The sequence below is a fragment of the Arvicanthis niloticus genome, chromosome 20 (assembly GCF_011762505.2).
Source record: "Arvicanthis niloticus isolate mArvNil1 chromosome 20, mArvNil1.pat.X, whole genome shotgun sequence".
NCBI lineage: Eukaryota > Metazoa > Chordata > Mammalia > Rodentia > Muridae > Arvicanthis > Arvicanthis niloticus.
The window spans coordinates 48,785,003-48,925,555 of record NC_047677.1 but is presented as its reverse complement, the minus strand read 5'-3'; the positions used below and the strand labels follow the sequence as shown (position 1 = coordinate 48,925,555).

Below are 140,553 nucleotides of genomic sequence, written 5' to 3'. Positions count from 1 at the left end.
CAATTTCCCAGTGTTCTTATTCCTTTATCATTAATTTCAGAAAAGAAAGAGGGTCTAGAATGTCTTTGCTCTCCACTCTTGCATGTTACGAATCATAGATGTGGAGAGGAAGGGCAGTGAACAGAAACGGAGGGTATGTGCAGCAAACTGAGTGACCAGATTTCCCTTAACTCTTGGGGTGGTGGTTTGTGGTGTGTGTGTGCATGTGTGTCTGCATGTGTGTGTTTGCCTCTACAATCCATAGCTTCATGATCCTTCAGTTACAGATTGGTTGGTGTATCCAGTTTAGTGGCTTCAAACAGGAATGATAAGCAAGTCTAGTGGATCTTAGTGAGATCTGGATGCGACTGTTGGGATCTAGATGTGACTGTTGGGAGAGTGATCACCGAGCACATCCATAGACAGCCACTGGGGAAAACGTTTTGAGGGAGAACAGTGGGAATGTTGAACTGTCAGAGTGAAGGACATCTATGGGACAATGAAATGAGTCTGTGCAGAAAACCTCAGTGCCCTGGAGTTTCATCAAATTACCTTTGTAATTACTCTATACTCACGCCAGACTACATGCCTCAATTTGGTGGATAAGCAACCATAAATAATGGTAAATATTGAAATTCAGCAACCAACAATCCTTTTTATCTTAAGTCAAGTGGGTGAATGCTGGAGTTTTGAGCCTTGGCACAGGGCTCAGCTTCCCTGTTAGCACCTGAGCATGTACAAGCATCAGCTGTTTGAATTATGAACTTCAGCTTCTAAAACAGGGATCGTAAATTTTGTGTCTCTCATGTCTTATTATGTAGCTTTAAAAGTATCTTTTCAATATTCTATTTAAGCTTTATGACAATCTTTAAAATATGCATTTTATTCACTTAAGATTATTTTTAGTGTATAGGACAGGTGTTTTGCCTACATGCATGTCTGTGCATTATGCGCTAGCAATGTCCATGGAAGTTACAAAATGGAGTTGGAGCCTTCAGAATTGGAGATATGGATGGCCGTGAGCTGCCATGTGGGTGGTGGGAATTGAACCTGGCTTCTCTGGAAGAACAGCCAGTGCTCTTAACCACTGAGCCATCTCTTCAGTCCCTTTTGTCCTAAACATCTGTGGAACTGTTTCATAAAGCTATCTTATAAGATCTTGGGGGTGGAAATAAACAAGAGGTGGAAATTAATTATTTTAGTGGTCTTAAGAAAGAGAAGGTTCGCCCCTTTTGGGAAAAATGACAACTGTTTTTGCATTTGCATAGGCATGAGCATAGGGGAAGGCAGTTGGAGGTGTAACAGCAGATTCTGTGCTGCTTGTACACCGAGAGCTGAAAGAGAGTAGCCACTGTTTCCTAAGGAACACATTTTTCATGACTTGTCTATTGACCCTAATCTCTTTGTCCCTACCATCCTCATGGTCCAGAAGCCCGGCACCTAGGAAGAAAGAAGAGAGAACTCCATGATTGTGTTTCTTGATGGTCAGTGAATTTACCTACACATCTAAGAGTTCATATAAACAGGAATTTCTAGGGATATGGGTTAACTGTGAAGAAACAGTTTATAATGTTGACTAGGTCATGTGAACCGAAGTGAGGGGGGTGCTTTCACTGCCTCATCCAGCTTCCTCTTCTCACACAGCAGTCCTGGGCTAGCTCTCAGAAACACGACTGTCTTTCCCTCCCCATCAGAGAAATCTTCGCTGTCCCAACTGTCACTGTCCCTGACTATCAGAGCCTTTGGTTCAGTTGCCTATGGAGGCTCTCTTCACAGCAAGATTTAGACCTTCCCCTGAACCACCAGGTCTAATGCCCAAAGGATCTGCGGATCCTAAGGCTTGGTGTCTTTGCTGTTGCCAAGAGGAGTCACAGGACCATGCACACCCACACCCTACTAATCTGGATCTCTGACAGAAGTGTAGCTCATGGAATAACATTCTCTAACAAGTTCTGGAAGTACACTGGGAGCCAGACACATGCAAAGAACCCATGTGCGAGCTAAGCGCTTTGTCATTCTTGCCACCAGATACTCACTCTGTTCTGAAGCGTATCTGCAGACCCGCGCCTCTGTGGAAGCGTCAGACAAATGTTTCTGTTAGCTATTTGAGAGAGGTATTCTTTCTGATGCAACTTTCTGTACTATAAACCTAGCCCCCAAGCCAGTTGTCCTGACAGGAGTCTAGCATGTCCATTTGGCCCTGTCATGCTATCCTGTTTTCTCTCTGAGGGTTCACAGCTACTGAGAAGAAATCTGGGGCACACAGAATGGATATTGAGGAGGATCCTGTGGAGAGGGATCATAATTCTATGAGCCCTGTCCCATCCCTCTTACAGGCACCAGTCCCATGCTGCCACTCAGCCCTGGGGCTTTTTCTACATCACTAGATAGATGCTTACTTCTGCCAGAATCTTGTTTTCCCACATTTTCATTCCTTTGGAATGGAGATGGATTTTGTCTTAAAGTATTCTTATTTTTCTTGCTAATGCTGATATTGCTATCAGCGCTTAGAGTTTTAGAGTTTCACACTGTGAGCAGAGTCATAGACAGGAAAAGATCTCTGAGTACCCTGGCAAAGTCTGTAGTTATCTTGTAAGTAGAGATGGACTCAAGCCTCATCTTGTCTTCCCTCCCTGTGAGACTTTTCTGGGGAGTTGAGTTGCCATGGTTACTCACCATTGTGTCTACGACGTGTCCATCTTGCTATCAGAATAGCCAGAATAGCAATGGCCAATACAGTCAGGATGACAGCCAAAGCTATTTCTGAAACAAAAGAAAAGAAAAATCCTTAGACTTTGAGCTGTGTGTTCGATGGGACAATCGATGGGACATCGGTGTGATGCTGCCATCACACCGTTCATTCTGTCTCCTTTCTTCCTCAGCTCAACTGATTTTATTGTTTTTAGGTGGTCACGACCCAAACTGGCTTTGAGCGCACTATGTAACTAAGGCTGGTGTCGATTCCTGATTCTGCCTCTGCCTTCCATGCACAGGATTACAAGCTGCACAGCCAAGCCCAGCATTTGGATTTTTCTTTCTCACATCTCTGTCTTTCCTGTCCCAGCTCAGTTTTAGCTCTGATGCCTGTTTTTTTGTTTTGTACTAAGAACCACTATGGCTGCTATAACCTTGCTTTAAAGTGGGCAATCTGAGAGGTATACTTTTATCTGGAACCCCTGCCCTCTGGCAGTAGAGGGTTGGAGAGATCAGTGATCTGGCAAAGCTGTCCTCTGAGGTGTGAGAAAAAAATATTGTAACTTCTATATGTTTGTGTATACTCTAACCTTTCATGAATACATTTCCTATTTTGCTTAAAACATAAATATTAGTATATTCTTGCATTTATAACATTTACAGGTATACATATATATGTCAGGCATACTAATTTCTTTTTCATGGATGAGCAATCCAAAGTTTTGGAGGTGCTGGAAAGATGCTGTCTGAGGTAGTGATATTTAATGTGAGCCATGAGAGGACAGGTGTTTCTCATCAGCGAGGAAAATCTTGGGGTCACCACCCATCGAGCCTCATGATAAGATGGATATTTGTGAACTTTGTCACAGGGACTGAGAGGATAATACACACTAGGATTGTCTGTATGTTTATATGATTGATTTGTAGTTGATATTTAAGGTAGGGCAGAAAAGCCAATGAAGGGGAGATATAATCGTAGCAGCTACAAACCTGTGACAGTGGAAATGCTGGAGAATATCAAACTCTGAATGACCAAGGAAATACAGTATTCCACGATCAGGGCTACTTTTAAAAAGCACTAGAGGTATCCACATCACACTGTGAGCACACACCTCCAATCAGCAGGTAGAACATGTGTCTTCTGGGGCTTTATAGATGCTTGGCAACGTGAGGAAATTCTGCTGCCAAATCCACCTTCAGAGATTTGCTGGGACTGTACCTCTGAAGTCAACAGCCTGTCTCCACCATGAGAGCCAGAAACTCTGGTCAAAGTGATAAAAGCTTAGATGGTGAGCTCAGAGGAAGTCTCTGAAAGCAGAGGTCCCTTTGCTCATGTCCAAAACACTCTGTGAGGGGGGCATTTGGAAGATGTGGCCATCCCGGGTATGGGGCAAAGGGGATGAAGTTGTTATCTCTCAGCATTGAGGCAGACAGAGTGAACAATGTTATGGGAAGGAAAGTGGGGAAGGAGCTGTGGCAGGGAAGCCAAGGAGAAGATCGCTCTAGAGCTGAGGTGACCATGGGCAATCTTCCCCTAGCTTCCCAGAGGAATCAGTCAAAGTGAGAGAAAGGATAGTAGATTAGAAAGGAAACCATGTAGGAGAGCAAGCCAGCTTTGTTAATGCCCTCAAGACTCGGCTCTTGAGAGTTTAGGTATCAAGAAAATGCCAGAGAGAAAGTTGGATCTTACCGAGGTCTGCCATCTTCCAGTTATTGTGTCCAGTAAGTTCCACGTCATCTGGACTCTTTTGTCAGAGAGAGCTCAAGATAAAACAAGCGTTGAAAGGCCACCACCCCTGAGCTATGAGACCCTGAGTATCAGGGAGATCCTCGTAGACAAAGGTGCAGAAGGCCTCCCAGAAATTGTGTGGCTTAGGTTGATTGGATCTATGGGGGATATGGCCTATGAAGGTTCTAGAATCTGTGTAGTAACAAAGATTCAGAACACCCAGAAGGCTAGGGAAGTTCCTAGAGGTGAGGGCTCCAAGAGACCAGATGTAAGAACACGTTGGAGGATCTTGAACTCACATATGAGATTCACACTATTGGCCTTGACAATACTTTCTAATAGCCTGGACTCTTAGCTCAGGAGATATGTCCAATTCATGTTGAGAATCTTTAGCAGAGTTGGTATTTTATGACTCATTGTTAAAAAGGTGAACAATTCCTATATTTAAAGATAAGAGTCTTCAAATGAAGATGACTAGGGAGGTGACAGTATTAAGTCAGGTGACAGAGTCCAGAAGTGCAGGTGTTGAATCAGAGAGGTGTGTGGTGCTGCAGACTAAGCACCACATGGGGTTTCACACCCATGTATCGGTAACAAAGGAATAAACACCAAAGCACCTCTTGCTGAAATCTGTTAGCCATATGGCTATGAAGTGAGCAGTTTGCAAGCATACAAGCAGCCCCCAGTAATCTTCATACCCCCAACAACCTTCATCCTCCCAGTAACTCTCATACCTTCCCAGTAACCCTTATACTCCTGGGTAACCTTTATCCCCTAGTAGCCTTCACTGCCTCCGCCCCCAGTAATCTTCATACCCCAGGTAACCCTCATACCCCAAGTAACATTCAATCCCACCTCACCCAATAACCCTCATAGTTTCCCCTGTCCAATAATCTTTCAAGACGGATACAGACGTTGGAAGTTACCCTACCAACACATGGCTTGATGTGTACAAAGCCACGTTTTCCTTCAGAGTTGAAGGCTTACTGTCTGAAGATGTGTTTCCTGGAGTAACCAGCCAACCCTGGAAGAGAAAGGATGCCTTTTAGTGTCAGATATCCCACCTTCAGGACTGTGCAGTACTACTTTGTTTATTAAGTTAACCTTGATAGTTACAATCCTTACTCCATTTTTATGGTGTAAGTTCATGAGATAGTTTTAAAGAACGTTTTACCCACCCCAATACTTTGTATTTTGAATTGGAAAATACCCTGAGGGTCAACATTTGAAAAATTGTAAAATAAATAAGCAGTAATTAACAAAAGAACATTTTATATCTATAAATTTAAATCTATAAAATTTCAATAGTAATTTAAAAACTTTGTTAAAACTTGGCATGGATCCACTACAACGTTATTAGGACCTTATATGAATAATGTATGTCTATGTGTATGTGTGTGAGGCGTGAGTGTGGTGGAGGCCATGTGAAGGCACTTATCATTCTTGGTCTTGTTTCCTTTGAGTCAGGTTCTTTCCTGAGTTCAGGTTTTTAGGGTAGGCTGTCAACCAGAGAGCCTCAGCGATCCTTCAGTCCCTGCTGAGGTTACAAGTGCATAGACCCATATCTGACTTGTTCTGTAGGTACTGGGTTGAAACTCCATGCTTGCATAGCAGATCCTCTTACAAGCTAAGTCACCTCTCCAGCCCCTCAACTATAAAACCTTGACTGCAATAATAGCACACCATAATAGAATAAGGTTGCATAATGTTTTACAAAACAGATTGCTACCTCAGATTTGTTTCCAAGTTTCAACTTTCTCTTGTATGTTTTTAAGGTCTTTTGTCAGTGTGATCAAGAGCTTACAAAAAGGGAGACCCTATGCCATCACAACAGGAAGACTGGCATAGTGAGGGCACTTCTGATACCGGGGAACAGATAAGAAAGGTGAGGGTATCCAGTACCAGGGAGGCAGACCGATCCTCTGGAGCCAGTGACTTGTCTTCCTAGTACTCCCACAGAAGCTATTCTTCATGGGGCCTCAGACTTCATAGATGTTCCCAACCCCACGAGGACCCTATGGTTAAGGCCAGCGTCTTCTAGCAGCTGCTGGGCACCCCAGAGGCTCTTGATGAGGAAGCCAACTGCGGTGGTCCATACAACTGATGCTTTTGACATGAAAGGCCTCATAGATCTGTCAGAGTTGGTGGTGCTTAGAATGAATTTCCCCTCTCTCTTTCCTCCTTGGAGCTGCCCTAACTAAAGTTGTCATGCTCTGAACAGAGTCAGACCTTCCATGAGTGAAAAGACTGAGTCAATTAAAAAACAAACAAAAACCACCCCAAACTGTTGATCCATGGGAAGCGCAGCATCATATTATTCCACAGGTGAATTCTCCAAACATTTAATGAAGAACCAAAAGCCTTCCTCCTCAATTATTTGAATAACTGAAGAAGTGGAAAGGCTTCCATGCTCACTTTAACAGAATCCTTATTTTGATACCAAAGCCAAACAAGGACACTGAGAGCAAATGACACACAGGCACAGAGGTGCAGAAGACAAGTCAACACCATCAAACCCAGTTCAACAAGTCAGGGGCGAGTCATACAGCATGAGTAATGAGGGCTTGTCCCAGGGATGCAGGATATCTCTACACACATATCAGAATAGGCGATACAAAGTGCAAGGAAATCAAACCACAGACTCAATAGTTTTGGAAAACATGTTTTCAAATTTAGACATTCTTCCACAATTCAAGTTCCTAATAAATCTCATATGGAGAGAAGATACTTCAGTATAACAGAGAATACTCATGCCATTTCTACACCTGTCATGGCATTCAAGGGAAAAACAAATGAAAACCTGGCCCTATGAGATACTATAAGAAATGAAGAACCTTGGGGTGTGATTATGGCAGTCATTTCTGGAACATGAGACTGAAATAGGGTCCTCTTTAGCATGTGCGCGCGCGCGCGCGCACACACACACACACACACACACACACACACACACACACACGAGTGTGAGTGTGTGTGTGTAGGTATGATTGTATGTATGTATGTATGTATGTATGTATGTATGTATGTATGTGTTTTAGGGTTTTATTGCTGTGAAGAGACACCATGATCAAGGCAACTCTTATAAAAGAAAACACTTAATTGGGGTTGGCTCATAATTCCAGAGGTTCAGTTCATTATCATCTATGCGGGAGCATGGCAGCCTACAGGCAGACGTGGTGCTGGAGAAGGAGCTTAGTGTTCTACATCTTGATCTATAGGAAACCAGGGTGAAACTGGAATTCTACACCTGGCAGAGCTTAAGCATAGGAGACCTCAAAACAAAACCACCCAAAACTGTTTGGTTGTTGGGTGGGTGGGATTGAATGTTACTGGGGGTATGAGGGTTACCTGGGGTATGAAGATTACTGGGGAGGGGTCACACTCATCTAGATTTTTATATAGGTTCTGAAGATCAAGCTGAGGTCATGCTTGTATCGCCAGCACTTTCCTGACTGAGTGATCTTACCAGCCTCAGCTTGATCAGTTGTTATTCTGTCCATATCACATGCAACTGCATGATAGTAAGTTAGTGGAATACTGAAATGAATTTGAAGGCAAACAATCTTCCTACTAGAACCTTGTAGAACAAGTCTGTGATCTTAGCTACTTCAAAGGGTAAGATGGGAAGATCACAAGTTCAAAGTTATCTGCAAAACAGTGAGTCCTGTCTTAAAGTAAAGAGAGATCTGGGCCTGTAGCTCAGTGGGAATCAATGCCCAGCATGCATGCAGCCTTAGGTTTAACCCTTAGTACTTTAATCTGCCCAGTGTCATCTCGATCTTTAAAGGGGCCAACACTTTGCCATGGTGCAGTTGGTGAGAGATCCAGATGGGAAAAGAACTTAAACTCTTCCCATGTACAACATTAATCTTCAGGGCTGTGAGAAGTCTAGTTCCCTCCCTGAGCATCCATGACAATTCTAGATCTGACCTCAGCCTGTGGTGCTAACAGATATAACACCAGGTAAGTTGAGGCAAATACTGAAGGAAGTGGAGCCTTGACTCCAGCTGAAGCCTGCAGAGATGAACACATCTCCCAAGGCAGCATACCAAGTCAGAGAACTGCTTCCAGTCCAGATCAAGCTCTGCCTGGTTCTCTATACTCCACACTTCTGAGACTCTGGCTCTTAGAACTTCAAATGAACCCTGGCAGGACCCCACCTTATTCTTCCCAGGATGCTCAGCCTCTGCTTTGAGTGTCTCCCTTAAGGACTGGGTTTTTGAAGACAACAGAGACCCTCATCTGTGCTTCTGGGGAGCCACTGAAATCAGCAACAGTTCAGGGTGTAAGTGTTTCTGCTTGGATGGGAGGGTATCCTGGGACTTGGAAGCCCAGGGACAACACAGTTTTGCAGGAAAAGGTATCCCAGTAGAAGGGCATCCTGAGACAAGGAGACCAGGAACCATATAGCTCTGAGAGGAAGCTTCCTCAGCAGAGGCATTGAAGCTCCCAGGGGAGGGTTTCCCCAGCTGAGCTCCGGAGTCTCAGCCCTGCTCCTTCTCTTCTTTTCATTGCTTCCTTTCTCCTTGACTTCAGTTCTGATGAGAGGGACAAATCTCATAAAAGAGATTTATTGGAGGGTCCAGGGTTTGGAGGGACAAATCTAGGGATGGCTGTCCTCTGTTCCTGGGAACAAAGAACTGAACAAACAGTAAGGCTCATATAAGATTTCTGAGGGGGCAGAGTGCCTCAGGGCAGAGATTTCCAGGTTGAGGATTGGTGGGATTTCAAGTCCTGAGCTTGCTGGGGGGTCGGGTGGGGAGAACTTAGGGATTGGTGGAGTTTTGTGGGAGAGCTTGGGGCAAGTTTGGTTATAACTCTTAGGATATAAATTGGATGTTGCAAGTTTCTGGCTTTGCAGCTAGGGGTCAGTAATCCCAGTATAATCCTGTAATTACAACTGGCTAAAAGTCTAGTTAGAAATCTTTTGTATTTGTTGTTTGAGAAGATTAGATAGGAAGTTGATAAGTCAGGGTATAATTAGCAGGGTTAAGAAAAGGAGGAGAAGGGTGGTATCTAATTCTATACAGGACTGTGAATGATCTATGGAGCTGTTTTTATGATTTTTTTTTGAGATTTGCTTGGAGTGTTAGATCTTATCTTTTATTATACTCAATTGGGTAACACGAGGGCAACATTTCTCCCCAAGAAAGAGACAAAGAACACCTCTATCTGTTGTTAGTAAATCTAGCTGATATGCAGAGGTTAAGGTCTGAAAAAAAGATGGTGGGATCGATATCATCTAAAGAAGTGTGTTATTAGGGACATAGGGACCTTTGAGGAACTTTGGACCACTTCATTGTACCATATCTATAGACCTAGGGGTTGAGAGTGTGGAATGTGTACCCTCTGTAGTTTGATTGTACATAATGTGTAACTGTGGTAAATGCTAGTCAGGGTTACCAATGACCCTAGTCTCCCATCTGGGATAACTTGGATCCTTAATTAGAATATAAAAGATTTTTTGATCATTTGTTTATACAGTGATGGAAGTTGCCATCAATGAAAATTGAGGATGCTAATTTCACCCAGAGACAAGTTCACAGAGGCCCAGAAGGGCTTTAGGAAGCTGTGAGGCTTATTAGGCAGCTCCTAGGGAACAGGAAGGGACCTAGTAGAGGGAAAGAAGCAAGTGCTTTAGTAACTAGAGTTGCCCACAAGAGTAAGGTAAGCTCCAGGAGCCAGGAAAAACACTCTCTTTACTGAGTGGGCAAAGAGAGACAAATGGTTAGAGCAGGTTGGTTAGAGAAGCTGCTGGAAAGGCAGACTCTAGAATTTGGAACCAAATATGATAGGTAGCAGGAGCCAGCAGAAGCAAATGATCTATATATGCTTTAAAAGAGTCAAGTCAGTAACTTGAGTCAGTTTGTAATGTTGAGAAATGGACATAGCTGAGAGGTAAGTGTAGAATTCTGTACAAATGCTACCTGAAGAGAGAGAGAACTTTGGAAGGGGCAAACTTTGTTTGGAGACTCTTGTATGTTAGGAGTGGGATAGGTGGTAAGGAGATAAGACAGTGATGGGTGACCCAAAGGTTAACTTCTGAAGTTCAGATGCAGCCAGAGCTGGCAGACAAGGTGCCCATCCTTGTATAGTGTTGCTTAATATTTTTGGGCATAAAGGGAGGTTCTAGCTGTTGACCCAAGACTCCAAGAGCCTATCCCTCCATTTCAGCGACATGAAGAATCAAGGTAAGTCTGAAAGGTGTACAGCTGGAGCCTGGAGGAGGTCCTGTTGAAGTCTATGAAAGGGCTTGGTAATGGGCACAAGTAGGAGTTCATGTGAGGAGCCATGGGCCGCCTCATATAAGAGTGAGAAGAGAGAAAGAGGGAATCTAAGAGTCTAAGAAAAAAAACCATCCCTAGGAATTATATGGTTTTGTCCTTATTGTGGAGGCTTTGGGTGACGGAATTAGATGTTTTCTGTCTAGGGTAATGGCCTTGTAAGACTTATATCTAGTCTAAGATAAGTAAGCTGAGGGTTGGAGAACTGGATCTTAGACAGTGGCTGGGAAGGCTAATTTGCAGACATGGATTATGAAGGTCATTCATGTATTGGATTTAGGAAGTGACAAATAAACTAGGTCAGAGATTGGAACCTGACCAAATAAATATGGGCTTTCCCAGAATCCCCAGTGTAGGACAATCCTAGTGAGTTGGGTAGAAATGTGCCTGTCTGGATCAGTCCAGGTAAAGGCAAAGATGTTTTCTCACTAGGGGTCCAGAGGAATAGAAAAGGTACCCTTGAGGTCTTGGACAGAGAGATGGGAGGTCTCTGAGGGGTGACGAAGAGGAGATGGTTAGATACTAAGGGGTGAAAGGAAATTACTGCTGAATTTGCAAGCCAGAGATCCTGAACCAAGTGATAGGTTCCATTGTTTTTTGTTTTTTTAAACTTAGCATAGAATATTAAAGAGGGATGAAGCGGGATGCAGAAGACTCCTTCCTAATATGTCAGAGACAAGAGGCTTTTAAGTCCCCTGCAACTTTGGAGGGGAAGTGGGTATTGAGCTTGGGTTATATATTTGGTAAGGTTTATAATTGAATGATTAGTGGGGGTATGATGTTTGTCTACAGAGGGTTTGGGGATATCCTATACCTGAGGATCTACACGAGGTAAGGGAAAAGGTGTGCCAGAGTGTGTGGTTTGAAAGAGGAGAGGAACAACTGGCAAGCCTTGGGCGGAGCGGATGTGGGGAGCAAAAGAAAAGAAGCTCCCATTTTGGCTAGGAGGTCCCTTCCCAGCAAGGGGATGGGACAAGTTGATTCACTAGGAAGGAACTGGTGGGGGACACTCCTAAATCTGTAGCTAAGTGGTAGGGTTTGGTGACCCCAGTAAGGTTTCCCTTCCTGCAACAATAGGAAAATGAAAAGAGATGTAGATCCCAGAATTCTGTCAGGACTAAAATCGTGGCTCTGGTGTCCAGAAGGAAGGAGATTTAATGTCCCGATACTGTGATAACTACCCAAGGCTCCCCATCAGAGGTGGCAGTGGTCAGGCCAAGGGAGCCCTGGCCCCCTCAATTGTCCATGGCCAGACTAAGGAGACTGGCTGAAAGACGAACAGGGCTTGCTGTACCCATGCCACGAGGGCTCAGTGTCCTCTTAGGGCACCTTAGTCTAGGTGGATTCTAAGATTTGGACAGGCCTGAGCTCAGTGACTCTCTTGACCAGGGATGTAGAGGTTCTTGGGCTTTGGGAGTCCAGAGAGCCTGGAATTTTGCTTTGGCCCCCTGAGAGGCCTTAGCTGTCATTGGGTATTATTGTTTTGAAGCTTTTTCAGCTCTTCCATGGTAAACCTTGCAGGCCATGGATACAATTTCCACCCGAGGAATCAGGGTGTCCTTTCTAAGACATTCAAGTTTGGTCCTAATATTAGGGGTACTCTGGGAAAAGAAGTATACCATAGGAGTTGTTTTCTACCCTGGGTCTTGGGATCCAGATTAGTATATTGTGGGAGGGCATTGGTAACGGCAGTCTAGGAATTGGGACAGATTTTCATACTTATCTTGGATGAGCTTTTGGAATTTTTAATAATTTACAGCCTTAAGGGCAGCTTTGTGAAGACTGGCCAGGAGGCAAGTTATAAATTAATTTCTAGCTAGGATGCCCCCTGGGGTATTGTGATTCCATTTAGGGTCCTGGTCTAGGACCACCTCAGCCCTGACTGGGAGGGCAGCCTGTTGCTGAGGGAAAAAGAGAAGCCAGGGAGGCTGAAGAAGGGATGGTACTCTGGGTTGTGGCTTGTTAGTGTGACTGAAAATAATGGAAGAATTGCCTGGTTTGTGCCTTACAACTAGTTTTTTTTTTTTTTTTTTTTCCTTGATTGGTTTATGCTATGTGGTCACATTTTAATCAGGATGGGAGTGAGGTTATGTGGCAAAGTCCATCCTTTCAAACCCTAGCAAAGACAGCTGTCAGTCATGTGGCTGCCTCCATCCTGATGGAGGGATAGTGGCTGAGATGGCAACAAGCCACATGTTTTCTATGTATAGATTTAACTGTCTACCCGATGTCACAAGTGTCAAGCTAACCCTTTTGTTAGAGACCTTGTAGCATGTTAATCATATACCTTAGCAAGTTTAGGGAAGGAAACCACAACCTAAAGAGCAGATGAGCAGCAGTAATCCCTGTTCTCATTAGTCTGCCCCTTTATTTTTTCTCTTCTTCCTCTATTCCATAGTCAGGTGACTCACCCGATATGGAACAGAGATTTTGGACGAAAACTTCAAACAAGCATGCTTGGATCTAGAGGAAGGGGAGCCATATCTAACTGCAGAGCCAGATTTTAATTGAAGTGGGACAGCATAAAACAGTCTAATGCCACACATACCTAAAGACACCTGCATTCCTGTAAAACAGAAATCCAGTGAGATGAGAACACAGAAGGCTTGGAGACAGGGGGATTGTGAGGTCTGACTATAGACAGTGCATGCTGCAGCTGGCCCACCTCCTTTGCTTTCTCCCATTCCTGGGAAGTTGGGCTTCTGGCTCCCATTTTGCAACAAACTTACAGAGCCATGGATAGTAAGTTAGAGGACAGGGCATTTACATTCAGTGAGGGTTGGGGAGAGACACACAGGGTTTGGAAAAAAGAGAAACAGGGAATGGGGAATCTCTTTCTATATCCCTGATTGCTTGTGGTATTTGGAAACATCTTAATATTGGATCAAGGATGCTATCAGGTGGCCATTTGTATTGATTATCTAAGGGATATTGAGGGCAATTTTGATTGGAGAGGCAAATAAATTTAGGGCCCTTCAGGTTGGGTTTCAGGTGTACAGGTTGGAGGTTTCTAAAATACATCCCAAAGGAATGAAAGGGTAGGAAATATACCATTCCCATGGATGAGAAAGGGGAAGTGGAATGTCCCTGCAGCCTGTAGTCATGGGCATCCCACGATGCAAGGAAGACAAATTGAGGACCAAGCCTTTAAGCGGGTCATCACCACAACTCAGTGGGGTCAGCTTAGCTTAGCTAAGTCTTGGTGCCTGGTACCAGGACTTTTGTAGAAGCCAGAGGTGAGGACAAGAACCAAGCTCTTATAGAGGGTCTTGTCCATAGTAAACATTTTGGAATGGAGTCTCAAAAGCCATGAGGGCCTAGAGAAGTTGTGAAATTTAGTTACTTCTGAAGTGTGAGTGGTAAAATAGGGCAGGAAGGGTTGCAATGGCCTAGTAGGGTCCTACTACTACTCTAAGGGAGGAGGAATGGAGTCAGGACCAGAAGTCACAGTAGCCCATCAAGGCCTAAGGAAACTGCATCTGGAATTACAAGGGCCTAGAGAAATGTGGGATAGGCAGCTCTGAAGGAAAGGTGAGCAAAGGGCAGGTAGGGGGCGCCATGGCCCAGGAGACCTAAGGGAACTCCAGAATAGCAGCACCAATTGTAGGGGAACGGGGTGAAGAGATGAAGAGGGCCAGCTGTAGCTTTAAAGACCATTGCTGGAGGTCCCTTCACCTCTAAGAGTACTAGAGGGGTGTCAGACACCCAACAGTCACGTCCTAGGACTCAGGAAACATTTACGCTGACCAGAAGGGGAAGCTTACCTAATTGTCACTGGTGGATGGGGTGTCAAGTGAGCAGTGACCCAGAAGGTGAGACTGCTGCAGGCCAACTGGAGATGGGGGACAGCATCCTAGTGCGGCTCAGACCCCAGAACTAGGGGGAGCACAGGCACCAGGAGAGCCTATCCGAGTCACCACACTAAAATGTGTTTCTGCTCGGATGGGAGGGTATCCTGGGTCTTGGGAGCTCAAGAACCTTACAGCTCTGCTGGAAACGGCATCCCAGTAGAGAGGCATCCTGAGACAGGAGAGTGCAGGAAACACACAGATCTATGGGACAGTGTCCCAAGGGAAGGGCATCCCGAGACATGGGAGCCCAGGAACCACACACCTCTAAGAGGAAGCCTCCTCAGCAGAGGCATTGCAGCTCCCAGGGGAGAATCTCCCCAGCTGAGCTGAGGAGATGAGGAGCTGAGGAGCTGAGGAGCCTCAGCCCTAGCTCCTTCTCTTCCCTTCTTCTCTTCATTGCTTCTTTTCTTCTTGGCTTCTTCTGAGGTGAGTGGAGGGTCCAAGGTGTGGAGGGATGAATGGCTACCTTCTGCTCCTGGGAGAGGACAGCAGCAAAGTGGACAAAAGGGCAGTGCTTATCCAGGATTTCTGAGGGGGCAGAGCTTCCCTGGGCAGAGATTTCCAGAGTGAGGATTGGAGGGATTTTAAGTCTCGAGCTTTTGGGGGGAGCTCAAGAATTGGTGGGTTTTCCTGTTCAAGGATTGGTGTTTGTTTGTGGGAAGCTCAGGGATTGGTGTTTTCCCCCCACTTCCTTTCCCCTGCATCGGACACCATGGGTTAGGGTGGGAAGTCCTTTGCCCCTTTTGCCGGCTTTTGCTGAGGCGCCATCTCTGTGGGGCGGCTGGGGGAGGGGCTGCCATGGCGGACAGCTTCCTAGGAGGCGGTATTTCACAAAGGCTGTAGGCTGAGGCAGGAAAGAAGGAGTTGCCACCGTGGACAGCTCTGAGGATAGGCTTCTACTGAGGCGGGACAGGAGCTGCGCCACCATAGCCAGCCCCAGTGACGGCGGCGGGCCGAGGAGACGGCGCGGCGCCGCCGTTTTAACGGGAGCCGCCATTTTGGACAGCTCCTGTGCCGCGGTTTACCTTGGCGGCGCAGGCTGGGCGGCCACGGCGAGGCCTGCCGCCGCTTCGAGGGCTTTTGTGGCGCAGCAGCTTTGGCGGGACTGCGCGCTGCTCAGGGACGACACGGGGCGGGGAGCGAGCTGGACACGCCGCTTGTGGCAGCACTGCAGCACGACTAACCTCTTTCCTTCGCTTGTTAAAATTTTCCTAACTGAAGTGCTGAGTGCACGGTCCAATCAGGAGGCCGACTTCCGCACGTCATCAGTTACCAGGGAAAGCTGCTCCCGCAGGCGTCCACAGAGCCACAGACGTACAGACTCCACGGTCCAATCAGGAGGCCGATTTCCGGACGTCATCAGTTACCAGGGAAAGCTGCTCCCGCAGGCGTCCACAGCGCCACAGAGGTACAGACTCCACGGTCCAATCAGGAGGCCGAGTTCCGCACGTCATCAGTTACCAGGGAAAGCTGCTCCTGGAGGCGTCCACAGAGCCACAGACGTACAGACTCCACGGTCCAATCAGGAGGCCGAGTACCTGACGTCATCAGTTACCAGGTAAGTCTGCTCCTGGAGGAGTCCACAGAGCCACAGACATCTCCAGCTCTAGGATGTGAGACAGTGGCGACTTCGCCTAAAGTGGGTGCACTTCAATCACTTTTGACGTCTACACCATTGAGCTGAAGTGCAGTGAGCGCCAGGCTAAAGGTGCCGGGCTTCACAGTCATCTTTCTTCACCTCCTTTGCTCTCACACAGCTTCAAACACACAGTTGTCCCCACAGCTTTATGTAGGAAAGGTGACTATTCCCCTAGTGCTTAAAAAAAAAAAAAAAAAAAAAAAAAAAAAAAAAACCAGAAAAAGAAAAAGAAAAATCCCTCACTTAGTTATCAAGGGTGTGCCTTTCTGAAATGTAAATTATTTCCCAAGACTTCTACATCAAAGCCACGAGCAAAAACATCTTAACCAAACTTTATTGACAATCACATGTCCAAATTCTTTCTAAGGGTGGTGGTAATTACTAAGGCTCTTTCTGAGGGGGGAGGTTGAATCATTAATCTGCTCCAGCAGCAATGGTTGGAAAAGACCAATCATCAATAATGATTATTGTAAGTACCAATGACACTGCCCAGTGAGGGGCTGGAAACCCCCTTAGAATTTTCATGTAACACATAGATCAGGAGGGATGTGGTGACCTCGAAGGCAGCATGCAGAGTGGGGCTCCATGACAGCATGAAGCCCTCAGGACTCCAGTCCTCCAGGTTCCTTCCCTCTGAGGCACACCCATCATGACTGTGCTAACCGGTGGGCTGCTTTCCATGGGTCTTAAAGCTGTTCTGACAATCCCTGAAGTCTCATCTCTCACTCTCTCACTGCTGCCCTCATGCCCTGTGGTCTGTTGTTCATGAACTCAGTTAGCATGAGGTGTTACCTCAGCTGAGAGGTGCCCCCCTCCCATGACGTTTCTGCCATGATACTGAAGGGAGGACTGCCTGGCTCTCCTGGGAATAGGGGCGATTTCCCAGAGTTCCTCAATCTCTTCATTAATTACACCATTGTCAATGTCCGGCCTGGGCTGGGGTGTGTGTCCCTCTGTTTCATGAGTTGTGATGACATCAGAGGGGACTGGGTCAAGTGTGTGTCTGTTCATTTTGGCCAGCTGAAGAGGAATTCTGGGACTCAGACATATTGTTACCAGAGGAGAAGATAAGCCCCATTCCCACAGCATGGTTTTGGAACAATGTAAATCTGAGTGCCATTTCTATAACTGGATGCAGTGCAATGTCTTTTCAGACACATCTGCAACCTGGAGGAGTTTGTGTGCTTTGACAGTGACATGGGTGAATACCTCAGGGTGGCTGAGCTGGGGTGGCTGGAAGCCATGTACAGGAACAGCTGGAAGGAATTCCTGGAACAACCAGGCTGTGGTAAATGCACACTGCAGACAGAGCTATGGGGTCATGGAGAGCTTCACTGTGCAGTTGAGAGGTGAGACAGGAAGTGGGTGAGGGTGGGAGGATGGAAGGAAGGTGAGGCGGGTTCTGTGAGGGAGCACTAAGAGGGATTGTGTGTGTGTCCACCTGTGTGGCTGTCTGTGCTTGTGAGTGTGTGTGTGTGTGTGTGTGTGTGTGTGAGAGAGAGAGAGAGAGAGAGTGTGAGAGAGAGAGAGAGAGAGTGAGTGTGTGTGTGTGTGAGAGAGAGAGAGAGAGAGAGTGTGTGTGAGAGAGAGAGTGTGTGTGTGTGAGAGAGAGAGAGAGAGAGTGTGTGTGTGTGTGTGAGAGAGAGAGAGAGAGAGAGAGTGTGTGTGTGTGTGTGTGTTTGAGAGAGAGAGAGAGAGAGAGAGAGAGAGAGAGAGAGAGAGAGAGAGAGAGTGTGTGTGTGTGTGTGTGAGAGAGAGAGTGTGTGTGTGTGTTCTGGCTGGTTTTGTGTCAACTTGACACAAGCTGAAGTCATCACAGAGAAAGGAGCCTCCCTTGAGGAAATGCCTCCATGAGATCCAGCTGTAAGACATTTTCTCAATTAGTGATCAAGGGTGGGAGGGACCATGGTGGGTGGTGCCATCCCTGGGCTACATAGATGAAGATGTAGAACTCTCAGCTCCTCCTGAACCATACCTGACCAGACTGCCATGCTCCTGCCTTGATGATAATGGACTGAACCTCTGAACTTGTAAGCCAGCCCCAATTAAATGTTGTCCTTATAAGCGTTGCCTTGGTCATGGTGTCTGCTCACAGCAGTAAAACCCTAACTAAGACATTTGGGTTCTTAGCATAAATCCTAGGGAGGAGTGTCCACTTCTGGGGCAGCAGTTAGCACTGGGCTGGAAAGAGTCTGAAGACTCACAAGCTGGCCCTATGCTCCTGAGTGCTATAGCAAAGTGGGGTGGAAATGACCCTGCAAGCAGGGGCCTCTGTGGACTCTGCACAAAATGGGTCATACAATCTCCTTGGCAAATTTCACTGGCTTACTCAAGCCTCTCATTTAAAACCTCAGCCCACAAATAGCTGGCCTGCATCTGTTGTCCGAACACTTACTGTAGCCAGCAGCCACTTCAGTACACCATTAAGTAAAACATACCAAAGCAATGCAGAGTCTGTAGGACTGATGAGTTTGTTCTGGTTGAATTTTATTCTAATTGTGTTTTAATAGCAGCTTACACCCTTCAAAATGCACTATTTTCCAAATTACAGGATACAGTACTAAAATTAGAGGCAGAGAGATGGCTCAGTGGTTAAGAGCACTTCCAAGTCCTGAGTTCAATTCCCAGCAACCTCCTGGTGGCTCACAACCATCTGTAATTGGATCCAGTGCTCTCTTTTGGTGTGTCCGAAGAGAGCAATAGTGTACTCACATACAGAAAACAAACAAACAAATAAATAAATCTTTAAAAAAAGCTCTGTCTGCTCTTCTAGAGGAATGGGGCTTATTCCTAGTACCTACAAGGCAGCTTGCAACCATCTGTCACTCCAGTTCTGGGGATCTGATGCCCTTTTCTGGCCTCCACAGGCATGGCACATACATGGTTCATAGACATACATATAGCAAAACACTCCCATACATGAAACAAATCTTTTTTTTTTTTTAAAAAAAGATACAAATATTTAAAAATGATAAATATAACAGGAAAGTATATCAACTATGTCTCGGTTTCCTGGGCGAATCTACAGCATGTTTGGCAATGGCATGAATCAACTCCGTTTGCTGCAGAGTTCTCAGGAATTATATCAGAGTGTGCCAAGGTCTGATTTCATTCATGAGAACAGGCTATTTGAGTTTCACGTACCTTAACGGCCCTCCTTATCTCTGGGTTCCAGGAGACAATCAAGCAATTGAACTTAAAAGGGGCTCTTGGGGGCCCCTGTTTATAGTGGGTTCATGAGGGAGTGAGACAGAGTGGCCTGTGGAGTGGAGCTGGGGGTGAGTGGAGCTGAGACTCCTGGGCTGGCAGGTGGTGTCAGATCCAACCTGGACTAGAGGACACTTGGGTGGAGGCACTGAGGGATCCCTTCTGCCGCATGACCCCATCTGTGTCTGAAGCAAACTGAATGTCGGTTACTGGCTGAGAACACAAGGGGTAGCATGATTTTTTTCTCCTGTTCTCAGCAGTGTCCAGCGTCACTACCACTCATCATGGTTTTCATTTATTGAAGTTAATTTGGATTTTTTTTTGTTTTTGTTTTTCGAGACAGTTTTTCTCTGTGTAGCCCTGGCTGTCCTGGAACTCACTCTGTAGACCAGGCTGGCCTCGAACTTAGAAATCCACTTGCCTCTGCCTCCCAAGTGCTGGGATTAAAGGTGTGTGCCACCACTGCCCAGCCACTATTAATTTTTTATTATTTTAAATTGTGTGTGTGTGTGTGTGTTGGAGGGGGTATATGTGCATGTGAGAACAGTTGTCTGAGGAGGCCAGAACAATGTCAGATCTCCTGGATCTGGAGTTACAGGCAATTATGAACCTCTTGACTTATGGGCTGGGAATTATCTCAGGTCCTCTGCCAGAACAGCACATGCTGTTGACCACCAAGCCTTCTTTCCATCCCTGTTTCCCTCATTAACAGCCTCGGCAACACAATAAATTCCCCCACCTTCAGCAAGAGAAATACCTCAGCATTTTTCATACATTTGGATTCCCAAGATATGCATGGCATCGACGGAACCATGTTTGTTGGAACAGGATTTTGGTTATTTTCTACTTAAAATGACCACTTCATTTAAGATGTAGCTTAGACTGTTATGGAGTTAGTGTTTGTTTCCTTATCAATATTTGAAAGATCATTCTTGATATTTTAATACAATATACAATAATACAATGCTTTGGTTTCAGAGTCTTGAGGTTTGTTTAATTTTATTCCTTTGAATGTTGTTTTAGCGTCATGTTCAAAGGCATAGTCTGGTGACTGGCACCCATACAGAAGTTATTTATGGTCAGTTCTTCATGAAACATGCACAAATATAGAGTGTAAAAACTTGTGGAACAAAGCTGGACAGTGGTGGCACAGGCCTTTAATCCTAGCCCTTGGGAGACAGAGGCAGGTGGATCTCTGAGTTTGAGGCCAGCCTGGTCTACAGAGTGAGTTCTAAGACAGATAGGGCTACACAGAGAAACTCTTCTGACACCACCACCACCACCACCACCACCAAACCTTACGAAGCAAATTTACAGAGTAATTTTACTTATGTTAAATCTAGGTGTTATAATTGCTATAATTTCACAATAGCAAGGTTTGTCTCTGTTGTTTAATTTTATGGTAATTCAGTTAAGAAAACTGATTTGAGTCTCTGTTGCTGCTGTTCTTGTCTGTGGTGGTCTGAATAAGAACTGCCTGACAGGCTTCATATATTTGAGAGCTTAGTCACCAGCGAGTGGAAGTATTCAAAAGGATTAGAAGGATTAGTGGCTGTGCCATTGCTGGAGGAAGTGTGTCAAAAGCCTGTGCCAGGCCCAGCCCTCCCACCCCACCCCACTCTCTCTTTCTGCCTGCAGATCAGGACATAGCTCTCACTCCGTCTCCAGCACTATGTGCACTACCACGCGTCCCGCCATGATGAAAATGATCTGAACCTCTGAAACTGTAAGCAAGCCTCCAGTTAAGAGTTGCCTTGGTCATGGTGGCTCTTCATAGCAATAGAACAGTGGCTAAGGAACAACTCAGAGAGCAAAGGGTTAACATCATCTCAGGACTCCCAGGTCACACTCCATGACTGAGGAAGCCAGAACAGGAAGACAAGACAGGAACCTAGAGGCAGGAACTGATGCAGAGATCACGAAGGAACACAGTTTACTGGCTTGCTCCCCAAGGCTTGCTTGGTTTTCTTTCTTATATACCCCAGGACCTCCTGTCTAGGGGTGGCTCCACCCACAGTGGTCTGGGTCTTTGCACATCAATCATCAATCAAGAGAATGTTCTTCAGAGTTGCCTTCAGGCCAGTTTGATAGAGGCAATTCCTCCATTGACACTCCTTCTCAGATGATTCTAGCTTGAGTCAACTTGACAAAACCCAACCAGCACATTGTTGGCTTACAGTATGTTAGACATAAAGAAAGAATAACAGTGGGGCTCAGAATCCATTGTATGCTTGCATGAAAATGGACCTGTGCAGCTCTGTATAATTAGTAATAGTGACGATGATGATGACGATGATTATGATAATGAGAGGACCATGATGCACTGGTGTGCAAGCAGGGAGCAAATGTGATATCAGACTCAGAAAACCACGAATTCATTTATCTTAGGAATGATCAAACACATTTATGTCAAAAGAAGGAAGACTATTAACAATTATAACACCATGCACAACACAAATGGTCCGAGAATCTTGTCCAGGATCTGATCCCAGAGGCTCATGGAATCTCAGGTTAAGAGGCCTCCCGGCCAGAGGTCCCTGTACCTGGCCAGGAGGACCTTACAGGTGGCACACTGCAGCACCCACCCATTGAGTTCCCTGTGCACATCACTTAGGGCTGGGCTGTTGGAGAGAGCTCCATGAATTACATTTGAAGTAAGGATAGAGTGATCCCAAGAAAGTGTCCTGGGCAAAGGAAAAGATGTGTGTCTCATCAGTCATGTTATAGAAAGAGAGGTCGTTATCCTCCTGATCCAAGAAGATGGCAGTCTTCAGTGGATGTGTCTCCAGTGGCAGAGGTTCTTCCAAAAAATGTTTTGGGAACTGAAGGCAAGAGCCCTGTATTCGTCTCCCTTCTTTTCCAGGACTCTGAATTTCCTCAAGGAGCCTGTGGGTGATGCATCCTGAGTGTACAGCTCATAAACTCCTAGTGTCCACTCCTCCATGTCCTCGACATCCACCTCCCAGTAGTATCGCCCCAACATGAAGCCTTCCTGGGAGAGCATGATGATGTTGTGGTCTCCTTGTGAGCTGCTGACAGATGGATCTGCTGTCTCCTTACCTCTGTTTTCTTCTGTCTTTGAGTCAGACTTGTCCTGGGTAGGCATTTCATGATTTATCATCACAGGAGCTGGAGGAGGAAGAGAATGAGAGGAGGAAGGGGTGGAGGAAGATGGGAGGTGGAGAAGGAGGAGGGGTGAAGGAGAAGGAGGAGTGAAGGGGGAGGGGCAGAGGAGGAGAAGAGGTGGAGGAAAAGGGGCAGAAGAGGAGGGTCAGAGGAGAAGGAGGGGTGGAGGAGGAGGGGCAAAGGAGGAAGAGGAGCAGAGGAGGAGGAGAGATGGAGGAGGAGGGTCAGAGGAGGAGGAGGAGTGGAGAAGGAGCAGACAAAGCCACCACTGTAATGTTTTATCTCAATAACTGTGTTCAAAGCTAGCGCTGTGTGTAGGAGTCAACCAGACAAACAAAGGCTTAAGGAGACTGGGTGTGGAGAGCTGGCACATCTACACTCTTCGGTGTATTGGGCCGAGTCCTCTCATGGCACAGTCTGAGCTCTACATTTCTGCATCTCATTCTAGCTTGGGTCTTGGGAGAACATGGAGTGAGCCAGGACTTGAAGGGATTATGTAAGAACATTGTTCACCCCAAGTTCTAAATCAGAGTGTTGTTCCTCAATTATGGAAGGGGCAGTCACAAGCTGAGCCTTGGTAATTTCTGTTATCCAAGCTCAGTGGATCCCATGGATAAAAACACCCACTGGGCCAGTGTGTTGAGGTGGGAACACAACAGCATGGCTGAGTCTGGCAGTGGATTCCAGCACAGGCTCGCACAGCAGAATCTCTTCCTCTCTTCCACACTCTCAGCTTGAGCATGTGTCTGCCAGGAAGATCACATAAGACACCACAGAGCTGACTGGGGGAGTGGTGCTCAGTGGCTTGCCTGGTGTGTGCAGGGTTTGACACTCATTTCTAAAACGAGAAACAGAACCCCAGAAGCAACCTCTGAGGCAAATGAGCAAATGCACTCACCCAGCTGGAACAGTTCCTTCCTCCAGTCTGGAAGAGAGCAGAACAAACACCTGCATGCAATGAAGGCAAAGGAGGCGTGCACCCACTGCTCTCTCCCCTCACTTTCTCCTTCCTCTCTCCTTCCTCATTAAGCCCCTCAGACTTTCTAGTGTCCAGAAACTCCCAGCATGTGGGCTGCTCTCTGTGCTGCCTCAGGGCCTGCTCCCTAGAGACTCAAGGCAACAGGTGGAGGTGGGGGAGGATGAGAGTGGGGTTGGGGATGGGGGTGGGGGTGGGAGAGGATAAAGGTGAGGGTGGGCGTGGAAATGAGAGTGAGGATGTATAGGGGAGGGGTCTAGATGAAGGTAAGGGTGGGAGTTGGGATGAGGGTGAAGGTAGGAGTAGGGATGAGAGTGGGGATGAGGGTGAGTATAGGAGAGGGGATGAGTGTGAGTGTAGGAGTGGGACTGGGGATGAGGATGTGTGGGAGGGGGGATGAGAGTGGGGATGGTAAGGGTGGGAGTGGGGGTAGGGGTGAGAGTAAGGATGAGGGTGGGGTTCGGGGTGAGGGTAGGAGTGAGGATGAGGGTGGGGATGGGGTGGGGATGAGTGTGAGGGTGGGGATGAGGGTTGGAGTGGGTGATCAGTTCCTCTTGCTCAGATGTAGCAGCTGCTAGGCCTCCAGGTTTTATTCAGAACTTAGATAGGTCTGTAGCCTTGGGAGGAGGGACAGATAAGGACTTTTTTCCTGTTAGGTAGATCACTGGGGTCTCACTGAACCTTCCTCCACACACACAAAGAAATTAGCTTCTTATATGTAGTGGGGAGAGGACAGGAGTGGAGAGGAGTCCTCTCTCTCCATTCCGCAGTGAAGAGAGTGGCTGACTCCCCAGCTGCCTGAGCTCACGTGTCCATCCTCAGTGCATAGCTTTCTTTTTTGAAACCACAGAAAGGATTTAAAAAAATTTATTTTTAAATTTTATTTTATGTGTGTGAGTTTGCCTGCATGCATCATGTGTACTGTGTGAGTGCAGTGCCAGCAGAGGCCAGAGAGGGCGCCAGGTTCCCTGTGATGGAAGTTACAGGTGGTTAGGAGCCACCATACAAGGACAGTGGGAACTGAACTCAGGTTCTTTGCAAGAGTAGCCACTGGTCTTAGCTGCTGAGGTCTCTCCAGCCTCTGCTGGAACATCTTAAGCAAATCATTGAAAAGTCCCATTAGACATTGCTTCCTGATCTGTCAGAGGTCCCACTAAGTGTGCCCTGCAAGCACTCAGGCTGCCTGGAGTGTCCTGGTTTCTAGTTTATGTTCCTTGGGAACTTTCAACTTCCACAGGGTCAGAGGTGACAGCTGTGCCACCTATGTGTGGCACAATGTCTGATGAATGGAAATTGCACAGATGGGGCCAAGAAAATGACCTAGGGTATTTATGTACTTCATACACACACACACACACACACACAAACACACACACACACACACCCCACTTATAAACACATCGCACACTCACACATCACACACACTTGCATACACATCACACATATACTCACATACACACACCCCCAGTCACACACACACACATCACACATCACATGCACACACATTCACTCACACATGTGTACACACTCATACACATCATGCATATACACACATTCACACACATATTATATAAACAATAACTCTAGTTGCTTTTCCTTTTTCCTTAGCTATAGAAAATAACTGACTGTTTGAATCCCCAGCAAAAATGACCACAACTTGACAGGCGTGGTGGTGTATACCTGAAATCCTAGCATTTGGGAGGTGGAGGCAGGAGGACGAGGAGCTCAGACCCAGCCTCAGCTACAGAGCATGTTGTGTGAGACCCTGTCTCAAAACACTTTCTTCTCGGTTTTTTTTTTTTTTTTTTTTTTTTCAGATTGCAAGTTGACAGCCATTAAAGTGTGCATGTACAGGTTGTGTGTGTTTAAGGGTTACTGTCAACACTCAATGCCCAGGAGTCACTCACCAGGGTAGAGCAAGGCCTTCTTCCAGTCTGCAATAGAACAGACCCAAGACATTTGAGTACTGACTTCTGGCCCCACAAGTCCACCCATCCCCCATTTCCTCTAAGTTTTCTGCACTGGTCACCATTAACCCTTTCAGTCCCTTCATCCCCACCCTCAAAGGCTACTGAGGGGGACTTTGCATCAGGGAATCTGAGGTGCAGGACCCATGGTCTCTTACCTTCTCTGTACAGCGCCTTCCTCCGATCTGAAAACAGAAAACAAACAAGCAAAAAGCCCAACATTGGATACATGACGGAAGTGGGGGCGGGGGTTGGGGAGGAGAAACAAATGTTAAGGAGAGGAAGGAAAAGCTAGACTCACCTAGGTCGGCCTGGAGGTCATCTGAAAGAAAAGGGAGGTGTAAAACCCGTCAAACTGAGTGTCAGCCTGTCCTGAGCCTGGACAGTAGCTAATGAATTAGGCTTGGCGGTCCCTTTGGGGCCATAATAAAGGAGATGAGCATGCGCATAGGGACACTGTAACCGGATAAGGTGCTATGGGGTCACAGAGCAATGTCCCAGCTCCTTGGGAGTTTAAGGCGTTTTAGGGCTTCTCAAACCCAACCCCTTCTTGATTGATTGACGAAAATCTGATACTGGAGAACCTGCAGCATTGTCTGGAGGAGTGTGGGCGTGGGGGCTGAGGGGAGGGGAGGAGTGTGGGCGTGGGGGCTGAGGGGAGGGGAGGAGTGTGGGCGTGGTGGCTGAGGTGAGGGGAGGAGTGTGGGCGTGGGGGCTGAGGGGAAGGGAGGAGTGTGGGCGTGGGGGCTGAGGGGAAGGGAGGAGTGTGGGCGTGGGGGCTGAGGGGAGGGGAGGAGTGTGGGCGTGGTGGCTGAGGGGAGGGGAGGAGTGTGGGCGTGGGAAAAGCATGGGACTGAAGGGCAGGGTGTGAAGGCTGTGGTTTGAGGCCACAACTCAGAGGTCTGATGTGTCCCCCCCACCCCCCACCCCCCCGCCTTTGTTCTCTGTAAGACAGATGCTCCGTGGAACCCCTGCATCCCGTGTTTCCCCAGCTCCCCAATCCCCAGCCTTTCCACAAACCGAGACTGATTCTGCGGTCCCCATTATACCTCTGACCTTCAGTGCAGTTTTCGTCTCCTTCTTCATCTGAAGTATTTCATCATGTTCTTTTGAACATTTCTTCATTTCTCTCCTTTTGACTCGATGTTCTTTCCAGGCAGCGAGGCTGATCCCACCAAGGAGGAGCAATAGTATGGGGAGCGAGCAAGCCAGGGCTAGGCTCCATGGACATGTGGTGGGGAAGAAGGGCTCTGACAGGGTGCATGAGGATAGTCAGAAACTGGCCTGGTGGTCTTTCAGCTCTACTTCCTCCCCTCCCTACCCCCCACTCCGTTAGAGTTCGGTCCTCACCTACCTGGGAGGAGGATGGCCTTCGATTTCTCCTGGTTGTAGATAGGATTTTGGATGGAGCAGATCACGTGGCCTACAGCTCTATCTGTGACCAAAAGAGACGCTTCCACGTGGAAGAGCCCGTCTCTGTCTTGGACCTGTGACTCAGAGGAGGACAGTAGAGTGTCCCCGACGGTGTCTCTCCACTGCACCTTGGGTTTTGGGAACCAGCCACTTGAGGAGCACAACACTCGGATCCCATCATTCTCAAGTCCTGTCATGTGAACAAGAGGGGCAGAGCCTAAACCTGAGGAGAGAGGACAGGAGCTTGAGGCCAGCGGCCTGAGGGAAGACGACCTTCACTATACCTAAGAGGTCAGCTGAGGCTACCCTGGGATGCTGCTTGACCTCAGCTTACTGTCTATGCGTGTGCGTGGACTGGCAGAGGTTAAGGATCGTTCTAGGAAAAGTTAAAACTTGAAAATTGGCCCAATTTTTATTTTCTGTCTTGGTTTACTGAAAGTTAATGCTAGAGGGTGTCAGTGTTACTACCAAATATACTTTCTGGGGTCTTCTAAGATGTGGAAACAGACTCAGAGGGTTGGACAAGTGTAACAGTGAGCAGAGTGCCCATTGTGCAAACATAAGGCCCAGAGTTCACTCTCCTGAAGCCACATAAAAACTGGGTGTGGTGGCCTAAGCTCGGGAACCAGACAGGTGGGTCCCTGGGGTTCACTGACCACTTGGCTTAGCTGAAATAGTGCGAGGCCAGTGAAATTCCTGCCTCAAAAGACGTGGTGGACAGTGACTTGGTGTTGACCTCTGCCTTCTACACATACACAGATATACACATATCTGTGTAAACACACCTGAATGCACACACACATGCACACAGACAGGCACATACACATATATACACACATACCACATCACACACTCACACATACACCAAACGCATATACACACATACACAGACACACACACACCACATGTACACACACTCACATACATACACATGCACACACACAGGTACATACACCTATATGCACACACACAGACACACACGCTGCATACACACACATTCACACACCACATACTCACACATATTGCATACACACCAACCACATATACATACACACCACATACATGTACACACACACACACACACACACCTCTTAGGTTCAGAAATGTAAAGTCTGTGATGTTAAACTCTGACAATAACAGTTACATCATGACCCTGTGCCAAGCTCACCTATGACTCGAAGCTCCCTGGAGACCTCTTGGGAGGTGAAGTTGTCTGTAACCTGACAGTGCTACAGGCCATCGTCAGAGGCCTGGACCTTCTGTATCTGCAAAGCCACACTTCCAGTGTCGATGGCATGTCTCACCATCTGGGTCCTGCCTCGGTACTCGGGCATCTGCACCTCTCCTTGCTCCTGCCCGTTGTGGAACACCAGCACAGCAGGGGTAAGCTGGGCACGGTACCATCGGATGTGCATGCGAGCTGCACTCTGCTCAGGAAACAACTGGCAGGGCAGGATGGCATCAGTTCCCAGCAGGGCTGTGATGGTCTCAGATGGTCCCTTCACAATAAACCAAGACACTTCTGGGGACTAGAGACATATTGTGGAAGCAAGTTAGAGAAATGAGACTTAAAACAAATAAACAACCCTGCACTTTCATATTTAGGAAACTAAACATATTTTTTCCTTTGTATTACTTTAGAAGAAGTATTAAATTTTAACAGATAAAAATTTAATAGTTATATAAAAGTGTATAAGTTTCTCGATCTCTCGCTCTCTGTGTATATCTATATATGTGTGTGTCCTTGGCACTTTTACAACATCAATGCTTGTTCAGAAATATTAGCTTCTTCGGTAATTAGAATCGACTTAAATATACAGCCTGTTTATTGTACAGTTTAGAACATGGACATTCTTCAAATATGACAACATAGCCAAGGTCACAAAAGCAGCAGCAGCAGGAGGGAGACAGGGAGGGAGGGAAAGAGGGAGGGATGGATGGAGATTGGGAGGTAGGGAGACAGGGAGGAAGGGCAGGGACAGCTGTGCTGGGGGACTCTGTGTGAATTTAGAGTTGGTGGCCCTGGCCATGAACCCTAGGGAGAGTGATGTTCTGGGCTAGGAGTGTCACAGTGGCCATTGCTAGAGTGGGGACAGGCTCTTTCCAGTTCTGCATCGCTTCCAATCATGGGATGCCTTTGTGACCTGTTCTCATCTACCTAACACCGGGTGTCAGCATGTACACATGTCAGCAGCTCAGTGTAGAAAGTCTATTTCACTATTTCACAGTGAAGTGGAGAATCATGGTTTCACATGAATGCGATTGTTATGCAGCAGTTTGGGCACTGAGTAACATAGCACTTCATGTTATTACTAGAAATAATCCTGCAATAAACGTCACACAATGCATATACACAGATACACAGATGAATACGTACGACGTACGTACATACATACATACATACACATACACACGGATACAAAAAAGATTTTACACAAAAATTTACAGAACTTTGAATCCGTATCCATGGACATGAACACTTTTGCTACTCGGGCTAGCTGTGCTTGGTGGTAGACAGTTGTCTAGCTTGTACAGTGCCCCGGGTTTCGTCTGAAGTTTTATATTTGCCCCTGTGCCATTCACATGGTCTCCTTTCTGAGTTTTCTCCAGAGTCTGAGAACTTTATCTAAAAGATGCTTTTGTTTTACAAAGGAAGAGAATAAATGATTTATTTAAGGTCACAACCTAAGAATTCTTAATCCAAACTCTTTGTTCTCCTGTGTACAGAGAACTCCCAATGCATACCTTCCTGTCCACACATCCCCAAACCATGAGCTAGCCTCTCCACATTTAAACTTCTTGACATGCAGCTGGCCACAGCAGGGAGAAAACTCACACACTGTGAACATACAAAGGGTATTTCAACACACAGACACTGTGAAATAGTGAAATAGACTTTCTACACTGAGCTGCTGACATGTGTACATGCTGACACCCGGTGTTAGAGGCCAAACTCACCCACACTCAGTGAAGCTTTAGGTAGACATCACAGTTCTGAGTTTTACAAAAATTACCCAAAGGATCAGGGAGGATATTTTCTTGGCCAGTAGATGGCCATGTGATTGCATTTACACAAGAGAAGTCATTCAACACAAGACAGTAAATACAGCACAGAAGGCAGAACACTGACCTCCTGAGACTCCAATAGACACCAGGAGGAGCAGAGGGAGGAGACAATTCACCAGAGGGAAGGCAGGGGAGCCTTTCATCTTCAGAGTGGAAGGTCAAGTCCAGGTTCACCATAGAAAGGCAACAGGTGAAAGTTCTCAGGAAAAAATATTCCCTGTTCAAAGACTTACTGTTATTCACGGGTTTCTAACTGTGTCTTCCACAAAACCCTTAAGACAAAACCCACCAATCCCACCCCTCTCCAGGGCCTTCCATATCTTCTCTTTATCCTGAAGGCCAACAGTTTCCCTGTGGACGTGGGAAGCTGCCAAGTTCCCATTTTCTCTTGCCTTTCTGTGAGTTCATGGTCTCAAGGGGGATCTTAGAGCTGGATTCTCTGAGTCCGGAATAGGACAGTGAAGCCACACAAGGAAGTAGAAACTCCCACACTCAATCTATCTTCATTCTTCTTAATTACTTATTCATTCTTTTATCTGTTTATTTACTTACTTTTTTCCCAATAAAGGGACCATTTCTCACTATATCCTCATGACTTCAATCCTTCTGTAGGCCACATCTCCATCAGAAACCACAAACCCTCACTCACCATCTGGACAGAGCTGTGGGTTCCTGGAAGCCCCAGTGATCCTCAGTGCACCCCTAAACCCTGGCTCTGAAGACCATCCACACCTGTGTTACTGTGGTTGCTGGGGCCAGAGTGTCCAATTTCCATAGATGTTTTTGGTGGCAAGGAGGACACACAGGGCTGTCACCAGGTTCTGCTCCTCATAGAGGAGTCTAGGAGGAAGCTGCAGCCATTTTCAGCTTTCACTTTAAGGCTGGAAGTAATCAAAGCTCAAGGGACTTTGCACTGGGCTGAGCCACAGACTGATAGGAACTTGAAGGTCTCTTTAAGATATTTCCCCCCTTAAGCTGCTTCCCACGGGGCTAGGGAGAGGCACTCAGGTATTGTGGTCAGATCTGAGGGTCACTCACACAGCTAACCAATTCAAACAATAAAGCCAAGAATGCTTCTACCCCTCCTGCCATGATTGATTTCTGGCCATATGTGTAGAGCCTGGGTCACATGGTGTAGTTCAAGGACAACCTGAACTACATAGGACCATGTCTTAAACAAAATAGCAGCAAAATGGGGGCTCTTTCATCTCTTAATAGGCTTGCATTTAAAAAAATGTATTTCATGTGTATGGGTGTTTGGTCTTCATGGGTATCTATGCACCACTTGTGTGCAGTATTCATGGAGGCCAGAAGGGGACATCAGAACCCCTAGAAGGAAAGTTGCAGGCAGGTGTGAGCTGCATTATGGGTGCTGGAAACCAAACCCTGGTCTTCTGCAAGGGCAGCCAGTGCCCCTAACCACTAGGCCATCCCCCACCTCCCCTATTTTGCATCTTCTTGCTCTTCTGTATATTATCACCCCTTTGCAACTGCTGAAAGTCTCATGGTCTTAGTGAATATCTTCCCTGGACCCAAGTTACAGATAGTTTTGGGCTTCCTGATGTGGGAGTTGGGGGCTGGGAACCAAACTCAGGCTAACCACTGAGCCATCCCTCCAGCCAAATCACGATTTTCTTGACTCTTGTAAGTTTTTTCCCCCTATCATTGTGAACAAGAAAATAATTGTTCTGGAATTCACAGACTTTCCCTCTCCTTGCTCATCGGCAAAGAAGAAAGATGGTGAGAGGCCAGATCTTTTAAGTACAGACTTCATTTTAGAAAACCTGACCTAAGTTTGAACTCAGGTAAACTAACAAGCTGGTGTTAGTTTCCAAGTTGTCCCCCAACAAAACCTGAGCCTAGCTCCAGTCTCTAGGCTAATCCCCAACAAGACCAGCATCTCCAGGTTACACCTTCAACAAGACCATTGTCTCCAGGCTATTTCCCCAACAAACCTGCCCCCTCAAGTCCACCCCCTGCCTAATGACCACCAATGCAGAGGGGAGCAGAAGGTAAGTTTATGATATGACTCCCAGCACCAGACAATTATGTTAAAGGCCACAGTAGCTTTCCAATTAGATGCTTGCACACGCACTCCCTACTATAAAGCCTTGCTCCGATAGATATTTGGGACTGCCCCACCACCAAAACCATCCTGTGTGGTGCATTGAGGAGACCTGAGCTAGCTGGAATAGAATAAAGACCCTGTTGTCAGTTGCATCAGATTGGCCCCTGTCTTTTTTTTTTTTTTTTAATCAAACACTTTCTTGACTTCCTTGGCACTATAATGGAAGGGCCCAGCTGACACTGTTCACACTGTGTGCACCCCATCTGGATGAGGCAGATTTAATCAACGTCCATGGAGGATATTTCTAGGCCTGAGTGAATGAGAATCAGAAAGTTGAACCGTGTCTCTGTCTATTCAATTCTTTCTTTAGTGAATTCGAGAACTAACCAGGAGATGACACTGTATCTAAGCATCAGATACATTGTAATAGAGCTTGCAAGTGCTTGGCTAAATGGTTGGGCTATAGACACCCTTGTTTCCCATATGTTAATTTATATAGTCTCAAAAAAAATAAGGACATGGGTTACCATCCAACACACAGTCAGATGAAGAAACGGAGGCACCAAAGAAACCTGTAGCTCACTCCAAAGCAACAGTATCAGAAGATTAACTGAAACTGTAACCATGTAATGGCTCTATTGTCTGCACTGAAGCTCTCTTTTCTAATCTTATTTTGTCTTCAGTTTTGAGACCATCTGAAGGATGGAGAGGGCTGACTCCCTGAGTTTCCTGGGAGGAACCTTCTTGCCTCCAGTTTCCTGAATCCCTTAAATGTCCACCCAATCCATCTTTAAGGACCCTCAGTCCCCTGAAACATCTGGAGCAAGATTCTTAGAGCCATGCAGGCATCCAGGAGGAGGCAGGGCAGGGTGACCCAGTCTGGCTCCCTCTCTAAGGTGGTGATAGGTTCTAAAAAAAACCTTCATGTCTCTAAGAATTTAGACAGTGTGAGTTTGCCTGATGGTCTCCTGGATGATGGGCAAGAGGGAAGGAGTGGGGGAGGGGCACAGCATGGATCCTGAAGGTGGGTGGAGGTCAGGTAGCCCTTTGTCATTCCAGAAGTTGTTAGTGAGAATTCAGAGGCTGAGCCATGCCTGGAAATTTCATTTCTGTCTCCCTTTGCCTCTCCTCTCTCTTTCTCCCTCTCAGTCAGTGAGATAACATGTTCTTCCAAGGAGGGATTAGAAAGACTTTGGGGAGACTAATGACCTCAGAAGATGGCTGTTCAGGTTAGAGCTGCTTCTGGAGAAGGGAAGCGAAGGGTCTTCGTGTGAGTGACAAAGGTCCCTGGTGTTCTTTTGAGAAAGACACTGCAGTTGTCTGAGAGTCACAGCAGACCATTTTGTAGCACACCCTGAATCCCTTAGCCATGTCCTCTAACCCTGACAATCTCCTTGTCCTTGATCCAGGTGTTTCAGTCCTCCCTCTGGACCACCCTGTTTCCCACCCTAAGAAAGATGGCGAATTCCCGCTGAGAGACTTCTTCTCTACCCCTTCCACTTCCATGGGGCTCAGGCGAAAACCTACTGCACTTGTAGCCCCATCCTCCGTTTTCTGCCTAGGAGGATTAAGTCACCGGGTGAGTTTGTAAACACACCTTGGTTAATCCTAAATACTCATCTAATAAAATGATTTATTTGCATACCAGGGCAATGAAAGCTTCACAAGGAATGTGTTTTCATGGTATCCCAGCCCTATCCTCACCCCCCTTCCAAAAGTACACCACCATTGTAACCAAGAAATCATTTGCTGTATATGAGACTAGCCTGTCTGCTGTAAAAACCCATGACCCATCAGCCTGTGCAAACACTGTAAAACTCTGTGATAATTGAATTTCCAAAGGGCTCTTCTGGGACAACCATGATGTAATCTGAAGGTGCCGGGCAGGGTGTCCGGACACACTTCCCACTCTGGATTTATCCCATAGATTCCTCAGGAGTGAATGGCCCCTGGGGTCCACATTGTAGAGTATGATGGGTGCAGACAGCATGCTCTCCTGCTGTGAGATCCCAGCATTAGTGTGAGGGACAGAGTCAGGAAGGTAATCTCAGAGGCTGTGTGGGTGTGTCAGGATGGGATGGAGCAGCCAGGAGGGAAGCCTGGAGACTTCAAAGGGAGAGCAGAGTTAGTGAAGGGTTACACATCTGAGGGAAGAGCAGACATGCAACTGTTTCTGCAGGGAAGATAACTCTGAGGAAGCTCCTGTGGAGCTGAGGTGATAAGCCAGTAGCTGATCCTGAGGAACATTTTAGAGGAGAGGTAAGCATCCTGCTGGGCTTTGGAGGGATGGTTGTGCACCTGTGTTCTAGTTTGCTTTCTATGGCTATGATGAAATGTGGGCAAAACCCAAAAACCACCCCCCAAAAAAACAAAACTGAAAACCAACAAAGAAACAAAGAAACAAATCCCCAAACAAAACAAAACAAACAACAACAACAACAACAACAACAACAACAACAACAACAAACCCCAAACACCAAAACAAAAAACTTGGAGAGGAAGGATTTATTTTACTACTCAGGTGACAGGTGTCTGAAGAGAAACTCAAGGCAGGAACTTGGAGGCAGGAACACAAAGGAATGGGAGGGATGGCTGCTTATTGGCTTGCTCCTATGGCTTGCTCAGCCAGCTTTTTTATACAACCCAGGCCCATATGCCTAGGGATGGCACCGCCCACAGTGGGCCCTCCTATGTCAATCACTAATCAAGGAAATGCTACACGGACTGACTATAGGACAATCTGATGGAGTCATTTTCTCCATCTCCCCTCTTCCCAGATGACCTAAGCTTGGGTCAAAACCAACCAACAAAGGTTAAAGAAATAGAGAGGTGTGTTTGGAGATGATCAGTGTCTTGGATGCTGGATTCCACCTAAATGGTTTTAATGTACTGATGCATTTATTATGCTGTACTTTGAATGAGAACCAGTTTTTTGTTTTGTTTTTCAAGACAGGGTTTCTCTGTGTAGCCCTGGCTGTCCTGGAACTCATTCTGTAGACCAGGCTGGCCTCGAACTCAGAGATCCCCTTGCCTCTGCCTGCTTAATGCTGGATTAATGGCATGCGCCACCACCTAGCCCAGAGTTTTAGAAGGTCTTTACTTCAACTCATCCTCTAAAGGCAAGTGAGCTGTTTCCCCTGTCTCTGCTCCTCTCATTAGAGGTCAGCTTCATCTCCAAGAGATGCATTTCAGTTGATGGCTGTCCCGGAACAAGCTGGCCTCAAACTCACAGAGATCTGCCTGACTAAAGGTTGGTACCACCACACCCAGTCCTTCACTGAAAAAACATTTTTTTTTAATGAAAAAGGGATGGGAAAACCATTTTATTATACAAGCATACTGATGACATAGACTAGCAAAAATACTTTAAATGTAAGAAAGAACAGAGGATTATGTTAAGGGGAAAATGTAGACTAGCCCAATGTATTTGCAATGCCTTCAAATTCTAAATATGCTTGTATCATCTATGAATCAAAAGAAAGAGAAGTATACAATTTACATGGTAAGGCCATCTTCCTTTTGAAGATAATGTTTTAATTATTTGAGATTTTCATACGATTATTTTGATCATACTCACTCCACTCCCCCAACTTCTCCCAGGTCTACCCAACACCCACCCCTTCTCACCCAACATCTCTCTCTTTCCTAGACCCAACTGCTCTTGGGAGTGGGGCCTGCCCTGCAGTATATAAACCAAGGACCACATATTAAAGAACACCGACTCTCCTCCCAGCAGCTATCAACTGCCAATAGATCCTCAGCTAGGGGTGGGGCTTCGTGCCCATCCCCCTTCATGCTGTTTTCTCCCCCACCCCCCTTTTCTTTTACTGAATATTTATTTAACAGGAAGAGACCAAATCCACCGGGTAGTGAAGGAGTGTTCGACTTGGGGAAGAGGTCAGAGGTCTCCAATAGACTCAGAACTGGCCTCAGGGTTACCTCAGCACTGTCCATTCTCTCTCCCTTCCCAGGAGATTGGCCATGGAGGATAGACTGAGACTGACCTTTAGAATCGGTTGACTGGTTGTGTAATGTGCTTATCTTCTGCTCCCTTCGCCTGCTTGGTTAAATCTACATCTACACTTATCTCCCATCAGCCCCCTGGGCATCCTTTTATGTCTAGCTCAGGATTTTTGTTTCTACTTTGGACTCTCACGCTGTGTTCTCTCAGGAGCTCAGAGTCTGTTCTGAGTCACTTCTTGCTTCCACGTTACTTAGGTCCAAGTTCATGTGCATTTGTCTCCTTTATGGTAAGAGTGTGTAGCAGCTGCTCCTCTGTGAAGACAGGCTGTGTGCGCTAGGGACTGTTTGCTGTTGTCTAGAACTTTGTCCTCCTTAACTGGCCATGGCATGGTGCCAAATGTGACTAGAGGGAGTATAAATTTTAGCTAAAAACTGGATACAGACAGATTTTGTAATGTTTCTTCCATCCGAGAAATGAGGGAATGAGCCCAGGAAAGCTTATACGAGATTTAAAGGTGAACATGTATGTGCAGTTAAACTCAGCATGTCTGTTAATTGGGGTTACAGCATCCTTCTTGCATCCTTCCCAAGTTCTTTCTGCATCCTGGCACTGCTGTTTATGTGAATGCCTGTTTCATGGCTCCACTGGCAGACCCCGCTTATAAGGATGTGAAGGATGGGCTTGACAGCAAGAGAAACGCATGGGTTGCAGATAAAAAATAAAAGTAAGACTCCTGTGGAGTTGGCTGCTTTTATTGTTCACATAAACTCCAGTGGGAATCAGAAAAGCAAATTTAGAGAAGAATTATAAGAATGTGGTGGTTTGAATGAGAATGGCCCCCATAGGCTCATGTGGTTGAGTGCTTAGACCCAGCTGGTGGACCCTGGTGAAGGAGGTGTGGCCTTGTGGAAGCCGGTGAGTCACTGAGGTTCGAAGTCCACATGGTTCCAAGTTAGGCTCTCTGCCTCATTCTTTTGGGTCAGATATAAGCTCTCAGCTACCGCTCCAGTGCCATGCCTGCCCGCCTGCTGCCAGATTCCCTCCAGCCATGATGGTTATGGACTCTAGCCCTCTGGAACCATAGGCCCCCCGATCAGATTCCCTCCAGCCATGATGGTTATGGACTCTAGCCCTCTGGAACCATAGGCCCTGATCAGATGCTTTCTTTTATAAAGCTGCCTTGGCCATGGTGTTTCATCACGGCAGTCAGACAGTAACTAAGACAGAGAGTCTGTTTGATGAAGACACTGTAGAAAACCCTGTTTTAGGCATGGGGATATTATGTTCTCTGGAGCACCAGTACATGGCATAGGTAGGTGTGAAATACTGTATGAGGGACTTAAGCATTAGCAGGTTTTCTCGTCTCCTGTCTGTGGTCCCTACATGAACCAGCTGCAGACATGCTCGGAGAGAGACCACATGAGAGGCTTTCTTTGGTCTAATTCTTTTTAAAAGTTATTTTTATTTCATATGTATGGATGTTTGGCCTACCTGTATGTCTGTGTACCAGGTGTGTGTCCGGTGCCCTCAGAGGCTAGCAAAGGGCATCAGATCCCCTAGAACTGGAGTTATAGATGGGTGTGACCTGCCGTATGGGTGCCGGGAACGGAACTCAGGTCCCCTTCAAGAACAGCAAGTGCTTTTAACCCCTTAGTTATTTCTATGACCCCTGGTCTGACCTGTAGTGTGTCAGGTGTTCTGTAACCGTGAATCAAAGTTAGTTCTTTCTCGTGAGGAAAGAGGAAAGAAACCCCCTCTTCCCATCTGCTCTGTGCCACTGGATTGGGCATTTCTAGAAAAACTCATCCTGGTCTCAGATGAGTGACATTTCTCTCCAGGTTGAAGTTCTTACATCCTCATGGTGGGTTTAGAATGTAATGAGATAAAGCTTCTGTGCACAGGCAAGAGATGGTCCCTAGGCTGAGGGACAACAGAAGAGGCAAAGGGAGAGAAGACGCCATCACCGTGAGGGTGGGACTCAGATTATGTGGGTTGGCTCAGGTCAAGGTGTCCTCAGCTGTGAGTGACAGCTCCATCAGGAATGGATTGGGTCCATGAGTAACCTTTGGACAGCAGCAGGTGAAACCACTCCTATGTCAGCCTCATGCTGCTCACTGATGGGAAAGATGGGAGAAAGGATAGGGTGTTCAGGAAGTGGGGTGCTTTGAGCTTGTGGGGTGCTTTTATCCAAGCCTCTCATCAGAGGGAAGCCCTCGCCTGTGGCTTTCGTTGTTCTTGTCATTTTCCCGATTGCCATTGTATTTTTGTTCTGGAAGGTAAGACAGAAGAAGAGGGGGTTACAGACTGTCAAGGATGAGGAGAGAGGAAGGAGTCACAGATAACTGGAGTCAGACAGTGGTGCTCATGGGCTTCTGGCTGGGTGTAGGACTGAGATGGAATACCAGCAAGCTTTGGAGCCCATGACTCCTAGAAAAAAAAATACACAACAGCATTCAGCAGAGAGAAAAGTCACCAAGTGTGGAAAAAATGGCCACACAATTTTCAGTGAAGATAAGTTGATGGGTCGAGGTAATAGAAGAGGCAAGCCACATCTGTGAATATTAAATAATATAAACATTAGATTTCTGCCCTGAGAAGTGCTTTTTAAATTAGGAAATTAGGCTTTGCTATTATAGAAACAGTCAAGAAAGAGCTTGGGGATGGGGTTATCTCTCTGCCCTTGTGATGGAAGGGGAGTCTCTACCTATGCCATGTCTTACTGTCTGACAGGCTTGTCTTCCTCTTCAGGGCAAAAGGAAACATTGTATCAGCAAGCCCTCCACCCCCACCCTCACCCCATCTAAGACCATGGTTGAGTTCACAGTCACCAACATTCTGCCTTAGTCTCCTGTTCTCGTTTTGGTGAGAAGGGTCGTCCATCCAAGACAGCTAAATAAGACACCAGCAGTGGACACAGTATTAGTCACCTGTGCCCACAGCCTGGGGTGAGAGGGTATGGCCTAAGGCCTGGGCCATGCAGGAACACAGGGTAGAACTTGGGAGCTGAGGGACCAACGAGAGCTTCAGGGGGCAGCTCTGTGGTAACTGGAAGATGTGGTGCCCCTGGTTCCAAGGAAGCATGTGACCGTTTGAGTAACTTGCATGCTAATAGAGAGATGAAACCCTGGAGATTGGGGACCAGACAGGATTTAGTTCACTTGACTGAAACATTAGAGGATTGGAGCGTTCCTGCTGGGCAGTGGGGTGGGATAATGGTTGAGAGAATAGGGTCATGGCTGGGTATTGGTAAGTTAGTACAGGAAGCCTGAGGCTGCACAATTCTCCTGGGACTGGAGTCACAGACAGTTGTGAGCTGCAATGTGGGTGCTGGGAATCAAACCTGGGTCCTCTGCAAGTGCAACTGGTGCTCTTAACCCTGGAGCCACCTCTCCAGCTCCCAGCAGTTAGCATGCTCGGAGCAGGTTTCGCTGTGGCATTTTCTTACACAGGTGTCACCGTACTTTCTTGTCACTTGTTATTCATTCCCACTGCCCTTCTTTGTCTCCTCTTCCAACTTGTCTTTTAAAAAATGCATTTATTTTTATTATTTTACTTGTAGGAATGTTTTGCCTGCATGGATGTCTGTCTGTGAACCACAGTATGTTTGCTGCTTGCTAAGGCCAGAAGGAGGTGTCAACCCCCTGACACTGCAGTTACAGATGGTTGTGAGCCACCAGGTATGCACTGGAAACTGAACTCAGATCCTCTGCAAGGGCAGCGAGTACTCAACTCCAGAGCCATCTCTTCTGCTCTCTCCTGACTGCTTTCTGGTTCCTCTGATCCTCCTATGCTGAGGTGTCATGACATCTTGCACTTCCCCACCAGGCTGGATGGGGCTGAGGGAAATGAGCAGAGTTTTGCAAACCCAGATCCTCATATTTCAAACACGGAGATGTCTCTCTGGCTCCCAAGTTACTGTCTCCTAACCCTATTGATGTTACATCTGTAAACTCTAAGATCACTCATCACTGAGCTTTGATGACATGAAAGTAAGGCAGGCCTCATCAGTTGCTGAAGAACGACTGAGTGCCTGTCCATCCTGTTCGCCCACTCACCTTTCGTCCGCCGCCCTTTCACCTTGATCAGGTCGATAGCCATGGCGAGAGGCAGCACCACGGCAGGCAGGGTCACCCATAACAAAGCTATCTTGGAGTCTGAAATGCAAACCCAGTAGGTCCTGAGATGAGGAAACTATCCAGATGACTTTTCTCACAGCCTGACCATTAGCTCAGTCTTCCTGAAAGTCAGGTGCCAAGGGGAGCAGGCAAACTTAGGTCTGCCGCTGCCCCGCCCCATTTCCTTCCAATTATATCACTCCACCACAGAATCAGTGGAGTAACTATCATGGTAAAACATAAAGTCTCCCATGGTATAACTGCTGGGGCTTTGAGGAAAATTAATTTTTCATGCAGAATAAAATCCACATCAAGGGGAAAGAAATTGTTTTGCCCTGGAGATGTTGCTCCAGGGTTAAGAGCACAGGTTGTACTTGCAGAGGACCCAGGTTTGACAAAAACACAAAGTGTCAGAATTGTTTTGACAGCAAGGAGGAGTTTGTAGACAGAGTAAAATAGAACACACACACACACACACACACACACACACACACACACACAGAGAGAGAGAGAGAGAGAGAGAGAGAGAGAGAGAGAGAGAGAGAGAGAGAGAGAGACAAGGAACTCAGAGGAATGCTGTGCGTAGGTTACCTGAAGACAAACTTTGCAAGAGGCAAATATTTATTTTCAAAAGATTTGCTTAAAAAATACCCCACTGTGGAGAAGAAACTAAAACAGGAAGAGGAGAAGAAGAAAAGAGGAAGAAGAGAAAGGAGGAGGAAATTTGGAGGAGGAAGAAGAGGAGGAGAAGGAGGAAGAGGAAAAGCAGGAGAAGGAGGGGGAGGGGAAGGAGGAGTGGGAAGGAAGAGGGAGCAGAAGGGACAGCAGCAACAGGCTGAGTGTGGGGTGCACGCCTGTAACTCCAGCGCCTGTGATGCAGAGGCAGGAGAATGAGAAGTCCGAGGTGAGCCTGAGCACATAAAACCTCTCAAATAAAAGCCTTAGAGCCCAAGCCCTTGGATGCCTGGTTACCAAGGAAGGTACAGAGTCACCAACCTGAGAGAGGAAAACGGGCCGTTTTCTCCTCGCCCAGAGGGAGGCTGATGGAGCAGGTCACATCCACCAGGGCGCCATTTGTGACCAGAAGGAGTGACTCCACCTGAAACAGCTTCTGGGTCCCTTGCCGAAAGGCATCGGAAAATGATGACACCATCCTCCTGTCTCTGTCCCTCCACTGCACGTGGGGCCGTGGGAACCACCCATCGGACGTACATCTCAGCTGGATGCCTCCATCCTTCAGGACCTCCCGGGTGATTCGTGGTGAGGAACCCACCGCTGGGCACAGACACCAAGGAAACAGATGTGTGTGGTGAGCAACTTCCCCAGGGGAGAGAGGTGAGGGCAGCTTACAGAGGACAGAGCTCTGGGCCAATGGCCTCCCTTGGGAGCTGGGACTGGCTACAAGGTTTCTTGTACTGGTTTTCTATTTTTGTTGCAAAGTCTTCTGGAATAGATGAGGAGTTTAAAAATACATTTTCAAATCTAATTTTTTTTTTGTTACCTCAACTCCCTTTTCCCTTTTTACCTTGACAACAAAGTAACTTTGATCAGACATGAGACTCAAGATGGCATGGAAGATGCTGGGTAAGAGGGGCTTCTCAAAGCAGAGGAAGAGCCCTGAAACAGATGGTCCTCTAGGCATGTCATGCTCCTGTCTACTAATTTAGAAGGCTATCTAAGACCTAGGGTGATGTCCTCAACAACATTTGCTGGCGTTGGAGAGATGTTTTTATGGTTGCTTTTTGTCTGCTGCCCTCCAAGTCACCAAGACTGTCAGTCATTACAGATTCTGGGCATGCAGGAGATCTAGCTGTACCTTCAACTTACTACACTTCCTGGAAAGCAAGTATTTCCCAGAATCTTAGTAGCACTGTGAAATAACAAGTTTCCTGTAAATCATGGGGGATATTCTCAGATTGTCACTTTGTGGAGTGCTTGAGAGTCCCACCTTCCTGATTGCCCTGCACTTAGAAGTTTAAAACACAGGAAATGCATGCCTAGTACTGCCTGTCTGGGGGAGAACTCACAGTGATGAAGCCCCAAGGGAGACCTTACTACTATTATTTTGGTAAACGGACATAGTATCAAGCTGCCTTCCGAATTCTTTATGTTTGTACCCATAGATTAGCACAGCCCTCAGACCTCATCAGAGAAGTCTCTCTTGCAGAAAGTGCAGAGATTGAATGGAGGGCTCAGGCACAAATGAGATGTCTATATGGTTGTTCTCCTCCCCCCATGGCTAAGCAACTACCATGGAAGAAGGAAGTGGAACTATTGAAGAGTCAGAGGTTGGGGGATGGGCACTGTACTGAAACCGTGTCTGAATAGGACAGGACCACTGTACCACAGCAGCTGTGGTTGTCTGCACAAGACCTGCACTAGATCAAGCTGGTCATCGTTCTAGCTTGGAAGTGGGAGGGGCTCATGAGCCCACACCTACCTAAGTTGTTGTGGGCAGTTGATGGACTCAGGGGACCGGAGAGTCAGTTCTCTTTAAGGATGTGGTTCCTGCCAGGTTGACTTTGCTCCAGTGGGCCGTTCTACACACATGAGTATGTAGACAGCAGAAATAGGAGTTCATGGGTTATTAATTTTTTAAAAAGAAGACAGGAAGGTGGGTGGTGAATATTATCAAAATAGATGGTTTGAAATTCTCAGCAAATTAGTAAAAAAAAGTATTTATATAAAACCTCAAATCTGTGTACCTGAGGTTGTGCTCTTCAAGTGTTTACAGTGGCTGCTGCATCAAAAGTTCAATATCAACTTGAAAATGAATGAGCACTGAGAATATTTTGGGTGTCAGTGAAATCTCCCAGGAAAGAGCGTTCCACAGTGTTAGGAAGCTGGGGAAGCCAAAAGATCTACCTGGTATCCTTACCCATCACCTGCACATCCACACGGGCCTCCTGGTAGAAACCATCTTTTCCAAAAAGGCACCGGTACTGCCCCTCATCCGAAGTTCTGGCGTTGTGGATCTGCAGGGTCAGTTTTCCCTCGTGGATGGCGTCAGTCACCAGCGAAGTCCTCCCTCTGTATTCCGCCATCTGCTCTCCAGCCTCATGGGCCCCATTCGCATACACGTGGACTGCTGGGTAATAGCGGGATCGGAGCCACCTCACTTCCAAGTTCTGAGCATCCGTTTGAGGTGAGAGGTGACAAGTTAATTCTATGTCCTCCCCAACTCGAACAGGGATGGGCTGGGAAGGTCCGATTACACTAGAGGAAGCTGTTAAACACACCAGACAGGGGATGAGGGATGAGTCAACATGGAGAAGTCACTCTACCAACATGGATATCCTATGAGGTTTGGAACCCGTGAGCATTCCAGGGGAGATATGAGGCTCAGGGTCCCTCCTTGGAGGAAGGTGGCACTATTGGTCTCTGCAGGCAAGTTTAGAGAAGAGCCTTGCCAGTCTGAAGGAAGCATTAATTAAAGGCCAGGATGATACCCACCAATAAGGAAAGTATTTTACTGCTAAAACTCTAGAATAAGATGAATATGCCATCATCACTTCAAAACTGGCTGACTTTACACAATCAGTTTGTGCTACCCACTGATCATGGGCTAAAAATGAATGCCAGGTGGGTGTGTAGCAACAGAAATCGAAAAAGCCTTCCCCTAGCCGGTCCCTGAAGGAGGTTTAAGAGGACGTGTCTTGGCATTTCCTCCCTCTCTCATGGGGATCATGAGGTGTCCCGGGTGCTCTCCGGCTCTGCCCTTATGTGTGGGCGTGCATGAAGGTCCCACTCACCCAGCTCTGTCTGGAGTTTCTCTGGAGAAAAGAAAAAGAAAAATATTTTAAGGAATTTGGTTTAAAGGAAAGAAAAGAAACTTCCCAGAAATAAAGGTAAGCTTCATATTTTATTCAAGAACTCAATTTACTTAAAAAGTATGAAAAGCAGAAAAATAATCCTTCCCATGGACCACCTGGTGATATAGATCTTACTTTTTTAACAACAAAAAGCTGTCAGTTCTATCACCATCAATTCAGTTGGTTTCTGCTGATATGAAGCGATAGTAAAATATATGTATTATTTTTTATAAATGAGTGATAAGTATGGAATATTTGGCCATAAGCAAGTATTACTTAGAATTCCAAACTGGGGCTGTCTGTCGCTGAATTAACATTAACACAACATTTACTTTTAACTCTAATGCATCCTTTGCTTAAATCAGCAGCTCATCCAAACACAGTGTCCTAAAAGTCTCCGTTCAATTTAAGATGTTTAAAGACATAAGTATTCCATAAATAGCAATGTGTACCTAGGCACATTGGTAACATAGTAACAACCCCTGGGAGACTCAGCCAGGGGGATGGCAGTGAGTTTGAGACCAATCTAGAGTATAGGTTGAGTCTGTCTCAAAAGAAGTCTATTTCATATCGATAAGACAGAGAGACAGAGAGACAGAGAGACAGACAGATGGTAATAATTGGCTGTATGGAAAGATAGATGACAGATAAGCAGATAATAGATATTTAGAAGGACAGGTGATTGATATATGGTGATAAGTTATAGATAGATGATTGACCAGTGATAGGTGATTAGATAGATGATGTTGATTGGTAAATAGATGTGTGATAGCCAGATGGTGGATTAGACACCTGAAGATGGATAGTTAAGTGATGGATAATTGATAAATGGTTGATAGATGGGTAAACAACCGATAGATGATTGATAGATTAGATATGTAGGTGACAGGTGACACTAGGTGGTAAATAGTGCTTTATCATTGAGTGTGAGGATTTTCTGGGCTCTTAGGATCATTAAGTGTACTCTCCTTCTCTGCTCTAACTTCTAACAACATAGGACATATATCTGTCACTATTACAGTGTGTGTTTCGATTATAGCTTTTGTTACTACTTATTGACAAGACTATAAATAGCTGTCAAAGAACCCCTTCCATTCTGACTAAGCACAAGATTGGTTCCTGGAAGCAACTCGCACACCATAGGAAAATGTCTCAGTTAAAGGAGTATTTTTATTATATTTCTGTACTGGCTGCTGTGTGTGTCTGTCTGTGTGTGTGTGTGTGTGTGTGTGTGTGTGTGTGTGTGTACTGGCTGGTTTCCTGTGTCAACTTGACACAAGCTGGAGTTATCAGAGAGAAAGGAGCCTCCCTTGAGGAAATGCCTCCATGAGATCCATCTGTAAGGCATTTTCTCAATTAGTGATCAAGGGGAGAGGGCCCCTTGTGGGTGGTGCCATCCCTGGGCTGGTGGTGTTGGGTTCTATAAGAAAGTAAGCTGAGCCAGAGGAAACAATCCAGTAAGTAACATCCCTCCATGGCCTCTGCATCAGCTCCTGCCTCCAAGTTCCTGCCCTGTGTGAGTTCCAGTCCTGACTTCCTTTGGTGATAAACAGCAATGTGGAAGTGTAAGTTGAATAAACCCTTTCCTTCCCAACTTGCTTCTTGGTCATGATGTTTGTGCAGAAATAGAAACCCTGACTAAGACAATTTCCAATGTGTTGAACATCTGTGTGGTAAAATCAACACAGTGGAGTAAAATGTAAAAGTTGAAAATTACTGAAATACCATTGATGTTTATAAATTTTAATATATTATCTAAATACGGTTAAAGAAAAATAAGAGTTGCTGCAGGCAGCCCCCAGAACCCGAGGTCCATGGCAGCTGAGCCAATGTACTGACCTGGCAGAGCAATGGTGGCCTCCTGGGGCTCTCTGAGGTCACGGTTGTAGATGAAGCAGGAAATGGTCTCTACACTGTCATTCCTGACCACCAGTGTGTCCTCCACATAGAACAGACCATCTTCACCCTGCACATGATTCTCAGAGAAACTCATCAACTTTTCTCCCCAGATGTCCTCCCAATAGACTTCAGGCTCAGGGAACCAGCCTCGGGACGTGCACACGAGCTGGACCTCTCCTTCTTCGGGTCCCTCCACATGGATGTTTGGGGAAGATCCTAGAGCTGAGGAGAGAGAACACTTCCTTGAATCCCAGACCTGGGATTGTCCTTCCTAGTGAGGAAGTGAGAGCCCATGGCCTGGGAAACAGACAATGCTACCAGAGTTTCTTCCCACTCAGATGGAGATCTTCTTGTCTATTTGTATCTTTAAACATTAGCACGTGACCATACTTTTCTTCAGACTCAGGTGGTGAAAGGGGGAGGAGAGAAACATGACACTGTTTGTTTTGTGACTCTGGTACTTCGAAGATGTGGAGCAATTTATTCATGATGATGTCTCGGCCCTCGACTTTGCTTCTTAAGTTCTCTGTAGTAGGCACGTTGTCTTCCATATTGGATACTATCAGAACTTCCTTTTCAATGAGACATTTATTATTAACTCAGACATCACATTCATGGGCTATTTTCATTTCTTCTGTGGTTTGTTAGGTTCTGTGTGTAGTTGCAATTTTAGTATGCAGTAAAATGAGAAATTACTGTACCTTTTTTTTTCTAGTGGGAAAATATCTATTTTAGACTAATTTGTATAAACCATAGAGTGCCCTTTTAAAATGTTACAACTGTTTATATCACTGGCTGAGAAAATAGATGAGTAAGCCTTTCACTTGCACCCACAGAAAACACTTGACTTAATTGTCAATGTCCCTGAGTGTGACAGGAGTCAGTGTCCAGCTCCACCTGCAGCTCAGAAATACACAGATTCTCACATACATTTTTGAACCAGTTGAATGTAGCAATGGAAACAACTATAGCCACAAGTATTAAGAGAAAAATGTTCTGTGTGACTGTTTCTCAAAATAAACAAACAAAAGTCCCCTTACATCAGAGCCGATGTGACGTATAACACCCATTGCTGCACTTCTGGAATAACACCCAAGGGAATTTAAGCTCACATTTGTTCACTGAAGAAAGAACCTTTCCCAATGCCCATGCTGTAGGATCGGCCTGGATATCCACTCACTGATGAGTGCATAGCTAAACAATGGTGGTTTGTTAAATTTTATTTTATGTGTGTGGGTGTTTTTTTTTGCATACATCTGCATCATGTGTGTACCTTGTGCCTGTGGAGTCCAAAGATGACACCGAATCCCCTGGAATCAGAGTTACAGATGGTGTGAGCTGCTGTGTGGGTGCCGAGAATCAAACCTGGGTCCTCTGCAGGAGCACACAGAGTCTTAACTGTTGAGCCATCTTTCTAGCACCCACTTTATTCACTCAAAAGACATTAAAATAAGTCATTCATGGGAAATGGCTGAAACTGGAGACCATGGTATTAAGCAGAAGAGGATAGTTGGAGGTGACAAGAGTAAGCATATGTAAATATGGTAAACAACCATGATAAACTTAATGAAAGTATCACGAGACCAATCACTTTGCCCAAGAAAACCATGCTAATGTATTTTTCAAAAGGTGATGGTAACAAAGAAAGAACTGCTTAACCCGAGAGGCCAGTGTCCCCAGAGAATCATGTCCTGGCGAACCAACTGGATTTGCCTGACGCCCCCTTCTGTGTGTAGAGTGGTGGCGGCAGCATGCACAAGACCTCAAACCAGACAAATCCCAGTGTAGAGGGGGAGATGGGCATGAACCCCACCGAAGCTGAGAAGATATTGGTGACTGATAGCTGCTGGGAGTGGGGGATGGGATGGGAGCAGGGAGTCAATTTTCCTTAAGAGGTGCAGCTCCTGGTAGGTTGAGTAAGCTCAGCAGATGGTCACACATTCAAATATGTGGACAGCACAATTCATACTGGATAGAAGGAAGAGAAGAGGAGGGGAAGCCATGACTGTAAGGGTAGAGAAGGAGGAGTTTGGGAGGAGTGGGGGAGGGGGAAGAATATGATCAAAATACATTGTATGAAATTCTCAAAGAATTAATAACAAAGTGAAGAAGAGGGACTGGGGAGATGGCTCAGTGGTTAAGAGCACTGACCACTCTTCTCAAGAACCTGGATTTCATTCCCAGTACTCACATCATAGTTTACAACCATCTGTAACCCCAGTTCCAGGGAATCTGACCGTCTTCTGGCCTCCATGGGCACTGAGCGCATACATGGTGCACAGACATACAGCCAGGCAGAATATCCCCATACACACAATAAAAGCAAATAATTCTTTTTAAAAAAATGAGTAAGAAAAAAGAGAATGCCTTTCTTCGGTGGTTGAAAAGAGATCTTGCAAGAGGTGATACAGTTCCCACAGGTGAGTGGATGACCCCTTGTGCTCCCTTGTGCCCCTGTGCCCCTGGGCAGATACTCACCAGTCACTTGGAGTAGCACGCTTGCCTCTCTCCAGTAGTCCCCCTCCTGGAAGCGGCACCAGTACTGGCCGTCATCGCCTGGCTGGACCTGGTGAATCTTCAGAGCCACACTCCCTTCTTCAGTGCTGTCCTCTGTCCACTCTGCCCGGCCTTCATACTCCTCCATAGGTAGCCCAGTCACCTCAGCTCCATCCCGGTACACAATCACAGGCGTGTCAGGGTCTGAATGGTACCACCTCACCTCCATGTGTGCCACTGTCCTCTTGGGGAGGAGCTGACACCTGAGCAGGGCATCTTCCCCGACTTTGGCCAGGATAGGGAGGGCAGGACCAACCACTCTGAAGTCATCTACAAAATAGTGAAAGAGGAAACAAAGATGCAAGCCAGAAGCCCAGGGTGCTCGCTTTGAGTAGCCAAGGTGCTGGAACTTGTTAACAGAAAGCAGAGGGATTTAATGTCAGTGTTTCAGAGAATTAAAACATGGAAGTGTGTACATTTTCTGGTTAAAACAAGTTGTATGTGTTGTGTACTAAAATTTTAAAATTTGATCGCGACTGTGTATTGCCAGCCTTGCGGTTGGGAGACAAGTCCATAGTTAATGAGCTTTTAAAATCTGGATTTTTTTCTTTAAAATGTTTTATTTTAAATTATGCACGTTTGTGTGGGTACACACATGTGTGTGCAGACCAGAAGAGAGGATCAGGTGCCCTGGAGCTGGCTTACGAGAGGTTGTGAGCCATCAGCAGTAGGTGCTGGGAACTAAACTCGGGTCTCTGGAAGAGCGTTCGGTATTCTTAACAGAGCCACCTCTCCAGCCCTGAGATTTGCAGGCTTAAACCACCCATCTTTAAGATACCCAAAGCGACCACGTCTTTGGGGTTCATTCCCAGATAAGTTAACATGTGGGCTGATGTTTCCTTGGGGTCTTTATCTTGATTCTGGAATTATTTTGAGTTTAGGAAAACAGCTATGGCTCAGGGTCACTCAACCCAGGGAAGGAGCTTTTTTTTTTTTTTTTTTTTTTTTTTTTTTTTTTTTTTTTTCTTTCCTCCTGGAAAAGGCAAGAGTCCAGTAAATAGCAAATGTGGGTTTCACAAAAGTGTCTTATGGTGGGTTAGAGGCAAGGCTTGCCTAGCAAGTTTGAGTATTCTGATCAAATTTTAAGTCATGTTCTTTGATACCTGAAAACCAAAGATATGTTTGATAATTCTGTATGCTGCGATGCCTGAGACTTTCATGGCATGGATACCCCCTCCTCCCCTGCAGTCCCAGCACTGGGGAGGTGAAGGCGGGAAGGAATAGGAGTTCAAGGTCATCTTGGCTACCAGGTGAGTTAGAGGCCAGCTTGAGAGGCCTGGAACCCTGTGTAGGGAGGAGGAGGGAGTGGAAGCTGAGCAGGGAAGAGCACTTGCAGCGAGTCTGAACACGGGGTTCAAGTCCCAGGATCCACACGTGAGAAGGAGAATCAGCTAAGGCAAATTGTTTTCTGACCCTCATACACAAGCTGCAGTGTGCACACCCCCATACATTGTACATGCATTTGCCATTCACACACACACACACACACACACACACACACACACGCACGCACACACGCACACGTAACATTAAAAGCTAATAAAATAAAAGTAGTCATATCAGTACCCAATTCAGATTTAAGATAAAATAAAATAAACACTGCTCAAAAATTCTCTCCAGAACTTTGACAGAGATTTTGTGTCTTCAGCTGGTGGAATTTACACGTGCTGTCTTCCCTCAGAGTTAAGAGTATTGGATGTGAACTGCGCATGCTCCAGCTACGGATTCCGGTGAGCTTTCCAGGTGACTTTCAGTGCTCACTAAAGTTGTTACTTGCACCCAAGAGGTGACCAATTAAGTCAAGAAGCTTTCCGAAGCCTGGTGTGCAAAGTCCAGTGTGGGCCTGCACCCCTTTGAGTTACTGCACTGTTGGGTTGGGTTTGAGACTGTGCATTTTAGATCGGCAGGGCATGGCAGTGAGGGAGGAAGGGACCCTACCTGGGTGCTTTATAGTCAGCAGGACGAAGAGGAAGGAGGCAGCCAAACCAGATAGACTATACCCTGGGAAATCCACCATCCTCCCTGGAGCAAACATAGAAGAAAGTGCAGCTGTGATTACCCACCATTCCCTGCTGTTTCTGCTTTGTTTTTGTTTTGTTAACTTGACACAAGCTAGAGTAATCTGAGAAAAAGGATCCTCAACTGAGGAATTGCCTCTATCAGATTGGCCTATAGGCCAATCTGTGAAGGAATCTTCTTGATTAATGATTGATGGGGGAGGGCCCAGCCCACTGTGGGCGGTGCCATCCCTAGGCGAGTGGGCTTACATGGTATAGAAAAGCAGGCTGAGCAAGTCATAGAGGGCAAGGCTGTAACCCCTTGCTACTCCACGGTCTGCTTCAGTGCCTGCCTCCAGGTTTCTGCCCTGATTTCCCTTCATAAGGGACTGCCAGCTGTAAGATGAAATTAACCCTTCATTTCCCAGATTGCTTTTGGTCTCGGTTTATCACAACAATAACAAGCTAACTGGGACGTCTGATGGCTATGCTATCTTAAACAATCAGCACCAGACCTGTCATCATCAGATCATGGTCTTGCCCCATTCTTTGCAGTTACTGATCACAGCTGACTCCTCCCACTCATATCTGAGCTCTCCCTGTGGGGTTACACTATACATAATGCTCCCCTCAGGTCTCACTTAGTTCAGCTGGTTTCTAACTTGTTTCATAGTCAAAGATGACCTTGAATTTCTTCCTCTACCTTTTGTGAGTCCTGAGACTGAAATTTTATACACCAGGAGTCAGATACTGAAGAGAATGAGGCAGGAGGATGTCTAGTTTGAGGCCAACCTGAGCTGAAGAAAGTGTTTTGTTTGGAAAGAAAAGCAGCCCTGAGCTAAACAGGCAATGATGTTAAAAAGAGAAAAACTCAGCTTGTTGTGGCAGTTCACTATAATCTCAACACCGAGAAGGCTGAGGCAGGAGGATTGCCATGTGTTGTATGTCAGCATTGGCTATAGGGTGGGAGCCTGTCTCAAAACACCATTCTCTGTGCAGTGGAGATCAACAGGAAGTAAGAGCCATTTCCTGAGAGGATGCTGGCTATGTGTAGGCCCTACCTACTTCCTCATCTTAGTGACTCCTCCCTGCCCCCACTCCTGTGGTCATCCTTCATGAGACTCTCTCCAAGCCACTCACCTGTCACTCTCTCCTTTAGGGTGAAATGAAGGCTGTTGGTCTTACCCAGCCACAGGTGTGTCCTTCATTCACATAGTAGGTGTCTAAAGACAGGAAAGCATGGTGACTGAAAAGTGGAAGCGTCTCTGGCTTGGGTGGAGGAAGATTTGAATGTTGTCAACCTGGAGGCAGAGTCAAGTCCCAGAGGGTCACTCTAAAATGAAGCTCCAGTCAGAATAGTAGATTCACCTCCCGCTCATTGCGATATGCTCAAAAGAGAAACTCAGAAGGCCGGTGGACTTTGACTGGGCTCTGTTCTGATTCATGTCACCTTCTGGGCACATTTATAATGTTGTCACTTATCTCTTCAGAACCCCAGCACTCAGGCTGAACCATGCTCCACGCTGTCCAGCAGGTAGGTTACTTGCCATATGCTAGTGACCTACATCATGGCTACTTTGTCTTGCCCTCCAGCTTGGTGAACACCTGTGATTACTCACCTAGGGCCAAGCTCCCTCACAACACGGAGTCTGTGGGTCTTCAGAGCATAACTGTCTATCAGATACTCACCCTTCATCCTACTGAAGTGAAGTCTAGGAGGGGACATTCTCTCTCTCTCAGACCAGAGCATTCTCTCTCCCAGACATCTCAGGCCTAGGTGCCTGTGTGTTTTTGCTTTGTTCTTTCTTTTTTTTACAGGAAAGCAAAGTCTTCACTGAAGAAATTTGATAAGTTTTCTGATGTAGTATGTGGGTACAATGGACATGGCTGGTGATGGAGGGCCTTGGGTACTCCTGTTATGTGCTCTTCTTTCCTCAGCCCTTCCTTGGGCTAAATTCCCCTAAATTCTCTTTCACACTATTAAAGGGATGTCTAGATCCACTTTCAGGAGCTGAGCAGAGCAGTGTTTAACTTATTTGGAAGAATGTTCTTCATTGTAACAGTGTAACGCCAAACCATGCTTGGTTTGAGGTGCGTTTCCCTGATTCCTTCCCTCTCAGGATGATTAGCTAACCCTGCACCATCTAGCTTGAAGCTACTGGTCTTGATGTAGGCAGTGGGTCTAGACAAGGTCCCACAGTACAGGATGGGAGGTTAAATGAAGGAGCAAAGGACTATATATTGAGAAGGATACAATGGCTACTTGTTCCTCAGAATAGAAAGGTTGTTCCCTATCTGTAATGGTTATTTTTTATTAGTTTTGTTTTGTTTGAGACGGAGTTGCTCTGTATAGCCCTGGCTGTCATGGAACTCACTCTGTAGACCAGGCTTGCCTCAAAGTTAGAGATCCACTTGCTACTGCCTTCAGAGTGCTTGGATTAAAGGTGTGCACCACTATCACCTGGCTTTGTAATGGTTAGTTTTAGTTGTCACCGTAACTCAATGTAGAATCTCCTGAGAAGGGATACCCTGTAACTTTAATTTTTTTCAAAGTCTACTTTTAATGATGCTTCTTAAATGCTTTAACCTTCCTTCTAGCCCATCACCCACCAGGGGTAGTGGAAAAAAAAACGAATACAGGGGAAGTGGACCTGTTTAGAAATGGTTCTTTGGAGCAAATCTCATCTTTGTTGTCAGGCACAGGTCAGCAGTGGCAGCTCGATGCACTCAGAAGCACTTAAGGGATACACCAGCAGTTGGTTTGGTAGAGTCAGGATAGCAAACATGAATCAGCAGAGGTGGCACTACGTAGCAGAGACGGCCAGGCCTCAACCTCAGACGAGTCAGCAGGAGGGACCCAGAGGGACACCAGAAGTCCTTGGCTGAGTTTCTCTCAGCAAAGTGAAGATGAGAGACCAACAAGCATTGCATAGCTAACTCTATAAGCAAGCCAAGCTTGGCCTCCACCACTGTCTGTTAAGTTCTATTTATACCCTCCAAACATCATGCGTCCTCCATGGGTCTTGTCTCAGCACATGTGTCTGTCTCAGCTCACATCACTCTGCCAATCAGTCCAAGAGACAAGAAACTGCAGCACATCACCAGAAGTTTTTTGGTGTGTTTCTATCTATGGAGTCCTGACAAATGCAGCTCAACTACACAATGTAAGGCAGACCAATACATGTGTGTTAGCAAAGAATCCTTCATCACGTGTTCTTTCACATGCTTGCTTGTTTCAGAACATCCTTTCACCTATGTCTGTGTCAGTGAAACGTTCCTTCACGTTTGCCCTAGCAAAACACCATCCAACACAACTGACTTTCAAAAAAACAAAAAACAAAAACAGAAACAAAACAAAGAAAAAAACCTTAAGTTTCCATTTCAACTCCCCAGGAAGGATTGCATATGTGGGGTTGGTCTCTGGGGGGAATATCTTAGTCAGGTTAGCAGATGTGGGAAGACTCAGTTCATTTCATGAACTGGGTCCTGAGCTGCATAAGAGTGAAAGGGTAGGGTGAGCTGAGCAGGCATTCAGAAGAGCAGAGCAGCCATGACATCACATGAGCAGAGAAGTCAAGACATCACAGGAGCAGAGTACCCATGATAGCCCAGAGAGCTAAAAGTCTAAAGATAGCAGTAGTTGGGGCATCTCCTTTCCTTCCTCAGTGGGAGCTGATCCTCAGGAACTGTCCACAGTGGTTACACCTTTCCTGCCTCAGCCTACTGGGGCAGGGAAAGGGGAAAAGGGAAGGGAAGAGAAGGGACATAGACAGAGAGAAAGAGAGAGCAAGGAAAAAGGAAAGATGGAGAGGAAGCTGTGGTGTGTGTGTGGTCAGTGATACTTGACACTTCCAGATGTTTAAGTTGCAGACTGGGCAGTTCTTACCTCTGATTAGTCTGTCACCTGAGGGAAGAAGGTAGTGCAGTAGAAGGGCATCCTGAGGCATGGAGGATCAGAAACCAAACAGCTCTGAGGAGGGTCAGCATCCCAGTGGAAGGACAGCCTGAGACACAGAAGCCCAGGAACCACAAATGCAGAGGCATTGCAGTTCCCAGTATCCCCAGCTGGGCTGAGGAGCTCAGGATTCTGAGGGCGGAGCCTTCTCTTTGCTTCTTCTCTTCATTGCTTCTTTTCTTCTTGGCTTTTTCTGATGGGAGTCACACCAGGTGAGAGATCTCATGAATGGGATTTATTGGAGGATCCAGGGTGTGGAGAAAGGAATCCAGGGATGGCTGCCCTCTGCTCTGGGAGTGGACATCAGGGAACTGGACAAAAGTGCAGTGCTTATGTAGGATTTCTGAAGGGGTGGTGCTTTTCAGGGCAAATACTTCCAGAGAGAGGATTGGTGGGATTTCAAGTCCTGAGCTTGGGGTGGGGGTGTGTGTCATGGATTGGTGGGTTTTCCTGTTCAGGGATTGGTTGATTTTTGTGGGAAGCTCAGGGATTGGTGGGTTTTCCTGCCCAGGGATTGGAGGCTTTAAAAAAAAAAAACTTACTCCCACCCCCTTTCCCTGCATCAGATCCATGGGTTAGGGTGGAAAATCCTTCCTGGCTGTAGCCAGCTTTTGCTGAGGTGCCATCTCTGTGGTACTGCTGGGGAGAGTAGGAGACTGGAGAAGTGGTGCTGCTACTGTGGACAGCTCCTGTGGGACAGCTCCTTCTGTGTTTCACCGAGGTTGTAGGCTGAGGCAGGAAAGAAGGTGTCATCACCGTGGACAGCTCCTCACGATGCAGTGGGCTGAGGCAGGAAAGAGACCTCCACTGTGGGCAGCTCCTGAGGATCAGCTCCCACTGAGGCAGGAAAGGAGATGCACCACCATGGACAGCTCCCTTGAGGGCTGCTGGCTGAGGAGATGTTGTGGAGCCGCCACTTTAACGGGATCAGACAGCTCCAGTGAATCATTTTACCGCGGTGGTCTTAGGCTGGGACAGGGAAGGAGAGGCCTGCTGCCGCTTTGAGCATTTTTGTGTTGCTCCGCCCAGGGACAACACGTTGGTTCCATCACATTCCTAAAATCCAAAGAGGTTCTGACAGACTAGATCCTCTGAATGTTTAATTTTTCACTTAAAATTTTAATTTACTTTCAAATTGACTTGATGAGAATTTAGCAGTCTGAATCCCTCACCAATTATTGTTTTCTTAAAGTGATAAAATTGATTTTGCTGCAGATACGAGCAAGGAGCTTCATGTGGATGTGCCCCCAATCCTCTAAACTCTCCAGGATCACAGAGAACTAGACTCCAAACCAATACTGAATTTATGTTCCTACAAATATGAACTCATGCCCAGCTGCTTGTAAGTTTTGGACACACCATCCTGTGAGATAAATCCTCCAGGAGCCCTGGGCTCTTGACTTGCCCAGTCAGGGTCAGTCAGGTTATTTGTCCTCTTCCACTAACTCGGGAACATCTAGCCTGAACCTGGAGCTTCAGGTTGGAATATTGTCTAACAGGAATCAGCCAATCCCCTTTCTAAAAGCTGATCGCTGCTGTCCTGTGGGATGAAGATGCTCTCCCAGAGGAAGAAACCAGGGAAATTCGACCTTCAGTGTTTCAGATGTTCGGGTTCCTACCATGCTGAGAATAAGAGGAGCATCCTAGTGTTGAGTAAAACATTAAAAATCAAGCTTACTGGGTACTAGTCCCAGCATTTGTACCCATCCCATTCTTCTTCAGTCCCTTCTCTTGGTTATTATCTTGACCCACTAGACAGGCCCCATGGCTCCTTCTCTGTGAAATGCAACCCAATGATGAAGTTCCACAAGTGACCAGTAGGTGGTAGATTTGTCAAGACAAGATGCTAGATGCTAGTGTTTCAAGGTGACACAATTTGGATAAGGTCTGAAGAGCTATGCTCCAAAGCTTCACTAATATTATTTTACTCAATCCATCATTTTATCAATTTATTTTTTTTATTTCATAGCAAACTCAGTTTAGAGCCTGGGGGATGGAGGAAGGAGTAAAAAAAAAAATAATCAGCTGCTGTCACCAACTCTGTCAAGTCTCCCAAGGACCCCAGAGGAATCCCAGGACCATGGGTTTGTTGAGGGTTGGGAAGATGGAGCAATGGGGAGAGGCTCCTTCATTAACCTTAAGCTACTGTTATGTTTTCTTACCCGGCACTCTTAAAGCACACCTCAAAAAAACGATCAGTTCTTCTCTCAGAGGTAGCTGAAATGTTGTGAGTAGATAGATAACTCAGGTGTGAATACTCCAATCGTCCAAAGGCTTCGGAGGAGTCAAGAGCACCAGGGAGGTCTGTGTGGGGACTGAAAGGCTGGGGGTAGCTCATGCTTTACTTAGGGCTGTAGGGGAAGGAGGTTGAAATATTAGAACTCTGTATTTTCAATATTAGGATGACAGTTACTCGTAAATACATAGAAAACAAAGAAAGCAGTTAACAGGGAGAAAGGAAAATTGTGTCTCAGAGGCAACATTCCTTTATTAAATTGATATCACCAGAATGGGGAATAAATGGCAGCTGTTTAGTTTCGTGTGTACACGTGGATTTAACAAAGTGTGTCTGGGTCTAATTTCATTCTACAAATAAGAGAGCCTGATAATGGCTCTACCTAAACACCTCCATGACCAATCAATTCAGTAACATGGTAGGATACAAAACTAACAGATGAAGCCAATACCTTATCCCACGCACCATCAACAGATTTCTTGAGGAAATTGTGAAAGGAGCTCAGCCCTCAATGGCCACAATTCTCTGATATATATATGAAACCAGGCTTGCTGGTGCCCGGTTACTGTGCCTTAGCCTGATGGAAATCACAAATTCAAAGTTGACATTGTTAGTATTCTGTCTAAACTCCACCTCCCCAGTTACCTGGCAACAGCCAGGTATGCTTCTCCCCACAGTTACCTGGCAACCGCCAGGTAGGCCTGATCCACTATAAAAGGGGCTGCTTGCCCCCTCCTCACTCTCTTGCTCTCTTCCTCTTACTCTCTTACTCTCTCTCTCTCTTACCTTCTTGCCTCTCTGTCCCCTCCCCCACCTTCCTCTCGCTCCACGTGATCATGGCCGGCCTCTACTTCTCTTCTCTCTTATCTCTTCTACCTTCCTCTCCCCACCTTTGCCCTATCTCCTGAATAAACCTCCTCCCCCTTGGAACCGTGTGGTCTGGAGTGGTCGTTCTGAGCTGCAGTCGGATTTCTTAAAACAACTAATAGACATGAGCTTCAGGCGAAGTCCTAAGCCAGCAGAGATGAGATTATATCCTGTCTCAAGATTATACTATAGTTTTACATTGGGTTTATAGTTCAATAGTGGAGCACTTCCCTGGTGTGAGATGAAGCCCTAAATGTAATCCTAATATTCAAATAAATTAAATGAAAAGAAAAAGAAACAAAGAAGAGACAGAAAGAAAAGCACTTTCCACATTCATTGTTTGGAACAACTAATATTGTCAAAATGTTATTCTGTTACAGGGAATTTAGTGGTTCAGTGTCATCTCCATCAAAATAACAATGACATTCTTCACAGAGCTACAGAAATCAATTCTAAAATTTACACAGAAAAATGAAAGACCTCAATAGTCATGGCAATCTGGGGCAGAAGAGCAGATGGGGATATAACACTGAGCATCAGGGTTCCAGGGAGAGGGAGACCGGCAGCTAAAAGGGAAGCTGGGGTCTGCAGAACTCAGGCCAAACAAACTTAGAATGTACTGAAGCCCCAGAATTGATCTGTGTCCAGTGTGGATGCACTTGTAAGCCCAGGACTGTGGGAGAGTGAGGACCGATGACAGGCAAGGGATATGGAGATAGATGATAGTTATGTTCACATACATTCGGCAATTCTTAAATGATTGCCATTTGCCTCTGAGACCCAGTTCTCCTACTCTGAAGTTCCTGAACACACAGTTTTGAGTGTGGACACAAGCTTTGTGGTTTGGGTGGCAGAGAGTACAATGGACCTGTGTCATGTCATGAGGAAGCTGTCACAGGCTTGGACATTGGGCAGCAGGCATTGGTGACATCCTAAGCAGATGATGTTCCCTCTTGTCCTGTGGGCTCAGTTGGAACTATGACATCATCAGTGGGACTTCCCAGAGGCCTCTGACCACTTTAGGTTAAAAGTCTACCCTGCCCAGTGCTCTGCCAGCCTTAAGCTATACTTCTTGTAACATATTCTATTCTGTTTTCTGGAGGAACCATGACAGTGGCTCACCACATTTAATGTCACCAAGGACACTTCATTCAGGTGGCTTCAGAAATCCCCTCATACACACAGGAAGCTAGACTTTGGGAGAACAGAAAACCATGAAAGGCGTCCTAATAGAGGACCCTTACCCCATCACAGAGAAGGAGAACTGAAAGTCCTTCTCTGAAATCTAGCTTAATAATCTCATAAACAGAACCAATCAACAGACAGGAACTAGGCAGGATCATAAGTTGCTGGGTAGCACTGTGTATTTGGAAGTACTTTAAACTTACCATGCACTTGCCAAGAACATGGCAATACAGAAGCTAGCAAAAGATAGATGCAAAAAGTGTGTTAGCAGGATTTGACTCTGAAGGAGGAGGTCAGCCTGAACCACAGAATTGTAGCATCAACCTCTTGACCCTGGATTATCCAGTTAGTGATCTGGAGGGTTGATATCAGATGCCTTACTTAGCCCCTGGCATGATCAGACAGACGATCAGCAGTCAAGGGGATGCTGCCCTCCTGGTCTGTGAGGGTCTTTGTACAGCTACATAGGACCTCAAAACAACCACTACTATGTTGAAGATTCACCAACAACTAATTCAACCCCAGATGGGCAACCTCACTGCTTGCTGGCTTTTCTTTGGCTTTTAGTCCTTTCTGTTTGTAAGTAAATATTTTTCTGTGTATTATACAGTGTTTGCAGAAACAAGAGGTGTAAAACCTCCTAATTTTCAGGAAACTCTATGGATAATCTCAACATACACTTTTGGCTCAAAACTTTAATCTTTATAAGACAGGAGGAGAGCTTCCCCAGGCAGTTGACCCAGGCTACAGGGTGGTAAGGCCCTCCTTGAACATCAATTTACTGTTCCCAGGGGAATAAGCTGTGCCCAAGCTATTCTTTAGTAGTGACCTCCGTATCTAAACTCAGCTTTACCCTTGGGTCACAATGTTGTTGGGGGCCGACTTTTAGCAGAAAGCGGCTATCAGCTTTGCAGCCATCTTGAGCCATATACCCTGGCATGTGACTTGGATTACAATAGCCTACAACAGCTGAGCACACTCCGATAATCTTGGTTTAGATACCTTGGGTGTGTGAGATTAAAGGTGAGTGAGATTAAAGGTGTGTGAGATTAAAGGTGTGTGACTTAAGTGTGTAATTTAGAGATAAGATTTAGAGACAAGACCTAAGGGCATGATTAAAGGTGTAACTTAGAGGCATGGCTTAGAAGTAAGACATATAAAAGGCAGAGACAGAACAGATCAAAACATCAGACACAGCAGAGAATCAGACATTAGGGAGACACTTTTAGGAGACACTTCAGGGAGTACAACTTAGAGTAGGAATTAGGCATTAGGTAGCAGGCACTTGGAAGAGAACTTGGAAGAAGTAACTTGGAACTTGGAGGGACTAGGAGCTAGGGACTAGGCACTAGGAACTCAAGACTTAGGACTTAGACTGAAGAATAAACGGGATTGAATTACACTCTGTCTGGTCTGCATTCTTCAAGTCCGTCCTCACTCTTGCTCTTGCTGAACCCCGACCCGTGGACTGGAGCAGCAGCTTGGGCCGGGATACAGTGGCTGCCCAAACGTGGGTCAGCCTGGGCCTCAACATTTTGCTTGGGCTGCGACATTTTTTGGCCGCCCCAACGTGGGGCTAGTGTGGACCCCAACACAATGTGGCTAGAGAGCCTCTCCAGGCTATGAAATAGAGGAGGAGCCCGTACAGCCCATAGTTTCTAATGATCACTGCCCATTTTCCAGAGGTAGAATCCCACCTCTCTCTGGTCTTTGTAGCTTTGGGACTCCGTTTATCTCCCAGTGTCCTCAGAACACAGCAGTTGCCAGTAGTCCTGGAATCTTGGGCTGAACTGACCATGTTGGGAACCAGCCCACTGGGAACAGAGATACATCCAGCAGTAAGGAGATCTCTGAGTGACATTCTGTTACCAGAAGCTGGGCATTCTCCATAGCCCGATTGTTCAGTTTCTCGTTAGATAATTTAGTGTCTCTTGAAAGCAGTCTTCCCAGCCCTCGCACTCAGAGGTACAATCCCCATTTTTTGTAATAGTGATTTTTAATTTATTCTAGCTTCACTAATGTGTTTCAGATATGACTTTGATCGGGACAGAAAAGAGTGTATTTTATCAACATTCCCAGACTCTTGGATTTTTTTTTTGTTGTTTGCCTAAGGACTTTGTTTTTGTTTTTTGAATAAGTAGAGAAATTTCTTCTTAAAGAAAATTATTTCTTGTAATGTTAAGTAGAAACTCTGATACTATATAGTGAGCTGCATAGGACCTAGTTGCAAGAAACCTTTCCTACCAACAGATGTGTCAGCCTGAAACATTTTTCTGATGTTTGAAAGTTGAGTGCTTTGGATTTTAAACCATTTTAGTTCTTGTTAATTCTGCCTCAGTCTGTGAACTCTTCTGACCCCACCAAACACCCAAGAAGAAAATGGCCACAATTGGAGTCCTGGTGTTAAGATTTTTCTTCGTGGTTGTCCTGATGAGCTCCCAGGTAAGTGCAAAGAAAACCAAAATCAGGATGGTAGACTGTATGAGAAATAAATGTGGGCATAGAGAATACAGTCTTTGAACTGAAAAATGAGAATGGCAGGCACCCTGTAAGTCTAAATCTGAAGGTTATGAGGCAGTTATGGTTCAGGGAAAATTCTTCCTACTGAAGTGAAATGATCAGACTTGGTTGAGCAAGACAAATCAAGGCACATGCTGCTAAGAACCTCTGTCTCTCCAGAGGTCAGACTTTTGGGGCTATGGAAAAGTAGCTTTCAATAGGCACCAACAAGGTACATCCCTGGGTTTTGTTTTGTTTTCTTTCTGGAACATTGGGAAAATTAAGAGTTGGAAACCTCACAGAATTTTGTTAAGATCAAGTGAGATAATGTACGAGAAGCCCTCAGTGCTGTTCTTGTGTGAGCATACTGTTCACATCAGTTCTGTTGTATTCAACCACAGACACTGTATTTAAGATCACTAGAAAGAAAGGTCATCATCCCACATCAAATCTATGAGTGAGAGAGAGAGAGAGAGAAAGAGAGAGAGAGAGAGAGAGAGAGAGAGAGAGAGAGAGAGAGCAGGCACACTGATATGAAGTGCACTTAGTTGACTGACTCTTGGGGCAGTGGTAGCCATGCTGGCCCTTTCATGTGACATGGCAAATGCTACAGGATCTGTGGTCACCACTACTAAGTTCTAGTTACCAGAGAGTAGAGACACAAGTGAAGATTGTCATTATCTCCAGAGCAAATATTTTGTGCTGGTGTAAACAACTGTTGTGACAAAGGGCTCTGCATCCTGAGCAACCCTGTAGACACAAAAGGAACGAAAGGAAGTGATGCAGGTAGAGAGGAAACGAGAAGAGTGGAAAGCCAGATCCAGCCACAGAAGAGCAAGTCTGGGCTTCTACTGCTCAAGAAGGTCTCAGACAGGCAGATGCTCTTCCTGTGCAGCAGAGCTGGAGGGAAGAAGAATGTAGAATATACATTTGTGCATAAAGACAGCCACTAAAATTGGTCACCGTATTCCTAAAGAGAAGCCCTTGTCACCTCATCTTCCTTGCTGTTGGTTATCCTCCCTGTTAATCATTACAGGCTATGTCCCACAAAAGCAGTCCTAAGCTAAGTAGTGGTTAAATAAAGGTCCAGTTTCAAGGGAACCCAGCCAAGCGCCATCTCACAGAGGGAGTCTTGGGATCAGTATAAGTGATCCAGAGCATTGCAAGGTCTCCATGTCTATCTCCTGCATGGCTCAGGCACCACTTATGTTTCTCAGGGTTACTGGTTAAAGTAGTTTCTGACCACAAAATGTCAGCAGAGTTTGTTAGGTATGGTGAGGTAGTGAAAGTTCTTGTCTCAAACCTATCCTGGTAAAATGGAACTCAGCAGAGCTATAATGGGAAACTCCCATGGTAAGTAGTCAGTGATCTATCTGCTCAGGTCACAGGGTGAGCAAAGGGATCAGGTGTCACAATTGTACTTGGTTCCCGAGTTCCAAACTGATCCTTTCAAACAACACTTCTCTACTCAGAGAGTACAGTGTCAGGATAAAAAGAAGCTCCTGTGTGCAGACCCAAGTGATTTAATTCCCACACAACAGGGAGCCTGGGATTTTTTTTCTTATGCACCATGGCCAGATTTCTAAAGTCATGATATCAGTAAATACCCACTCAAATCTGTTTTCTGAATCAACCTGCCTCTCCAAGGCCCAAGGGACAGTGTAGGAGTGGAAGCAGAAAGACCCTAAGAGCCAGAGGATGGGGAGGGCTGTGAGATACTGTCCTCCAGACATGACACAGCTGCTGCACACATGAGTGAACTTACAGTGGCTGCAGATATATTCACAATACCTTCATAGGACAGTTAAACAGTGGATGGATGGTGGAGGGGCTCTTGAGAGACCATTTATAGTTGATGGCTGCTGATAGAAAGTGTGTGTTTTGGGGAAGGGTGGCCACTGGTTGGTGGCTCATGCTGGAGTGCATGACCTCATACCATGCACAGGTGGACAACAGTCGGCTTGGTGTTAACAAAGAAGGCTGCGTTAAAGGCTATGTCTTGCAGCCCCATGCATTCATCCTCTAACACAGCCCCCTTCTGTCTCACTGGCTTGCTTTGCTCAGTATGGATGTCCATCCCCCAGACCCTGTCTCTTCCCTAACTCCCAGTCACCATTCATCCCCGCCCACCCAAATGCATGTGTGTTCTTCCTCTTCCATCTCCCTTCCTAACCCCTTCCTTTCTTTTCAGAGGAACACACCATCATCCAGGCAGAGTTCTATCTTTCCCCAGACGAAAGTGGAGAGTATATGTTTGACTTTGATGGTGACGAGATATTCCATGTAGATATTGGAAAGTCAGAGACCATCTGGAGACTTGAAGAATTTTCAAAGTTTGCCAGCTTTGAGGCTCAGGGTGCGCTGGCTAATATAGCTGTGGACAGAGCTAACCTGGACATCATGAAAAATCGTTCCAAAAACACTCCAGATGCCAATGGTACCTGCATCTCCTCCACATCCCCCCCCCCAGCCAGATGTGGGAACTGAGCTTTAAAATAGATACTTTGACAATTTCTATAGGGGTGTGAGGAAGTCTTGCATGCCCTTCTAAGACCCCAGTTTGCTCAGCATAGCAAATCCAATTATCAGGCTGCAGGCCCAGGGATTTTAGAAGTTTGTTTCTTTTTTTTTTCCCTGTTGATGTAGTCTTGGTTTATTCATCCATTACTATTTATGAATTCACTACCTCAAGTCTACACAGGGGGAGTGAGGAACTGGGCTGGGGGTGTGGGTGGAACTGGCTTGGTGGATACCTCGTACCTCAATACTGGCTCCAAAATGTCAGATCTGGGAATAGGGTAACACAACTGACTATCCAGAGCACAGCTTTAAAGTCATGAGGTAGCATTGCACCACAGGCCAGCATGGGAAGAGCAGAAGAGGCTGAGGGAATGAAAGCTAATGTATGCCATGCTCCCCACAGTGGCCCCAGAGGTGACTGTTCTCTCCAGAAGCCCAGTGAACCTGGGAGAGCCCAACATCCTCATCTGTTTCGTGGACAAGTTCTCCCCTCCAGTGGTCAATGTCACCTGGCTCCGGAATGGACAGCCTGTCACCAAAGGCATATCAGAGACAGTGTTTCTCCCGAGAGAAGACCACCTCTTCCGAAAGTTCCATTATCTGACCTTCCTGCCCTCCAGGGAAGATTACTATGACTGTGAGGTGGATCACTGGGGTTTGGAGGAGCCTCTGCGGAAGCATTGGGGTAGGGTGCATTCATTTTTTCACTTCTAAGCGTCCTGCTTTAGTGCTGGATTCGGGACAATTAGCATTCACACTGTAGGGCTGGGAACACAGCTCAGTGTTAGAGCAATTGCCTCATAGGTGTGTGGCTTCAAGTTCAATTACCAGCATCACTAACAGAGTTCAGTGTTTCATAACACTGACTACAATGTATATACATTCGTCCTCTCATAAAGCACATTCATTCACTTTTGAAAAAAAAAATGCATGTGGGTGTTTTGCCTGTGTGTATGTCTGTGCACCATGAAAGTGCCCAGTGCCCTCAGAGGTCAAAAATGGATGTCAGATGTCCTGAAACTGGAGCCATTAGCAATTGTAAGCTGCCATATGGATGCTGGAAATGAAACCAAGGTTCTTTGCATGAACACACAGTGTTGTTAACCAATGAGTCGCCTCTCCAGCCCCAGCACACACTCTCTTTCTTACATTGGCCGCTGACTGTATTTCTTACAACAGCAACTGACATCTCCTCTGCTTTATTTTCCCCAGAGTTTGAAGAGAAAACCCTTCTCCCAGAAACTAAAGAGAATGTTGTGTGTGCCCTCGGGTTGTTTGTGGGTCTGGTAGGCATCGTTGTCGGGATTATCCTCATCATGGAGGGTATTAAAAAACGCAGTGCTGCAGAACGCCACCAAGGAGGCCTGTGAGCTGCCTGGAGGTGAGTTAGATGTGCTCAGAGACTGACAGATGTGTGATGTCTGAGAGAGGAAAGCAGGGGTGTGGTGCCTTTAAAAGATGGGTGTGGGTAGTAGTGTCTCTTAATTCCTTTGTTGGAAAAGGTGAGCTTTGGCATCAGATGCTACCCAAACCTTCAGGATTCGTGGTCCCTTCTTTGGGTGTTCCTGGACCACTTGTGAATCTTAGAAATTTTCTTCAGCTCCCAAAACTGTTGACTCACAGAACACTGCATCCTTGTGGCATGGGGGAAGTTACTCTCAAGGTTCAGGGATGTGGCACTTCCATGTAGTGAAGCAGCAGCTATAGCTCCAGAGTTTGAAGCTTTTGGAGACAGGTTCTTGGATCTGTGGCATGAATTGTAAATCTCCTGAGTCCATGACTAGTATCAATCCTTCAGTCTGAACGATGCTTCTAAAGGGATCTTGGCAGAGGCAAGGCATGTTGATCTTTATGCAAAATGAGGTTTGGGGTTCATGTTGGAAACTCAGATCAACATTTAAGGACTTTTTTAGAGCCACATGACCAAGACAGACAAGGACAGAAGCTGAGGGGCTCTCAATCCTTATCATAAACTCCCTGGTAATTCTGTGTGTCCCACCACAGGTGATGCCTTCAGTAAAAGCTCATGTGTGCACAGGGGCTCCCTGTGTACAGGGGCTCAGTGCGCACAGGGGCTCCATGTGCACAGGGGCTAAGTGCGCACAGGGGCTCAGTATATACAGGGGCTCCGAGCGCACAGGGGCTCCGTGCGCACAGGGGCTCAGTGTATACAGGGGCTCCGTGCTTACAGGGGCTCCGTGCTTACAGGGGCTCAATGTGTACAGGAGCTCCGTGCGCACAGGGGCTCCGTACCTCCTGCCTGTCAGAGTCATTTAGAAGGCAGCCCAAAGGAGGTGAGACTTCATATGACCAGAGGACCCTCCACTTACAAAAAAAAAATAAAATAAAAAATAAAAAGAGGAATTCTATGAACTACTGAGGTTCTGAATGCATTTACTTCATGTTCTGCTGGACGTAGGTGAGGAGATGCTCACTGGGAGCTTGGAAAGTGGTCTGAGGGCAGGATCAGGTGTTACTGTTCTTTTGTAGGCCTTCAATTCCCCTGCAGCAATATCCTTGAAGCAGACACCAGGAGCCTTAGGTTTTGAAAAAGATGTGACTTTTAGCATCATATGCCTCAATTTTGTGAGTAGACCTGTCCAGTGCAGAAAGTGTGAGGACCCTGTAATCTGTCTGAGAATAGTTAAGGAACTATGATATTGCTGCCATAGGAGGCAGCGCTAAAGAACGAAATGCAGAAGAGACGTCATCAGTGGGGATTATCCAAGAGAACCCACCTTCCAATAGCTTTTCTTTAGAAAATTATCTTTTTTATTTTTGTATTTTTTTGTTTATTTGCTTATGTCTGTGAAGAGCGTGCCATGTATCCGGGTGCCCTGGGCGGCCTGCTAGAGTTGCAGCTCCCAGGTGCTGGGAACTGAACTCAAGGCTTGGGAAGAGCAGCGAGTGTTCTTGAGCACCGCTTTCTTTCCATTCCTCTCTCAGAGAGGAAGGCCGCACAGCTGTGCCTACAGAGAAGAGAACCTTGTCTCGCTCAGTAAGATTCACACCCTCAGATTATCCATGTCAGTTCTGCCCAAGTTTAACAAAACCTGACAGGAGTTTTTGTTCGAAGTGAAAACCGTCAACTAGCCAGAGCAGAGCACAGAGACCGCAGACACCAAGTTATGACAGACACTACGAGTGGGTCTCAGCCTCCCTAATGCTGTGACCCTTTAATACAGTTCCTCGTGTGGTGATCCCACCCCCAACCATAACATTTTTATAATTTCACTCTGTGACTATTAGGAGTTGCAATGTAAGTATTTCTTGGAGATAGAGGTTTGCCAAAGGGGTCTCAACCCACAGGCTGAGACTTGCTGGACTACATGCTGGCGGGCTGACCACCAGAGTGTTTTTCCACAGTAACTGAATCAGAGACAAGATACTGTGTTTTACTCCAAAAGGAAAATAGACTAGAAGGACCCAACACTGAAACAAGAGCGAACCATTGAAGGCAAAATGACTCAGATAGAAGAATATGCAGTTCAAGAGGATCTGGGAACAGAAACGCCAGGCTGCTAATCACAGAAGGAGGGGAGGCAAGAGAGTCATGCAAACTTACTGAGTTTCCAGGAGCTGTCAACTGAAAGAGATAAAAGCAAAGGAAAGGCATCAGAGGCTGTTGGCTTCTCCTTCCTTCTCAAGCCCCAGGCTCTGCACTGGGTGGGATCCTCACTCTATCCGAGCCCACCGGGTTAAATGTCGGACAGTGGCTTTCTTGTGCACGTAGACTCAGTTATTTGGCACACCAGGCCATGCCCCCTATCTTCATCTTAATCATTTTTTTCAGTTATGATTTAAAGTGGGAGATCTTTAGGCCAAATTTCAAGAGCTTGGCTTAACTTCAAGCCCCTATCTCAGAAAATACTGAAAGTCGAGGGATGGGAGAGACATGGTCAGGGGAGGCAGACGGATACAAAGATTTAAACTTATACTAGCGAATGCAGAGGGAAAGGGATGGAAAATTATTTGCCACTGAGTTCAGTGTTTGGATGCTTAAAGTACCAGTGTAAGTGGAGGTCAAGGATGCCACCCATACCAGAGGAAGCCTGAGAGAGAACACCCAGACTTACCCCCAAGCCTTTCAGTGTGAATCCTTAAAAGGAAAAAGGAAACAAATTAGTTTTAAAATAAATTATGTACCAGGGTCCCGTTAAAACCCCCTTTGTAAGGCCAGAGAGGGGATTTAGTGAGGGATTCTATCCCCAAGCACGCGTTATCCTCTTGTTAGCTGGTCTGAACCTTATGTGAACAACTCAGGTACCCAGGGCATCTTTATGGTCTGTGGGGTCAGTTATAGGAGTAATGGCCATTCTTTTCTTCACAAAATGAAATTAAAAAAGAAAAAAAAAAGATTCTTAACCAAGCCAGAGCACCCTTACTTTCAGGAGACTGACAGGTTCCTATCACAAGCTGCTTCTTCACAGCGTGTTCTTTCAATTTCCTTCATTTTACATACCTCTGTGTTCTACCACACAGCACGGGAAGTTCATTTGCAATCATGTCTCTAAACGTTGGCTACAGTTTCTATTTTTGACAATCTCTGGGGTTTAATGAGAATTCTCAAGCTGGCTTGGGAAGAACTTGCGGAAGAAGAAATATTCTAGGTACTTTAAGGTATTAGCAGAAAGAAAATGGTTTTTATTTATTTTTAAAGATAAACAACTATGTGTGTATGTATGTGTATGTATGTGTGTGTATGTGTATGTATGTATTGTATGTATGTATGTATGTATGTATGCATGTATGTGTGTATATGCACGTGTGCTTGGGCCTTGTAAAACATTTGCACCATGTAGGTTTTGGGGATTGAACTTGGATTGGCAGTCTCAGTGGCAAGCTTTTTTATCCATGTAGTCAACTTGGTTCTTTATTCTCTTTCACTAGGTTCTGGAAGGTTCCCATTGCTTGTTTGCTTTACTTCAAAACTGTTTGAATTGTCTTTAAGACCCGCCCCCCTCTCTCTTTGTGGTAAGCTCATGTTATGAGGCTTACATTAGGTCCCACAACTGTACTCAGGGGTAATTATTTGGCTGCAGTTTCCTATTCACTTTGCAGGGATTAATAATGGCTCCTTTATAGGACTTAAACAAGACCATGCAACTAAAACATGTTAGTTCTTACAGGAGGGGGAGGGGTGCATATCTGAGGCCAGGTGAGGAGAGTTTCCTGCACAGGAGGAGCTAGATGACACAGGCAAAGGGAGTGGGGGTGAGGGAGTGGGGAGTGTGGGGATGGGGAAGGCAGGGGGTTGGGATCACACATCTTGGGTGTGTGTTCCCAGGTAGAAGTGGGCAGGGCATACACAGAGATCAAGAAGGAAGGAAAACAGAAAATCAAGCAGAACTCACAGCTAGGCATCAATGCCGGCTGACAAGCCTACACCGATTACAAGGATTACAAGGCTGACAACCTGTGGGACAGAGAGTGGGCTCAGCACTTACATCTCTCTCTCACTGTTTTATCTGCACAGGTGAAGGGAGGTGACCCAGGCCAGGGGACGGGGTGGAGTGGGGGATGGGAGAGGGATCACACTTCTGTCTGGGCACCGGGTAGAAGTGGGCAGGGCTGGCTCAGAGAACAAAACGAAATAGAAAATCAAGCAGAACTCACAGCTAGGCATCAATACCGGTTGACAAGCGCCACACTGATTACAAGGATTACAAGGCTGACAACCTGTGGGACAGAGAGTGGGCTCAGCACTTACATCTCTCTCTCACTGTTTTATCTGCACAGGTGAAGGGAGGTGACCCAGGCCAGGGGAAGGGGTGGAGTGGGGGATGGGAGCGGGATCACACTTCTCCTGGCTGGGCACCAGGTAGAAGTGGGCAGGGCTGGCTCAGAGAACAAAACGAAATAGAAAATCAAGCAGAACTCACAGCTAGGCTCCAGAGATAGCCTTGACAAGCGGTGAGTCAGAGACTGGGTTAGCACTTACCTCTTTCCACCGTTTTGCTGGCAGAGGCAGAGGCGGAGCCAGACGACACAGGCGTGGGGTGGGGTAGGGGGTCACACATCTTGTGTGTCTGCACACAGTGTAGAAATGGGCAGGACGGGCTCAGAGAATAACAAAGGGAAACAGGAGAAAATCAAGGAGAACTCACAGCTTGGCTTGAGTGACAGCTGTCGAAAACCTGTGAGACAGAGAATTGGCTTAGTCAGCATTCCTTCTCCCACTGTTTGGTCTGCAGAGTGGAGGCAACGGGAACGCGTGGGGTGGGGGTAGAATCACCCATCTTGTGTGTCTGCACACAGCACAGAAATGGGCAGGGCCTGCTAATAGAGCAATAACAAAGGAACAGGAGAAAATCAAACAGAACTTACAGCTTGGCTTCATTGATGGGGGTTGACAACCTGTGAGACAAGAGATTGGGTTTAGCACTTCCTTCTCCCACTGTTTTGTCTTGTTTAGAACTCCTCCTAACCACCCTCTGGTCCTGCCTGGACTCCTGTGTGAGTCAGTAGACCTGAAGGGGCCCAGTAAGGTCATGGCTTCTGATACAGAAGGTAATCAAAGTCTTATAGTCTCTAAACCCATCCACCTGAGGACTGTTCAGGAAAGGGAGGTTGTGGGGCCCCAGAGCTGGACTTGCTGATGGAAACTGGAGTTGCTCTACTTGAGAAGAGAAAATTATTTGCTTTTTATTTTTCCTCATTCATTTTTCCTTTGTTTTATGTTTATATTTTAAAATTTATTTATTTAGCATGTGTATGTGGTAGGAATAGAGTATGTGGTGTGAGTGTGTGTGTGTATGTGTGTGTGAGTGTGTGTATGTTTGTGGTGTGTGTGGTGTATGTGTGTGTAAATGTATGTGGTGCTTGTGTATGTGTATGTGGGGGCGGGGGAGCCGACAGAAGGCAGCTATCATCCTTGCAGCCGACTTGAGCCATACACCCTGACAAGAGACTTGTTTATGACAGCCTACAACAGCTGAGCACACTCTGATAACATCTTGTTTTAGATACCCAGGATTTTCCCTTGGGTGTGTGTGACTTAAGGGTGTGACTTAAAGGTGTGATTTAGAGACAAGACTTAAGGAACGACTTAGAAGTGAGACATATAAAAGGCGAGAGGCAGACAGAAGAGAGACACTTGAGACTTGGACTTGAGACTTGGAGCAGGAACTTGGAACTGGGAACTAGAGATATGGAGAGAAGAAGAGAGACTGAAGAATAAACGGGATTGAATCACACTCTGTCTGGTCTCCATTCTTTGAGTCTGTCCTCACTCTCTCTCTTTTGCTGAACCCCGACCTGTGGGAGCAGCTTGGGGCAGTGTGGGCTCTAACACTAACAGAGTAGCTGCGACATTTTGGCATCCAAGCATGGGGCAGAGTGGTCTGTGACATGTGTGTATGTGTGTGTATATGTATGTGGTGTATGTGTGTATGTGTGTATATGTATGAGGTGTATGTGTGTATGTGTGTGTATATGTATGTGGTATGTATATGTGTGTGTATGTTTGGTGTGTGTGGTGTATGTGGTGTGTGTGGTGTATGTGGTGTGTGTGTATGTCTGTGGTGTGTGTGGTGTATGTAGTGTGTGTGTGTCTGTGGTGTGTGTGTGCACAGTGTGTGCTCACACATGACTGGAGGTCAGAGGTAGGCTTCTGGAGTTGGCTTCTCTGCTTCCTCCTTATGGTTTTAGGATTGAGTTCACCAGTTAGGCTTGTGGGACAGCATTTCTAACCTGACCCGAATTTTGGATTTTAAATTGCTGGGAAATTTTCTCCTTGTTATTTATTTTACGTAACTCAATTCTTCGATTTTTTTTCCCATAAAGTTATTTAAAAGTCAAAAACTTATGCTGATGTAAAGGCAGGTATCAAGGAGACAGCAGCTTTTAAGCTCTGAGATTTCCTACATGGTGAGGGAAATTCTTAAATATCATGGTCTCAAATGGGGCAGACAGAGCAAGGTCAGGGCATCCTCACAGTGGTGGTTATGTAAGCATCTTGTTCCTTTTTCTCTGTCAGTTTTTCCTTTTCTGTAATCAGTCTTTTGTTGATACTTATGTAAAGTTTTTTCACTCTTTCTATGACTGCACATCAATCAAATCTAGACTTTGTAGTACAGTGTTAATAACCTAGGGAGATTTTGATCAGGAATTCCCCAGTGGCCAGATAAAGCCTGTTGGAGCCTAGTGTTCAGGGGCTTAGGGATGGGATAGGTATAGACTTACATATGTCCACTGGTATTACAGCTGAAAGGCAATTAGAGAAGCTGATTACTATCTTGTTCCTTTTCAGAGAGAGGCTCTGAGACAGGGCCACTTGGAGCCAGGGACCTCCTGTTTCCATTACCTGAGCACTGGGATTACACATGTCACCGCCACACCAAGCCTACTTATACTCTGGTTCTTCCTCCTCTTCCTGCAACCCCTCCACCCGTCCCCACATGAGGGCAGAACCTTGGGTTTCACATGCTGCCACTCCTCTCCTAGCCTCATTCTTTTACATTTTTGCTTTTTATTTTCAGACCAGGTCATATTAGTTTGCCCAGGCTTGCCTTTTCCTTAATCTGTAGTCCAAGCTAGGCCATGAAGCAGGCAATACTGTAGCCCTGTGTCCTAAGTGGCTAGGCCAGCAGCCACATTTTGGTTTCCTCCTTTCTGGGAACTTTCCTGGTGATACAGATATCACTAAGGCATTTAAAAATTTTCAGAGAACTGGTGACCACTTTGTGGAATTCCAGCCAGTGGAAAAGCAGAGGGCTCAGAAGATGGGAATTTTTAGTTCCTTTGTTAGAGCACCAGGTCTGAGAGGAGCTGTGGGACTCTGAGAAGGCACAGCAGGGCAAACAATACACTGATCCTTGTGGAGATGGGCCAGCTGGAAGACAGGAATATCCTTTGTCTTTTATTCATTTCTCCCTTCTGTATACTTCCCCAATTCAGAAGTTATGGAACCACAGGGACATGTTTTCCTTTGTCTTCAGTTTCCAAGTCAGTCAAGGAACATTCTAAAGCCTGCTAATAACCTAAGGAGCTAGAGCTGTTTGAGGAATTGGAGATTTCAGCTACTGGGTCCTAACATGGTTGGAGAAATTTTGGTTAAGATCTTTTCAGCATCCTTGAGACAGTTTGGGGTCTGTCACGAAAAGAGGCAGCCAGACTTACCGGTGGATTCCTCGGCTGAAAAACAAAGGCATAAATTAGTGTGGGAATCTGGTGACCCTGCCCTCAGTGGAGGGACTGGGTGCCTACTGGAGGACACACGAGAGCACTCTTTGTCTCCTGGGGTGTGGTCTCCCTTTGTAATGTGGTCAACTGCTCCCATTCCTGGGTGGCATCTTCTCTAACCCATGTTGCCTTCAACTTCATCTCCTATCCGCCAACCCGTGCAAGCCCTGACTCGTGCATACAGCCTCCTTCCCTCCCTTGTTGTCTTAATTCTGCCCTCACTGACAAGAAGTCTCTATAATCTTTGGGAGTCTCTCTCTCTCTCCCCCCTCTCCCCCCTCTCCCCCCTCTCCCCCCTCTCCCCCCTCTCCCCCTCCCCCTCCCCTCCCCCTCCCTCTCTCTCTCTCTCTGAAAAGCTCTCATGTAGTCCAGGCTGGCACTGGTGACCTATAACCCTTGATTTTCCCCTCCTCAGCTCTCCACTACTAGGTTACAGTGTGGCAGCATGCTCATTCCTTCCTGGGGACTGGCACCAATGAGATGGTGGAAAAAGTAAATGAGATGGATGTTACATTCACAAGGCAGACGAAGTGGAGGGAAAGACCCCAGCCTGAGAGCCCTTACTTACGAACAGCATTTGAGAGACTTACGGCTGCCGCTTTCTGAAGGTGGAAGAACAAATGAAGAAATGTTAGCATGTGTGTGTGTGTGTGTGTGTGTGTGTGTGTGTGTGTGCACGAGTAGGGCTAAAGCTAAAATTCTAAACCACAGCAGGGATGACACTACAGCTATAGAGAGGTGTGGGGCTCCCAGCCTCTGTCAGCCCAGGGCATTGCTTGTACTTTTGCTGCCTGAGCAGGAGAGGGACTGTGTTGTCAGCAGACAGGCTTTGCTATCGTCTTTCCACCCAGGATGGAAGATTCTTCAAACCACTCTTGAGATTCATAACATCATGACCTATGTGCTCTGGCCATCTCCACTCCCTTCAAACCCTCTTTCCCTATTCCTGGCTACCGAGCCATCTGAAAGCTGGACTTTCCCCAATCCTTTTGTTAGGCTTGTAAATTCTTTTCATTTTAATCAGCTTGCCTTAACCTTTCTTTTTTTACCTACATCTCATATAGTTAGAAGAAACAAAATTAGCAATATGATTTTCATGTATACATTCTATTATTTCAAATTTATTTCAAAAGTATTTACACAGAGGAGGTACAGGGTGGCTGTTAGGAGACTTTGGCCACTAAGGAATTTATTTTTCCTCTCTGAGAATTTCTAAGGCTGCAGGTGTGGGATAGTTAAGAATACGGATGGAGGCAGCCGTGAGCCAGGGTTACAGGTGTGTGCCGATTTGTGTGCCAGAAGTCAATTCATGATGATTTTAATTCATCTACTGAAAGATCCTTAGGACCGGAGTTCATGGCAGGAAACAACCCGTTGTAGAGGTCACAATGGTTATGATTTTGTGGGTGTTGTCCTGCCTCCTCCAGCCTCAGTCTGTTTAAACTATACTGTCTTCCTCTTAGGGCTTATTTGGAAAGTTCTCTCTCTCCCCTTTCCTTCCCCCCCCCTTCATTTTATCTCCATTATCTCTATCGTCTTAGTCCGCTCTCTCTCTCTTGAACTGCAAAGCTCTCTTGAGACTTCTGAGAACTTCTGAATCTCTCTCTGGTTCTTAAGAAAGTTCTTCTGACTATAGAACACGTGTTAATATGTTTCAAAGCATGTATGATATTAAGCAAACATTTCCTTGCTCTTTTTCTTTCATTAAAAAGTTATTTTATGTGTATGAGTATTTTATCTGCGTGTACACATCTCTGTGTACTTGGTGTGTGCCTGGTGTCCAGAGACCCGAGGAGGGCATTGGATCCTCTGGAGTTGGAGTTGTGAGCCTCTGTGTGGGTGCTGGGCACAGAGCCTGGTCCTCTACAAGAGTGGCAACTGTTCTTAACTGCTGAGCCATCTCTGCAGCCCCTCTCTTAATGTGTAGCTCTAGAGAATTCTTAGCAAGCACAAAGCGGGAAGCATAGCAACATGTTTAAACCATCATTCTGTGGTAACAAAAACCACCAAGAGGAGGAACAGGCCAGGCATCTGAATGGTATGCAAGAGGAAGAAACACAAAAGAGAGAAAAACAAAAACCACCACCACCACCACCACCAAACAACCCATAAGGGACTTACCGGTGGATTCCATACATTGCACTGCAAATAGATACAAATGATTGTGGTTAGACAGAAAGAAGGCAAACTGTTCTCCAAAGGAGTGTGCAAAGAGCAGCCTTTTCAGGTGGCACTGACCCCAACATTAAGCACCAGTCGTCCCCATGATGCCCTATGTGCAGTCTCTGCATCAGCACCCAGCCTTCCTGTAGACTCAGCTAGGAGGGGCTGCCTTCTCATTCTTGCTTTTTGTGTAGGTACAGCAGACGAGATCTTTAGGGGTATGCCTTTCCTTGCCTTCTTCCACCCCTGTCCCATCAGCACATATGTCTCACTCTCTTAGCCAGCCCCCCTTTATATCTGTTCCAACCCCTTAACCCTTCCCCCAATCCTCGTGACCATGTTGTTTGCCTTGGAAAGCATCCCAGTGCTTGACATGTCCTTACAATCACAAGTATATGACTGCATGCTGCCTAATACTAATGTCAAGGCTGTGAAATCACCATGTTCTAAAATACAACTAGTCTTTAAGGAGGATGGTAATGACACAGGGAAAGGCCAGGCCAAGGAGCAGGATTTGTCAACAGTTGGAACCAAAGTCGCTTGTCATAGAAAGTCACTAACAATGAACCAGGGGATTTTCACTCACCAATAGGGCCAGGAGTTTGCACTGAAAAGAAATTAGAATTGACGTTAGTATGAACGTTTTTGCTGAAGAGTTTTTTGTGCATATTATTTTAGTGGGGAGGCAGAGCAGGGGTACAGTGATAGTGCTGAGATTGTGGAGAACTAGGCCAGTCTGCAAATTGCAAACTGTTAACAAAAGGCATAGGCAGCACTAACTGTGGGGCTCTTGTGGGCATAGGGACACCAGAGAAAGACAGAACTATGCTTTTCCTTCTGCCAGTACCAGGGAAAGCGACTGCCTATATGAGGGACTGGGCTTGAGTCAGACTCTTCTCACTGGCTACTATGTCCCAGGGGCATATAGGTGTAGGAGGGCCCTGTTTGTCTCTCTCCCAGCTTCTAGCTGTTTGGAGGCTAATGGTTGGGTCTGCTGTCTGGATTTGATTAGCGTCAGAGCCTGAGCAATGGGTCAGTGGAGCCTTCTGCTTTTAATGGAGAATTGGCTTTCAGTTGATGGTGCTGAGGCAGTCTGAACACTGGAAATCTATTGCCTCGTTCTCAGCATTGCTTATGTAGGAATGAGCTTTGGTGGGCACCGTACACCCAGAATGGAGAACCATGGACACCTGCTCAGAAGCTGTGGCCGTGCTCATTGTGGGGTTTCTGGAGCTTTATATATTCAGAGCTTCTGAGGGATCTGTGGGGGGATTTTCCAGGATGGTGAAGCTTCCGTTTTGTTGTCTGGACCATGAATGAGAATGTTCTGTGGTGGCTTTTGAGCTTTGCAGAGACCACAGTGAGGCTGCTGCTGTTCTGCTGGCTGGAGCCTTCTCCTGCTGAGGACCAACTGAGTGGGCTGTATCAGGTGGCACCAGATGGCTACCATAACACTGTGAATGCAGAGTCAGGTCAAGACCCCTCAGTGGTTCTGCAGCCCCTCTCTTCCCACTGTCTCATGCCATGGTGCTTATGATCGAAAACATAAGCAGCTGACCCATCTCAACATGGCTCTCCAGATCTAGATACCCTGGGCTATGAGCACTTAGACAAGCTAGAATTTGAAGCATTTCGCAACATAATTTAGCAGTCTCTCTCTCTCTCTTTCTCTCTCTCTCTCTCTCTCTCTCTCTCTCTCTCTCTCTTTCTCTCTCTCTCTCTCTCTGTATGTATGTATGTGAGCATGTATGTGTGCATGTATGTGTGGCTTACAGGTTCAGAGTTTCAGTCCATGATCATCATGGTGAGAAGCATGGCAGCATCCAGTCAGGTGTGGCACTGGAGGAGTTGAGAGTTCTACATCTTGTTCCGATGGCAAACAGCAGAAAATTGTCTTCCAGGCAGCTAGGAGGAGGGTCTCAAAGTTCATCCCCACAGTGACACTTCCTCCAGCACGACCACATACCTCCTAATAGTGCTATTCTCTGGGCCATGCATATTCAAAGCGCTACAGCATGTGTGTGTGTGAGTGTGTCCTTGTTCTTGTGGAGAGCTTTAGGATATCTGCTAAGTTAATGCCTTAATGCCAGCCACATGACCTCGGGTACATGATCTTCTGTTTCCACCATTTTCCTCTGTGTCTATCCTTGTACCACCGTGTGTGCCCATTCTGTTCTTCCCATTCTCATCTGTGTCTGGTCTCCTGCCTTCTCCTGCCCGACATCTTGCTCATTCTTCTTCCCATTTCTCTTCTGTTTGTCCAACTTTTCTTTTCTTTCTCTCTTTAGCTACCATCTTCCTTCTCTTTACTTGTGCTTGCTTTTAAACCTTTTCTTCTGTCAGGCCTGTTCTCCCTCCAATTCCGCAAGTTCTGTAACCTGCTTGTGACTTGCAGTAATGGTAGCAGAAGGACTAAGAGTCCTTCTTTATTCAGGTCAGCTGTGAGGTCTACGTCCCCTTCATTACAGTCAGCATTTCCAGGCCCAGGAAAGAATATAAATGGCAGAGACATTACAGAGTTGGCCAGCGATGGTGGGATCGGTTAACCGTCTGAATATAGAGGAGCCTCAAGTCATATTTCCTTAGTTGTGAAATTCAAAACAAATCTCAATTTTTGTTAGTAAGACTATAAAACAGTGTGGGAAAAACAAGTTTATGTGTGACTAGAACTCAGTTTATAAAGCTATAAGATGAACAACTTTATCTTGGCACTCAGACATTCCTTATAGTGTTTTCTGTAGAAAAATGTAAATCAGGGAAGTCACAGTTGTCATGGAAGTTGGTGACAGCAGAAGCCAAAAGTCATCTGAGAACTTAGAGATCAAAAGAATCGATGTTTTTGCCATTTACAGGATGAACAAAATGCGTGGATGGCATGTGGATTACGGGGCTCTACTGAAAGTCTTTGTGTACTGACTCCCTAGTGCTGGATCAGGACCAGTGGGTTGGGAAGGGGCAGCCCATAGGCTGATTTTTTTCACCTTGGGTTCCACTGTCATAGTTAATATTCCTTTAGTGTTGAGCCTGGTTTACTGCCATCCCAGGGAGTTCTGGGAAAGGATGATCAAGCAGTGGGAATGCTCTGCCTTTGGGTCCGTGGTATGAATGATTGGCATGAAAACGGATGACTACCCTAAGTCTTTTGAGGGTTAAGAGGTGCAACCGAGACGCAGGTAACTTACGGAAGGTTTTTTGAGACAGTTCTGGAAAGAAAAAGAACAGCAGTTAGCAGGTGTCCTGGGCTCTGGCTGCCCTCATCTATGTGCCTCCTTAGCTGGGTCTGAACTTTGAGCCTGAGGGAGGCTGCAGCAAGCTGGTTTCTTTGCTATGAGTGCTGGAACAAGCTCAGGCAGGGAAAAGCCCTTTGCCCAACAGTCCCCTGGGCCATGGTTTACATTAAACCCTTGCAAAGGACTAGACAACTCTCCTTGCTGGAACTCTCTTCCCCTCCCACTGTCCTCTTTCATGCTCTTGTGTGACATGATGTTGGTGAGCCCCTTGTTGGTTCTATGAGGGTTCCACCTCTGCTTTGTCAGTGAAATGTGTTTTCACAACCCAGAGGTGACCCACTGACATGCCAGGTGGAGGAGGATCAAAAAGGCCAAGAAAATGACACAATGAGACTTTCGAGACTCCATCATGGAGAGCAGGAGAAATAGCATGAGCTCTATAGCACAGAAGGGACCATAAACTTACCGATAGGTCCTGTAGATCCAGCTAGAGAGATGGGGAGAGATAGAGATCATTATGCTTAATCGTGTTACGGTAATACCTAACAACTGAATACCCATCTCTCAACATTCATTATATATCAATATTGTGTATGAAAATGCTGGGAAGACCCAGGGTGGCTTGTATTGCCAGCCAATTGCACAACCCTGGGAACCTGTAAGATTGGAGGCTTCTTCTCATCCTGTGATGAATTGCCTTAGGGAATAGAGAAAGACAATGTGGAATCTGTAATGCAGATATTTCTCTTCTTGCATTTCCTTAGAGACTTATGGTTTGAGAAACACACCTTTCTTTTCTGGAAAGTGATTATACTGCCCTCTAGTGTTTTTTTTTTAATTAAGTTAGCCTGTGGGATTTAAGGTCACCGAATGTCATGCATGGCTTCTTTGGAAACTGTAATGGGAAACACAGCCCCAAGAAATGTGGAATATATCCACTCCCACCTCTGCAGGTTCGCTATGCACAGGGCTAGAGTGGAGGATGGACACTCACGGATAGGCGCCGAGAACTGCACTGTAATGGGAACAAGAGAGCATCAATGTGGTTGACAGTTGCATAATCTGTATGCCATCAATATTTCCCAAAGATATCACAAAGCAACTCAACGGGGAGCAGGGTGGGGATAATACAAAGATGGCAGCTATCTCCAAGATAGCAAAGACTTCCCATCAGAACAAGTTACTGAGGACCCGTCTTAACAGAGAAATAAGTAAATAAAAATATAAAATGACAATAAAATAAAACTGTAACAACTCTTTAACTTTCCCATTTCTTAGACTCAGTGATATTTCATGATACTTTGTTTTAGGTCTTGGCTATCAGGAGGTACCCTAAACCTTAAATATAATCATGAAACATACATGGAAAATCCTTCTGGAATGGAAGTTGGGGCCAGCGGGGTACAGAGAGGGTAGGGTCTCAGATCTCGTAGAAGGACCAAGAGGTAAAAAAGAACTCACTTATAGGTCCAATGGTTCCGGCTAAAATATTGGAAAAACAAACCAAAATCAGTTAGTTCAGCAGAAGAAAACCATTTACATCAAAATTCTCTCTGGGAAATTCCGAAACCAAAGCCAACAGTACCATTTTCACTCCGATGGGCAGCATGAGCTGGGGCAGCCCCCGCCCAGGGAGAGTGAGTGTACTGTCAACATACCCATCACCTTCCTGTTAGCTGGCCATCTCGAACTGTTTAGCTAGAGCCTATGGCCTCATCTTCTGAAGGAGACATTGGAATTCCTATCTTTGTGATGAATTAGGTCCTAGTTCACCAGAGTAACCTGGCTTGTCATAGTGGGATGAGACAGACTGAAGCTATTCTAGGCAGGGGTTGAGGGTGAAGAAATCAGGAGCCGAGACTCCTGTGCTTGGCAAAATAGCGTTATCCTTGTGCAGGGTATGACTCATGAACCCTGACTCTGACATTCTTTTTCCTCCTGCCTTCAGGATTAGCCTATTCTAGGTGAGTACAGCCTCAGAAGTCTGGGCAGACACTTTAACAAATCTACTAAGCCCCAAGGAGTTTCACTTTTCTTGTCCTTAGTTGCACACTGTTGTGAGGAGACTCCACAGGGATGGAGAAGCTGATTCAACTGGGGCCAACCGTGTTCCAGTTTTTATTTCCTTTCTAAGTGCAGAAGATTCAGATCCTATAGCATATTGAACTCAAGTTTTAATGTATGTGTAAATCTCCCAGTGACCTTGACAAACATGGGGTCTGATCAGTAGACCAGGGGTAGTCACCAGGCTGAGGTCCGGTATCTCCAACAGAATCTAAGGTGATCCCCCGGGGGCTGCAGGGGATCTCCCTGCTTTGCATCATGCAGGCTCCTGACAGATGATTGTTATAATGCCATCTGCAATAGTCTCTAGGTCCCTCTTCTAGACCTGTGCTCACATGCACACACCACACCACATCACACCGCACCATGCTCTTCACTCCTCCCACAAACCATCACTGACAGTGTGGGACCCTTCGTCTGCAGGCTGGGACTCTCAGTATGCCATGGAGCCCTCCCTCCATTGCTGAGAATGACACCATGTTAGTCTTCTCCCTCGAGTGTCATTGGAGCTTCAAGAAGAGCAACAATTCTACTTTTCCCTAGACTGTCTGTCCCTAACACATCTATCTCCCTTTGCAGTTGGTACTGCAGGTTTGGGAGGGATTCTCTAATCCTGTCTCACAGGGGCGCCCAGTGTGTCAAGAGCAGGGAGGAAGAAGGAAAAGAATGGGCAGTGTTTACAGTGTTATAACAGAATGTCATAACTGTTGTATACAGTCAGGCAAAGCCACTGAGGATCAGAATGCAGAGAGGAACTTAAGATTTCTCCAGCATTGCCAGCTAAAATAAAACCTCAAAACCTTAAGTTTGGAAGGAGCACGACTCAGGGACATTTGTTTTGGGGGCATTTCAGGCCAAGCATTCACCGAGTCCTCCATGTGGGAGGTTTTTGGGAAGTCAGTGCATTTCCTTTGGTTGTTTAAAAGACTGAGGCCACCCTCTAAAGTTATTGACCTAGACTGTTTTATATGAAGTGCTTCACCTGGCTCCAGAATTTTCCTCATGCTTTTAAATGAATGAACTTGGACTTTTGTTAGCAGAATCTTCACTGGGATGAATAAAGCAGTGGAGCAGTTACATAAAGGGTCTTGAAAAGAGGGTAATTCCCACACTAGGAGGGACAGGAATAGTCAGACAGCTTCTTCTGTCTGAGTGTGTCTCCTTACCACCACCCTTCATAAGCTCCCCCAGAGCAGGCGTTGCATAGCAGACCCAAGAGTAGAGTTATAGATTGAGGAAACGTACTCAGGGGATCAGAGAAGGACTTGATGCTTCTTGTCCTACCTGTAATAGAAATCAAGAACATTCCTGAAAACCACAACTGGTCGACATACAGAAATCAACTGCATTTTAGGTGCTCACCCCCAATTAATACATCTACAATCCAACCCCTACACGTGAGGCTCAGGAAACATCTCCAAAAGGGGGCAGAAAGACTGTCAGGGCTGGAGGATCAAGATGGCTAGCTGCTGATAAACAGTTTCTTTAAAAGAGAGGACATGGTGGGGACAGGTGGCTCTGGAAAGAAGCAGGCAGTAGTGAATACATCAAGATAAACTATAGAAAATTCTCTAAAAGTTCATAAAAATATTACAAAAAGAAAGAACTGTGAGCTACAGTTTAGACCATAAAGGGCTGGTGATTCTGTTCCCTGCTCCCAGATCTATGATTCAAAGTCTTGAGGTTATAGACCCAAGTGTAACCTCCTCTGTCTTCAAGCTTTCCTAATTCTTTCCCCTCCCGCTGTTTGAAAACTTTAATGCTGATTTGTTGTGATTACTTAGGTAACTGGTGTAAGCTCTCAGGAGAGACCCTGCCTATGTTCACACAAGTAAGGAGCGGGATGCAGCTCCAGGCAGCCTGACAACAGTCTTCTATATATCAAAAAGATGTCAGTCAGCAAGCAGGCATGAGTTAAAAGTCTGCGAGCAGGCCTTATCTCATGAATCTCAGTTTGCTGAGAAATTCCCGGGGAGGGGGCGGGGGAGGATGTTGTAGGTAGATAGGGTGTGGTAAGAGGAAGACTCACTTATGTTAGTTTAAGGAGAAGGGTCTAAAGGAAGGAGAATGTAAGGATGCAGAGGGGAACCGACTGTTGAGGAGCTGAGGAACGTGTGGTCAAAGGCACGATTTTGGTTAGCCAGAAGGGTGTGTCACTGTACTAGAAATGTACTGAAGGTCTGAGGCAGCTCTCCAGAATCGTGAGCTACAAACTCTTGTCACCTGGCTTACAGGAAAGCAGGTAAGAAAGGGAGCAGCCCTCTGTCAAGTATGGGAGCTCAATACCATAACATTGTGAAAACAGAAGAAAAACTCACTTGGTGTTCCTTGGAAAATAGCTGAAGAAGAGTAAAAAAAAAAAAAAAAAAAAAAAAAAAAAAAAAAAAAAAAACCAAAAACAAGTTAGTGTGCATAGTGCAGTTCACACAATGCACCCACACCCCGAGTCTATCAGGAGCTACTCCCAGGATACACTAGGCCTTCCACTGCCCAGTAGGCACAGCACCATCTCTCTACCTGGTCAGGACTAAGTTCTCAAGAACATAGGCTTGAGACCCCTTTCCTGAGGGTTCTGCAGTTAGGGGAATGCTTATTGCCACAGTGTCTTGCCACTACCCTGCTGTGATAGCTGGGCTGCCCTGTCATTTGGTGATCATAGAACAGGAGGAGAAGTGATTGCTGAGTCCTTATAGTATTGTATGTTAGCTATAGTCAATAACATATATCTTATAAGATTGTGAAAGTAGAAAAACTCACTTTGTGGTTCTTGGCATACAGCTGAAGAACAGTACAAAAAAGAAAAAAATTCAAGTTAGTGTAGTTAGTGTGATGGCTTGTATATGATTGGCCAGGGAGGGGCACTATTAGGAGGTGTGGCCTTGTTGGAGTAGGTGTGTCACTGTGGGTGTGGGCTTTAAGACCCTAATCCTAATCTCTGGAAGCCAGTATTCCTATAGCAGCCTTCAGATGAAGATGTAGAACTCTCAGCTCCTCCTGCACCATGCCTGCCTGGACATTGCCATGCTCCCCACTTGATGGTAATGGACCGAACCTCTGAACCTGTAAGCCATCCCAAGTTAACTGTTGCACTTATAAGTGTTGTCTCAGTCACAGTGTCTGTTCACAGCAGTAAAATCCTAAGACAGTGGTTCACACACTGCATCTGCATCCCCAGTCTTCTCAGGAGCTTCTCCCAGAGGTCTTCTATCCTCCCGAAGGCACAGCACCACCTCTTTACCTGGTCCCTTTGTGACCCAGCCTCTCCTGCTCTCACCCCTCCACCATCAACAGCTACTGATCTTGGTGACTGCCATCTTAAAGTGCTTACTCATCATTAGGCTCAAAAGCTGTGTATTCCCATGTGAGTGCGCACATGTGTGCATGCACACGTGCACACTCAACACACAAACGAGAAGTATAAACAAGAAGTCCAGAGAGAATCAATTCCCAAACAATGCCAGTTGCAGCACGCAGAGAGCTGGGGCACTAGATGTCTGTTCCATTGCTGCCAGCCTGACTTGGAGGGATCTTCAGGAGAGTGCTGTCAGTCAGTCACACAGAGCTTTTCACTCCCTCATACTCACATGACACTAGTTCTCTCATGCTGCACCCCCTGTTCTCATTGAATTCCCTCATCTCCTGTTCTCTTCCTTATTTTTTTTCTGTCCTTGTTACACAGATTTGGAATTCTATGTGTTTCCTGACATGCCATTTGACTAAGACGTAGATAAGAACAAAGAGTATTGAGGTGTCTGGGTATAGCGAAGCAAGAAATGTGGAACTTGAGTTTCTGGAAAGCGTCTGGAAGAGGTGAGACAATTCAGGGATGTGGCCTTATGACCACCAAGGGGCTGACCATTGGCAGAGCAGAAGGAAAGTGCAGCAACTTACCAGGATTGGATCTGCACAGTCCTGAAAGTAAAAAAACAAAAACAAAACCAGAGTGAGTATCTCACTAACTGACAGAGCTTAGACTCGGTGAATGTCGCCTTGAAGCAAGGCTGTATGAAAGCATCACACCCTGTTTTCTGTTGGTGGTTATGGGCAGTGTGGTGAGTTGGTATCTTTGGACCACCCTCCAGGTATAGCCCTAGGCACTTGTGTGTTTCCTGAGGAACACAGGCAGTATTGAGAAGGACTAGAATCCACAGAGTAAAGATCAGACATTTTGAAAAAGAACACAACAAAACTAACAAATATAGAGAATAATGCCCTTTATCCAAAGATCAGTTACACAGATGATCAGAGAGAATGAACTCAACCACAGAGATGATTAAGCCTGGGGAAGTTATGCAGGGATTACCTATTTTTCACTGTGAGTCCAGTCTTACCTCAACTTGAAACAAGCTAGAGTTATCTAAAGGATGGTAACCAAAACTGAGAAAATGTCCCCATAAGATCTGGCTGTAGGGCATTTTCTGAATTAGTGATCAATGAAGGGGGGAGGGTCCAATCCATTGTGGGTGGTGCCATTCCTGGGCTGGTGGTATTGGGTTTTATAAGCAAGCAGGCTGAGCAAGCCAGGAGGAGCAAGCCAGTAAGCAGCATTCCCCCATGGCCTCAGTGTCAGCTCCTGCCTCCAAGTTCCTGCCCTGACTTCCTTCGGTGATGAACAGTAATGTGGAAATGTAAGCCAAATAAACCCTTTCCTTCCCAGGTTGACTTTTATACTGGCTGGTTTTGTATGTCAACTTGACACAAGCTGCAGTTATTACAGAGGAAGGAGCCTCCCTTGAGGAAATGCCTGCATGAGATCCAGCTGTAAGACATTTTCATAATTAGAGACCAGGGTTGGGAGGGCTCATTGTGGTTGGTGCCGTCCCTGGGCTGATAGTCCTGGGTTCTATAAGAAAGCAAGCTGAGCAAGCCAGGGGAAGCAATCCAGTAAGTAACATCCCTCCATGGCCTCTGCATCAGCTCCTGCTTCCCGACCAGGTTGAGTTCCAGTTCTGACTTCCTTTGATGAACAGCAATGTGGAAGTGTAAGCTGAATAAACCCTTTCCTCTTCAACTTGCTTCTTGGTCATGATTTGTGCAGGAATAGAAGCCTGAGTAAAACAATTTGGATCTTGGGGTTTCATCATAACAACAATAACTGTAACCAAGAAATTTACCAAAATTTCCTTTTTCCCCCCTTTGTGTGTGTGTGTGTGTGTGTGTGTGTGTGTGTGTGTGTGTGTGTGTTTGTGTAGCCCCCTGAAGGTTTCTGTGCCCTAAGCACTGGGACCTGTGATGCTGTTAATGGAAGAGGGGGTCTGTGCTCAGATGGAGGTCAGGCTGTCCTTGGGATTGTCTGAATTTTGTTGACAGAAGTAAACCTTTAAGGGGATTCTTTTGGGCTGTCTGTCCTAAGACTGTTTAACTCCTAGTAAACCCTCCATGTTGGCACTGACTTGTACCCTCCTGCACAAGCCTGGCTTTATTCCTGCTGCACTCAACGGTCTGGAAACAGGTCTGTGGTTGTGCACTTTGTTCATAACAGCTCTTTGAGTCTTTGTATAAGAGGCAGGTACACAAACAACCAAACCAAACCAAACCAAACCAAACCAAACCAAAACAAAACAAAACAAAACAAAATCTCACTATTTTCCAGTGTGATCTAGCTGTGTGCTGAAGTAAAATAATTTTCTGTCCTTCATTCAATGAAACTCACAAGACTGAGTGCAAAGTCTAATACTTTCAGACACAGAAACTTTGGAAGACAGCCACTCACATGTGAGATGTAGAGGCCATTGAGTTTGAGAAAGAAGAAAGACTATGGCAGACATTTCGACACAGAGGTAGTTCTGTGCGTTTTTATTTTTTGGATTTAATATTATTAATAGAGGAATTGTCCACAGCCATTGGAGAGGGGAGAAAGCCTTTTGGGATATGGCCAATTAAAGGTTAGTGTCTAGTAGAAAATTCTGATTATCTCCATTTTTATAAATAACTAGAGAGAACGTGTTATACAAATTTAAGGAGAACAAAACAAATCCAGCCAAACAGCAAAGCCAAACATGACACAGAAAAGGGAGGCCACAGGCCAGTAACAGATCCAACAGAGCAGTTGGCTTCGGAATAAGAAGAGAAATGAGACCTTTTTGTTATTTCCAAAATAACCCCCAGAAGCAAACTTAAAAATCATTTGGAGCAAGGTTTTTATGTAGGAATGTAACCTTTAAAATGACAAGATGCGGGGCTGGTGAGATGGCTCAGTGGTTAAGAGCACTGACTGCTCTTCCAGAGGTCATGAGTTCAAATCCCAGCAACCACATGGTGGCTCACAACCATCCATAATGAGATCTGATGCCCTCATATGGGTGTCTGAAGACAGCTACAGTGTACTTACACAAAATAAATAAATAATAAAATTCTAAAAAAAAAAATGACAAGATGCAACCTAAGACAGTAGATTTGCACTACCAAGGAAACCACAGACTTTAAAGGACTGACTGTTCCAGGGGTTGTGTGCTGGAGGAGTTGGAGGGAAGCCAGCCAAGAGACAACATAGGAGAACTGGGGGAGATACTGAGAATGCATCAGTAAGGAAAATCTTAGAAAAATATTATATATTTATAAGTTGTGATTTTTAGTCCTCATCTGTATATTTCAATATTGCAGTTTTGAGGAAGATGAAAGAGACAACACTTCAGTAAAAATCATAAAGAATGGTGTATTGCATTTAGTGAGAGTGTATACATGCTGCAAGTAGACATTAAAGACTATGACCCACTTATAAGTCTTTGAGAAGGGACAGGGCAAAGGGTCTGTAATGGGGACAGAACAAAGAATTTCATCATTATCTACACTTGAGAAATAGGACAAAGTATTGGCACAATCAGGGTGTTTACACACAACGAGGGTGGATTCATACAGGAAGGTCTATACACACACTGATGTTGTATTTATACATTGCGAGTGTGTACATACACTGAAGTTGTGTTTGCACATCGAGAGTGTGCACTCAATGCATGTATGTACAACCAGTGTGCTAATTATTTTGTACACTATTTTAAAAAACACTTAAAAAGAAGAAAAAAAACCAAACAAGTATTTGAAACATTAAGACTTGGAAAGCAGAAAATGGCACAACTAAAAGCAAGCCATGGAACACTCACCCAGGGAGTGGTGACTGACTGACTTTCCTCCTACAGAAACACCAGTTGGCCCTAAAACACATAAACAGAAAATCAAGAGGCCAGTTCTTAGAATTTGGGCTCCCAATCTTTGCCTGCCAGGTTCTGCTACTGTCACCCATTTTCAGGGGCTGAGGGCCAGCCCAGGGAGGCAGTGATGGCTAGTGTCCTCCTTGGGCTACCTATTGCTTTCCATTCTACCCTTTAAAGGGTTTAATTTTCAGTAGATAAATACTGTTGCTGTAAGACTTTGTTTATTTTGGTGATGATAATTGACCTTAGAACATGTCCTGAATAGTTTTATGTTATGTTGACTTTAGCTAGAGTTACTAGGGAGGAGGGAGCCTCAGTTGAAGAACTGCCTTTATAAGATCTGATGTAGACAAGCTTGTAGGACATTTTCTTAATTAGTAATTGATGGGGGAGGGCCAAGCCCATTGTGGGTGGTGCTACCTGGTATGGTTGTCCTGAGTTCTGTAAGAAAGGAGGCTGAGCAAGCCATGGGGAGCAAGCCAGTAAGCAGCACCCTCCTATGTCTTCTGTATCAGCTCCTGCCTCCGGGTTCCTGCCCTTCTTGAATTCCTGTTCTGACTTCCCTCAGTGTTGGATTACAGTGTGGAAATATAAGCCATTTCCTTCCTTCCCTGGTTGACTTTGGTTGTGGGGTTTCACCAAAGCAACAGTAACCCTAACCAAGAGATCAAGAGATTTACCAAGCAAAGTCCTTTTCTCCCCTCTTGTGTGTGTGTGTGTGTGTGTGTGTGTGTGTGTGTGTGTGTGTGTGTAATAAACAGAACAATAGCCCCCTGAAGGTTTCTGTGCCCCAACCCCTGGGTCCTGCGATGCTGTTAATGAAAGAGGAGGTCAGTGCATAGACAGAGTTGAGGCTGTCCTCAGGATTGTCCTGAATCACATTGATGGAAATAAACCATTACGGGGATTGTTTTGTGCTTCCACAGTGATCTGTCTGTCCTAAGACTTTTTAACTCCTAGCATACCCTCCATGCTGGCACTGGCTTGTACTCACTCCTGCACAAGCCCGGGCTTACTGAACTGTTTGAAAAGAGATCTGTGGTTATGCACTTTGTCTATAACAGCCCTTCCAGTCCTTGTATAAGAGGAAGATGTACACACACACACACACACACACACACACTCACAATTCTATTTTCAAGTATGATCTAGGTTTGTTTATAGCTTTGCCTATGTCCAAAACAAAAAGACCGTAACAAATAAGACAGAGGAAGGCCTGTGAGAAGGCAGAAGACCAGATGACATGAAGCTTGATAGACTTGTGTTGTGTTAAGCCAGAAAGCTGGGCTAATTTGTTACAGCCACAGAAATGAACACAGCCAAGTCTTGCAGTTAGGGGCAGCCCTCTGACTGAGGTATAGAAGTCACTTATCACTGCTAGAAGTGACAAGTAAGGGAACACTCAGGATGGAGAGGAGCTCCCCTGAAGCCATCCAAGGACCCACTTCTGCTCACAAGCAGGAGTAGTCAGGGCCATTAGCTGAAGAGGTGGAGGCACTCGATGAGGTAAACACATGGCTGAGAGAAGGAACACCTAGCATCTAGGCAGGGTAGGGCTTGCTTGCAAGCTGGGTGTGATGGTGTATGACAGCAGCCAGTGCTCAGAGAACCCAAGTCAAAGGCTAGCCTGTGCTACATAGTAAGACCCCACCACAAACCACCACCTTCCAATGTTGGTCTTTATTATAAGATATAAGTGAACATAGATGAGAAATGAGCTAGAAATCCTGAGCCCTCAGGCATGGAGGGGGGGGGTCCTTAAGATTTGTTTTCATATGAGATAGCTCTAGAGAGAGAAACTGTGAGTTTGTTCTATAGGTGTAGGTAGAGGTGAAAGACACAACCATAATTATGGTCATTAATATAGATGATTTTTTTATAATCAAAGAAAGATTCAAATCAACAGGTTGAAAAACTTTGAATCTGTAGTAGGAGGAATGAAACTAGTTCCATATGCAGGCACAGCATAGTTAATACACAGAATGCAAGAATAAAGAAAAGTCTTGAAATATTTTTACTTAGTAACTGCCAGGAGCCATCAAGGAGAAGCTAAAAACTAGCAGGTGATCTTCCTGAGATAGTTCTGCCATTGAGTATAAAGTTAATGATGGATTTGCTTCTCTAGGCAAGGCTGAGAAGATTTTATCTGAGGAAAGATTCCTGCTATTAATATGCTTTTCCTGTCATTATTAAATATATTTAACAATCCCTGGGTATTTGCCAACCCTTTGGAGCAGGTGCAGATGCAGATGCAATGAAGGTGTACTGTCTTCTATTGATGCTATATAGACAAATAGATGATTTATCAATTCTTCTTCTTCTTCTTTTTTTTTTTTTTTTTTTTTTTTTTGGTTTTTCTAGACAAGGTTTCTCTGTATAGCCTTGGCTGTCCTGGAACTCACTCTGTAGACCAGGCTGGCCTTGAACTCAGAAGTCCACCTGCCTCTGCCTCCCAAGTGTTGGGATTAAAGGCGTGCACCAACACCGCACGGCAATTTCTCAATTCTTAATGATGATTGTATAAGAATTTCTAAAATTATATTAGTAATTATTTAATCTCTTATGTAATAGAACTATTAAGTCCTTTCTGATGTCAAAATTGCATTGAGAACTCTACAACTCTTCAAGTGTCATGAGTTAATTGCTTCTGAGATACCAAGCAGACATTTACAACTTAGATCACATTCCAAGAGGCTATAAACCAAAGGTCACAAAAGGGGAACTGTAGGTGCAAGGACAGAAGATAAACTATTGACTGGGTTTATCTGTACAAAACTTCACTAATACCTTAGTTACAAAAATGATGGTTTTTAACTTTGAATGAACCTGTAGTGTTAGTAACATAATGAATGTTTAGCCAGATAATTACTCTTAATGGATATGTATGTAAACATTCTCTGTTGTAAACTTCTTATTCAATTCATGATTTGAATTTATGTGTAAATTTGTGGTGAACTTCTTACAATATGATCATGTATTCTGAATGATGTATAACTGCTGAGGATAAGATTGAGAAAACTTTTAAAACAGAATTGAAGGACTTTTTTGAGAGACGTCTTTTAGAACTTTCTTAGAGAACTTTTTAGAGAGAACATAGAAATAAAGACTAAAATCACTTTTTAAAGTGTTCCTTTTTCTTCCTGTGACTTCAACTAGCAGGCTGGGAGTTAGAGCCAAGTAGTTCCTTCAGAGATACAATAAGGGCTATTTGCTTAATGCTCTGCTGTTTTACTATGAGGTACTAATGCCAGAGACTGCAGTTTCTGGCCTCAGAGGAACTCAAGAAGGTCAGCTACAACAGCAAAGTGACTTATACTTAAGATAGGTAAACATTATATTCTTAAACAGCAACCCTAAATATCTTGCAAGACCTAGCCTTGACCCACTGATGCTCTTCTGATTGCTACCTCAAGAGAGAACCAAGAAGAAAGGAGAACCTCCAGGGCTGGCCCCTGGCAAGTTTCATTAGAAAAGAGGATTTTATCAACAATAGCAAAACCAAGAATGATAAAAAAAGTGCTGAAGTAAAATAATTTTCCGTCCTGCATTCAGTGAAATTCATGAGACTGAGTGCAAAGTCTAGTACTTTCAGACACAGAAACGTTTGGAAGACAGCCACTCACATGTGAGATGTAGAGGCCAATTGAGCTTGAGAAAAAAGAAAGACTATGGCAGACATTGCAACACAGAGGTAGTTCTGTGGGTTTTTTTTTTTTTTTTAATATTTTTTTGTACCTTATTTTAAAAAAACACTTAAAAAGAAGAAAACAGCAGCAGCAACAGCAACCACCACCACCACCACAACCACCACCACCAACACCACCACCACCACACCACAACAACAACCACCACCACCACCACCACCACCACAACCACCACCACCACCACAACAACAACAACAAGCATTTGAAACATTAAGGCTTGGAAAGCAGAAAATGGCACAACTAAAAGCAAGCCATGGGACACTCACCCAGGGAGTGGCGACTGACTGACTTTCCTCCTGTAGAAACACCAGTTGGCCCTAAAACACATAAACAGAAAATCAAGAGGCCAGTTCTCAGAATTTGGGCTCCCAATCTTTGCCTGCCAGGTTCTGCTACTGTCACCCATTTTCAGGGGCTGAGGGCCAGCCCAGGGAGGCAGCACTGGCTGGTGTCCTTCTTAGGCCAGTTATTGTTTTTCATTCTATTCACTTTAAAGGGTTTAATTTTCAGTAGATAAATACTGTTGCTATAAGACTTTGTTTCTTGCTTTTCCTGCCATTCCTGTTGGCCCTCATCCTTCTTGCTGACTGGAGACAGAGGCCTGGCTGTCTCTGCTAGGTAGTACCACTGCTGCTGATTTTTGTTTGCTATCCTGACTCAACCAAACTGGACTGCAGGTGTATCTGGGAAGTGTTTGTGAATGGATCAAGCTGCTGCTGCTGACCTGTGAACTGAACTGCTGATATTCGGACATCACTGATGGGAGTTGCTCTAAAGAACCTTTCTAAACAAGTCCACTTCCCCTCCTCCCCCATTCCCCTGGTATCCTTTCTTTTCCACTACCTCTGATGGGTGGTGGGCTGCAAGAGGGGTTAAAGCATTTAAGAACAATTATTAAAAGTAATATTTGAAAAAAATTAAAGTCACACCCACTGGCTAGATGTGTCCTGAGGCGGCATGATTGTAATTAAGCGGGTGAGTCCCCAGGACCTAAGAGCCACAGAGACACCACCAGATAACGCCTGTACTTCTTTGAACACTTGTAACTTCACTGTCTAAATCATACCACAGTGCAGTCAGTTTTCAGGGATCTGTCCCTCAGTTTAATACTAAGGAAGGTACATTTAATGCTTAGTATTTGTATGATCTGGAATGGGGTGCAGGGGCTTCCCTCTACTAATCTGATGACATTTTCTTCTGCCTGTGTTGGGGTGTAACTGGCATAAGATTATGTAGCTTCATGATGGTTTGATATAAATATCGCAAAAACAATCACCATGTTCAAGCAAATAAGTTTGCTAATCACTTCACAGATTATTTTTTCTTGTCACAATGAGAATACTTTAAATCCACCCACTGAATGAATTGCAAGCATATATTAATTATGCTGTCATTAGCTTTCAAGATGTAATCCCCTTAAAATGTCAGGTTTGTGCCTGTGACTAGCATTGCCCGTTCCTTTGCCCCTGGTCTTTTGTAATTGCCTTTCTAATATTTTGATGTATATGCTTGGCCCAGGGAATGCACTATTAGGAGGTGTGGCCTTGTTGGAGTGGCTGTGGGCTTAAGACCCTCCTCCTAGCTGTCTGGAAGTTAGTCTTTCACTAGCCATCTTCAGAAGATGTAGAACTTTCTGCTCTGCCTGCACCATGCCTGCCTGGATGCTGCCATGCTCCTACCTTGATGATAATGGACTGAACCTCTGAACCTGTAAGGGAGCCCCAATCAAATGTTGTCCTTTATAAGATTTGCTTTGGTCATGGTGTCTGTTCACAGCAGTAAAACCTTAACTAAGACAGAAGTTGGTACAAGGGACTGGGGTATTGCTGTGATAGGCCAAACCATGTTTTTGTTTGGAAGAACGTGGATTTTGGGACTTTGGATATGGAAAGCCATGGAATGCTTTAAGGGGGGCTTTGATGGGCTATCCTAGTAGAAATGTGGAAAACTTTGTTGCTGAGGAGTGATTTGAACTGTGGAAAACTGGTTCTAGAGGTTTCAGAGGAGAAGAATTTTAATATATGGCCTAGAGACTGTTTTTGTGGTATTTTGGTGAAGAACATGGCTGTTTTTTGCTCTTGTCTGAAAAGTCTACCTGAGGCTAAGGTAAAGCAATTTATATTAATTTCATTGGCAAATAAAGTCTCAAAAAAGCCCCACAGAAACTTTGTTCTCTGCTTAAGTTTCATGAAGAACATTTTGAACAAGCATAGCAAACTTAGAAAGGAAAAATATGAAATATATGATTGGAGTATCAAAGAGGTACCAGAAAGTAAAATGGAGCCGAATCCTGTGTTCTAAGAGATAACAGATGAAGGGAGAGGGACTTTGGGGGCAAGATCCTAGCCAGCTAAGTTTAGATCCAGGCACGGTGGTACACACCACAAATCCCAGGAGACAAAGCCAAGCACATCTCTGAGTTCAAGACCAGCCTGGGACAGAACAAAGTCCAGGCATGGTGGTCCACACCTTTAATCCCAGCAGACAGGCATGCAGATCTCTGAGTTCAAGGTTAATCCGTCTACAGAGCAAGATCCAGTACAGCCAAGCTTAGGCAGTGAAGCAGTTGGAAAACAGGAAGATAGTGATAATGTCATAGAGCAAGGGGGTCATTTGATGCTGGTTTGCTGGAGCTAAGAAATTAGCAGTGATTACGAAGAGACCAGCATCACTGAGGTGAAATCTTCTGGGAAGTGTTTTCTGAGAGTACAAAGAAGCTGTTCCTGAGATAGCCAAGGTTGTACCTCGTGCTGCAGCTGGACTTGGTAATGTGTAAGAAAACCATGTGGTACTGGTTTTGAAGGTATGAAGAGGTCATGAAGAACAGCTGAGATGTGGCACTGTGAGAGGCCATGGAAGGCCATTGGTGAAGGTGCAGCCTCAGTTGTAGTTGACGAGCCAGGAATGACAGGGTCATGCAAAGGGTTTGAGGCTTGGCACCCTGAAGAGAGCCTATGAGAGGCTATTAGTGAAGCCTACTTGCAACAGAAGACCCTAGTGTACTGGAGATGCCAGCAGTACCATGGCATCCCATGAACATTGCCAAGAACAGCAGCAACAGTGGAGTGAATTAACCTGAGCTTAGAGTGCTACAGAGGGTGGAGCTGGAGAAGTGATGTCAGCCCTTTGGAGGAGCCCAGAAGATCATGTGTGGATCCCAGACATTGAAACAAGAAGCTGTAACATTGAAGTTGCCTTGGAGACTCCAAGATGTTTGAGATGCAAGAGCTGTGGGCTATCTGCTGAGGAAAGCTGCTAATGGGGAGTGAAACCAGCTCAGGAGAAAGAACTTTGTTGCAGTAAAGATAGGTGAAAAAAAAAGGAGTTGGAGATTTGAAGATGCTTTAACATCAGACATAGAGATGCAGAGTTTGGAGTTTGCCCAGCTGGTTTCCTGTCTTGCTTTGGGGGTTACAGTTAAGTGATTGTATGCATCTCAGAAGAAATCTTGAACTTTGGACTTTTAACATTGTTGAGACTGCTATAGAATACTTTTGAAGTTGGACTAAATGTATTTTGCATTATGCTATGTTTATGTATGGCCCCCATAGACTCATGTTTGAAGGAAGAAGCCCATGGGGGCCAGAGAATGTAATGTGATGGGTTGTATATGCTCAGCCCAAGGAGTGGAGCTATTAGAAGGTGTGGCCTTGTTAGAGTGGGTGTGTAACTGTGGATGTGGGCTTAAGACCCTCCTCCTAGCTGTCTGGAAGTCAGTCTTCCACTAGCAGTCTTCAGATGAAGATGTAGAACTCTCAGCTCTGCCTGCACCATGCCTGTCTGGATGCTGCCATGCTCCCACCTTGATGATAATGGACTGAACCTCTGAACCTGTAAGCCAGACCCAATTAAATGTTGTCCTTATAAGACTTGCCTTGGTCATGGTGTCTGCTCACAGCAGTAAAACCCTAACTAAGGCAAATATGTTTGCATAAATTTATTTATTTTTATTTGTAAGCTTATTTGTTGAGAATTTCACATATGAGTTTTATATTTATATAATTTTTTCCCCTGCATGTTTTTCCTACAACTCCTTCCACATTTTGCCCACTCCTTCTCAAGTTCATGATCTCTTACCATTAAATTATTTTTGATGTTAACATTTTACACACACACACACACACACACACACACACACACACACACATAATCTATCATTTATCTGTCTGTCGGTCTGTCTTCTATAATCTATACAAATTGCCCATCTATTGATCTCAAATTCATAGTCTTCTATATTATTTATTTTGTTATAGACCTCACACCAAACCCACAGTCCAGTGAGAAAAGTCAGGGCAGGAACCCGGAGGCAGGAATTTAAGCAGAAGCCATGGAGGAACACTGCTAACTTCTTGCTCCTTAGGGCATGCTCAGCTTCAATTCTTATACCCAAGACCATCTACCAAGGAGTGGCACCACGCTCAGTAGGCTGAGACTTTCCACATTAATCATCAACTAATAAAATGCACTGCAGGCTGCCTCCAGGCCAATCTGGTGGAGGCATTTCTCGGCTGAGGTCCTCTCTTACCCAATCATTCTGGCTTTCTCCCAGTGGCTGTCTATGAATGTGACAACAGTCACATCCAGATCTCACTAAGATCCACTAGACTTGCTTATCATACCTGTTTGAAGCCACTAAACTGGATACACCAACCAATCTATAACTGAAGGATCATGAAGCTATGGATTGTAGAGGCAAACACACACATGCAGACGTACATGCACACACACACACACCACAAACCCCCAAGAGTCGTGGAAAATCTGGCCACTCAGTTTGCTGCATGTACCCTTCATTTATGTTCACTGCCCCTTCCTCTCCACCTCTATAATCCATGACATGCAACAAGTAGAGGTGGTGGAGAGCAGATTTGCCTCATTTTTGACTATAGAGGAAAAGACTCAGTTTTCCACCCTGGAATATGACATGATCTTTACAAGTGTCAGGTGCTTCATTAATTATTCAACTAACTCATAAATCATAGAAGAATGGTGGATTTTGCAAATGCCTTTTCAAAATCTCAAAGTGATCCTGTGACTTAATTCCTTCCTTTTCTATCTTGTGTTGGTTTGGATGCAGAAGTGATTTCCCACTGATTATGGCAAATGACTCTTTTTTGAAATACATAATTTGGTCTGCTTATATTTATCCATTGTTTTTGCACCCGGTTCTTTGGTGATGCAGCTGGTATCTTCTCCTGGTGCTTCTGCCTGGCTTTGGTGTCAGTGCAATGCTGCTCTGGGAATGTTGAGTCTGGAAGCATCCCTTCCTCATCATTACTGTAAGTTTGAGAGAATGGGATTCATTCTTTATGAAATGTAAGGTCAATTCACTTGTGTGTGGGCCTGGACCTTTGATGAATTTTGCAAATAGCTGATTCTTTTTCCTTCTGACAGGAGCTGCTCCCAGATGCTGTCCTTTGGGAGATGTTTGGGAAGTGAGCCATTCAGAGGGTCTGTTTCAAGAGCCCCAGGGAAGGTATCTGAAATGGCTCAGGAGAAATATTCTTGATGGAGTCTGTGGAACATCGTCTGGCAGCTTATCTTTCCAGTCACACAATGTGGTGATCATGTTAGGCAGTAATTAGAATTCTCCTGGGGATCTTCTCTCGACCTTCTATTTTATAGTGAATGGATGAGGCTGAGTTAATTTGGGAGTTTCAAGGCCCCATACTCTTCAGGTGATGGGATGGCTATTTGTGGCTGCTGTAGGCAGTGTTATGGTGAGAATTTTAAGTGGAAAACAGTGGGAAGATTTGAAAAGTATTCTTTGGCCAGAACAGGATTTCTTGAAAGTTGTTAGAGAGATCAGACTCCATGCGAAGGAGCTGGCTACCTCATGTCAGGACAGTATGAAGTTTGCAAACTTTGCCCATGGCAGGGTCAAAAGTGTCAAACTTTGAGTTTGTAAGACTCTCAGGGCTGCTTGGGGATTTGTTTTCTCAGTCAACCACCCAGGCACTCACGGGCCACCAAAATAATGATGCAAATGAGCATGGTGGTCCTCCTACTGTTGCCACAGCATCTACGAGATGCTGTTTTGCAAGCATGTAGAATGTAAAATTTACATAGCCATAGAGGCTTCTACCAAGACTGATGGTCTTAGGAGGCTCTGAAAGCTCTGGTGTGGGTCACAGAGCAATTGCTTACAGGTATTACTCCTGCGCATAAGCAAGTGTGAGTAGATGAAGGTGAAATAAAAGATACAATGAGGGTGGTCAAGAATATGGAACACCTGCTGAAGGAAGCCATAGGTAGTAAGGTGGAGTCAGTCCTGCAGAGAGCCCAAGTTGGCCACAGACAGCTGAGGTGGTCTGGGGTTTCGGAACCCCAAGACTGTGCTACTGCGCACTGGAGTGCTGATATGAGCTTGGGGACTCAGTGCTTGCTCTGCTGGGCCCAGGACTGACTTCAGTCTAGGCATCCTTTAGCTGCTTCCCACTTCTCCCTTTTGGAGTAAGAATGTTTGCCCCATGCTGTTGCATCTGGAAGCTATGTAAATTGTTTTGTCTGATTTTTTGAAGATGCTCAGAGCTGAGAATTTGCCTCAGGTCTCAGAGCAAACATGGGATTAGGGTGTTTACCCTGTCCTGGAAGTGTTGAGACTTTGGGGAGTCTTGGAGAAGAGCTAGATGCATTTTATACTACAGGATGTACATGAATCTGTGGTGTGGATCCAGAATGTGCCCCAGAAGGTCGCTTTGGAGACTTGGCCCCCAGTGCAGTGTCCAGGGGTGAAGTCTTATCCCGAGTGTGCCCCAGAAGGTCACTTTGGAGACTTGGCACCCAGTGCAGTGTCCAGGGGTGGGCTCTTATCCCGAGTGTGTCCCAGAAGGTCACTTTGGAGACTTGGCTCCCAGTGCAGTGTCCAGGGGTGGGGTCTTATCCCGAATGTGCCCCAGAAGGTCACTTTGGAGACTAAGCCCCCAGTGCATTGTCCAGGGGTGGGGTCTTATCCCGAGTATGCCCCAGAAGGTCACTTTGGAGACTTGGCCCCCAGTGCAGGGTCCAGGGGTGGGGTCTTATCCCGAGTGTGCCCCAGAAGGTCACTTTGGAGACTTGGCTCCCAGTGCAGTGTCCAGGGGTGGGGTCTTATCCCGAATGTGCCCCAGAAGGTCACTTTGGAGACTTGGCCCTCAGTGCAGTGTCCAGGGGTGGGGTCTTTGGGAGGCAACTAGAACATGAACACTCTCAACTCATGACTGGATTGACTTGATTATAAACATGTGGATTAATGGGCTTTGGACCAGGGGTTGCCATGGAACCGAATGCTGTCTGCTTTCTGTGAGCAGTCCTGACTAGCTCCTGTCATAGTGTGCTTCCTTGCCACAGCTTCAAAGCAACTGGATCAAGGCTCTATGGGCTGGGACATCTGTGTCAGCAGCCAAGCCTCAGTACTTTCTTTTAAAGGTGTTTCTTTCCTTCAGGTGTTTTATATAACAGGATGAGTGACACATGGGCCTGACAGCTGCTCATGGTAGGAGAAGGATTGATTCCCCTGTAACTTGACCATAAATATACTTACCTCAGTCATCACATAAAATGTCTGGAGGATTGATAGAAAATGTAAGATTCTTAACGTCTTCTAAACAGGTGTATGTATTCATTTCTTAACAAGCCACTATCTAATTTATTTACCTCTATCTGATGAAAACGAGCATCTGGACCCTAAAAGAAAGGAGACACAGTGAGAGTCCTCATCGGTTACATGGTCAGTGCAGGATAGGAAACAGAACTTTTTACCTCTTCCTCTTTTGTGTCTTCCACAAGAAATACCTTTTGTGAAAGAAAAAGAAGACTGAGTTACTAATATCTCCTCAGGATGTAAATTTACCACAAGACCATATCATTACTACAGGGTTTACCAATTTCCCAGTGTTCCTATTCCTTTATCATTAATTTCAGAAAAGAAAGAGGGTCTAGAAGGTCTTTGCTCTCCACTCTTGCATGTTACGAATCATAGATGTGGAGAGGAAGGGCAGTGAACAGAAACGGAGGGTATGTGCAGCAAACTGAGTGACCAGATTTCCCTTAACTCTTGGGGGGGTGGTTTGTGGTGTGTGTGTGCATGTGCGTCTGCATGTGTGTGTTTGCCTCTACAATCCATAGCTTCATGATCCTTCAGTTACAGATTGGTTGGTGTATCCAGTTTAGTGGCTTCAAACAGGAATGATAAGCAAGTCTAGTGGATCTTAGTGAGATCTGGATGCGACTGTTGGGATCTAGATGTGACTGTTGGGAGAGTGAGCACCGAGCACATCCATAGACAGCCACTGGGGAAAACGTTTTGAGGGAGAACAGTGGGAATGTTGAACTGTCAGAGTGAAGGACATCTATGGGACAATGAAATGAGTCTGTGCAGAAAACCTCAGTGCCCTGGAGTTTCATCAAATTACCTTTGTAATTACTCTATACTCACGCCAGACTACATGCCTCAATTTGGTGGATAAGCAACCATAAATAATGGTAAATATTGAAATTCAGCAACCAACAATCCTTTTTATCTTAAGTCAAGTGGGTGAATGCTGGAGTTTTGAGCCTTGGCACAGGGCTCAGCTTCCCTGTTAGCACCTGAGCATGTACAAGCATCAGCTGTTTGAATTATGAACTTCAGCTTCTAAAACAGGGATCGTAAATTTTGTGTCTCTCATGTCTTATTATGTAGCTTTAAAAGTATCTTTTCAATATTCTATTTAAGCTTTATGACAATCTTTAAAATATGCATTTTATTCACTTAAGATTATTTTTAGTGTATAGGACAGGTGTTTTGCCTACATGCATGTCTGTGCATTATGCGCTAGCAATGTCCATGGAAGTTACAAAATGGAGTTGGAGCCTTCAGAATTGGAGATATGGATGGCCGTGAGCTGCCATGTGGGTGGTGGGAATTGAACCTGGCTTCTCTGGAAGAACAGCCAGTGCTCTTAACCACTGAGCCATCTCTTCAGTCCCTTTTGTCCTAAACATCTGTGGAACTGTTTCATAAAGCTATCTTATAAGATCTTGGGGGTGGAAATAAACAAGAGGTGGAAATTAATTATTTTAGTGGTCTTAAGAAAGAGAAGGTTCGCCCCTTTTGGGAAAAATGACAACTGTTTTTGCATTTGCATAGGCATGAGCATAGGGGAAGGCAGTTGGAGGTGTAACAGCAGATTCTGTGCTGCTTGTACACCGAGAGCTGAAAGAGAGTAGCCACTGTTTCCTAAGGAACACATTTTTCATGACTTGTCTATTGACCCTAATCTCTTTGTCCCTACCATCCTCATGGTCCAGAAGCCCGGCACCTAGGAAGAAAGAAGAGAGAACTCCATGATTGTGTTTCTTGATGGTCAGCGAATTTACCTACACATCTAAGAGTTCATATAAACAGGAATTTCTAGGGATATGGGTTAACTGTGAAGAAACAGTTTATAATGTTGACTAGGTCATGTGAACCGAAGTGAGGGGGGTGCTTTCACTGCCTCATCCAGCTTTCTCTTCTCACACAGCAGTCCTGGGCTAGCTCTCAGAAACACGACTGTCTTTCCCTCCCCATCAGAGAAATCTTCGCTGTCCCAACTGTCACTGTCCCTGACTATCAGAGCCTTTGGTTCAGTTGCCTATGGAGGCTCTCTTCACAGCAAGATTTAGACCTTCCCCTGAACCACCAGGTCTAATGCCCAAAGGATCTGCAGATCCTAAGGCTTGGTGTCTTTGCTGTTGCCAAGAGGAGTCACAGGACCATGCACACCCATACCCTACTAATCTGGATCTCTGACAGAAGTGTAGCTCATGGAATAACATTCTCTAACAAGTTCTGGAAGTACACTGGGAGCCAGACACATGCAAAGAACCCATGTGCGAGCTAAGCGCTTTGTCATTCTTGCCACCAGATACTCACTCTGTTCTGAAGCGTATCTGCAGACCCGCGCCTCTGTGGAAGCGTCAGACAAATGTTTCTGTTAGCTATTTGAGAGAGGTATTCTTTCTGATGCAACTTTCTGTACTATAAACCTAGCCCCCAAGCCAGTTGTCCTGACAGGAGTCTAGCATGTCCATTTGGCCCTGTCATGCTATCCTGTTTTTTCTCTGAGGGTTCATAGCTACTGAGAAGAAATCTGGGGCACACAGGATGGATATTGAGGAGGATCCTGTGGAGAGGGATCATAATTCTATGAGCCCTGTCCCATCCCTCTTACAGGCACCAGTCCCATGCTGCCACTCAGCCCTGGTGCTTTTTCTACATCACTAGATAGATGCTTACTTCTGCCAGAATCTTGTTTTCCCACATTTTCAGACTAGAACGTTTTCCTTTGGAATAGAGATAGATTTTGTCTTAAAGTATTCTTATTTCTCTTGCCAATGTTGATATTGTTATCAGTACTGAGAGTTTTAGAGTTTCACATTGTGAGCAGAGTCACAGACAGGAAAAGATCTCTGAGTACCCTGGCAAAGTCTGTAGTTATCTTGTAAGTAGAGACAGACTCAAGCCTCATCTTGTCTTCCCTCCCTGTGAGACTTTTCTGGGGAGTTGAGTTGCCATGGTTACTCACCATTGTGTCTACGACATGTGCATATTGCTATCAGAATAGCCAGAATAGCAATGGCCAATACAGCCAGGACAACAGCCAAAGTTATTTCTGAAACAAAAGAAAAGGAAAAATCCTTAGACTTTGAGCCGTGTGTTCGATGAGACAATCGATGGGACATCGGTGTGATGCTGCCATCACACCATTCATTCTGTCTCCCTTCTTCCTCAGCTCAACTGATTTTATTGTTTTTAGGTGGTCACGACCCAAACTGGCTTTGAGCTCACGATGTAACTAAGGCTGGTGTCGATTCCTGATTCTGTCTCTGCCTTCCATGCACAGGATTACAAGCTCCACAGCCAAGCCCAGCATTTGGATTTTTCTTTCTCACATCTCTGTCTTTCCTGTCCCAGCTCAGTTTTAGCTCTGATGCCTGTTTTTTTGTTTTGTACTAAGAACCACTATGGCTGCTATAACCTTGCTTTAAAGTGGGCAATCTGAGAGGTATACTTTTATCTGGAACCCCTGCCCTCTGGCAGTAGAGGGTTGGAGAGATCAGTGATCTGGCAAAGCTGTCCTCTGAGGTGTGAGAAAAAAATATTGTAACTTCTATATGTTTGTGTATACTCTAACCTTTCATGAATACATTTCCTATTTTGCTTAAAACATAAATATTAGTATATTCTTGCATTTATAACATTTACAGGTATACATATATATGTCAGGCATACTAATTTCTTTTTCATGGATGAGCAATCCAAAGTTTTGGAGGTGCTGGAAAGATGCTGTCTGAGGTAGTGATATTTAATGTGAGCCATGAGAGGACAGGTGTTTCTCATCAGCGAGGAAAATCTTGGGGTCACCACCCATCGAGCCTCATGATAAGATGGATATTTGTGAACTTTGTCACAGGGACTGAGAGGATAATACACACTAGGATTGTCTGTATGTTTATATGATTGATTTGTAGTTGATATTTAAGGTAGGGCAGAAAAGCCAATGAAGGGGAGATATAATCGTAGCAGCTACAAACCTGTGACAGTGGAAATGCTGGACAATATCAAACTCTGAATGACCAAGGAAATACAGTATTCCACGATCAGGGCTACTTTCAAAAAGCACTGGAGGTATCCACATCACACTGTGAGCACACACCTCCAATCAGCAGGTAGAACATGTGTCTTCTGGGGCTTTATGGATGCTTGGCAACGTGAGGAAATTCTGCTGCCAAATCCACCTTCAGAGATTTGCTGGGACTGTACCTCTGAAGTCAACAGCCTGTCTCCACCATGAGAGCCAGAAACTCTGGTCAAAGTGATAAAAGCTTAGATGGTGAGCTCAGAGGAAGTCTCTGAAAGCAGAGGTCCCTTTGCTCATGTCCAAAACACTCTGTGAGGGGGGCATTTGGAAGATGTGGTCATCCCGGGTATGGGGCAAAGGGGATGAAGTTGTTATCTCTCAGCATTGAGGCAGACAGAGTGAACAATGTTATGGGAAGGAAAGTGGGGAAGGAGCTGTGGCAGGGAAGCCAAGGAGAAGATCGCTCTAGAGCTGAGGTGACCATGGGCAATCTTCCCCTAGCTTCCCAGAGGAATCAGTCAAAGTGAGAGAAAGGATAGTAGATTAGAAAGGAAACCATGTAGGAGAGCAAGCCAGCTTTGTTAATGCCCTCAAGACTCGGCTCTTGAGAGTTTAGGTATCAAGAAAATGCCAGAGAGAAAGTTGGATCTTACCGAGGTCTACCATCTTCCAGTTATTGTGTCCAGTAAATTCCACATCATCTGGACTCTTTTGTCAGAGAGAGCTCAAGATAAAACAAGCGTTGAAAGGCCACCACCCCTGAGCTATGAGACCCTGAGTATCAGGGAGATCCTCATAGACAAAGGTGCAGAAGGCCTCCCAGAAATTGTGTGGCTTAGGTTGATTGGATCTATGGGGGATATGGCCTATGAAGGTTCTAGAATCTGTGTAGTAACAAAGATTCAGAACACCCAGAAGGCTAGGGAAGTTCCTAGAGGTGAGGGCTCCAAGAGACCAGATGTAAGAACACTTTGGAGGATCTTGAACTCACATATGAGATTCACACTATTGGCCTTTACAATACTTTCTAATAGCCTGGACTCTTAACTCAAGAGATATGTCCAATTCATGTTGAGAATCTTTAGCAGAGTTGGTATTTTATGACTCATTGTTAAAAAGGTGAACAATTCCTATATTTAAAGATAAGAGTCTTCAAATGAAGATGACTAGGGAGGTGACAGTATTAAGTCAGGTGACAGAGTCCAGAAGTGCAGGTGTTGAATCAGAGAGGTGTGTGGTGCTGCAGACTAAGCACCGCATGGGGTTTCACACCCATGTGTCGGTAACAAAGGAATAAATACCAAAGCACCTCTTGCTGAAATCTGTTAGCCACATGGCTATGAAGTGAGCAGCTTTCAAGCATACAAGGAGCCCCCAGTAATCTTCATACCCCCAACAACCTTCATCCTCCCAGTAACTCTCATACCTTCCCAGTAGCCCTTATACTGCTGGATAATCTTTATCTCCCTAGTAGCCTTCACTGCCTCCGCCCCCAGTAATCTTCATACCCCAGGTAACCCTCATACCCCAAGTAACATTCAATCTCACCCCTCCCAATAACCCTCATAGTTCCCCCTCTCCAATAATCTTTCAAGACGGATACAAACTTTGGAAGTTACCCTACCAACACATGGCTTGATGTGTACAAAGCCACGTTTTCCTCCTGAGTTGAACTCTTAATGTCTGAAGATGTGTTTCCTGGGGTAAACAGCCAACCCTGGAAGAGAAAGGATGCCTTTTAGTGTCAGATATCCCACCTTCAGGACTGTGCAGTACTACTTTAAGTTAACCTTGATAGTTACAATCCTTACTCCATTTTTATGGTGTAAGTTCATGAGATAGATTTAAACAACGTTTTACCCAACCCAATACTTTGTATTTTGAATTGGAAAATAGCCTGAGGGTCAACATTAGAAAAATTTTAAAATAAGCAGTAATTAACAAAAGAACATTGTATATCTATAAATTTAAATCTATAAAATTTCAATAGTAATTTAGAAACTTTGTTAAAACTTGGCATGGATCCACTACAACGTTATTAGGACCTTATATGAATAATGTATGTCTATGTGTATGTGTGTGAGGCGTGAGTGTGGTGGAGGCCATGTGAAGGCACTTATCATTCTTGGTCTTGTTTCCTTTGAGTCAGGTTCTTTCCTGAGTTCAGGTTTTTAGGGTAGGCTGGCAGCCAGAGAGCCTCATCGATCCCTCAGTCCCTGCTGAGGTTAGAAGTGCATAGACCCATACCTGACTTGTTCTGTAGGTACTGGGTTGAAACTCCATGCTTGCATAGCAGATCCTCTTACAAGCTAAGTCACCTCTCCAGCCCCTCAACTATAAAACCTTGACTGCAATAATAGCACACCATAATAGAATAAGGATTTGGTTGCATAATGTTTTACAAAACAGATTGCTACCTCAGATTTGTTTCCAAGTTTCAACTTTCTCTTGTATGTTTTTAAGGTCTTTTGTCAGTGTGATCAAGAGCTTACAAAAAGGGAGACTCTATGCCATCACAACAGGAAGACTGGCATAGTGAGGGCACCTGCTGATACCGGGGAACAGATAAGAAAGGTGAGGGTATCCAGTACCAGGGAGGCAGACCGATCCTCTGGAGCCAGTGACTTGTCTTCCTAGTACTCCCACAGAAGCTATTCTTCATGGGGCCTCAGACTTCATAGATGTTCCCAACCCCACGAGGACCCTATGGTTAAGGCCAGCGTCTTCTAGCAGCTGCTGGGCACCCCAGAGGCTCTTGATGAGGAAGCCAACTGCGGTGGTCCATACAACTGATGCTTTTGACATGAAAGGCCTCATAGATCTGTCAGAGTTGGTGGTGCTTAGAATGAATTTCCCCTCTCTCTTTCCTCCTTGGAGCTGCCCTAACTAAAGTTGTCATGCTCTGAACAGAGTCAGACCTTCCATGAGTGAAAAGACTGAGTCAATTAAAAAACAAACAAAAACCACCCAAAACTGCTCATCCATGGGAAGTCCAGGATCATATTATTCCACAGGTGAATTCTCCAAACATTTAATGAAGAACCAAAAGCCTTCCTCCTCAATTATTTGAATAACTGAAGAAATGGAAAGGCTTCCATGCTCACTTTAACAGAATCCTTATTTTGATACCAAAGCCAAACAAGGACACTGAGAGCAAATGACACACAGGCACAGAGGTGCCTACGATGAGTCAACACCAGCAAACCCAGTTCAACAAGTCAGGGGCAAGTCATACAGCATGAGTAATGAGGGCTTGTCCCGGGATGCAGGATATCTCTACACACATATCAGAATAGGCAATACAAAGTGCAAGGAAATCAAACCACAGACTCAATAGTTTTGGAAAACATCTTTTCAAATTTAGACATTCTTCCACAATTCAAGTTCCCCATAAATCTCATATGGAGAGAAGATACTTCAGTATAACAGAGAATACTCATGCCATTTCTACACCTGTCATGGCATTCAAGGGAAAAACAAATGAAAACCTGGCCCTATGAGATACTATAAGAAATGAAGAACCTTGGGGTGTGATTATGGCAGTCATTTCTGGAACATGAGACTGAAACAGGGTCCTCTTTAGCATTTGCGCGCGTGTGCACACACACACACACACACACACACACACACACACACACGAGTGTGAGTGTGAGTGTGTAGGTATGATTGTATGTATGTATGTATGTATGTATGTATGTATGTATGTATGTATGTGTTTTAGGTTTTTATTGCTGTGAAGAGACACCATGATCAAGGCAACTCTTATAAAAGAAAACACTTAATTGGGGTTGGCTCATAATTCCAGAGGTTCAGTTCATTATCATCCATTCGGGGAGCATGGCAGCCTACAGGCAGACGTGGTGCTGGAGAAGGAGCTTAGTGTTCTACATCTTGATCTATAGGAAGCCAGGATGAAACTGGAATTCTACACCTGGCAGAGCTTAAGCATAGGAGACCTCAAAACAAAACCACCCAAAACTGTTTGGTTGTTGGGTGGGTGGGATTGAATGTTACTGGGGGTATGAGGGTTACCTGGGGTATGAAGATTACTGGGGAGGGGTCACACTCATCTAGATTTTTATATAGGTTCTGAAGATCAAGCTGAGGTCATGCTTGTATCGCCAGCACTTTCCTGACTGAGTGATCTTACCAGCCTCAGCTTGATCAGTTGTTATTCTGTCCATATCACATGCAACTGCATGATAGTAAGTTAGTGGAATACTGAAATGAATTTGAAGGCAAACAATCTTCCTACTAGGACCTTGTAGAACAAGTCTGTGATCTTAGCTACTTCAAAGGGTAAGATGGGAAGATCACAAGTTCAAAGTTATCTGCAAAACAGTGAGTCCTGTCTTAAAGTAAAGAGAGATCTGGGCCTGTAGCTCAGTGGGAATCAATGCCCAGCATGCATGCAGCCTTAGGTTTAACCCTTAGTACTTTAATCTGCCCAGTGTCATCTCGATCTTTAAAGGGGCCAACACTTTGCCATGGTGCAGTTGGTGAGAGATCCAGATGGGAAAAGAACTTAAACTCTTCCCATGTACAACATTAATCTTCAGGGCTGTGAGAAGTCTAGTTCCCTCCCTGAGCATCCATGACAATTCTAGATCTGACCTCAGCCTGTGGTGCTAACAGATATAACACCAGGTAAGTTGAGGCAAATACTGAAGGAAGTGGAGCCTTGACTCCAGCTGAAGCCTGCAGAGATGAACACATCTCCCAAGGCAGCATACCAAGTCAGAGAACTGCTTCCAGTCCAGATTAAGCTCTGCCTGGTTCTCTATACTCCACACTTCTGAGACTCTGGCTCTTAGAACTTCAAATGAACCCTGGCAGGACCCCACCTTATTCTTCCCAGGATGCTCAGCCTCTGCTTTGAGTGTCTCCCTTAAGGACTGGGTTTTTGAAGACAACAGAGACCCTCATCTGTGCTTCTGGGGAGCCACTGAAATCAGCAACAGTTCAGGGTGTAAGTGTTTCTGCTTGGATGGGAGGGTATCCTGGGACTTGGAAGCCCAGGGACAACACAGTTTTGCAGGAAAAGGTATCCCAGTAGAAGGGCATCCTGAGACAAGGAGACCAGGAACCATATAGCTCTGAGAGGAAGCTTCCTCAGCAGAGGCATTGAAGCTCCCAGGGGAGGGTTTCCCCAGCTGAGCTCCGGAGTCTCAGCCCTGCTCCTTCTCTTCTTTTCATTGCTTCCTTTCTCCTTGACTTCAGTTCTGATGAGAGGGACAAATCTCATAAAAGAGATTTATTGGAGGGTCCAGGGTTTGGAGGGACAAATCTAGGGATGGCTGTCCTCTGTTCCTGGGAACAAAGAACTGAACAAACAGTAAGGCTCATATAAGATTTCTGAGGGGGCAGAGTGCCTCAGGGCAGAGATTTCCAGGTTGAGGATTGGTGGGATTTCAAGTCCTGAGCTTGCTGGGGGGTCGGGTGGGGAGAACTTAGGGATTGGTGGAGTTTTGTGGGAGAGCTTGGGGCAAGTTTGGTTATAACTCTTAGGATATAAATTGGATGTTGCAAGTTTCTGGCTTTGCAGCTAGGGGTCAGTAATCCCAGTATAATCCTGTAATTACAACTGGCTAAAAGTCTAGTTAGAAATCTTTTGTATTTGTTGTTTGAGAAGATTAGATAGGAAGTTGATAAGTCAGGGTATGATTAGCAGGGTTAAGAAAAGGAGGAGAAGGGTGGTATCTAATTCTATACAGGACTGTGAATGATCTATGGAGCTGTTTTTATGTTTTTTTTTTAGATCTGCTTGGAGTGTTAGATCTTATCTTTTATTATACTCAATTGGGTAACACGAGGGCAACATTTCTCCCCAAGAAAGAGACAAAGAACACGTCTATCTGTTGTTAGTAAATCTAGCTGATATGCAGAGGTTAAGGTCTGAAAAAAAGATGGTGGGATCGATATTATCTAAAGGGGTGTGTTATTAGGGACATAGGGACCTTTGAGGAACTTTGGACCACTTCATTGTACCATATCTATAGACCTAGGGGTTGAGAGTGTGGAATGTGTACCTTCTGTAGTTTGATTGTACATAATGTGTGACTGTGGTAAATGCTAGTCAGGGTTACCAATGACCCTAGTCTCCCATCTGGGATAACTTGGATCCTTAATCAGAATATAAAAGATTTTTTGGTCATTTGTTTATACAGTGATGGAAGGTGCCATCAATGAAAATTGAGGATGCTAATTTCACCCAGAGACAAGTTCACAGAGGCCCAGAAGGGCTTTAGGAAGCTGTGAGGCTTATTAGGCAGCTCCTAGGGAACAGGAAGGGACCTAGTAGAGGGAGAGAAGCAAGTGCTTTAGTAACTAGAGTTGCCCACAAGAGTAAGGTAAGCTCCAGGAGCCAGGAAAAACACTCTCTTTACTGAGTGGGCAAAGAGAGACAAATGGTTAGAGCAGGTTGGTTAGAGAAGCTGCTGGAAAGGCAGACTCTAGAATTTGGAACCAAATATGATAGGTAGCAGGAGCCAGCAGAAGCAAATGATCTATATATGGTTTAAAAGAGTCAAGTCAGTAACTTGAGTCAGTTTGTAATGTTGAGAAATGGACATAGCTGAGAGGTAAGTGTAGAATTCTGTACAAATGCTACCTGAAGAGAGAGAGAACTTTGGAAGGGGCAAACTTTGTTTGGAGACTCTTGTATGTTAGGAGTGGGATAGGTGGTAAGGAGATAAGACAGTGATGGGTGACCCAAAGGTTAACTTCTGAAGTTCAGATGCAGCCAGAGCTGGCAGACAAGGTGCCCATCCTTGTATAGTGTTGCTTAATATTTTTGGGCATAAAGGGAGGTTCTAGCTGTTGACCCAAGACTCCAAGAGCCTATCCCTCCATTTCAGTGACATGAAGAATCAAGGTAAGTCTGAAAGGTGTACAGCTGGAGCCTGGAGGAGGTCCTGTTGAAGTCTATGAAAGGGCTTGGTAAGGGGCACAAGTAGGAGTTCATGTGAGGAGCCATGGGCCGCCTCATATAAGAGTGAGAAGAGAGAAAGAGGGAATCTAAGAGTCTAAGAAAAAAAACCATCCCTAGGAATTATATAGTTTTGTCCTTATTGTGGAGGCTTTGGGTGACGGAATTAGATGTTTTCTGTCTAGGGTAATGGCCTTGTAAGACTTATATCTAGTCTAAGATAAGTAAGCTGAGGGTTGGAGAACTGGATCTTAGACAGTGGCTGGGAAGGCTAATTTGCAGACATGGATTATGAAGGTCATTCATGTATTGGATTTAGGAAGTGACAAATAAAGTAGGTCAGAGATTGGAACCTGACCAAATAAATATGGGCTTTCCCAGAATCCCCAGTGTAGGACAATCCTAGTGAGTTGGGTAGAAATGTGCCTGTCTGGATCAGTCCAGGTAAAGGCAAAGATGTTTTTTCACTAGGGGTCCAAAGGAATAGAAAAGGTACCCTTGAGGTCTTGGACAGAGAGATGGGAGGTCTCTGAGGGGTGACGAAGAGGAGATGGTTAGATACTAAGGGGTGAAAGGAAATTACTGCTGAATTTGCAAGCCAGAGATCCTGAACCAAGTGATAGGTTCCATTGTTTTTTTTTTTTTTTTTTTTTTTTTTAACTTAGCATAGAATATTAAAGAGGGATGAAGCGGGATGCAGAAGACTCCTTCCTAATATGTCAGAGACAAGAGGCTTTTAAGTCCCCTGCAACTTTGGAGGGGAAGTGGGTATTGAGCTTGGGTTATATATTTGGTAAGGTTTATAATTGAATGATTAGTGGGGGTATGATGTTTGTCTACAGAGGGTTTGGGGATATCCTATACCTGAGGATCTACACGAGGTAAGGGAAAAGGTGTGCCAGAGTGTGTGGTTTGAAAGAGGAGAGGAACAACTGGCAAGCCTTGGGCGGAGCGGATGTGGGGAGCAAAAGAAAAGAAGCTCCCATTTTGGCTAGGAGGTCCCTTCCCAGCAAGGGGATGGAACAAGTTGATTCACTAGGAAGGAACTAGTGAATGGTGGGGGACACTCCTAAATCTGCAGCTAAGTGGTAGGGTTTGGTGACCCCAGTAAGGTTTCCCTTCCTGCAACAATAGGAAAATGAAAAGAGATGTAGATCCCAGAATTCTGTCAGGACTAAAATTGTGGCTCTGGTGTCCAGAAGGAAGGAGATTTAATGTCCTGATACTGTGATAACTACCCAAGGCTCCCCATCAGAGGTGGCAGTGGTCAGGCCAAGGGAGCCCTGGCCCCCTCAATTGTCCATGGCCAGACTAAGGAGACTGGCTGAAAGACGAACAGGGCTTGCTGTACCCATGCCACGAGGGCTCAGTGTCCTCTTAGGGCACCTTAGTCTAGGTGGATTCTAAGATTTGGACAGGCCTGAGCTCAGTGACTCTCTTGACCAGGGATGTAGAGGTTCTTGGGCTTTGGGAGTCCAGAGAGCCTGGAATTTTGCTTTGGCCCCCTGAGAGGCCTTAGCTATCATTGGGTATTATTGTTTTGAAGCTTTTTCAGCTCTCCCATGGTAAACCTTGCAGGCCATGGATACAATTTCCACCCGAGGAATCAGGGTGTCCTTTCTAAGACATTCAAGTTTGGTCCTAATATTAGGGGTACTCTGGGAAAAGAAGTATACCATAGGAGTTGTTTTCTACCCGGGGTCTTGGGATCCAGATTAGTATATTGTGGGAGGGCATTGGTAACGGCAGTCTAGGAATTGGGACAGATTTTCATACTTATCTTGGATGAGCTTTTGGAATTTTTAATAATTTACAGCCTTAAGGGCAGCTTTGTGAAGACTGGCCAGGAGGCAAGTTATAAATTAATTTCTAGCTAGGATGCCCCTGGGGTATTGTGATTCCATTTAGGGTCCTGGTCTAGGACCACCTCAGCCCTGACTGGGAGGGCAGCCTGTTGCTGAGGGAAAAAGAGAAGCCAGAGAGGCTGAAGAAGGGATGGTACTCTGGGTTGTGGCCTGTTAGTGTGACTGAAAATAATGGAAGAATTGCCTGGTTTGTGCCTTACAACTAGGAGAAGCTGTTTTTTCCTTGATTGGTTTATGCTATGTGGTCACATTTTAATCAGGATGGGAGTGAGGTTATGTGGCAAAGTCCATCCTTTCAAACCCTAGCAAAGACAGCTGTCAGTCATGTGGCTGCCTCCATCCTGATGGAGGGATAGTGGCTGAGATGGCAGCAAGCCACATGTTTTCTATGTATAGATTTAACTGTCTACCCGATGTCACAAGTGTCAAGCTAACCCTTTTGTTAGAGACCTTGTAGCATGTTAATCATATACCTTAGCAAGTTTAGGGAAGGAAACCACAACCTAAAGAGCAGAGATGAGCAACAGTAATCCCTGTTCTCATTAGTCTGCCCCTTTATTTTTTTCTCTTCTTCCTCTATTCCATAGTCAGGTGACTCACCCGATATGGAACAGAGATTTTGGACGAAAACTTCAAACAAGCATGCTTGGGTCTAGAGGAAGGGGAGCCATATCTAACTGCAGAGCCAGATTTTAATTGAAGTGGAACAGCATAAAACAGTCTAATGCCACACATACTTAAAGACACCTGCATTCCTGTAAAACAGAAATCCAGTGAGATGAGAACACAGAAGGCTTGGAGACAGGGGGATTGTGAGGTCTGACTATAGACAGTGCATGCTGCAGCTGGCCCACCTCCTTTGCTTTCTCCCATTCCTGGGAAGTTGGGCTTCTGGCTCCCATTTTGCAACAAACTTACAGAGCCATGGATAGTAAGTTAGAGGACAGGGCATTTGCATTCAGTGAGGGTTGGGGAGAGACACACAGGGTTTGGAAAAAAGAGAAACAGGGAATGGGGAATCTCTATATCCCTGATTGCTTGTGGTATTTGGAAACATCTTAATATTGGATCAAGGATGCTATCAGGTGGCAATTTGTATTGATTATCTAAGGGATATTGAGGGCAATTTTGATTGGAGAGGCAAATAAATTTAGGGCCCTTCAGGTTGGGTTTCAGGTGTACAGGTTGGAGGTTGCTAAAAGACATCCCAAAGGAATGAAAGGGCAGGAAATATACCATTCCCATGGATGAGAAAGGGGAAGTGAAATGTCCCTGCAGCCTGTAGTCATGGGCATCCCAAGACGCAGGGAAGACACATTGAGGACCAAGCCTTTAAGCGGGTCATCACCACAACTCAGTGGGGTCAGCTTAGCTTAGCTAAGTCTTGGTGCCTGGTACCAGGACTTTTGTAGAAGCCAGAGGTGAGGACAAGAACTAAGCTCTCATAGAGGGTCTTGTCCATAATAAACATTTTGCAATGGAGTCTCAAAAGCCACGAGGGCCTAGAGAAGTTGTGAAATTTAGTTACTTCTGAAGTGTGAGTGGTAAAATAGGGCAGCAAGGGTTGCAATGGCCTAGTAGGGTCTTAGGAAGGTGCAAGGTGACAACTCTAAGGGAGGAGGAATGGAGTCAGGACCAGAAGTCACAGTAGCCCATCAAGGCCTAAGGAAACTGCATCTGGAACCACAAGGGCCTAGAGAACTGTGGGACAGGCAGCTCTGAAGGAAAGGTGAGCAAAGGGCAGGTAGGGGTCGCCATGGCCCAGGAGACCTAAGGGAACTCCAGAATAGCAGCACCAATTGTAGGGGAAGGGGTGAAGAGATGAAGAGGGCCAGCTGTAGCTTTAAAGACCATTGCTGGAGGTCCCTTCACCTCTAAGAGTACTAGAGGGGTGTCAGACACCCAACAGTCACGTCCTAGGACTCAGGAAACATTTACGCTGACCAGAAGGGGAAGCTTACCTAATTGTCACTGGTGGATGGGGTGTCAAGTGAGCAGTGACCCAGAAGGTGAGACTGCTGCAGGCCAACTGGAGATGGGGGACAGCATCCTAGTGCGGCTCAGACCCCAGAACTAGGGGGAGCACAGGCACCAGGAGAGCCTATCCGAGTCACCACACTAAAATGTGTTTCTGCTCGGATGGGAGGGTATCCTGGGTCTTGGGAGCTCAAGAACCTTACAGCTCTGCTGGAAACGGCATCCCAGTAGAGAGGCATCCTGAGACAGGAGAGTGCAGGAAACACACAGATCTATGGGACAGTGTCCCAAGGGAAGGGCATCCCGAGACATGGGAGCCCAGGAACCACACACCTCTAAGAGGAAGCCTCCTCAGCAGAGGCATTGCAGCTCCCAGGGGAGAATCTCCCCAGCTGAGCTGAGGAGCTGAGGAGCTGAGGAGCTGAGGAGCTGAGGAGCTGAGGAGCTGAGGAGCCTCAGCCCTAGCTCCTTCTCTTCCCTTCTTCTCTTCATTGCTTCTTTTCTTCTTGGCTTCTTCTGAGGTGAGTGGAGGGTCCAAGGTGTGGAGGGATGAATGGCTACCTTCTGCTCCTGGGAGAGGACAGCAGCAAAGTGGACAAAAGGGCAGTGCTTATCCAGGATTTCTGAGGGGGCAGAGCTTCCCTGGGCAGAGATTTCCAGAGTGAGAGGATTGGAGGGATTTTAAGTCTCGAGCTTTTGGGGGGAGCTCAAGAATTGGTGGGTTTTCCTGTTCAAGGATTGGTGTTTGTTTGTGGGAAGCTCAGGGATTGGTGTTTTCCCCCCACTTCCTTTCCCCTGCATCGGACACCATGGGTTAGGGTGGGAAGTCCTTTGCCCCTTTTGCCGGCTTTTGCTGAGGCGCCATCTCTGTGGGGCGGCTGGGGGAGGGGCTGCCATGGCGGACAGCTTCCTAGGAGGCGGTATTTCACAAAGGCTGTAGGCTGAGGCAGGAAAGAAGGAGTTGCCACCGTGGACAGCTCTGAGGATAGGCTTCTACCGAGGCGGGACAGGAGCTGCGCCACCATAGCCAGCCCCAGTGACGGCGGCGGGCCGAGGAGACGGCGCGGCGCCGCCGTTTTAACGGGAGCCGCCATTTTGGACAGCTCCTGTGCCGCGGTTTACCTTGGCGGCGCAGGCTGGGCGGCCACGGCGAGGCCTGCCGCCGCTTCGAGGGCTTTTGTGGCGCAGCAGCTTTGGCGGGACTGCGCGCTGCTCAGGGACGACACGGGGCGGGGAGCGAGCTGGACACGCCGCTTGTGGCAGCACTGCAGCACGACTAACCTCTTTCCTTCGCTTGTTAAAATTTTCCTAACTGAAGTGCTGAGTGCACGGTCCAATCAGGAGGCCGAGTTCCGCACGTCATCAGTTACCAGGGAAAGCTGCTCCCGCAGGCGTCCACAGAGCCACAGACGTACAGACTCCACGGTCCAATCAGGAGGCCGAGTTCCGCACGTCATCAGTTACCAGGGAAAGCTGCTCCCGGAGGCGTCCACAGCGCCACAGAGGTACAGACTCCACGGTCCAATCAGGAGGCCGAGTTCCGCACGTCATCAGTTACCAGGGAAAGCTGCTCCCGCAGGCGTCCACAGAGCCACAGACGTACAGACTCCACGGTCCAATCAGGAGGCCGAGTACCTGACGTCATCAGTTACCAGGTAAGTCTGCTCCTGGAGGAGTCCACAGAGCCACAGACATCTCCAGCTCTAGGATGTGAGACAGTGGCGACTTCGCCTGAAGTGGGTGCACTTCAATCACTTTTGACGTCTACACCATTGAGCTGAAGTGCAGTGAGCGCCAGGCTAAAGGTGCCGGGCTTCACAGTCATCTTTCTTCACCTCCTTTGCTCTCACACAGCTTCAAACACACAGTTGTCCCCACAGCTTTATGTAGGAAAGGTGACTATTCCCCTAGTGCTTAAAAAAAAAAAAAAAAAAAAAAAAAAAAAAAAAACCAGAAAAAGAAAAAGAAAAATCCCTCACTTAGTTATCAAGGGTGTGCCTTTCTGAAATATAAATTATTTCCCAAGACTTCTACATCAAAGCCACGAGCAAAAACATCTTCACCAAACTTTATTGACAATCACATGTCCAAATTCTTTCTAAGGGTGGTGGTAATTACTAAGGCTCTTTCTGAGGGGGGAGGTTGAATCATTAATCTGCTCCAGCAGCAATGGTTGGAAAAGACCAATCATCAATAATGATTATTGTAAGTACCAATGACACTGCCCAGTGAGGGGCTGGAAACCCCCTTAGAATTTTCATGTAACACATAGATCAGGAGGGATGTGGTGACCTCGAAGGCAGGATGCAGAGTGGGGCTCCATGACAGCATGAAGCCCTCAGGACTCCAGTCCTCCAGGTTCCTTCCCTCTGAGGCACACCCATCATGACTGTGCTAACCGGTGGGCTGCTTTCCATGGGTCTTAAAGCTGTTCTGACAATCCCTGAAGTCTCATCTCTCACTCTCTCACTGCTGCCCTCATGCCCTGTGGTCTGTTGTTCATGAACTCAGTTAGCATGAGGTGTTACCTCAGCTGAGAGGTGCCCCCCTCCCATGACGTTTCTGCCATGATACTGAAGGGAGGACTGCCGGGCTCTCCTGGGAATAGGGGCGATTTCCCAGAGTTCCTCAATCTCTTCATTAATTACACCATTGTCAATGTCCGGCCTGGGCTGGGGTGTGTGTCCCTCTGTTTCATGAGTTGTGATGACATCAGAGGGGACTGGGTCAAGTGTGTGTCTGTTCATTTTGGCCAGCTGAAGAGGAATTCTGGGACTCAGACATATTGTTACCAGAGGAGAAGATAAGCCCCATTCCCACAGCATGGTTTTGGAACAATGTAAATCTGAGTGCCATTTCTATAACTGGATGCAGTGCAATGTCTTTTCAGACACATCTGCAACCTGGAGGAGTTTGTGTGCTTTGACAGTGACATGGGTGAATACCTCAGGGTGGCTGAGCTGGGGTGGCTGGAAGCCATGTACAGGAACACCTGGAAGGAATTCCTGGAACAACCAGGCTGTGGTAAATGCACACTGCAGACAGAGCTATGGGGTCATGGAGAGCTTCACTGTGCAGTGGAGAGGTGAGACAGGAAGTGGGTGAGGGTGGGAGGATGGAAGGAAGGTGAGGGGGGTTCTGTGAGGGAGCACTAAGAGGGATTGTGTGTGTGTCCACCTGTGTGGCTGTCTGTGCTTGTGAGTGTGTGTGTGTGTGTGTGTGAGAGAGAGAGAGAGAGAGAGAGAGAGTGTGTGAGAGAGAGAGAGAGAGAGTGAGTGTGTGTGTGTGTGTGTGAGAGAGAGAGAGAGAGAGAGTGTGTGTGTGTGTGAGAGAGAGAGAGAGAGAGAGTGTGTGTGTGTGAGAGAGAGAGAGAGAGAGAGTGTGTGTGTGTGTGTGTGTGAGAGAGAGAGAGAGAGTGTGTGTGTGTGTGTGTGTGTGTGTGTGTGAGAGAGAGAGAGAGAGAGAGAGAGAGAGAGAGAGAGAGAGAGAGAGTGTGTGTGTGTGTGAGAGAGAGTGTGTGTGTGTGTTCTGGCTGGTTTTGTGTCAACTTGACACAAGCTGAAGTCATCACAGAGAAAGGAGCCTCCCTTGAGGAAATGCCTCCATGAGATCCAGCTGTAAGACATTTTCTCAATTAGTGATCAAGGGTGGGAGGGACCATGGTGGGTGGTGCCATCCCTGGGCTACATAGATGAAGATGTAGAACTCTCAGCTCCTCCTGAACCATACCTGACCAGACTGCCATGCTCCTGCCTTGATGATAATGGACTGAACCTCTGAACTTGTAAGCCAGCCCCAATTAAATGTTGTCCTTATAAGCGTTGCCTTGGTCATGGTGTCTGCTCACAGCAGTAAAACCCTAACTAAGACATTTGGGTTCTTAGCATAAATCCTAGGGAGGAGTGTCCACTTCTGGGGCAGCAGTTAGCACTGGGCTGGAAAGAGTCTGAAGACTCACAAGCTGGCCCTATGCTCCTGAGTGCTATAGCAAAGTGGGGTGGAAATGACCCTGCAAGCAGGGGCCTCTGTGGACTCTGCACAAAATGGGTCATACAATCTCCTTGGCAAATTTCACTGGCTTACTCAAGCCTCTCATTTAAAACCTCAGCCCACAAATAGCTGACCTGCATCTGTTGTCCGAACACTTACTGTAGCCAGCAGCCACTTCAGTACACCATTAAGTAAAACATACCAAAGCAATGCAGAGTCTGTAGGACTGATGAGTTTGTTCTGGTTGAATTTTATTCTAATTGTGTTTTAATAGCAGCTTACACCCTTCAAAATGCACTATTTTCCAAATTACAGGATACAGTACTAAAATTAGAGGCAGAGAGATGGCTCAGTGGTTAAGAGCACTTCCAAGTCCTGAGTTCAATTCCCAGCAACCTCCTGGTGGCTCACAACCATCTGTAATTGGATCCAGTGCTCTCTTTTGGTGTGTCCGAAGAGAGCAATAGTGTACTCACATACAGAAAACAAACAAACAAATAAATAAATCTTTAAAAAAAGCTCTGTCTGCTCTTCTAGAGGAATGGGGCTTATTCCTAGTACCTACAAGGCAGCTTGCAACCATCTGTCACTCCAGTTCTGGGGATCTGATGCCCTTTTCTGGCCTCCACAGGCATGGCACATACATGGTTCATAGACATACATATAGCAAAACACTCCCATACATGAAACAAATCTTTTTTTTTTTTAAAAAAAAGATACAAATATTTAAAAATGATAAATATAACAGGAAAGTATATCAACTATGTCTCGGTTTCCTGGGCGAATCTACAGCATGTTTGGCAATGGCATGAATCAACTCCGTTTGCTGCAGAGTTCTCAGGAATTATATCAGAGTGTGCCAAGGTCTGATTTCATTCATGAGAACAGGCTATTTGAGTTTCACGTACCTTAACGGCCCTCCTTATCTCTGGGTTCCAGGAGACAATCAAGCAATTGAACTTAAAAGGGGCTCTTGGGGGCCCCTGTTTATAGTGGGTTCATGAGGGAGTGAGACAGAGTGGCCTGTGGAGTGGAGCTGGGGGTGAGTGGAGCTGAGACTCCTGGGCTGGCAGGTGGTGTCAGATCCAACCTGGACTAGAGGACACTTGGGTGGAGGCACTGAGGGATCCCTTCTGCCGCATGACCCCATCTGTGTCTGAAGCAAACTGAATGTCGGTTACTGGCTGAGAACACAAGGGGTAGCATGATTTTTTTCTCCTGTTCTCAGCAGTGTCCAGCGTCACTACCACTCATCATGGTTTTCATTTATTGAAGTTAATTTGGATTTTTTTTTGTTTTTGTTTTTCGAGACAGTTTTTCTCTGTGTAGCCCTGGCTGTCCTGGAACTCACTCTGTAGACCAGGCTGGCCTCGAACTTAGAAATCCACTTGCCTCTGCCTCCCAAGTGCTGGGATTAAAGGTGTGTGCCACCACTGCCCAGCCACTATTAATTTTTTAGTATTTTAAATTGTGTGTGTGTGTGTGTGTTGGAGGGGGTATATGTGCATGTGAGAACAGTTGTCTGAGGAGGCCAGAACAATGTCAGATCTCCTGGATCTGGAGTTACAGGCAATTATGAACCTCTTGACTTATGGGCTGGGAATTATCTCAGGTCCTCTGCCAGAACAGCACATGCTGTTGACCACCAAGCCTTCTTTCCATCCCTGTTTCCCTCATTAACAGCCTCGGCAACACAATAAATTCCCCCACCTTCAGCAAGAGAAATACCTCAGCATTTTTCATACATTTGGATTCCCAAGATATGCATGGCATCGACGGAACCATGTTTGTTGGAACAGGATTTTGGTTATTTTCTACTTAAAATGACCACTTCATTTAAGATGTAGCTTAGACTGTTATGGAGTTAGTGTTTGTTTCCTTATCAATATTTGAAAGATCATTCTTGATATTTTAATACAATATACAATAATACAATGCTTTGGTTTCAGAGTCTTGAGGTTTGTTTAATTTTATTCCTTTGAATGTTGTTTTAGCGTCATGTTCAAAGGCATAGTCTGGTGACTGGCACCCATACAGAAGTTATTTATGGTCAGTTCTTCATGAAACATGCACAAATATAGAGTGTAAAAACTTGTGGAACAAAGCTGGACAGTGGTGGCACAGGCCTTTAATCCTAGCCCTTGGGAGACAGAGGCAGGTGGAACTCTGAGTTTGAGGCCAGCCTGGTCTACAGAGTGAGTTCTAAGACAGATAGGGCTATACAGAGAAACTCTTCTGACACCACCACCACCACCACCACCACCACCACCAAACCTTACGAAGCAAATTTACAGAGTAATTTTACTTATGTTAAATCTAGGTGTTATAATTGCTATAATTTCACAATAGCAAGGTTTGTCTCTGTTGTTTAATTTTATGGTAATTCAGTTAAGAAAACTGATTTGAGTCTCTGTTGCTGCTGTTCTTGTCTGTGGTGGTCTGAATAAGAACTGCCTGACAGGCTTCATATATTTGAGAGCTTAGTCACCAGCGAGTGGAAGTATTCAAAAGGATTAGAAGGATTAGTGGCTGTGCCATTGCTGGAGGAAGTGTGTCAAAAGCCTGTGCCAGGCCCAGCCCTCCCACCCCACCCCACTCTCTCTTTCTGCCTGCAGATCAGGACATAGCTCTCACTCCGTCTCCAGCACTATGTGCACTACCACGCGTCCCGCCATGATGAAAATGATCTGAACCTCTGAAACTGTAAGCAAGCCTCCAGTTAAGAGTTGCCTTGGTCATGGTGGCTCTTCATAGCAATAGAACAGTGGCTAAGGAACAACTCAGAGAGGAAAGGGTTAACATCATCTCAGGACTCCCAGGTCACACTCCATGACTGAGGAAGCCAGAACAGGAAGACAAGACAGGAACCTAGAGGCAGGAACTGATGCAGAGATCACGAAGGAACACAGTTTACTGGCTTGCTCCCCAAGGCTTGCTTGGTTTTCTTTCTTATATACCCCAGGACCTCCTGTCTAGGGGTGGCTCCACCCACAGTGGTCTGGGTCTTTGCACATCAATCATCAATCAAGAGAATGTTCTTCAGAGTTGCCCTCAGGCCAGTTTATAGAGGCAATTCCTCCATTGACACTCCTTCTCAGATGATTCTAGCTTGAGTCAACTTGACAAAAACCCAACCAGCACATTGTTGGCTTGCAGTATGTTAGACATAAAGAAAGAATAACAGTGGGGCTCAGAATCCATTGTATGCTTGCATGAAAATGGACCTGTGCAGCTCTGTATAATTAGTAATAGTGACGATGATGATGACGATGATTATGATAATGAGAGGACCATGGTGTGCAAGCAGGGAGCAAATGTGATATCAGATTCAGAAAACCAGGAATTCATTTATCTTAGGAATGATCAAACACATTTATGTCAAAAGAAGGAAGACTATTAACAATTATAACACCATGCACAACACAAATGGTCCGAGAATCTTGTCCAGGATCTGATCCCAGAGGCTCATGGAATCTCAGGTTAAGAGGCCTCCCGGCCAGAGGTCCCTGTACCTGGCCAGGAGGACCTTACAGGTGGCACACTGCAGCACCCACCCATTGAGTTCCCTGTGCACATCACTTAGGGCTGTGCTGTTGGAGAGAGCTCCATGAATTACGTTTGAAGTAAGGATAGAGTGATCCCAAGAAAGTGTCCTGGGCAAAGGAAAAGATGTGTGTCTCATCAGTCATGTTATAGAAAGAGAGGTCGTTATCCTCCTGATCCAAGAAGATGGCAGTCTTCAGTGGATGTGTCTCCAGTGGCAGAGGTTCTTCCAAAAAATGTTTTGGGAACTGAAGGCAAGAGCCCTGTATTCGTCTCCCTTCTTTTCCAGGACTCTGAATTTCCTCAAGGAGCCTGTGGGTGATGCATCCTGAGTGTACAGCTCATAAACTCCTAGTGTCCACTCCTCCATGTCCTCGACATCCATCTCCCAGTAGTATCGCCCCAACATGAAGCCTTCCTGGGAGAGCATGATGATGTTGTGGTCTCCTTGTGAGCTGCTGACAGATGGATCTGCTGTCTCCTTACCTCTGTTTTCTTCTGTCTTTGAGTCAGACTTGTCCTGGGTAGGCATTTCATGATTTATCATCACATGAGCTGGAAGGGAAGAGAAGGAGAGGAGGAAGGGGTAGGGGGGGAGGAAGGGGGTGGAGGAAGATGGGAGGTGGAGAAGGAGGAGGGGTGAAGGAGAAGGAGGAGTAGAGGGGGAGGGGCAGAGGAGGAGGAGAAGGGGCAAAGGAGGAGAAGAGGTGGAGGAAAAGGGGCAGAAGAGGAGGGTCAGAGGAGAAGAACGGGTGGAGGAGGAGGGGCAAAGGAGGAAGAGGAGCAGAGGAGGAGGAGAGATGGAGGAGGAGGGTCAGAGGAGGAGGAGGAGTGGAGAAGGGGCAGACAAAGCCACCACTGTAATGTTTTATCTCAATAACTGTGTTCAAAGCTAGCGCTGTGTGTAGGAGTCAACCAGACAAACAAAGGCTTAAGGAGACTGGGTGTGGAGAGCTGGCACATCTACACTCTTCGGTGTATTGGGCTGAGTCCTCTCATGGCACAGTCTGAGCTCTGCATTTCTGCATCTCATTCTAGCTTGGGTCTTGGGAGAACATGGAGTGAGCCAGGACATGAAGTGATTATGTAAGAATATTGTTCACCCCACGTTCTAAATCAGAGTGTTGTTCCTCAATTATGGAAGGGCCAGTCACAAGCTGAGCCTTGGTAATTTCTGTTATCCAAGCTCAGTGGATCCCATGGATAAAAACACCCACTGGGCCAGTGTGTTGAGGTGGGAACACAACAGCATGGCTGAGTCTGGCAGTGGATTCCAGCACAGGCTCGCACAGCAGAATCTCTTCCTCTCTTCCACACTCTCAGCTTGAGCATGTGTCTGCCAGGAAGATCACATAAGACACCACAGAGCTGACTGGGGGAGTGGTGCTCAGTGGCTTGCCTGGTGTGTGCAGGGTTTGACACTCATTTCTAAAACGAGAAACAGAACCCCAGAAACAACCTCTGAGGCAAATGAGCAAATGCACTCACCCAGCTGGAACAGTTCCATCCTCCAGTCTGGAAGAGAGCAGAACAAACACCTGCATGCAATGAAGGCAAAGGAGGCGTGCACCCACTGCTCTCTCCCCTCACTTTCTCCCTCCTCTCTCCTTCCTCACTAAGCCCCTCAGACTTTCTAGTGTCCAGAAACTCCCAGCATGTGGGCTGCTCTCTGTGCTGCCTCAGGGCCTGCTCCCTAGAGACTCAAGGCAACAGGTGGAGGTGGGGGAGGATGAGAGTGGGGTTGGGGATGGGGGTGGGGGTGGGAGAGGATAAAGGTGAGGGTGGGCGTGGAAATGAGAGTGAGGATGTATAGGGGAGGGGTCTAGATGAAGGTAAGGGTGGGAGTTGGGATGAGGGTGAAGGTAGGAGTAGGGATGAGAGTGGGGATGAGGGTGAGTATAGGAGAGGGGATGAGTGTGAGTGTAGGAGTGGGACTGGGGATGAGGATGTGTGGGAGAGAGGATGAAAGTGTGGATGGTAAGGGTGGGAGTGGGGGTAGGGGTGAGAGTAAGGATGAGGGTGGGGTTCGGGGTGAGGGTAGGAGTGAGGATGAAGGTGGGGATGGGGTGGGGATGAGGGTGATGGTGGGGATGAGGGTTGGAGTGGGTGATCAGTTCCTCTTGCTCAGATGTAGCAGCTGCTAGGCCTCCAGGTTTTATTCAGAACTTAGATAGGTCTGTAGCCTTGGGAGGAGGGACAGATAAGGACTTTTTTCCTGTTAGGTAGATCACTGGGGTCTCACTGAACCTTCCTCCACACACACAAAGAAATTAGCTTCTTATATGTAGTGGGGAGAGGACAGGAGTGGAGAGGAGTCCTCTCTCTCCATTCCGCAGTGAAGAGAGTGGCTGACTCCCCAGCTGCCTGAGCTCACGTGTCCATCCTCAGTGCATAGCTTTCTTTTTTGAAACCACAGAAAGGATTTAAAAAGATTTATTTTTAAATTTTATTTTATGTGTGTGAGTTTGCCTGCATGCATCATGTGTACTGTGTGAGTGCAGTGCCAGCAGAGGCCAGAGAGGGCGCCAGGTTCCCTGTGATGGAAGTTACAGGTGGTTAGGAGCCACCATACAAGGACAGTGGGAACTGAACTCAGGTTCTTTGCAAGAGTAGCCACTGGTCTTAGCTGCTGAGGTCTCTCCAGCCTCTGCTGGAACATCTTAAGCAAATCATTGAAAAGTCCCATTAGACATTGCTTCCTGATCTGTCAGAGGTCCCACTAAGTGTGCCCTGCAAGCACTCAGGCTGCCTGGAGTGTCCTGGTTTCTAGTTTATGTTCCTTGGGAACTTTCAACTTCCACAGGGTCAGAGGTGACAGCTGTGCCACCTATGTGTGGCACAATGTCTGATGAATGGAAATTGCACAGATGGGGCCAAGAAAATGACCTAGGGTATTTATGTACTTCATACACACACACACACACAAACACACACACACACACACCCCACTTATAAACACATCGCACACTCACACATCACACACACTTGCATACACATCACACATATACTCACATACACACACCCCCAGTCACACACACACACATCACACATCACATGCACACACATTCACTCACACATGTGTACACACTCATACACATCATGCATATACACACATTCACACACATATTATATAAACAATAACTCTAGTTGCTTTTCCTTTTTCCTTAGCTATAGAAAATAACTGACTGAATCCCCAGCAAAATTGACCACAACTTGACAGGCGTGGTGGTGTATACCTGAAATCCTAGCATTTGGGAGGTGGAGGCAGGAGGACCAGGAGCTCAGACCCAGCCTCAGCTACAGAGCATGTTGTGTGAGACCCTGTCTCAAAACACTTTCTTCTCGTTTTTTTTTTTTTTTTTTTTTTTTTTTCAGATTGCAAGTTGACAGCCATTAAAGTGTGCATGTACAGGTTGTGTGTGTTTAAGGGTTACTGTCAACACTCAATGCCCAGGAGTCACTCACCAGGGTAGAGGAAGGCCTTCTTCCAGTCTGCAATAGAACAGACCCAAGACATTTGAGTACTGACTTCTGGCCCCACAAGTCCACCCATCCCCCATTTCCTCTAAGTTTTCTGCACTGGTCACCATTAACCCTTTCAGTCCCTTCATCCCCACCCTCAAAGGCTACTGAGGGGGACTTTGCATCAGGGAATCTGAGGTGCAGGACCCATGGTCTCTTACCTTCTCTGTACAGCGCCTTCCTCCGATCTGAAAACAGAAAACAAACAAGCAAAAAGCCCAACATTGGATACATGACGGAAGTGGGGGCGGGGGTTGGGGAGGAGAAACAAATGTTAAGGAGAGGAAGGAAAAGCTAGACTCACCTAGGTCGGCCTGGAGGTCATCTGAAAGAAAAGGGAGGTGTAAAACCCGTCAAACTGAGTGTCAGCCTGTCCTGAGCCTGGACAGTAGCTAATGAATTAGGCTTGGCGGTCCCTTTGGGGCCATAATAAAGGAGATGAGCATGCGCATAGGGACACTGTAACCGGATAAGGTGCTATGGGGTCACAGAGCAATGTCCCAGCTCCTTGGGAGTTTAAGGCGTTTTAGGGCTTCTCAAACCCAACCCCTTCTTGATTGATTGACGAAAATCTGATACTGGAGAACCTGCAGCATTGTCTGGAGGAGTGTGGGCGTGGGGGCTGAGGGGAGGGGAGGAGTGTGGGCGTGGGGGCTGAGGGGAGGGGAGGAGTGTGGGCGTGGGGGCTGAGGGGAGGGGAGGAGTGTGGGCGTGGGGGCTGAGGGGAGGGGAGGAGTGTGGGCGTGGGGGCTGAGGGGAGGGGAGGAGTGTGGCCGTGGGGGCTGAGGGGAGGGGAGGAGTGTGGGCGTGGGGGCTGAGGGGAGGGGAGGAGTGTGGGCGTGGGGGCTGAGGGGAAGGGAGGAGTGTGGGCGTGGGGGCTGAGGGGAGGGGAGGAGTGTGGGCGTGGTGGCTGAGGAGAGGGGTGGAGTGTGGGCATGGGAAAAGCATGGGACTGTCAAGAGCAGGGTGTGAAGGCTGTGGTTTGAGGCCACAACTCAGAGGTCTGATGTGCCCCCCCCCCCCCCCCCCGCCTTTGTTCTCTGTAAGACAGATGCTCCGTGGAACCCCTGTATCCCGTGTTTCTCCAGCTCCCCAATCTCCAGCCTTTCCACAAACCGAGACTGATTCTGCGGTCCCCATTATACCTCTGACCTTCAGTGCAGTTTTCGTCTCCTTCTTCATCTGAAGTATTTCATCATGTTCTTTTGAACATTTCTTCATTTCTCTCCTTTTGACTCGATGTTCTTTCCAGGCAGCGAGGCTGATCCCACCAAGGAGGAGCAATAGTATGGGGAGGAAGCAAGCCAGGGCTAGGCTCCATGGACACGTGGTGGGGAAGAAGGGCTCTGACAGGGTGCATGAGGATAGTCAGAAACTGGTCTGGTGGTCTTTCAACTCTACTTCCTCCCCTCCCTACCCCCCACTCCGTTAGAGTTCGGTCCTCACCTACCTGGGAGGAGGATGGCCTTCGATTTCTCCTGGTTGTAGATAGGATTTTGGATGGAGCAGATCACGTGGCCTACAGCTCTATCTGTGACCAAAAGAGACGCTTCCACGTGGAAGAGCCTGTCTCTGTCTTGGACCTGTGACTCAGAGGAAGACAGTAGAGTGTCCCCGACGGTGTCTCTCCACTGCACCTTGGGTTTTGGGAACCAGCCACTTGAGGAGCTCAACACTCGGATCCCATCATTCTCAAGTCCTGTCATGTGAACAAGAGGGGCAGAGCCTAAACCTGAGGAGAGAGGACAGGAGCTTGAGGCCAGCGGCCTGAGGGAAGACGACCTTCACTATACCTAAGAGGTCAGCTGAGGCTACCCTGGGATGCTGCTTGACCTCAGCTTACTGTCTATGCGTGTGCGTGGACTGGCAGAGGTTAAGGATCGTTCTAGGAAAAGTTAAAACTTGAAAATTGGCCCAATTTTTATTTTCTGTCTTGGTTTACTGAAAGTTAATGCTAGAGGGTGTCAGTGTTACTACCAAATATACTTTCTGGGGTCTTCTAAGATGTGGAAACAGGCTCAGAGGGTTGGACATGTGTAACAGTGAGCAGAGTGCACACTGTGCAAACATGAAGCCCAGAGTTCACTTTCCCAAAGCCACATAAAAACTGGGTGTGATGGCCCAAGATCGGGAACCAGACAGGTGGGTCCCTGGGGTTAACTGACCACTTGGCTTAGCTGAAATAGTGAGAGGCCAGTGAGATTCCTGTCTCAAAAGACATGGGGGACAGTAACTTGGGGTTGACCTCTGCCTTCCACACATACACAGATATACACATGTTGCAGTAAATCTCTTGCCCATAGGGAGTCCATAGAATAAAGACAGAAGTCAATAAATATCAAATGAAAGCTGCATGCCTAGATTGGGCAGATTTACCATTAAACTACACTATTCCCCGGCTATGAGAGCTCTTAACAACTTGCAGTTTCCTAGGTCAAGTCCTTCTCCGTCTTCTCTGCTTCCAGCAACTGCCTCTGCTTCCACCAACCGCCTCTGCTTCCACCAACTCTCTCGCCCCAACAGCTCTTTCACTCTTTTCCTCTTCCCCTCCTCTGGCTCCTCCCACTCCTCTTCTACTGCCCAATCACTGGCTGTAGCCTTTATTTAACAAATTTGATTGGACACAAGGTTTACAAGATTCACTCCTCCTTCGCAGCCCCTCCCAGGAGTGGAATTACCATGAAAACAAGAGGCTAGGTCTATCCACCACATTTCCCCCTTTTTGTCCAATAAAATTTTTTTTTCTTTTCACATATTAATTGAACTCTAACTATATTACCATGTTGTGATTGTTAAAGAACAAGATAAACCTAATACCCAGTCCATCCTTTTTGTTAACTAAATAGAACCTTGCCATCTTTCTCAATTAAAAAAAAAAAAAACTTAGTTCGGAACCTGGCTCATGTCCTGTCTTCAGAATGAATAGCATCTGAAAACCATCCTCTCAAAGTAAATAGCCTGGATTGGCTGTGAGATTATAAATCTTCAACCCCATCAGAAATCCAGGATAACTAGTTAATTAAAGATATGGGAAGCACAAAGCGTGGCTTCTAAAACTCAACCAATTTAAATAGACCACTGAACATCTAGACAGTTCCTTATTTCAAAACATTGAAGCATCTGGTCTTCAGCCTTCTGGCCCAGGATCATCTGACAGACCTAGTAATGCAGAATTACTAAGGGCTGATTACTCTGTCTTGGCAGATATAATCAGTTGACTGTTCCACAAGTGTGTTTCTTTTCTGCACAATATTTCGTCTGTAGATGAAAAGAGGCAATTCTTGCCTAGTGGCTGTCATACCACAACTGGAGTAACTCCAAAGATGCTCAAATTCTTCTTAGAATCCAAGACTGGGAAGCTGTCAGGATCAGATAGGTCTCCAATAAAGTAAATGTTTATATAAGAATGTTTGTAATGTCAATTCTATGGATTTCTGACATTTTTGAAAATCAACTATGTAAGGCAATCTGAACAGTTGTCTGTTAATTCCTTTCCACTATTTCTAATTAAAATCTAGAAAACATCCTAACAGTAAGCAATGAGCCATGCAATTACCATAGGCCTCTGACTCACAAGCCTACCATCTCAAATCAGGTGGGTTTTTTTTTTTTTTTGTCTTTTCTTATTTTTTTTGATTAAAAAGGACTGGGTCTAAGCCTTGTATTTCTAAATAAGATATATAGGCACAATGCCTACATGAGAGTAAAATATTAATCCCACTTAATTCCTGAGATTTAGCTCTCTAATTCCCTTCCTGTCTGAAGCTACATTTGTAAAGTATTCCTTAAATTACAACACATGTATAATTTACAAAGTCACCAGAACCATCCACCCCAACATAAGGAACTGGGGCGATGATCTCCTTTTGTCTGCTTCCAGCTGAATTGGGGCAAAGAATTCCCATCTGGGGGCCCAAAGGGAAACTGGAAAATTGGCTTAGTCAAAGGAGAGCTAGCTGGCATCATTTGCCTTGAAGTCACTGTGTACTGAGAAAGTTCATAGCAAAGCTGACACCATAACTGTTACAGTCAGAAAGGCTGGACAGGCAAGCTAGCTGTTCTGGAAAAGTTCTGGAAGCAAGTCCTTAAAAGAAGCAGCTTCGATGCAGTTGCAGTAGAATCAAGCACGAAGCTGGAATAGGAGGTCCCAGAGACTCAGCACCCCCGAGTATAAATCATGCTAGGGCTGAGTTTCTCTTCTTTCATCCTGTAACATATAAAACTTAAAAGCAACAGGTAGTTTTATAAAAAAACATTCACATGGAACATGTAGGGCACACAGCTTTGTAAATGAAGATCAATAAAGAAAGGCCACTGCCCTCTTCAGGTTAGTTTGATTACTTAATCAAACTATATATAACTTATATACATGCCCTCATAAAGGATGGCATGTATTAAATCATGAGAAATTATTACCCAATTAAATGTTCTTGGCTTTGTATTGACATTTTAGTCCCAGCCAGTTAAGTCCATATAAGAGACATAACACCATATATACATCACCCATTTGGTTGGTTGAGTTAGTCTCCCTTTTCTTCTGTGTCAACTAGTGCTTCAGGGGGTCTCCCTTTGTCATTTCTGATCTTTATCAACTTGGAAGGAACCCACAGCTTTTCTTTTCCTGTGGAAACATAAACATAACCTCTCCCCCCAGCATAACACATTTCCCACTTTCCATTCTGACGTCATAATATCCTTAATATAAACAGGTTGATTTAGTTCAGTAGTTTTTTTCCACCATCCAATGTCTCTCAGCAGCTGTGGTGTTTTGTTCATTAGCATTTAAAAAATTTAGAGTTAATAAAGCACTATGTGATCTATCTTTGGGGGTTCTTATTGATCCTTTTTGCCTATTAAGCATCTCCTTTAGAGTTCGATTAGATCTCTCCACAACTGCTTGTCCCGTAGGATTATGTGATATGCCTGTAACATGTTTTATATTATAATATGTAAAAAACTTCTCCATCTTATTAGAGGTATATGCTGGACCATTGTCTGTTTTAATTTGTATGGGTATTCCCATAATGGCCATGACGTCTAACAAATGGGTAATTACAGAATCAGCCTTTTCTGATGCCAAGGCAGTTGCCCATTGAAATCCTGAATATGTGTCTATAGTATGGTGCACATATTTCAGTTTACCAAACTCTGTAAAATGAAAGACATCCATTTGCCGAATGTCATTTCTTTGAGTACCCTTAGGGTTAGTTCCTGTAGGCAATGGAGTTTGGTTATATAATGAGCAAGTAGGGCATTGCCTCACAATTTCCTTGGCTTGTTGGCAAGTAATAGAGAACCCTTTCTTTAAACCTTTGCTATTAACATGATGGTTTTTTTTTTTATGAAATTCTGAAGCCTCTAGCATGCTTCCTATCAATAGCTGGTCGATATCATTATTACCTTGTGCTAGAGGGCCTGGCAGACCTGTATGGGATCTTATGTGTGTTATATATATTGGGTTACTTCTATTTCTAATAATTTGTTGTAGTTGAATAAATAATGAGGTCAATTCAGAATTATCTTGAATAAGTTCAACAGTCTCTATGTGTAAAACAACCCTTTCGGCATATTGAGAGTCAGTTACTATATTAAGGGATTCTTGAAAATCTGACAATACCATGATTATTGCATATAATTCAGATTTTTGAACTGACTTATAGGGACTCTCAGCCCCCTTACTTATGTCTTCTGATTTATATCCTGCCTTTCCTGATTTACTAGCATCAGTGTAAAATGTAGGGGCTCCAGATATCGGAGTTCCTTTTAAAATACGAGGGATAATCCAATTAGTTCTTTTTATGAACTGAAGCCGCTTGCTTTTAGGATATTTGTTGTTAATCTCTCCCAAAAAGTTACTACATGCTCTTTGCCAATGTTCATCTTGTGCCCATAACGAGGTAATTTCTGCATTAGTAAAAGGTACAACAATTTCAGCCAGGTCCATTCCAACTAATTGTCTAAGTCTCATTTTTCCTTTCAGTATTAATTCAGAAACCTTCTCAACGTAAGTTTTTAACTTTTTACTCTGTTTATTAGCTAAAAATATCCACTCTAGGATATAATCTTCTCTCTGCATAAGAATTCCAGTAGGAGAGTGAGTAGAAGGTAAAATAACTAAGATGCAGGCCATTTTGGGATCAATACGATCTAGATGTGTATCCTGCAGTTTTCTTTCTACTAAGGCTAACTCCTTCTCAGCTTCAGGAGTCAATTTCCTAGGACTATTTAAATCTTTATCACCTTGTAAGGTTTGAAATAAATTACTTAGTTCTTGAGTGGTCAAGCCAATTGCTGGTCGCAGCCAGTTTATATCTCCAAGTAGCTTCTGAAAATCATTTAGGGTTCTTAACTGGTTTCTTCTAATTTGTACCTTTTGTGGCTTAACTGTTTGCAGACTTATCTTATATCCTAGATAATTAATAGAATCTCCTCTTTGTATTTTTTGGGGGGCTATTTGCAATCCCCAGCAAGGCAAGATTTTCTTTACTTCATCAAATTTTTTTCCACGATATTAATATCTGAATCAGCCAACAAAATATCATCCATATAATGATAAATGATGGATTTGGGAAACCTTTTGTGAATTATCTCCAATGGCTGTTGTACAAAGTATTGACACAAGGTAGGACTATTTACCATTCCTTGTGGTAAGACTTTCCAATGATATCTCTTTACTGGGCAAACTTTATTAAAGGTAGGTACTGAGAAAGCAAACCTTTCCCTATCACATTCATGTAGAGGAATTGTGAAGAAACAATCTTTCAGATCAATCACTATAATGGGCCAATTCTTCGGCAACAAGGAAGGCAATGGAATACCAGGCTGCAAAGAACCCATAGGCTGAATAATATTATTAATTGCTCTGAGATCTGTCAACATCCTCCATTTGCCAGATTTCTTTTTAATGACAAATACTGGAGAATTCCAAGGACTGGTAGACTCTTCAATATGTTGAGCCTCCAGTTGTTCCTGGACCAGCTGTTCTAATACCTGTAATTTTTCTTTTGTCATAGACCACTGCTCAATCCAAATGGGTTGATTAGACAACCACTTTAGTGATAATGTTGTTGGTGTCTTGGTAGCAATGGCTCTTTGGGGTAGAGCTAAATTGTCGGCCTCTACCATATGTTGTTTATGAACAGCTTGGACAGTGTGAGACTGCCTTAAATAACGTTTCTTAACAAATTTTAAATTTTTATTAGGAGCCTGATGAATTTCATGATTAAACATTGACACTGAGGGGATATTAATCTGGGTTTTCCACTGTTGTAATACATCTCTTCCCCATAAGTTCATGGCTATATCAGCCACGTATGGCCTCAATTTTCCTAGCTGACCTTCTGGTCCTATACATTTAAGCCATATGGTGCTTTGTTTTATTTTGGATAAAGTTCCAAGTCCTTGAAACTGGATGTCTACTTCATGAAGTGGCCAACTTTCAGGCCAAGAATTTGGAGAAATAACAGTGACATTTGCTCCAGTGTCAACCATCCCCTCAATCTCAGTATTATTCACTAGTATTCTTAGTTTTGGTCTTTGATCTTCTATAGAATTTTGCCAAAATATTTGCTTTTGACTCCCTGTGGGGCCTTCTGAATTGTCTATAAAACCTTCCTCAGCCTTATCTGGTCTTACAACATTTGTTTTTGAAGCAGTGACATTTAATTTTCCTGGGAAAGAGAACTCTCTTTGTCTGGCATTGGGGCCTGCAAGAGGCCCCCCTGGAAGTTTTTTGGCAGGGTATTGCCCCATTTGTCTGTTGTTGCTCTACAATCCTTAATTAGATGTTGGCCTTTGCCACATCTTTGACAAATTCCAGAAAGCTTAGGCCCCCATTTAGTATTATTTTTATTTGTCCTGTTGTCATTTCTGAGATGACCCCATTTACCACAATTAAAACATTTGAAACCCTGGGTCAACTCTATGTTACTAGTTGCAGCTTTTCCTATTACTGACATATCAGCTGAGTGAGATCCAACATCAGCTGTGTATCTAATCCATTCATCTATTGATGCTGACCTTGCCCTCAGTGGTTTGATTACTTTCTTGCATTTAGCAGTTGCATTTTCAAAGGCTAAAGACTCAATTATTGCCTTTCTTGCTAATGAATCTGATATACTCCTTTAGACAGCTGAGGTTAGCCTTTGTAAAAAGTCAGGGAAGGTTTCTTTTGGCCCTTGTATGACTTGAGTAAATGGTTCAAGTCTCTTCCCGGATTCTGCAACTTTGTCTCAGGCATTTAAAGCTGACAATCTACACAATGCCAGAGTTTCTTCATCATATACAGCTTGCACCTCTATTTCAGCAAAACGACCTTCACCAAGCAGTTGGTCTATAGAAATCTCTTTTCCTCTGGCTCTATTTTGTCGTGCTATCTCCCTCACCTCATCTCTCCACCATGCAACACATTGTAAATTTGTGGCAGGTTCTAATATAGCTCTTGCCATATCTTTCCAGTCTTGGGGGATTATTCTATTTTTAATAGCCCAAGAAGTCAGAATTTGTTTAACAAATGGTGAGTGCATACCAAAATTAGTGACACTTTCCTTAAATTTTCTCAGATCTAATACATCTACAAGTTGCCATTCAAATTCTTCATAACCCTGTGGGTAAACGTTTGGAGGTCTTTGTTGTATAGTAACCGGATAGACCAAGGTGTGTTTTCTAATAACTCTTGGTTGATTTTCTCTATTTACTTCTGTCTTAACCTCAGTATTTTCCTCAGCTGAAAATTTAAATTCCTCCCTTAAGGTTTGTATACATGCTTCATATGTTTCTTTATATTGTAATTGTTTCCATTCCTCATTATTTTCTATCTGTTTCTCCATCTGATCTGTGAGCTGTTGTATGCTCTGTTTGATCATCTTTTCTAGCTCCTGTAACTTCTGTTCTAAGCCCTGCTTCCATTCCTCATTATTTTCTATCTGTTTCTCCATCTGATCTGTGAGCTGTTGCATGCTCTGTTCGATCATCTTTTCTAAGGCAGAGAATTTTTATCTAGAGCTCTGTCTTTTGAGAAGACATAGAATATCAAAAAAATAAATATAGCAATACTGATAAATAATAAAGTGTTCCCTAAGTTGATTTCTGTCAAACCATTTGAAATATCATCATATAAAGCCCAAAAGATATCCATTGTTTTTGTCATCTTTAACTATCAAAATATGTTTCTTTTTTTTATATTAAAAAATTATCTGGTCTGGAGCCCTCAATTCACTGTTTCTACCTGAAAACTACCTCCCAGGCAGTTGTGTTCTAGGATCACCAGTCCCTTGTTACAATTCGTTACTATAACCTTTCTATTTATCTGTTTGGCTTTCTTGACTCAGAGCAGCCTGCAATTTACTCCTCCCAACCTTAAAACCTTTTACATCTATTTATCTGTGTCTATTCACTTTTTTAATTTAATTTTTTAATTTTTTAATTTAAATGACCTACTGGTCTGGCTACAATAACTTGTTTCACTGTTGAATTTTCGGAAGACCCTTCTTTCAGTTTTCATAGGGCAGTGAGCAAGCCCAGCTGTAAGCTGAGTGCTGCTCCTGACCTTGGCCGTTGGGGAAGTTTTTGTACTTTGTAACTTTTTGTTCTTTGTAGATCCTCAGACCTATTCAGCTTTCAATACACTTTCATCTCAAGTTAGTTGAGTTCTAAATAATATGTTGGGCGCCAATTTGTTGCGGTAAATCTCTTGCCCATAGGGAGTCCATAGAATAAAGACACAAGTCAATAAATATCAAATGAATGCTGCATGCCTAGATTGGGTAGATTTACCATTAAACTACACTATTCTCCGGCTATGAGAGCTCTTAACAACTTGCAGTTTCCTAGGTCAAGGTCTTCTCCGTCTTCTCTACTCCCACCAACTGCCTCTGCTTCCACCAACTCTCTTGCCCCAACGGCTCTTTCACTCTTCTCCTCTTCCCCTCCTCTGGCTCCTCCCACTCCTCTTCTACTGCCCAATCACTGGCTGTAGCCTTTATTTAACAAATTTGATTGGACAGAAGGTTTACAAGATTCACTCCTCCTTTGCAGCCCCTCCCAGGAGTGGAATTACCATGACAACAAGAGGCTAGGGCTATCCACCGCATACACATATTTGTGTAAACACACACGAATGCACATATACATGCACACACACAGGCACATACACATATAGGCACACACACAGACACACACGCTGCATACACACACATTCACATACCACATACACACATACTGCATACACACACCACATATACACACACATCACACACATGTACACACATACACAGACACACACACATGCATGCATTCACACACAATGCACATGCACCCACACACCACACATGTGCATACACACACATACACAGACACACACATGCACATGCATGCATGCACAGACACATGCACATACACACCACACATATGCATATACACACATACCATATACACACAAACTCGCACACACCACACACATTGTACACACATACACAGACACACATACACATGCATGCACCCACACACCACACATGCACACACACAGATACACACATACACACACAGATACACACATAGACATGCATGTACACACATGCATGCACATACACACTACACACATGCACACACCACACACAAACACACACACACACACACACACACCTCTTAGGTTCAGAAATGTAAAGTCTGTGATGTTAAACTCTGACGATGACAGTTACATCATGACCCTGTGCCAAGCTCACATACCTGTGACTTGAAGTTCCATGGAGACCTCTTGGGAGGTGAGGTTGTCTGTAAACTGACAGTGGTACAGGCCATCTTCAGAGGCTTGGACCTTCTGTATCTGCAAAGCCACACTTCCAGTGTCGATGGCATGTCTCACCATCTGGGTCCTGCCTCGGTACTCGGGCATCTGCACCTCTCCTTGCTCCTGCCTGTTGTGGAACACCAGCACAGCAGGGGTAAGCTGGGCACGGTACCATCGGATGTGCATGCGAGCTGCACTCTGCTCAGGAAACAACTGGCAGGGCAGGATGGCATCAGTTCCCAGCAGGGCTGTGATGGTCTCAGATGGTCCCTTCACAATAAACCAAGACACTTCTGGGGACCAGAGACATATTGTGGAAGCAAGTTAGAGAAATGAGACTTAAAACAAATAAACAACCCTGCACTTTCATATTTAGGAAACTAAACATATTTTTTTCCTTTGTATTACTTTAGAAAAAGTATTATATTTTAACAGATAAAAATTTAATAGTTATATAAAAGTGTATATGTTTCTCAATCTCTCTCTGTGTATATGTATATATGGGTGTGTCCTTGGGACTTTTACAACATCAATGCTTGTTCAGAAATATTAGCTTCTTTGGTAATTAGAATCGACTCAAATATACAGCCTGTTTATTGTACAGTTTAGGACATGGACACTCTTCAAATATGACAACATAGCCAAGGTCACAAAAGCAGCAGCAGCAGGAGGGAGACAGGGAGGGAGGGAAAGAGGGAAGGATGGATGGAGATAGGGAAGGATGGAGGGAGACAGGGAGGAAGGGCAGGGACAGCTGTGCTGGGGGACTCTGTGGGAATTTAGAGTTGGTGGCCCTGGCCATGAACCCTAGGGAGAGTGATGTTCTGGGCTAGGAGTGTCACTGTGGCCATTGCTAGAGTAGAGACAGGCTCTTTCCAGTTCTGCATCGCTTCCAATCATGGGATGCCTTTGTGACCTGTTCTCATCTACCTAACACCGGGTGTCAGCATGTACACATGTCAGCAGCTCAGTGTAGAAAGTCTATTTCACTATTTCACAGTGAAGTGGAGAATCATGGTTTCACATGAATGCGATTGTTATGCAGCAGTTTGGGCACTGAGTAACATAGCACTTCATGTTATTACTAGAAATAATCCTGCAATAAACTTCACATAATGCATACACACAGATACATAGATTAATGCATGCATACATACATACATACATACATACATACATACACATACACATGGATACAAAAAAGATTTTACACAAAAATTTACAGAACTTTGAATCCGTATCCATGGACATGAACACTTTTGCTACTCGGGCTAGCTGTGCTTGGTGGTAGACAGTTGTCTAGCTTGTACAGTGCCCCGGGTTTCGTCTGAAGTTTTATATTTGCCCCTGTGCCATTCACATGGTCTCCTTTCTGAGTTTTCTCCAGAGTCTGAGAACTTTATCTAAAAGGTGCTTTTGTTTTATGAAGGAAGAGAATAAATGATTTATTTAAGGTCACAACCTAAGAATTCTTAATCCAAACTCTTTGTTCTCCTGTGCACAGAGAACCCCCAATGCATACCTTCCTGGCCACACATCCTCAAACCATGAGCTAGCCTCTCCACATTTAAATTTCTTGACATGCAGCTGGCCACAGCAGGGAGAAAACTCACACACTGTGAACATACAAAGGGTATTTCAACACACAGACACTGTGAAATAGTGAAATAGACTTTCTACACTGAGCTGCTGACATGTGTACATGCTGACACCCGGTGTTAGAGGCCAAACTCACCCACACTCAGTGAAGCTTTAGGTAGATATCACAGTTCTGAGTTTTACAAAAATTACCCAAAGGATCAGGGAGGATATTTTCTTGGACAGTAGATGGCCATGTGATTGCATTTACACAAGAGAAGTCATTCAACATAAGACAGTAAATACAGCACAGAAGGCAGAACACTGACCTTTTGAGACTCCCATAGACACCAGGAGGAGCAGAGGGAGGAGACAACTTGCCAGAGGGAAGGCAGTGGAGCCTTTCATCTTCAGAGTGGAAGGTCAAGTCCAGGTTCACCATAGGAAGGCAACAGGTGAAAGTTCTCAGGAAAAAATATTCCCTGTTCAAAGACTTACTGTTATTCACGGGTTTCTAACTGTGTCTTCCACAAAACCCTTAAGACAAAACCCACCAATCCCACCCCTCTCCAGGGCCTTCCATATCTTCTCTTTATTCTGAAGGCCAACAGTTTCCCTGTGGACGTGGGAAGCTGCCAAGTTCCCATTTTCTCTTGCCTTTCTGTGAGTTCATGGTCTCAAGGGGGATCTTAGAGCTGGATTCTCTGAGTCCGGAATAGGACAGTGAAGCCACACAAGGAAGTAGAAACTCCCACACTCAATCTATCTTCATTCTTCTTAATTACTTATTCATTGTTTTATCTGTCTATTTACTTACTTTTTTTTTCCCAATAAAGGGACCATTTCTCACTATATCCTCATGACTTCAATCCTTCTGTAGGCCACATCTCCCTCAGAAACCACAAACTCTCACTCACCATCTGGACAGAGCTGTGGGTTCCTGGAAGCCCCAGTGATCCTCAGTGCACCCCTAAACCCTGGCTCTGAAGACCATCCACACCTGTGTTACTGTGGTTGCTGGGGCCAGAGTGTCCAATTTCCATAGATGTTCTTGGTGGCAAGGAGGACACACAGGGCTGCCCCCAGGTTCTGCTCCTCATAGAGGAGTCTAGGAGGAAGCTGCAGCCATTTTCAGCTCTTACTTTAAGGCTGGAAGTAATCAAAGCCCAAGGGTCTTTGCACTGGGCTGAGCCACAGACTGATAGGAACTTGAAGGTCTCTTTAAGATATTTCCCCCCTTAAGCTGCTTCCCACGGGGCTAGGGAGAGGCACTCAGGTACTGTGGTCAGATCTGAGGGTCACTCACACAGCTAACCAATTCAAACAATAAAGCCAAGAATGCTTCTACCTCTCCTGTCATGATTGATTTCTGGCCATATGTGTAGAGCCTGGGTCACATGGTGTAGTTCAAGGACAACCTGAACTACATAGGACCATGTCTTAAACAAAATGGCAGCAAAATGGGGGCTCTTTCATCTCTTAATAGGCTTGCATTTAAAAAAATGTATTTCATGTGTATGGGTGCTTGGTCTTCATGGATATCTATGCACCACTTGCATGCAGTATTCATGGAGGCCAGAAGGGGGCGTCAGAACCCCTAAAAGGAAAGTCACAGGCAGGTGTGAGCTGCATTATGGGTGCTGGAAACCAAACCCTGGTCTTCTGCAAGGGCAGCCAGTACCCCTAACCACTGAGCCATCCCCCACCTCCCCTATTTTGCATCTTCATGCTCTACTGTATATTATCACCCCTTTGCAACTGCTGAAAGTCTCATGGTCTTAGTGAATATCTTCCCTGGAGACAAGTTACAGTTAGTTGTGGGTTTCCTAATGTGGGAGTTGGGGGCTGGGAACCAAACTCAGGCTAACCACTGAGCCATCCCTCCAGCCAAATCATGATTTTCTTGGCTCTTGTAAGTTTTTTTCCCCCTATCATTGTGAACAAGATAATAATTGTTCTGGAATTCACAGACTTTCCCTCTCCTTGCTCACCGACAAAGAAGAGAGATGGTGAGAGGCCAGATCTTTTAAGTACAGACTTCATTTTAGAAAACCTGACCTAAGTTTGAACTCAGGTAAACTAACAAGCTGGTGTTAGTTTCCAAGTTGTCCCCCAACAAAACCTGAGCCCAGTCTCTAGCTAATCCCCAACAAGACCAGCATCTCCAGGTTACACCTTTGACGAGACCATTGTCTCCAGGCTATTCCTCCAACAAACCTGCACCCTCAGGGTTACTAGTCCACCCCCTGCCTAATGACCACCAATGCAGAGGGGAGCAGAAGGTAAGTTTGTGATATTACTCCCAGCACCAGACAATTATGTTAAAGGCCACAGTAGCTTTCCTATTAGATGCTTGCACACGTACTCCCTACTATAAAGCCTTGCTCCGATAGATATTTGGGACTGCCTCACCACCAAAACCATCCTGTGTGGTCCATTGAGGAGACCTGAGCTAGCTGGAATAGAATAAAGACCCTGTTGTCAGTTGCATCAGATTGGCCCCTGTCTTTTTTTTTTTTTTTTTTTTTTTTTTAAACAAACACTTTCTTGACTTCCTTGGCACTACAATGGAAGGGCCCAGCTGACACTGTTCACGCTGTGTGTACCCCATCTGGATGAGGCAGATTTAATCAATGTCCATGGAGGATATTTCTAGGCCTGAGTGAATGAGAATCAGAAAGTTGAACCATTTCCCTGTCTATTCAATTCTTTCTTTAGTGAATTCGAGAACTAACCAGGAGATGACACTGTATCTAAGCATCAGATACATTGTAATAGAGCTTGCAAGTGCTTGGCTAAATGGTTGGGCTATAGACACCCTTGTTTCCCATATGTTAATTTATATAATCTCAAAAAATGGACATGGGTTACCATACAACATACAGTCAGATGAAGAAAGGAGGCACCAAGGAAACCTGTAGCTCACTCCAAAGCAACAGTATCAGAAGATTAACTGAAACTGTTACCATGTAATGGCTCTATTGTCTGCACTGAAGCTCTCTTTTCTAATCCTATTTTGTCTTCAGTTTTGAGACCATCTGAAGGATGGAGAGGGCTGACTCCCCGAGTTTTCTGGGAGGAGCCTTCTTGCCTCCAGTTTCCTAAATCCCTTAAATGTCCACCCAATCCATCTTTAAGGACCCTTCATTCCCTGAAGCATCTGGAGCAAGACTCTTAGGAGACCCATGCAGGCATCCAGGAGGAGGCAGGGCAGGGTGACCCAGTCCAGCTCCCTCTCTAAGGTGGTGATAGGTTCTAAAAAACCTTCATCTCTCTAAGAATTTAGACAGTGTGAGTTTTGCCTGATGCTCTCCTGGATGATAGGCAAGAGGGAAGGAGTAGGGGAAGTGCACCACATGGATCCTGAGGGTGGGTGGAGGACAGGTAGCCCTTTGTCATTCCAGAAGTTGTTAGTGAGAATTCAGAGGCTGAGCTCTGCCTGGAAATGCCATTTCTCTCTCTGTTTGCCTCTCCTCTCTCTTTCTCCCTCTCAGTCAGTGAGATAACATGTTCTTCCAAGGAGGGATTAGAAAGACTTTGGGCAGACTAATGACCTCAGAAGATGGCTGTTCCGGTTAGAGCTGTTTCTGGAAAAGGGAAGCGAAGGGTCTTTGTGTGAGTGACAAAGGTCCCTGGTGTTCTTTTGAGAAAGACACTGCAGTTGTCTGAGAGTCACAGCAGAC

The 140,553-nt window shown here is 45.4% G+C and overlaps 8 protein-coding genes and 3 long non-coding RNA genes across 74 annotated transcripts in view; 6 read left to right on the top strand and 5 right to left on the bottom strand.

Annotated features, from left to right (window-relative positions):
* Tsbp1 (testis expressed basic protein 1) overlaps nt 1-15,836 on the bottom strand; it is a 58,486-nt gene extending 42,650 nt beyond the window's left edge. For 16 of the 49 annotated variants that reach the window (XM_076916664.1, XM_076916675.1, XM_076916685.1 and 13 more), the window contains exons 1-5: nt 15,560-15,719; nt 3,786-5,426; nt 2,656-2,742; nt 2,016-2,048; nt 1,393-1,419 (exon numbers count right to left, since the gene is read on the bottom strand). In XM_076916664.1, the coding sequence (XP_076772779.1) occupies nt 1,393-1,419; nt 2,016-2,048; nt 2,656-2,742; nt 3,786-3,807 (169 nt within the window). In that variant the 5' untranslated portion in view covers nt 3,808-5,426; nt 15,560-15,719. The other 33 variants (XM_076916643.1, XM_076916659.1, XM_076916658.1 and 30 more) reach the window with 18 other exon arrangements.
* On the top strand, nt 10,578-17,557 carry LOC143435243 (uncharacterized). The gene is made up of 3 exons (XM_076916810.1): nt 10,578-10,590; nt 15,465-16,092; nt 17,328-17,557. The coding sequence occupies exons 1-3, from the start codon at nt 10,578-10,580 to the stop codon at nt 17,524-17,526; spliced, it is 840 nt and encodes a 279-aa protein (XP_076772925.1). The 3' UTR covers nt 17,527-17,557.
* A 4,182-nt stretch (nt 17,558-21,739) lies between these two features.
* Nucleotides 21,740-30,737, bottom strand: LOC117724268 (butyrophilin-like protein 1). The gene is given in 11 exon segments (XM_034523966.2): nt 21,740-22,189; nt 22,192-22,509; nt 23,405-23,431; nt 25,390-25,416; nt 25,608-25,634; nt 25,751-25,771; nt 26,499-26,699; nt 26,804-27,085; nt 28,031-28,384; nt 29,993-30,145; nt 30,661-30,737. Coding segments are annotated over 10 exon segments (1,539 nt in total). The 5' UTR covers nt 30,072-30,145; nt 30,661-30,737; the 3' UTR covers nt 21,740-21,986.
* A 2,501-nt stretch (nt 30,738-33,238) lies between these two features.
* LOC143435209 (uncharacterized) lies at nt 33,239-40,173 on the top strand. Its single transcript, XR_013105316.1, has 4 exons — nt 33,239-33,575; nt 34,176-34,255; nt 35,156-35,246; nt 39,520-40,173. It is a non-coding gene; the product is annotated as an uncharacterized LOC143435209 (long non-coding RNA).
* LOC117724804 (butyrophilin-like protein 2) lies at nt 36,707-56,588 on the bottom strand. 4 transcript variants are annotated; one of them, XM_076916640.1, is made up of 10 exons: nt 56,457-56,588; nt 51,480-51,640; nt 50,281-50,364; nt 48,265-48,612; nt 45,727-46,008; nt 43,828-43,848; nt 42,954-43,301; nt 41,072-41,350; nt 40,016-40,114; nt 36,707-38,229 (listed from the first exon to the last, which is right to left on the bottom strand). In XM_076916640.1, exons 3-10 carry the CDS (start codon nt 50,357-50,359, stop codon nt 38,144-38,146), a joined length of 1,542 nt encoding a protein of 513 aa, XP_076772755.1. In that variant the 5' UTR covers nt 50,360-50,364; nt 51,480-51,640; nt 56,457-56,588; the 3' UTR covers nt 36,707-38,143. The 4 variants fall into 4 exon arrangements, with proteins under 4 accessions (XP_076772755.1, XP_076772757.1, XP_076772756.1 ...); XM_076916642.1 differs by having other exon boundaries at nt 51,525-51,640; XM_076916641.1 differs by lacking the exon at nt 56,457-56,588 and adding an exon at nt 54,226-54,816 and having other exon boundaries at nt 51,525-51,640.
* On the top strand, nt 43,097-46,022 carry LOC143435208 (uncharacterized). The gene is made up of 3 exons (XR_013105315.1): nt 43,097-43,220; nt 45,378-45,452; nt 45,897-46,022. It is a non-coding gene; the product is annotated as an uncharacterized LOC143435208 (long non-coding RNA).
* Nucleotides 56,589-60,961: 4,373 nt separating the features above from the next.
* Nucleotides 60,962-64,971, top strand: LOC117724267 (H-2 class II histocompatibility antigen, E-U alpha chain). The gene is made up of 4 exons (XM_034523965.2): nt 60,962-61,054; nt 63,275-63,518; nt 64,005-64,286; nt 64,814-64,971. The coding sequence occupies exons 1-4, from the start codon at nt 60,962-60,964 to the stop codon at nt 64,969-64,971; spliced, it is 777 nt and encodes a 258-aa protein (XP_034379856.2).
* LOC117724704 (testis-expressed basic protein 1-like) lies at nt 64,785-104,295 on the bottom strand. Of its 13 annotated transcripts, XR_013105310.1 has the most exons (28): nt 102,757-104,283; nt 101,626-101,712; nt 100,974-101,006; nt 100,351-100,377; nt 98,837-98,869; nt 98,732-98,761; nt 91,363-91,413; nt 87,342-87,392; nt 84,133-84,153; nt 82,999-83,019; nt 82,560-82,580; nt 81,487-81,525; nt 79,639-79,659; nt 79,172-79,192; nt 78,644-78,664; nt 78,130-78,150; nt 75,534-75,554; nt 74,906-74,926; nt 73,353-73,386; nt 72,722-72,736; nt 71,786-71,806; nt 69,929-69,958; nt 69,709-69,738; nt 69,218-69,280; nt 68,956-69,017; nt 67,678-67,700; nt 67,167-67,187; nt 65,979-66,138 (listed from the first exon to the last, which is right to left on the bottom strand). XR_013105310.1 is itself a non-coding variant. In XM_076916701.1 (26 exons), the coding sequence occupies exons 1-26, from the start codon at nt 102,776-102,778 to the stop codon at nt 66,068-66,070; spliced, it is 807 nt and encodes a 268-aa protein (XP_076772816.1). In that variant the 5' UTR covers nt 102,779-104,287; the 3' UTR covers nt 65,979-66,067. The 13 variants fall into 13 exon arrangements, 7 of the variants coding, with proteins under 7 accessions (XP_076772816.1, XP_076772810.1, XP_076772813.1 ...); XR_013105309.1 differs by lacking the exons at nt 68,956-69,017; nt 69,218-69,280 and adding an exon at nt 64,785-65,346 and having other exon boundaries at nt 66,000-66,138; nt 102,757-104,287; XR_013105311.1 differs by lacking the exon at nt 68,956-69,017 and having other exon boundaries at nt 102,757-104,284.
* On the top strand, nt 69,764-85,205 carry LOC143435210 (uncharacterized). Its single transcript, XR_013105317.1, has 3 exons — nt 69,764-70,111; nt 83,921-84,051; nt 84,899-85,205. It is a non-coding gene; the product is annotated as an uncharacterized LOC143435210 (long non-coding RNA).
* Nucleotides 104,296-114,346: 10,051 nt separating the features above from the next.
* Nucleotides 114,347-118,116, top strand: LOC143435242 (uncharacterized). The gene is made up of 4 exons (XM_076916809.1): nt 114,347-114,371; nt 114,479-115,106; nt 116,342-116,536; nt 117,757-118,116. The coding sequence occupies exons 1-4, from the start codon at nt 114,347-114,349 to the stop codon at nt 117,767-117,769; spliced, it is 861 nt and encodes a 286-aa protein (XP_076772924.1). The 3' UTR covers nt 117,770-118,116.
* Nucleotides 118,117-121,016: 2,900 nt separating this feature from the next.
* Nucleotides 121,017-137,646, bottom strand: LOC117724437 (butyrophilin-like protein 1). Its single transcript, XM_034524243.2, is given in 10 exon segments — nt 121,017-121,219; nt 121,222-121,539; nt 122,473-122,499; nt 124,450-124,476; nt 124,668-124,694; nt 124,811-124,831; nt 125,652-125,852; nt 125,957-126,238; nt 135,232-135,585; nt 137,200-137,646. Coding segments are annotated over 10 exon segments (1,539 nt in total). The 5' UTR covers nt 137,279-137,646.
* Nucleotides 137,647-140,553: the final 2,907 nt, after the last annotated feature.

Coding starts and splice junctions, on each gene's coding strand:
- LOC117724804 (XM_076916640.1), bottom strand. CDS start 50,359: ATGGTGGATTTCCCAGGGTATAGTCTATCTGGTTTGGCTGCCTCCTTC. Junction 46,009..48,264: donor CGTGCTACTCCAAGTGACTG/GTGAGTATCTGC, acceptor CTCTCTCCTCAG/CTCTAGGATCTTCCCCAAAC. Junction 43,849..45,726: donor GGCCACCATTGCTCTGCCAG/GTCAGTACATTG, acceptor TCTTTTCTCCAG/AGAAACTCCAGACAGAGCTG.
- LOC143435243 (XM_076916810.1), top strand. Junction 16,093..17,327: donor CTGACGTCATCAGTTACCAG/GTAAGTCTGCTC, acceptor ATGTCTTTTCAG/ACACATCTGCAACCTGGAGG.
- LOC117724267 (XM_034523965.2), top strand. CDS start 60,962: ATGGCCACAATTGGAGTCCTGGTGTTAAGATTTTTCTTCGTGGTTGTC. Junction 61,055..63,274: donor AGAAAACCAAAATCAGGATG/GTAGACTGTATG, acceptor TTCTTTTCAGAG/GAACACACCATCATCCAGGC. Junction 64,287..64,813: donor GCCTCTGCGGAAGCATTGGG/GTAGGGTGCATT, acceptor TATTTTCCCCAG/AGTTTGAAGAGAAAACCCTT.
- LOC117724704 (XM_076916694.1), bottom strand. CDS start 102,778: ATGTTCTACCTGCTGATTGGAG. Junction 91,414..98,731: donor CTCGTTTTCATCAGATAGAG/GTAAATAAATTA, acceptor TATGTGTTTTAG/GGCCAACTGGTGTTTCTACA. Junction 73,387..74,905: donor GCAATGTATGGAATCCACCG/GTAAGTCCCTTA, acceptor TTCCACCTTCAG/AAAGCGGCAGCCGTAAGTCT.
- LOC143435242 (XM_076916809.1), top strand. CDS start 114,347: ATGGCGGACAGCTTCCTAGGAGGCG. Junction 114,372..114,478: donor GGACAGCTTCCTAGGAGGCG/GTATTTCACAAA, acceptor GCGCCACCATAG/CCAGCCCCAGTGACGGCGGC. Junction 115,107..116,341: donor CTGACGTCATCAGTTACCAG/GTAAGTCTGCTC, acceptor ATGTCTTTTCAG/ACACATCTGCAACCTGGAGG.